General features: G+C 41.7%; 4 protein-coding genes and 1 pseudogene across 15 annotated transcripts in view; 3 read left to right on the forward strand and 2 right to left on the reverse strand.

Annotated features, from left to right (window-relative positions):
• The first annotated feature begins 2,916 nt into the window (after positions 1 to 2,916).
• LOC150008976 (zinc-alpha-2-glycoprotein-like) lies at positions 2,917 to 7,931 on the forward strand. The gene is made up of 4 exons (XM_090276709.1): positions 2,917 to 3,020; positions 5,100 to 5,357; positions 6,523 to 6,795; positions 7,351 to 7,931. Exons 1-4 carry the CDS (start codon positions 2,954 to 2,956, stop codon positions 7,674 to 7,676), a joined length of 924 nt encoding a protein of 307 aa, XP_090132835.1. The 5' UTR covers positions 2,917 to 2,953; the 3' UTR covers positions 7,677 to 7,931.
• A 4,868-nt stretch (positions 7,932 to 12,799) lies between these two features.
• GJC3 (gap junction protein gamma 3) lies at positions 12,800 to 13,537 on the forward strand. The gene is given in 1 exon segment (XM_090279333.1): positions 12,800 to 13,537. A coding segment is annotated over 1 exon segment (738 nt).
• A 51,422-nt stretch (positions 13,538 to 64,959) lies between these two features.
• On the forward strand, positions 64,960 to 120,005 carry ZSCAN21 (zinc finger and SCAN domain containing 21). 9 transcript variants are annotated; one of them, XM_090276700.1, is made up of 7 exons: positions 64,960 to 65,072; positions 78,383 to 78,900; positions 79,969 to 80,122; positions 84,254 to 84,345; positions 84,629 to 84,755; positions 87,078 to 87,896; positions 118,982 to 120,005. In XM_090276700.1, the coding sequence occupies exons 2-7, from the start codon at positions 78,475 to 78,477 to the stop codon at positions 119,587 to 119,589; spliced, it is 2,226 nt and encodes a 741-aa protein (XP_090132826.1). In that variant the 5' UTR covers positions 64,960 to 65,072; positions 78,383 to 78,474; the 3' UTR covers positions 119,590 to 120,005. The 9 variants fall into 9 exon arrangements, with proteins under 9 accessions (XP_090132826.1, XP_090132818.1, XP_090132817.1 ...); XM_090276692.1 differs by lacking the exons at positions 64,960 to 65,072; positions 78,383 to 78,900; positions 79,969 to 80,122; ... (1 more) ...; positions 84,629 to 84,755; positions 87,078 to 87,896 and adding exons at positions 106,242 to 106,306; positions 114,440 to 114,868; positions 115,156 to 115,348 and having other exon boundaries at positions 118,751 to 120,005; XM_090276691.1 differs by lacking the exons at positions 64,960 to 65,072; positions 78,383 to 78,900; positions 79,969 to 80,122; ... (1 more) ...; positions 84,629 to 84,755; positions 87,078 to 87,896 and adding exons at positions 106,254 to 106,306; positions 114,382 to 114,868; positions 115,156 to 115,348 and having other exon boundaries at positions 118,751 to 120,005.
• On the reverse strand, positions 73,265 to 73,831 carry LOC150008979 (ferritin heavy chain pseudogene; annotated as a pseudogene).
• Positions 120,006 to 137,517: 17,512 nt separating the features above from the next.
• Positions 137,518 to 144,179, reverse strand: part of ZNF3 (zinc finger protein 3) — a 10,257-nt gene continuing 3,595 nt past the window's right edge. For 3 of the 4 annotated variants that reach the window (XM_090276704.1, XM_090276703.1, XM_090276702.1), the window contains exons 3-6: positions 143,149 to 143,282; positions 141,709 to 141,800; positions 141,297 to 141,423; positions 137,518 to 139,680 (exon numbers count right to left, since the gene is read on the reverse strand). In XM_090276704.1, coding sequence (XP_090132830.1) covers positions 138,614 to 139,680; positions 141,297 to 141,423; positions 141,709 to 141,800; positions 143,149 to 143,203 — 1,341 coding nt within the window. In that variant the 5' untranslated portion in view covers positions 143,204 to 143,282 and the 3' untranslated portion in view covers positions 137,518 to 138,613. The remainder of the gene's footprint in view (positions 139,681 to 141,296; positions 141,424 to 141,708; positions 141,801 to 143,148; positions 143,283 to 144,179) is intronic. The other variant, XM_090276705.1, reaches the window with a different exon arrangement.

The following is a 144,179-nucleotide window of genomic DNA, read 5'->3' on the forward strand; positions in this document are numbered from 1 at the left end:
GAAAGTTTACTGAGGAAGAAAGAAAGCCTGCTGGAGCTTGGGAAGAACCAGAGTCAATTCTCAGACAGGAAAAAGAAGCCGTTTATTTTGACACAAAGAATCTCAGGAGGAAGAAATGTAAGCTATACTGTGCAAGTTTATAATTCATTACATTTACAAAGTGTCAGAATATGTGCTTTATGTTGGATGTGTAACTATTGATCACATTTGGAACGCTAATCGCATCCTTCTTGGGATTACTCCAAATTCAGCCCTCCAAGGTTAGCTCCTGTAGGAAATCATTCCCAGTCCTCAGAATGCTGAGTCAACTCTTTCAGCCTAAATTTGAGGCCTATAGTTTTTTATTTTGATACTTCAATCTGATTTCAAAATCAAAGCAGAGAAATAGCTTCTTTAGTCTATGTGAAATCCACATTCCCCTCCTCTAGAGCAAAATAATGTCCTGTCTGAACATCAGGAGGTCTTCAGGGAACAAAATCCAAGTAGTCAAAAGGCCACAATGTAGCCATTGATGTTTCAAAGCAGTATGACCCTGGAAAAAATAAATAAAATACATGTCAGGAGAAAAATCTCAGATCACTGAGAAAACCCAGGCCAGGGCCAATGAAGATTGCAGTGTGAGATCATACCCCACCTGTGACAGGAGGGCTGGGGCCCACCTGGCTGAGAGGGAGAAATGCTCAGAAAACCAGAGTCTGGCCAGGTGCAGGGGAGAGGGGGAGTGCACAGAGCCACTCACACACCCAGAGAAACTTCTTGGAAATGCTGAGATTTCAGAGGAGGTGTGACGGTCTAACACAGCTTGCCAAAAAGAAGTAAGAAAGAGTGTTGCTGAGCAGGACAGTGTGAAGCAGCTGAGAGGAGAGGGTCACATGGTCCTGACAGGGATGCCACCTGAATTGGGTATCAGGCCATAGGCATCAACTGGTCACCTCAGGGCCAATGCAGGAGCCCAGAGAACCACCGTCATCTTCTGCCCACACAATGAACATCACTAAGAGATTCCTCTGCAGGCAGGACCAAGGTCAACTGCAATTTCAGGAAGCCCCACCACAGGAGGGCCTCACTGCCACAATTTATCTTCTTAACAATTCCAGTCATTTTAAAACAGGATGTTGCTCTGTTTAAGGGGTGGAGTTGCTGCCAACAGCCCTTTGGCCCACAAGGGATCATGAAAAGACTTGCATTTCCAGGTAACTGGTTTCCTCTATATCCTACATGTTTTAATTATTATCCTACATAATTATCCTACATGTTTAAAATTATTCTGAAAGAAAAGAAATAAACAAATTAATCAATTAATTGATACTTTATAAAAATTTTAAAATAAAATTTATTTTGAGAATAACTGTCAAGGGGGTAGATGCACAAAAGGCTAAACACTGCTGACCTGGAGGGATGGGATATCCAGGGAAGGCAGGCTGTGAGGGAAAGGACATAACTGAAATGTGCCTTATTCATTGGAAGACATGGGATCTTATTGAACGAGGGCTCCACAGATTCTACCTCCAACTTCGTTTTTTATTTTATCATCCCACCTTCCCTACCCCATCTTTTACCTAAACTCTTTTTCCACCAAACTGTCCTCAGTGACCCTCAGATAGATCTGGTATTGTCTCTTTTTCATTTCTGCTCATTTATCCATTCACCTATTATTATAAGTGTTTATTGATTGCCTCCTTTCTGCCAGACATTGGGCTGACTACAAGGGACAGCAAAATGAACATGGCAAAAACCATCACTGTCCTTCTAAAAATGTGCTCCTGCTGCCAACAGAAATTCTATTCCTGTTCAATATCCTGTTCAATCACATCTGTCATGAAGGCTTACCTGATGCCACGCCACACAAGAGTTCCCTCTCCAATGAAGCTTTTGTTGGCACCATCTGTTAGTACCGATTGTACAAGATTTATAGGAATGTCTTGATCACAGTTGGCTATTAGAAGTTTTAGGCTTTTGTGAATGAGTTCTGAAACCTTGTTTATTGTTCTTAGGCTTTAGTCATTAGGCATTATTAGGGTTACATCTGTTTGATCCTTGTAACTAGAAAAGAGAATTCTTCTGCTCTGTCATAGAAATTGCCTAGTTTTCAGACTGTGCTTTGATTTGGTAATTTTTACTTTTGAGTTTAATTGTCTTCTTCTTTAAGCTTTCCAGCACATATACACTCAACCACCTCAAACTTTTTTCTTCAATTCCCCAGGTCCTTCACACTATTGTGTAGTGGCAGCCTCTTGGGACCTAAACATTTGACTTCACTGAATATTTTATTCTTGTTGACCAAAAGAGATGACTGGGTCAGCTGTTTGACCCTCCATTGCTTATCACAGCCTGCAAGAACATGCCCAAGATCTCTGTATTTTCACTGTCATTAGCCCCAGTATGCTTCCATAACCACGCCTGGTTCTCCTTCCTCCATTTCCCCAAGTGACTGTTACTTAAAAGCAATCCTTCCCTGATTTTGGTAGCAGTCACATCTCAAATTGGTTGCTGAAACAGATTTCTATTCTGACTTTAAGCAGAAAATAAGTTTATTTACCTATGCATTCTAGCATCAGTGGAGAGACTGGAAAACCCAGACTCAGAATTGGGCAGAAGAACAAGCCGAATCACACAATGGAACTAGTTCAGTAATCACATGTTGCTGCCAATAGAAGAAATGAATGACGCAGAATGGAACAATGACAAGGTCCAGGTCCCCAGATCACCTGTCTCAGCTCTCCATTGGCAGACCGTCTGTAGACTCAGTGAACACTACATCCGCCCTGGCTGGCCTTGTATCCTGTTTTCTCAGTGTCAGGAGAGGAGCCCTCCTGCCACTCTCGCTGGCCTGTGCACTCACCTCACCAGGGCGGGGCTCAAAGAGCAGCCATTCCCAAAACTATATCTGGCTGTCTCCCCAGGTAGTCTGCACCAGGACCTGGGGAAGACCAGTAGCTTCTACCCAGACACAATGAGCACAATGGTGCCTATCCTGCTGCCCCTACTGCTTCTTCTGGGTCCTGCAAACACCCAAGATGGTAAGTTGGGGAGCAAGGGCTGGGTATGGAGAAGAACAGAGGGGAGGTAATGAACAGGATAGGAGGGCTGGGAAAAGGCCCCAGACGAAGCCGGGATTCCCATTGTACGGTACGAATGGGTGTTCGAGGCTGTCAGCTAACTCAGCTCACATACCTCCGGAAGCATTTAGAGAGCCTCTGGACTCATGCTAAGTAAGACCTTAAATAATTAAAATTAAAAATTCTTAGTATGCAAATGAACAAAATGAAAACCCACATGTCATGACCAGGTAGCTCAGTTGGTTGGACCATCATCCTGATATGCCAAGATTGAGGGCACAATAACCAGTCAGGGCACATACAGGAGTCAACAAATGAATGCATAAGTAAGTGGAGCAACAAATTGACATTTCTCTCTCTCTCCTGCTCTCTCCCTCAGATTAATGTTAAAAGTTAAAAAACAAAACACTAAGACCCAGACAAGTAAAGTGACCTGTCCTGAGTCAGAGCCAAGAGAGAGCAGGAACCACACAAGTGGAAATTTCTGTTCCTCCCTCCTTCCAAGAGCTGGATGTACATGTCTGACCATCAGGGAGAAAGACAGTAACTCCAAAGAGCAGTTGTAAGCATATTAACTGGGGGACGCTTCTAGAAACAAAGCAATTCCCTTACTCCACAGTTAGACACTATGACAGTGGGCCTAGAAGGCGAGCGACTGGGAAAGAAGTCAGAGGGAGGTTGGGCAGAACCAGAGTCAATTTTAGGACAGAGTAATAAGACTTTTATTTTTTATTTTTTGGCATACAAAATTTCAGGATGAAGAAATATAAGCTAAACTGTGCAAATTCAGAATTTATTACACTTATAAACTGTCAGAATATATGTTTTCATATTCAGATTGTTAATCACATCCTACACCAAAATGTAATTTAGTCAGGGTCCTTTAGAGAAACGGAATGAATAGCATATATATGTACAGAAAGAGAGATTTATTTTAAGGACATGGCTCACACCACTGTGGGGACTGGAAGTCTGAAATCTGCAAGATTGTCCAGCGTACTGAAAGCCAGAGAAGAGATGACGCTGCAATCTTGAGTCCAAAGGCAGTCTGGAGGCAGAATTCCTCACTGCTCTGTGGCCTTCAACTGCTTAGAGTAAGCCCACCCACATTATGGAGTATAATCTACTTCACTGGATGTCTATTGAAGAAATGATAATCACATTTAGAAACTAATTAGCAAGAATAACTTCAGCCCTAGAACGAAGAATCTGCTATATGACCTCCAACATTAGTAACACCCATGAGAGTGTTACTAATTCATGACATATCATGAATTCATTATGGAATTAATTATGAAAATGCCCCACCCCTCTCCCTGTCCCTGCTTCACACCAAAGTGCAGGGACAGCCCTGGCAATTCTGTGATCCATTCTGTCTAACATTATGCTAATCCAGTCTAGGTCATTTCCTGAGGTTTCTAGTCAATTCTCCTTCCTACACTTTCTAACTGTACATATTTGTCAGGTTCAACTCAGCAGTGTTCCAGGAACAGGACTGTTTTTAGTGGCTTAACTCAACAAATGTTTATCTCTTGCTCATGTAAAGATGAATAGAGATCAGGCAACATTTTTGTGCTCTGTGGCGTGACTCAAGGATCCAGGCAGTTTGCATTTTGAGAATCTTCTGCTTCATCCTGAGGCCTCCACAGTCATCACCTATACAGAAGCGAGACAAAGGGTTCAAACCAGCTTGCAGGCCTCTGACCAAAGGAAAGACATCACTTCCCTTCACATTCCCTTTTGACAGAACTCAGTTGTGGTCCAATATACCTACAAGAAGGCTAAGAAATATTATCTTCTGATATGCTAAGAGAGAAAACAATGTGTTAAAAACACAAAATGGTCTCTGAAATATCCCCAGAATGGAAGTAGAGCGCATTCTCTCAGGTGAGCTTCCACTAGCACATGGCTGACAGCGGGGTGGAGAGAGCCGGGGAGGAAGAAGCCCATGGACCAGGTCTCCCTTCCTGGCCCTCTGGTGTCCCGCACTGGGACTCCCCTGTGTGGACTCCACATCTCAACTTTTTCTTTTTTTTGCAGGGCATTACTCTCTGAGCTTCCACTATACTGGGGTATCCAGGCCCAAGGCAGGCTTCCCTGGTTTTCAGGCCACTGGCTACCTCAATGACCAGGCCTTCCTCCACTACGATAGTGTAAGTGGAGAGGCTGAGCCCCTGGGCCCCTGGAGACAGGTGGAAGGAATGGTGGACTGGGAGAAGGAAACTCAATTGCAGAAGGCCCGGGAGGACATCTTCATGGAGACCCTGAAAAACATCATGGGCTATTACAAGGACAGAGGTCAGTGAACAATGGGCTGCTGGGGTAGAGGGTCCTAGCAAAAGAGGCAGCCAGCATTTTGTGGCAGAAAGGGATCTACGGGATGGAAATACTCCTTATCTTAAAGAGGAGGGAGAGAACAAGTACAGATACACAGACATTTCTGCATCCCCTCATCCAAAACTCAGCTGCTTTTCTCCTTCCCCATTGCTTCTTCCACCCTCACTTTCAGGCCTCAACTGTCACAGGAGTTGAACCCAGTCTCAGCCCTTACCTAGGCATGCCTGACCTCTCAGCTCCACACCCCCACCAGTCTGAGGCAGATTCCACTTTAGAAAGTATCAGACTCACCCCCATGCAGGGAGGCTGGGTGGGGAGTGAGCTAACCTTGGGTGCTGACTCTGCCATTCACTAGCTGTTGGACAGCGAACATGCATTTAATTATCTGTTTTGAAACAAAGAAACAATAAAAAACTGAATCATGGAATTTACCTTATCTAGGAAATTACCTAGACAATTTACCTTATCTACATAAGGTAAATTCCATGAAAGCTAGACCACAGATTGTCTTCAACTCCCCTGGAGCCCCATTACCTAAGAAAGCCAATAATAGTTGTTGAAATAAAAAAAAAAGAGGTTATGTCTCCCTTCCCTACAAATGCCATTTTCCAAGGGCTGTTGCTAATTAGGAAGGGAGGTGGCCATTAGAGATTTGTTTGAAGATACTAAAAGCCCAGTAAGAGAGACAAACTGAGGAAATTATGCTGGCTCAACTGGAGATATCAACTTTACATATAACTGGAAAAAAAGGAGAGATTGCCTACTCTATTTTAAATTACAAACAATTTGTTTAACTGGAATGCACTTTGGTGTGCTAGTGTCTAGTTCCTAAGACCCTGCAGTAAAGTGAAACAAAGTTCATCTAAAGAAACGCTGTGTGGAGCTAGAAGACCTGTCCACAGTCTATAGCTCTCTCAAGTCCCCTGGCTGGGAAGAATGTATCTCATCTCAGAATGGCCTAAAACACTAAAAAGCATACTAAGTTTCCCTCTCCTTTATCTGATCTTGCATGTTTAGATTTCAAAACCCTTTCTTCCTATTGGGCTGCATATTGTGTAGGTGTAAGAGTTATTAAGATGGAGTTGATGCCTGGCTGACTGAAATCTGGGGGTCCGGGTGGATGCAGGGAATCACACTTTACAGGGAAAGTTCGGCTGTGAGCTTCGGGACAACAACTACTGTGGAGCATTCTGGACGTATTTCTACAATGGACAGGAGTACATCAAGTTCATTACAGAAATCCCAGCCTGGATCCCCTGGCAACCAAAAGCTGTGTTCACAAAGGTCAAGTGGGAGACGGAAGGCTCTGTGCAAGCAGCCAAGGACTACCTGGAAGAGGAGTGCCCCCAGATGCTGCAGCGCTACCTGAAATACAGCAAGACATTCCTGGACCGGCAAGGTACCCAGTGCTCTCTATGTCCAGCTCCCTGCACTGAGCTGAGAAAGACCAAACTGATCCCAGGCTGGGTCCTCAGAGGAATATTTCAGGCAAATCCTTTAGCCATTTCTCTATGATAGGCCTCTCACTTGGCTGTGGGGAGAAGGCAGATGTGTAAGATGTTGGCCCAGGAAGGATAAAGATGAGTAAGTGTGAGCAGGATTGATAGTCACAGGCTGAGAAACTGTTTTGCGAAGTAATGAGAAAGAGGGTCCTGTGGAAGGGAGGAAGGAAGGGTCTCAATGACAGAGCAGCAGACAGAACTAAGGGGTGGGGCTCGGGCTGCAGGACACAGGAGCCACAAAGCCCACAATTTCTCTGCATCAGGAATCAATACACACTGGTGGGCAGGTGCTGGGAGGCAAGAAAGAGGCCACAGACATTCCATTATCCAACAGGGAAGGCTCATGGAAGCCTCAGATTCCCTGATCTTCTCCAAGTTCCCCTGGGAAGGCAGCACTGAGCAGACAAATGTTGCCTTCAGAACCTCAGCCTCCATGCTGTATCTCTCCACAGATGCTCCCTCCGTGTCAATCACAAGCCAGGCGGGCCCAGGAAACATCAGGACCCTCAAGTGCCTGGCCTACAACTTCTACCCACAACCAGTCAGTATGTACTGGATTCGGGCAGGCAATGCAGTGGAGGCTGATGAATGGGGAGCCATTCTTCTTAGTGAAAATGGCTCTTACCACTCCTGGGTGACGGTGAAAGTCCCCTCTTCGGACGGAGGTCCCTACTTCTGCCACGTGCAACACAGCAGCCTGGCCCAGCCCCTCGCTGTCCCATGGAATGAGGCGCAGGAATCAGGAGCTGTAGGCACCTCAGGATCTGGAGACCAGTAGCCACCCTTTCCTTGGGACAGGAGAGACAGGAGCTCTAGAATGACCATCATTGCCATCAGCGAGGCCCAGAGAAGCAGTGAAGGGACAGAGAGGTGGTGAATTTGGAGACAAGGCCTGAATGCTGGGCACTGCGCTGACTCACTGCTGCATTCACCCTCAGAACCCATAATCTAATCTGCAAAATCGAATCAACACTAATCAGCTTGCCTATATGCAAAATAAATCAGATTGTTCAACTGTTAAATGCCCCAGAAATGTCAACAGAGGTTATCATTCATCGTGCCCCCAAACATTTGAATCATCTGAAATTCTTGGTATCCACTGGAAGCAATATGTACTGGCCATCTCAACCTGGGGCCCCCACTGTAGCGTGGCATGACCACCCGGTACCTTGAGCATTGTTCAGGTGCTCGCTGCTGAGGTCTCCTCTGGTTGGAAGGTCATAGAACTCTCCAACCTCTTTAACACAACCCAGAGTCTCTTCTGTACCTCAGCTTCCCTGGCATTTCCTTGTCCCCCTGGGAGACTGCCCTCCACTCCAGCTACTCCACCAATCCCACACCAACTTGGCCTTGGGGCCACACACAACCATAGCTTATTTGGAAGGTTTCATCCTCCCGGGATGCACTCCCAGGGAAGCAAGATTCAGCTCGATGTTCTTGGACTCCTTCTAAATTCATTTGAGTGTGTGTGTGTGTGTGTGTGTGTGTGTGTGTGTGTGTGTGTGTGTTAAACTGAGTCACCTACACCATGCACAGGTCTTAGCCAAAACAAAGCAAAAAAAAAACAAAATGAGAAAACCTGAGCAGAACTCATAGATATGACCCTTTTATTAAGCCTTGGTGCCACAAATTACCTTAACAATTCCTCACTCTCTTAGAACTACTTTGTCTCTCCTTGGGAGGACTATTCTGGGGTTGCTTACCAGCTAGACTGGAGGGATGAAGTACTCTGAATTAAGCAGCAAACACCAATGGATATAGGTCTTAAAAACATTCTTTCCCAATGCCTTTGTCATTTTGACTGAACACTGCTTCTTTAACATTGTTTTTCACACTGGCCCAGTAGCTCAGTTTGGTTAGAGCATCATCTCGATATACGCCACAGTTGTGGGTTGGTTCAGGTCAGGGCACATGCAAGAACCAACCAATGATGCACAAATAACTGGAACAACAAATCAATATTTCTCTCTCTCTCTCTCTCTCTCTCTCACTCCTCCCTCCTTCCCCTCTCTCTTCAATGAGAATGAAATAAACCTTTTAAAAATACATCAGGGAAGATTTCAAGAAAGAAATTTGAGTAAAGCAAATTTTTATACCATCTAAGGATGTCACCAGCAATTCCAGACCACCCATCACAAATCCACTTTTTTGTTCCTTCCCCACATGAAAGGGAAGATACATAAAACAGAAAAAAACAAAGATGGGTAGAGGTGAGGTAGAAAAGATGGGGAAGACACAAATTGAATTTGCCAATTTCTGAATCCCCATTCAGACTTTTTTCCTTTGCTCATTTTTAATGTTTTCATGAATACGTCCATCCATTTATTTATTCAATAAATGTTTATTGAATGTCTCTGTTATAAGACACTGAATAGATGTTTATGTAATAAAGAAATGAACCAGCAGTAGATCATTTCACAAAATAATAAGGTCATAAAGGTGTTTGAGGGTCAAACTGGGGAGATATTTAATGTGCACTAAGGTTATGATATTTATTCTTAGTGTGAGAGTAGAAAGCTTTTTTTTTTAATCCTCACCCAAGGGTACATTTACTGATTTGAGAGAGAGAGAGAGAAAAAGAGAGAGAGAGAGAGAGACATTGATGTGAGAGAGGAACATTTATCAGTTACCTTTCCTATGTACCTGATTCCTGGATCAAACCTGTGACCTAAGTATATATCCTGACCAGAGATCGAACCTGCAACATTTTGGTATATGGGATGATGCTCCAACCAACTGAGAGCTACCTGGGCAAGATTACAGTTAAAGGCTTTTTGATAGTAGGGTGATATGATCAGAATTGTGATTCAGAAATATTAGCCAGATATTAATGGGTACAGTGGATTAGAGGATGAGCAGAGAAACTAGCTGCAGAAACCTCCCCTTGCAGTCTAACGGCAAAGGTGCAGCTGGCTGGGCTCACCTGGGCAGGGTCTCCTCCTGACTGAGTGCCAGGAAATCTTCTGGCTCCCATAGAATCTGATGAAGCCAAAATGGCTAGATTACTGTCCCCAAAAACAGGAGAGCTTCAGGAATGTTGAAATGCTTTCTGCTTGGGAGGTTATAATTGCCATGGATCATTCTTCAACTGAAAGCATGCAGAGATTGGATAGAACCGCAGGTGGGCTGAACTAAATTTTTCCCTAAAGCCAGGCTGGCAGACACTGCCTCCTGTCCCTCCAGCCCACCCTGCCTCTGACTGCCCCAGAATGCAGAAGAGGGAAGACTCCTAAACAGCCTCACAAGACACATCCTCCCCCAAACATGCTGCTCCTTCATATCATTTCACTTTACTCTGTTTTAGTTCATTTTATTTTGTTTTCCTCTCTCCAAGTATGAAGATTAAGTTCATCATAACTAGAAAGTAAACACCATTGGACCAGCCTCAGACAACTCAAGACCCCTCTAGTTTTTCTTTTATGCAGTTATTTTCCCAATTCATACACATCCTCACTTTGCAGACCCTTGGCTGTTTATAGGAGATCAGCCTCTCTTCTACATGCCTGCTTCTAGTAGGTTCTCTTCTTGCTAGGCAAATGGGTCAGGATGAGCAGCCCCCAAAGCTGTGGCAATACACATTTTCTACCCCCTTCTCTGTCCACCATGAGTTACAAAATGTCTGTGCTGTGACTTAAATTTTGAGAGACCACATTCTGAGGTACTGGGGCATTAGGGCTTCAATATATAAATTGGGAGGGGGACACAATTTAGTCCATAACATTGCTCTTGGAAGCTTTCTTGACTCTGGGTTGGTACTTATTTTACATACTGCAAAACTGTAAAGGCTTTTGTGGTAAGAGTGTCTTCTTAAGGATTAAGTCCTGAACATCTGGATTTTAATGTTGGAAAGTGACCTACTTAAATATATTGCTTTTATGGACCCAGTTAAATGGACTGCTTTCATCTCATGTTCTGTGTTGTATTTACCACACTTTCTCGTTACTTCAGACATACCACGTGTGCTGAGGCATGTGGCTTAGGGCACAGGCTGCCTTTTCAGCACCTGCAATCTTGCAGGATTGTGTCCACCAACACTGTTTGATGAAAAGCAACAGACACTGCTGGGTGGAGGGGAACAAGGGGGAGAAAATTGGAACTGTTGTAACAATATAATCAATAAAAAACATTAAAAAAAAAAAAAAGAAAAGCAACAGACACTGGCTGGCTAGCTTTAGCCAGCACCACCCTCCCCCCACAAGAGGACTTTATTGGTGAAATTTTAAGTACCTCATGGATTCAAAGGAGCAGCTGAAGAACCATCTCTCAGGGTGGCAACAACAAACAGATGGGAAATATTGGCAGAAAGGTGGCCACTATAGCGCTAAAAGGAACAAAATGCCTAGGAGCGGATGGACGTTTTCCTCGAGGTTGATCAGGCTTTTGTGCCCCAATTTACATAGGTTATTGTTTGCAACCAGGTTACCTACCTTTGGCCTGGAATCTGCTATTTGCCACTTCTCTTTAGGAACCCGGGTTAGAGGCTCTCTCAGCACTCCTGACTCCAGCTCTCACACATCTCTCGTCTCCTATCCAGCCTTCCCCGTGATCAGCAGAGCCCAGAACAGCCCTCTGTGGAGGAACCACCCAGTCTGGCACCAAGAGCACTGGGAAGAGTCTTAATTGGCGCCTGCAGACACCACAGGACAGAGCATTAGGCAAAGGACTGAACACACGAGGGGGAAATGTTGTTTGACAGTCTGTTAACAAGAAGTCAGACTTTTCACACACACCCCTCCAAGAGAAGGGAGGTATTTTTTTCTGGAAAGATCTAGTTCAGGTTCCTGCTCCAAAATCAGGGACAAGAGGCAAGGATGTGGATGTCACCTGGAGATGAGTTGCCAGGTAGAAAATGAGGAGGAAATGAAAGTCTACTGACTGAAGAGTGAGACACCCTTCTCTTGACCTTCCTTTACTCTCCATCTTTAGATAGTGTATCTCAGGGCCACACATCTCCTCCAGTTTATTTTTTAAATGGAAGTTGTGTTTCTGTTTCTTTATTCTCACTGTTGTTTCAGGAGTGGGTTTTCAAGAGAACAGAGATGAAAGCACCCTTACCTCACTATCCTCCAAGCAGCACTCCGTGTTTCCTCTCACACTGGGAAACGTCGCTGCCCCGCGGACGATGGCATCTGGGCTGGTCTCAGCCTGTTCCTCCAGCCCCATTTTCAGAGCTTCTCACTTTCATTTTGCATTCATCGTGGAATGAAAAAAAAATGAAGAAAATGAACAATTTCTTCAGTATTCATTCAGCTTTTTACTGTCTTTGAGATGGATTTAACTTCCGTTCTTACATTCTGCACATCCTTGCCTTTTAAAAATTTCACCCAGATAACCTGTTCATATATGCCTGCACCTGAGGCCAAATTTCTTTTTGGTTCCTATATGTATTGTGTTTTTCAAGTGCTTGATGTCTTCCAAATTTTTCATCTTTTTCTTTAAACAAAATCTCTTCTCAGAGCTATGCTTTTTCTGATATTCCATGCCAACTAACACTCTTTAAAGACATTGTGACATATTAAAGGGATCATATTTTTCTCTTGACCACTCTTGAAAGGGGACAGATATCTCAGACTGCTAACCACCAAGGTGTGCCTCTTTCCACTGCCTGTCCTGGGAGGTGACCCTAAAGGAGAGGTGATTGCAAGACCCTAGATGAACAGAGATGCCTCACAGACACTTACCCAGTAGAGAATCTTGGATTTCTTGCACTGGCTAGAGAGTCAGATCAATTTTTCAGTTCTTGCTCAGCCACTGGAGGGCATGATAGACCCTACCTCACCACAACACTAGAGGGAGAACACAGTTATTGATAGAACTCAATCCAAATAATGCCCAGCAGCCTGGGGTCCCCCTTGGGTTACAATCACTCTTAATAACCTGTCTTCAATGTTCCACAGCAGGATGTGTGGCAGATTTTTGAGGCGGCTGGTGGCTGAGGAGAGCTGGCACTCCACCCATGTGGGGCGCCTCCTTCTTCCCGTGCTCCTGGGGTTCCGCCTTGTGCTGCTGGCTGCCAGTGGGACCAGAATCTATGGCGATGAGCAGAGCGAATTCGTGTGTCACACCCAGCAGCCAGGCTGCAAGGCTGCCTGCTACGATGCCTTCCACCCCCTCTCCCCACTGCGCTTCTGGGCCTTCCAGGTCATCTTGGTGGCTGTGCCCAGCGTCCTCTACATGGGTTTCACCATGTGTCATGGCATTCAGCATTGGGAAGACTCAGGAAAGGTGAAGAAGGAAGAGGAGACCCTGATCCGACAAGGACAGGGCAGCACAGACGGCCCAGGGGCTGAGAGCCCCAGACTGCTCTGGGCCTATGTGGCACAGCTGGGGGTACGACTGGTCATTGAGGGGGCAGCCTTGGGAGGGCAGTACCATCTGTATGGGTTCAAGATGCCCAGCTCCTTCACATGTCGTCGAGAGCCTTGCCTTGGTAGTATTACCTGTAATCTGTCCCGCCCCACTGAGAAGACTATTTTCCCGAAGACCATGTTTGGGTCAGTGGGCTCTGGTATCTCATTCACTCTTTAGGAGCTTGTGCTTTTGGGCCTGGTGAGATGGTGTGAGCCCCTGGAGAACTTCCTCTTCTTCTGGCCACACCTTTGTCCTGGACAGCACAAGGATCCTCCAGTGACACTCTGACCAATCTGCTTAACCAGCCTTATTCCTTACAAAATACTATGCACCCCCATAGCCTGTGAAATAAGGGTAACATCTGATGACCTCCCCAGCAGTGTATGGACCCCCCAATCAAATAACCAAACCAATTGTCTTCCTAAAACTCCAGATTTGAGACCAATAGTGCCTCCAGTCTCTACTAGGGACATGAACAGAGTTAGGAAGAAACTGGGTATGCTGGGTGTACATTAGCTTAATGTACAAGTGGAGGGAATGTCCTGTGGGCCTACAAGCAGAAAATGAAATTAGTGAGTAAGAAATCAGAGATAGATCACACAGGCCCAGAGGAATGACAAACAGGGAGCTGGGAGGAGTGGTGAGAGTTGTCTGGGTTGCTGATGGCTTTCCAATTTCTGTTCCCACTTCTTTGAACAGGGTTGAAACTGAGCCTGGGAGCTGGGATGACAATATCCCTGCCCTAATCCACTGTTTCCCAATCTGGACTCTATGGGACACTTGGATTAGGACATTGGGTTTGACAGAACCCCCACTAGCTTCACTGGAAAGTGGAGATTCAGGGAGAATTTGGCTTAGGACTAGGGGGTTGCTGTGCAGGAAATAGGGCAGACTCTAAGGCTGTGTGGGAGCTTCAGGGACAGAAAAACCTCTGCCCCATGAGCAAGTACTTATGCATGAATCACACCAGGAGGCAGAAGTTGCAGAATGTGCATATGCCACCAGACTTGGGGGTTCTGAATACACACCTCCGTATTATTTACATATTGACCCATACCACTTTCCCTCACCACGGGTTGCTATGTCAAAGTCTTGAGAAGTAATCCTCTAAAGCAAACATGGAGAGAGGGAGTAAAAAGTAAAGGCCAAATTGCTCTGGATTAAACTTCTAATGTGAAAAATGAAAAGCAAGCTCTTGAAATTATTATTGAAAAATATTTTTATAATTTGGCGGGCAGGAAGGATTTTCTAAACAAGATTCTAAGAGTATAAACAAAAAATAAAGGAAAGAAAGAAAGCTTGATTAAAGTCTACTGCATTAAAACTTAGAATGTGTGCAACAAAACAAAAACAAAGTGAAAAGCAAATAAATCCACATGCTGAGGAGATATATTTTTTCAGTGCATAAAATCAGTGAAAGATTTCATATCCAAATGTATTTTTAAACACCGACAAATAATGAATAAAGGCAAGTGGGGAATGGGCAAATATGAACAGGACATCCACGGAAGAGAAAAGAGGAATGGGCAATAAATAGATCCTGAACTTCACTAGTAAACAGGAAAGTGCAAATTAAAACAATGAGATATATCAAAACCACAATAAGATACCATTAGGATGGTCAGAATCAAAAAGACAACAGCTAGTGTTGAGGATGTGAAAAATTGGAACTCTCATATACTAGTAGAAATGTAAAATGGAGCAGCCACTGCGGAAAACAGTTTGTCAGTTCCTCCAAAGGTTAGACAGATTTGCCATACGACCCAACAATTCTCTTCCCAGGTACCTGCCAAAAGAAATAAAAACATATGTCTTCCTAAAAACTTGCACAGGAACGTTTACAAAAGCATTATTCATAATAGCCAAAAGGTATGGAAAACTATATATCTATCATTAGATACATAAAATATAGCATATCCATATAATAAAATATTATTAATTAATAAAAAGAAATGAAGTATCAATGCATGCTAGAACATGGATGAACCTTGAAAACATTGTGGTAATAGAAAAAAGATAATCACAAAGGTTTACATATTGTATGATTCTATTCATAGGAAATGCCCAGAATAGGCAAATGTATAGATCAGGCAGTAAATTAGTGGTTGACTAGAGCTGGTGTTTTTTAGTGTAGTTTGATATTTTATAATTAAGACTCATTTCAAAAGCAGAAAAAGACAAAAAATATATATTAAAGCAAGGAAAAGTGTCACTAAAACATAAACTGCACTTTATTGTTTTATATTTTTGTACATATGAGAAATCGAGGGAACAGTGTAATCATTGCTAGACAGTGTTAAAACAGCTGACCATCGTTAACTGCACAGCCCTGGAGGAAGAGACACAGTTACTCACACCCCTCCCCCACTCCACCACCCTCCCCGTTAGGCTTTTTGTTTTTGTTTTTATCTGTGGCAACCTTGTCCCTAGTCATTTGGATTTTCACTTTATTTTTTCTCTCTTCAAACATTTTTTTTTCCTGATGATCCACCCCCCTGCCCTGTACTGTCTTGTGATTTGATTGCTCCTCAGTTGGGAATGGTGGTCTTCCTTGAATGCTGTTTTGGGTGCAGCAATAGGACCTGTCAGTACAAGGCTGAAAGAAATTAGAACTTAACTACATTCCTTTGCCCTGATATGACCCATTTATAACACTATTAAGGATTTTGAAGAGAAATGGGGAACAGAAACCAAAATGCCTTTGCCCAACCCCCCTGCCCTATATTCAGTTGAATTCTCAGGTCCAATTCAGATCTAAAAATCATACTTCTGTTAGAGTTGAAACAGACTTTAAGTAATAACTTACCCAACCCTGTTTTTCTAAAAAGGAAACCAGTAAAAGGAAAAAGAGGTATCATGCCTGAGGCCAGCTAGTTGTTTAGTAGCAGAACTGGGGGACTGGGTCTCCTAAGTTCCCACCAGTGTTTCACTACAGAAGTGTCTCATTAATTTTTTTCCCTCAACGCCTCTCTCTTGCCTTTCCTGTGCCTGCTGCCTTATGGCTTTCCTCATACTCCACACTGATTTTGGCACTTCATTTATATGCATCAGTGGCAGCAGAGTATCTTCTCAGTCCCTTGAAGTTCAATCCAGATGCCAGATTGAAAGAGTAGCTAATGTTTCCCATACAGTCCTGGAGCCATAGTTCTTGAGGCCACCAGGGTGGGCACAGAGACGAAATGAGCTTAGAAGTCTCACAGATTCCCTTCACCACTGCCACTGTCTGAGCTGCTCTTGACTCCTGTTACTTAAGCTCCAAAGCAGTTGAGATCATCTCAGAAAGTCAAGTTCTTGTCATTTCTCAAAAGATAGGGAAGTGTGAAATCCCATCACCTGAACATATTGAGTGTGATTTGTCAACGAAAGCTTCATGCTCAGAATACCATCCTGTTTAGCTGTGTTCAGTGCTTCATCTGTGGGTACTTGTTGCGTTGCTGGGTGCCCAGTATTCGGGGTCCATGACCAAGACTGCTTCTCAGTTGCCCCTACTCAAATCATAGATACTCGGGGTCCAAAGAACTCAACTACAAGTGAATCCCAGAGGAATGACAGTTAACTTTGGCACAGGGTCTCTTCTGAAGTTGATTGTGGTGAAGTTTGCCCAACTCTGTAGATAAACTAAAATCCATTGAAATATATAAACACCTTAAATGGATGGATCGTATGTGAATTACATATGAATAAAGGTGTTTTTTAATGAAATATGTACCTTCCCCTCACCTACCCAAGGATGGTGAGCAATGGGAACGTTCATGCACTGCTGATGGGAAAGTAGTGGGGACAACCACTTTGGAGAATATCTAGTAAAGCCAAATATTTACATATCCAAAAACTGAACAACTTCACTCTTTGGCACATACCCTGTGGAAATCCATGCAGATGTGCAGGAAGATACAAGTGCAATTCTACGCACTGCAACATTGTTTATGATAGTAAAATTTGGGGGGTTTTGCTTTTATTTTTATTGTATTTTTTTCTATTACCATTTATCCCTCTGTACCCTCTTCCACATTCACCTTCACCTTACCCCACCTCACTAAAATTTGTTTTTAAAAAAATCAAAATGTCCACTAAGAGACTACTTGATACATAAATTGTGGCATATTCATAGGATGGAATGCTATACTGAGCTTAGTGTTAGTGAATTAGTTACATGGATTAATATAAATCACCTCAAAAATATGTAATTGTATAAAAAGGTAAACTTCAAAATAATATATACAGTATATCCATTTTTAATGTTAAATACATGTAACCCAGTATTATTTATGGATTTATCACATGCAGTAAACTAAAAATATGCAGAGGAAGCAGAACCAGCATATTCAAAAAGTGGTTACCTCCGGCAGAGAGAAGATTGGGCCTAGTAAGGACTTTGTACCATCTGCTTCCCTAATGTTTTAGGTCTTTAAAATGTCTGTGTGCGTGTGTGTGTGTGTGTGTGCGTGTGTGAAGCGAAAATGGAAAAATATTGAGATTTAACAAAACTGGGTGTTATTACACATGTGGTTATTATAATACGTTCTACCGTTTCTGTATTATTGAAATATTTCATAATAAAATGAAAATGTTAAATGGTGTTTAAAATGAGATTTAATTATCATGTATTATTCTATTTACATTTTTTAATTTTAAATACTTACTGACTGTACACAGCAGTGAATTCATCTTGGTGAATAACTTAATGCTTTGGGGTTTCAGGAAGCCCATGAATCTGTGGACAGAGGCATGAGGAGGCAGGAAAATGTGGTTCACAACAGGGATGGACACTAGTTTTAAATGGAGATTCTAAAAGGAAATGACCTGGCTAAGTTCATGTGGTTTACAAATGACAGAAGCTAAACTTGACCCCTTCTTGGGATCAAGAAGAAACCTCTAATTACCAGGCCAGTGCTATATTTACTGCACCTGTTCTGTCAAGTTCAAAGTTATACAGACTCCTCAGATAGGCATTCAGAGGCATTTAAAAGATACTTTTTTTGGAATATCTTATTATGTTGTTACAGTAGTTCCAATTTTTTCCCCTTTGCTCCCCTCTGCCCAGTACCCCCCTTTCCCCAGCAATCCCACCCTCCTTAGTTCATGTCAATGGGTCATGCATATAAGTTCTTTGGCTTCACTCTTTCCTATATTATTTGTAACTTTCCCCTGTCTATCTGTACCAACCAATTATGCTTCTCAATCCATGCACCATTTCCCTATTTCTCCCCCTCCCCCTCCCAGCTGATAACCCTCCAAATGATCCCCATACCTATGATTCTGTTACTATTCTGGTTTGCTTAGTTAAATTTTGTTTTTATTTTTTAGATTCGGTTGTTGATAGTTGTGAGTTTGTTGTCATTTTAGTGTTCATAGTTTTTACCTTCTTTTTCTTAAATAACTCCCTTTAACATCTCATATAATAATGACTTGGTGATAATGAACTCTTTTAGCTTTACCTTTGCCTGGGAAGCACTCCATCTGCCCTTCATTCTAAATGATAGCTTTGCTGGATAGAGTAATCTTGGTTGTAGGTCCTTGCTTTTCATCACATTGAATACTTCTTGCCAGTCTCTTCTTGCCTGCAAAGTTTCTTTTGAGAAATCAGCTGATAGTCTTATAGGCACCCCTTTGTAGGTGACTCTCTGCTATTCTCTTGCTGCTTTTAAGATTCTCTCTTTATCTTTCACCTTTGGCATTTTAATTATGATGTGTCTTGGTGTTGTCCTCTTTGGGTCTAGCTTGTTTGGGGCTCTCTGTGCTTCCTGGACTTATATTTTCCATTGCAAAATTTGGGAAGTTTTCCTTCACTATTTTTTCACATAAGTTTTCGATTTCTTGCTCTTCCTCTTCTCCTTCTGGAACCCCTATGCTTCGGATGTTGGCACGTTTAAAGTTGTCCCAGAGGTTCCTAAGTCTTTCCTTGTTTTTTTCAATTCTTATTTCCTCATTCTGTACTGGTTGACTGTGTTTTTTCTTCCTTATGTTCCAAATCATTGATTTGAACCCCGGTTTCCTTCCCTTCACCATTGGTTTTTTGTGGATTTTCATTCATTTCACATAGCATAGCCTTCACTTCTTCCCTTATGCGTCTGTCATACTCAAGCATATCTGTCAAGCCTGTGAGCATCTTTATCACCAGTGTTTTGAATTCTTCATGTGTTAGGTTGGCTATCTCGTCTGTTAGGTTGGCTATCTCCTCATCACTTAGTTCTCCCACTGAAACCTTGATCCATTTCCTCTTTTGGGCCATACTTATCTGTCTCCTCATCTCAACAGGCTCCTGTGTTTGTTTGCCTCTGTGTCTTGGGTAAAGCTGTTACGTTGTAAGGGGCAGAGCCTTAAGTATTTGTCAGTACAGGGTGACCCATTTCACCATGCTGTGGTGGTGCTGTATGTGGGGGAGGGTTCAGAAAGGGAACAATGCCACTCGCTCATCACTTGCCCCTTTTCCAGGCACTCCTCCCACTTCCATATGGGACTGGCGCCTCTCTAGCTGTTGCTCTGGCCTTCGTTCCCAGAATGGGTGGGTCTGCAGATGTTCTAGGACTGTGGGGGCCCTTTAAAAAAGCGGACTCCACTGAGAGACTGGCAGTTTCTTCCTCTGCCCTAACCCCCATTGGTTTGCACAGTCAGAAGCAATGAGGCTTGATTTTCCCCAGTGCTGGAACCGTGAGCTGTGCAGTCTGGTCTGGTGCTGGGAGTGCTCCCCAGGTGTCCCTCTCCACTTTTTAAAACATGTGACTGTGCTTTCCACCGGCCTGCCACTGCCACCACTGCCGCAGCCACCACACCACGTCCTCACCACCCAGGTTCTGCCCCTCCTACCTATCTGAATTAGTATTTCTTTTTTATATCTTTGTTCATTGGACTTCCATGCAGCTCGATTTTCTGGAACTTCTGGTTGTGTCCAGTTTTGAGGTAGTTGTATTCCTTCTTAGTTGTGGAGGGAGACCCAGTGTGTCTGTCTAAGCCTCCATCTTGGCCAGAAGTCCTGAAAGATACTTCTTGAGGCCATATGAATATAAGGTAATCACCAAGACAAACTTGATCACTAAATTTACTGTTAGTATAAAATTAAAACATGTATTATAAAACATTGCACATTCATTAAAGAAAATGTGCATATTTTAAAGGAAAGTATAAAGAAGAAAAACTCAAGAGGTCCCATCACTTAACTATAATCTTTCTCAACATTTTTGTTTTGCTATACATTAACTTTTTAAAAATATATAAACTTGCAAAAATTGTACGACTTAATTATTCTACTTCTTATTTCTAATAATCATTCCTAATTATTTCCCATGTCCTGGAATATCCTGTGAAAGTATTTGTTCTCCAGTGATAATACTCCATTGAATTGATGCTCCATAGCTTAACTAAAACATATCCTTATGTCGGAGGTTTTTGCTGTTTCTTGCTTTTGATAGCATAAATGTAACAGAAACTATGAGCTATTCAGTTATGAGGGGCTCAATTGCCCACTGCCAAAAGCATAACTCTTAATACCAGAGTTTGGTGAAAAGTAAAGGAATTGTTTATGTAAAGGTTATACAGATTTAGATTATTGGCAGATTTCTGCTGTTAAGTCTTACTTTCTTTAAAACACCCACAAACACATAGTTCTGCTTCCCCTTGCCAAACCAGGCTAGGTTTAGAATAGAAAAGTCAGAGATACCATTTCCCTACTTTCCAGACACAGTTCAGTTTTACCTGCAGCTCCCAATCATTCGAGCCTGTTTGTTTGGGGAGGTTTTGTCTGCGTTGCGGTGCTCTCCAGCTCTTAATTCATAACCGCGTGGAGGTCCCAGCTTCCTTGTAAACCGCATGGAGTTCTCCCTTCCCTTTCAAAGCTGCATGGTTCTCCCCACAAAAATGCCTGCCGCCTTATTATTAAATACCTGACTGTGACACAGTGGGCAGGGTGACTAATTATAGCCACTTACAGAATTTTATGAAGACCCTGTAAGCTTTTTGTCACCATTCTATGGTCAAAGCCCCTCCCATCTTCTTGGGGACCTCACTCTGTAACATAAATATTACTGTGGTATCTTCGTGCCTGTCTTTTAAAAGCTTCTTGATATGTATTAAGTTGTCTTCTGAAACAATTGTTCATTCCTCTTGAGGACTATTTGTCTTTAGATATGAGAATAAGTTCTTAATACAATACTATTGAATATAAAACAGGGAATAGGTGAGTTAGTCCGGGTTACTGGCTAAGCAAGTGGACTTTGGAATAAAATTTAATAGCTTTAACCGGATGCTCTCCCATTTATAACTCTGTGATCTCTCTACTTCAGTTTTCTTGTATGTGAAATATAAATAACGTAGTATTTACCCCAGAGTGTGATGAGGATTAAGTGAGGTAATACAGTAATACTTTTTAGTGGCTGGTACAGAAACATTAAATAATTATTAGCTATACTAATTATTATTATGTTTTTGTTATTGAGATAAAGGCCTTCTTAAGCCAGGTACTGTTCAAAACTCTACCTGTATTAGTTAATTTATTCCTTAAGACAACAGAAGCATTGGGCACAATTTCCAGGTCAGGCCCTTACAGGGAAGGAATGCCCTCCTTCCCTCTTCAGTCTTCCCTATTCTCCTTGGAAGTGGATGTAAGTGCCTGAAGCTCCGTCTTGCACTGTAACAGTGACAACACCACCCTAGGGATAATGGAACAGAAAGCTGAAAGCAACCTGGGCCTCGGGTGACAATGGAGCCACCAACCAAACCCTGAATTGCCTAAATTCAGACTTTTTAGATGTGAAAAGAAATTCTCTGTCTCCCTTAACCGAATCTTATCTGTAGTCTCATTCACGATAGTCAAACCTATATCCTAACTCATACAGCCTGCCATCAGACAGGTTCTGCCATTTGAGTCATTCCTGCGGATTGTATTGAAACAAATGCTCAAACTTCTGAACTGGCCTTTCTTTAAACTGAGATAGGGCCAATTTAAAGGGGATAAGAAGCCCAAAACAAAACGTTTTCCACTTGGTCAAGCTGTTGCTTAAGGACCACCCAAGTAGACTATTTCTCTAAGCTGCCTCAACTGGAAGTCGCTTGTACATTAATAGTTAGGAAATAGAAAGGAAAGGTAAAAACATGACAGTAACCCCCAAATATTTTCAATATACACACTGTACACACCGCGCTATGCCCCATTAACTCTGCCTTTCGCATCCGTCCGTCAGCCATTTCTACTGTGTTACTCCACAGGTGCCTCCTAGGCTCACAGCCCCTGCTGCGGGAACGGTCGGCTTCTCCGGACCCCTGAGCACCAGATTCTTTCGTGCAGGACCTTAAAACACATTGTGCGGGTGTGTCTGTGTCAGATTTCCTTCTTAGACTAATGGGGAAAACACTGGGTTTCAGGATGCAGGGAAAGACATTTCTGCCCCAGGTTGTAGGCTCCGTTGCAGTTTCATGTTATTGCCACGAGAGGGCATTATGAGTCCTGCTAAAGATTCGGAGAGGTTCTTCCACCAGCTCTAAGAACCCGCAGTGCTGGCTAGGAGACCCTAGCGAGGAGGGGAGAGGAGGACTTTCTCTTCAAGTATATTTGCTTGTTCCTTTTATGATTATGGCGTCATCTCACTCCGTTTTCACCACTGTCCTCCAGCTTTTCCACCCGCATGTCCTGAATACACTTCAGTATCACAAGTCTGAATTGCAGCAAGGTTTTCTCCACTCCACTCATCCCAAAGGAAAAAAAAAAACCCTTCAGGTTTCTGTATCTCGGTAAAGGGGATCTTTATCCTCCTGTGAGAAACACTCACAATAAAAACTGGGACACAGGACTTGAGCACCAAAGCGAGGTGTTTATTCATGAGTCTGCAGTTGGGAGCACCGCCAGCCAGGAGCATGTGCACGCAAAATAGACACGGAAAACTGGTTTTATACTAATGCAGAAAACTGGTTTTATACTAATGCGATTAGCTCCCCCTCCCCTCTTTTCCTCCCCCGTTTCTCCATTGCTGGTTAATCCAGGTTCACAGTCTAACGTGATTAACTACTTAACTCAGGGTGTGATTAACTAAGGGTAATCTAGTTATAGTCCTATTTCCAGTTTATTTGCAAAGTTATCTAGCTACATCTTTCCATTTCTCTGTTTGGTGTTAACTATCTTCCTCCTTTTGATCCCAGAGATATGTGTGAGGAGCTGTGGTATCTCATTTCCTCACCCCTTTTTCGTGATTCATCTATTATCTCTTACTGGTTTGAGTCACTGGCTTGCTTCTTTAACTCTAACACTCCCAATGCTCAAACTAAGACCCTTGGTTCCTGTGCCCTCTCTTTCTTCCCATACAGCCAAGATGTCACCAAAGCCAAATCATGCTCTAACTCTGGCCCTTTTCTCCAACCAGATGGCACCTCTCCCACTGTGCCTCAAACAGGTATTTTGGAGTCCTCCCAAGTCTCCCTCCTTTCCCATCTTCCTTAATACTCTGACAACACAGGTAAGATCACATCGTTTCCCTCTTTAAATGTTAAGATAAGCTGGAAACAACCCAATTGTCCATCAAGGGGTAAATGGATAAATAAAATGTGGTCTATCTATCCATACAATGAAATATTAATCAGTCTTAAAAAGAAAGGAAATTCTGACACATATTCCAACATGGATGAACCTTAGCAATATTATGCTAAGAGACAGCAGAAGTTGGATTAATCCAGAACTGGCTGTTAGATCCACATACTTTTAACAATAGACCTGGCTTTTGTTGAGACAAAATTCTCAACATATGGGAAATGGTGGGATAGAGAGATCAACTTCTAACATATACTAATTTATAATCAACATTTAAATTAGCTATTTCCTCAGTCTCTAATTTTCATTTTTACCTAAGCAAAATTTCTGGGTTGAATTTAGTTTTTTTCAAGTAGACTTTTCTACTAAAGAAAGGAAAGTTCTCAATCTCTGTTCTCTATCTGGGAATAACTTCACCTAAGAAGTAATAAGGCTGGCATTCTAGTTTTCAAATGAGGGTTTGTGGCTTTGGTTGTTAAAAATTTGTCTGAAAAAAAAAAAAAAATTTGTCTGAAGTATCTTTTTTTTTAACATTTTTTAATTTGTTTGTTTTATTTATTTTTAAATAATTTATTTATTTGTTTATTTTTAGAGAGAGGGGAAAGGAGAGAGGGAGAGAAACATCACTGTGAGGTTGCCTCTCACTCGCACCCCCAACTGGGGACCTGAGGTGCAACCTAGTCATGTGCCCTGACTGGGAATCGAACCAGTGACACTTGGCTCGCAGGCCGACGCTCAATCCACTGAGCCACAGCAGCCAGGTTTGAAGTATCTTAATGTAGTGGCTAAGGAAGTAAAAACTAAGTCTAGAATTAGCCAGCCTCAGAGCTGCTCCTGGGTCTTTCAGTTCCGATGTGGCTATTCTGCAATGATGATGGTCCTATGATTTTTATCTTTCATTATATTTTGTGATATATCACATTTATTTACAGGTGTGTATATTGAACCATCCCTGCAGCTCAGGCATAAATCCCACTTGATCATATTGTATGATCCTTTCAATGTGTTTTTGAATTCAGTTTGCTAATATTTTGTTGAGAAATTTTGCACCTATGTGTATTCATCAAAGGTATTGCCCCTATATGGTTTTTTTTTTTTTTTTTTTTTTTGCTTGTAATGTCCTGATCTGGCTTTGGTATCAGGGTAATGCTGGCCTCATAAAATTAGTTTGAGAGTATTCCCACCTCTTCAATTTTCTGAAAGAATTTGAGAAGCATTTAATTCTTCTTTAAATGTTTGCTAGAATTCACCAGGGAAACTGTTACAGAACCCCTGGGTTGCTCCAATTGAAACAGAACCCACAGGCTCTTTAGTTAGGGGCCCGATTGCCCGCCGCCAAAGTTATAACTCAATACCAGAGTTTAGTGAAAAGAAAAAGAATTTTTTATTTAACAGTTATATAGATTTAGTTATTTGCGGATTTCTGTTGTTAAGTCTTATGTTCTTTAAAACACCCATAAACACGTATCCTTGCCTTCCCCCTACCAAACCAGGCTAGTTTTAGAAAAGTTAGAGAAACCGTTTCCCTACTTTCCAAACCAGAGAAGGAAAACTCTGACTCCAAAAAACCTCCGCTGCCTTGCGGCATACCTCTTCAGGGGAAAGGCTAAGGGAGTAAACCCCGACAGAAAATCCGGAGCCGGAGTCCCTAAGGCGGTTTGACGTTGTAGTCAACACCGGCAACTCCTGCGGCGCACCTGAAGCCAAGCTGTATTGACTCCGTCTTTCCCTTGGACCCTTCAGCTGCGAAGAGAGGGGGGGTCTGCTGCATGGGCAACAGCAGACCCTCCATATCACCCTGCCCAGGCTCTGTAGCTTCAGCTTCACTGGAGAGGACACTCCAGCGTCATCGCAAGATGTCGAATCAACACGGGAGGAGACAGATACCGTGTCACTCCCGAGTCGGACTGCACAGCCATTCTCGGCGGTGCAGATAGACTCTTAAGAAGCTACACCATCGTCTCTCGAGACGGACGGCTGCCGACGACTTTCCAAACACAGTTCAGCTTTACCAGCAGCTGCCAATCACTCAATTCTGATTGGGGAGGTCCTTTCTGTGCTGTGGTGCCCTCCAGTTCTCAGTGCAGAACCGCCTGGATTCTCAGCCTCCTTGCAAACTGCCTTTTTCCTGCAAACCGCATGGATCTCCTCTCCTCAAAACTGCATGGCGAGAGCCTCTTAAAGCAGCCTGGAGACCTCTTCTCCAAGCCACATGGAAAACTTAGCTTCTTTATTCCGCATGGAGGGGGCGAGAGAGCGAGAGAGAGCTAAAATGTCCGCAGCTGCTTATATATCCCTGACTGCGTCCTCTGACGCAGTGGGTGTTGCAAACAGTTCTGAGCATTCACAGAACCTTACATAGGCTCTGTGTGCTTTTTCCATACCATCCCCTGGTGCAAGACCCCTCCCATCTACCTGAGGCTTTGGGTGCATTAAAGCCATTTTGCATAAAAAAGACACTAGCCACCAGCCTCAGGCATGTGGAGGCATTCTAAAAGCTGTTTCCTTCTCCCCATCCCCCAGCCACAAACTCTGGGGATTTTTGGACTCCCCTGTTTCTGTAACAAAACCATCTTGTCCTGGGTTTTTATTGTTGGGAGATTTTTTATCACTTGTTCAGTCTCCTTACTTATAATTGATCTTCATGTTTCCAACTTGGTAGGTTTAGCTTTACATTCTGCTTTTGTGCTTTCCAACTATAGATAATTTTACTGGGGAAAGGGGTGATGGTTAATTTTGGAAAATATAGCATTATGTAGAACCTTCAAATATTCCTACCTTGCTCTCCAAATACAGGGCTTAAGGCATCTGAGGAAACTGCTGCAGGAGGGGGACAGTGAGTAGAAAGGGAGGTGTGAATAAAAAGGTCACCCTTTTTGCCTGGATTTAGTCCTGCTCTGGGAAAGTGGGTTTTGAGCTTACAAACCCACAGACCAGGCACTCTTGTGACTATTTTCTACCAACTCTTGACAAATCTTCTTGCTTTTAATTCACATCTCTGATGTTGCTGGGTTTCTTTTTTAATTCTTTTGCATTATTTTCTAATAGTGTTGCCTTTTTCTATTTCTCAAAGCTATGTAAAATGCAGGACATCGGGAATGATATGCAGAATGAAAAACATTTAATCATTTTTCTTTTGACAGTGGCAGAACTTTTCTAATGCTCTCCCTGGTACTAATTTTCTATAAACACGGAGTAATTTGCTCAAAGCTATTATAATAAGCTTTTTTGAAGGTCTTTTTCCAGAACCTTCCTGGTACCTAACATAGAGTTTCAGTTTTTGTTCCAATCCCTTGAAAAACCTGAGACTGGGTTGGTATTGCCATACTCATTCATGAAATATTGGTTAACATCATTATCTACAAATATTTATTCACATTCTGCTGCCAAGCCTGTTTAGTATTTCAGAAATATATTTTGCTAGCACACATCTAATGCTTTTTACATGGGATTGTATATTCTCTGAGTTCTTTTTTGTATTTGTTGTGAAATACAAATAACATTTTTATTTATTGTTTATTTATTATTTATTTTAAAGATTTTGTTTATTTTTAGAGAGGGCAGAAAGGAGGAGGAAAGAGAGGGAGAGAAACGTCAATGTGTGAGAGAAACATCAATGATTGCCTCTCCTACTTACCCTGACTGTTTGGGACCAAAACTGGAATCCAGGAATGTGCCCTGACCAGGAATTGAACCAGCAACCTTTCACTTTGTGGGACGATGCCCAACCAACTGAGCCACACTGGTCAGGCCTCAGCTATTTTTAAATATACAGTTCATGTGGCATTAACTACATTCACTTTGTTGTGGAACCGTCACCACCATCCATCTCCATTTTTTCATTTTGTAAATTTAAAAATGTATGCCCATTAGGCAATAACTCCCTATTTTTCCTTCCCCTATCCTCAGGCAACCACCATTCTACTTTCTGGCTCTGTGATTTTGACTACCCTAGGTACCTCGTATGAATGGAATTGTACAGTATTTGTACTTTAGTGACTGACTTATTTCACTTAGCATAATTTCCTCAAGATTTATGCATCTTTTACCAAGTGTCAGAATTTCCTTCCTTTTTAAGACTGAATAAGAATTCATTGTATGGACATATCATAATTTATTTATCCATTCATCTATGAACACAAGTTATTTTCACCTTTTGGCTATTATGAATAATGCTGCTATGAACCACAGGCATACAATATCTCTTCAAGTCCCTGCTTTTAATTCTTTGGGCATATACCCAGAATTGGGATTGCTAGATATACGGTAATTTTGTTTTAAATTTTTTGAGGAGCTGCCATACTGTTCTTTACAGTGGCTGTACCATTTTACATTTCCACCAGCAATTTTCAAGGGTTCCAATTTCTCCTTGCAAAAACTTAGTTTTCTTTTTTTTTAAGTAGCCATCCTTATGAGTATGTGATGGTCTTCTCTGAGTTGTTGCATACTAATGTTTCATGTTTCCTGGCATTTTGAAAGCATAAGCTTTCATTTTAATAGTGTTCATTTCTGGTAAGAGTCAGTCCCAGCAGTGGAAGGTGGGCATGGCACAAGTCCTGAGTTCTAACACAATTTTGTCACTGGGAAACCCTAAGCAGCTAAAAACTTTCTCCAAGCCATCAGATTCCTCTCCTCTGGAGGGGAGAAAAGTCAGCATGATAAAGTGCCGTGTTCCAACCTCTTAGCTGAAACAGGCCTGGATACATTTTAAGAGGAGTTTCCTTCCCACGTATGAGTTGCTGGATCTGACTTCTATTTTCTTTTTTTTTTTTCCACTCATATTACTGGCCCTGCAGTGGGTTACATGCCCCGGAAATCGGGTTCTTGAACTAGAGGTCCCCAGTGTCTTTCGAGCCTGGGGGAACCACCGAGATGTGGGGCCTCCGGAGTCCTAGAAAGAGCGCCTCGCTAGGCAGATGCGGGTGCACTTCCTGCTTTTGTGTGTCTCCAGGTATAGCGGCCATCGCAGTTCTCCGCGCTCTGCCTGTAGGGTGCGCGCAGTGAGGCAGCCTCTGCTTGGCCTGGCGACCCAAGTAGGAATCACGGCCCACTGAGGATGTTGCGTATCTCTTCCTATGCTTGTATTTTTTGGTCTCACCCTTCGTACCCCCAGCCGGCGGGGAGTGGGGGGCTTATTTCCAAATACTGTACTCCAAGGAGGCTGGTGGGGAGAGTCCCCGGTTTGCCCCACGGTTCGGGCCTCCTTGGAGCCAGCCTCCGAAATCCATGCCTCTGTCCATAGGAACGCCTTTTGAAACGACTTTGTGAAAGGTCCAGGTTGTTGAACCCCTCAGCTTTCCGTTTTCGTGACTCAACATGATAACCCGAGGATTGGGTTAGGTATAGAGCAAATAAATATACAGATTAGATTCTGCCTTTGGCAGACAGGGGCACGCTAGCAAGGGAACCAACGTGTGTTCTCGCTATAGTGTGAGCTATCGTAATCGAGAGATCAGTGGAAGGATACAGGTTAAGAGCTACTGTAGCAGACAGAGATGGAGAAGACTGCAAAGCGGATATATTCGAAGGCGTGGTGGGAATTGGATCTGTGGAAATATACTTCCAGCCAAGAACATTCCTGCTAGAGCTGGAGCAAAAGCCCAAAGGTGGAAAGGTGAGAACTGCCAGGAAGGGTAAATATTTCAACACTATTCTGATAAATATGTATTCTGTACTAGGTAGTGGAGGTCAAGAATGCGAGGTCAGAAAGCCCTGCCCAAGAGATTGTTAAATCCCTTCTGCTAAAAATAGCCAAGCCCCCTACCTCCATTTTTTTGAAGTGAAATTTGGAGTTTAATTAAAATCAGAACAGGGATACAGTAAACAAACATACTTCTTATTAGACTGAAAACATCTCCAAAACTTTGGAGGTCCAGTTTATTCCTGAGAGGTATCAACTATTACAAAGGTTTTCACTCTTTGAACTATTACTTTAAAAAAAAAACAAAAAACTGGGTTTATTTTCTAGAGATAATACGGCAAAATGAGATCTGAATGTCACTTGGGTGCGTGACCTTGGGCGATTTTCTTAACCTTTCTGACCCTCATATTCCTTGTTTCCTTATTTCTAAAGGAGAGATAACTGTAGTATCTATTTAAGAGAAATGAATGAGGTAATGTATATAAGATTCCATTGAATGTGTGTGGCTGGTAATACTAAGTCCTGTATATCTTTCTGCACTTGATAATGCAGTGGTGTCACTCCACATTTTTTTATGGTATCATCATAGGCGTCTGGCACTTTTCTTAATGTCTTTTTTTTTTTTGCACAACCTTCTTGCTACTTTCACTATTCTTGCCTTCCTCAGTTTCATTTTAGAATCTGTTTCTATTCTACTTTTTAAGACTTGTGTCTTCTTTGAGTACTTTATGCGTTTTCAGGCTTTAAATTAATGTATTCTTTCTATATACAGACACATGTGCTGTATCATGTTATATGCATTTCTAACAACTTCAGGTTCTACAAAATCACTCAAAATTAGACCAAGGCTAATAGAGTTGAAGCAGACTATACTAAACTACATACTTTTGTAATGAACATCAAGAAAATAACATTCTCAATTTGAAATGTTGGCACAGTTAAAAGACATATATTACTAATAAAGAAATACTGCTGTATGTGGGAATTTACACTAAAAAAATAAAAAGATAGCCATACAGATGGCCAACAGGTACATGAAAAGGTGCTCATTTTCCCTAGTCATCAGGGAAATGCAAATCAAAACCACAATGAAGTATCACCTCACAGCTGTTAGAATGGCTGTCATCAAAAAGGAGAACAGATGTTGATGAGAATGTGGACAAAAGGAAACCCTTATGCTCTGTTGGCAGGAATATAAATTGGTGCAGCCACTATGGCAAGCAATATGGAGAGTCCTCAAAAAATAGAACTACCATATGTACCAGCAATTTCACTTCTGGGTATATTCTGAAGGAAATGAGACACTATATCAAAAAGATATCTACACCCCATGTTATTGTTGCATTGCAGCATTATTCACAATAGTCAAAACATGGAAGCAATCTTAAGTGTTCATCCACAGATGAATGGATAAAGGAGATGTGATATACATATGCATATTATTCAGCCATGAGAAAAAAACCCTGCCATTTGTGATAACATGGATGGACTTTGAAGACATTATGCTAAGTGAAATAAGTCAGACAGAAAAAGACAGATACTGTATGATCTCACTTATATGTGGAATCTAAAAAGAAAAACTCATAGAAACAGAACAGATTGGTTGGGTTGGGGGTGAAATAGGTGAAGGTATTCAAAAGATACTTTCAGTGATAAGTCCTGGAGATGTGATGTACAGCGTGGTAACTATAGTTAACAATACTGTATTTTAATATATTTGAAAGTTGTTAAAAGAATATGATCCTGAAAATTCTCATTATAAAAACATTTGTAACTGTGTGAGGCGATGGATTTAACTAAACTTGCTGTGGTGGTCATTTTCCAATATGTACATATATTGAATCATTATGCTGTACACCTACAACTAATAAAGTGTTATATGTCAATCATATCTCAATACAACGAGAAAAACTTTTAAAAATAAAAGGAGAAAGGTAGCTTGATGGGAGGGCTGTGAGGAAAGGTTGAGGCTCTTGAGTTAGGGAGACACGGGCAAATACACAAAGATTTCAGGCAACTATGCGATAAGCCTTTTCAAAGTAAAGCACATGGCCACATGAACCAACAGGAGGAAAGCTGGGATGTGTGCCGTACCAGGCTACCCTGCGGCTAGCTGTGTCCAGCTTTGTTGGTATGCTTTGCTTTCAGGTGCTGTTGCTTAGCAGCAGAAAGCATGAACATGCTGAGAAGACTTGTATATGAAACAACATGACTTTACATTATACCAATTATTATTCCAAGTATATATGAACTAATTCACATTCTAGTTAAGCAGATCATCCTGGTCATTGTTTTCTTCTGGTCATTTTATAAGCCCTCCAACTATATTTTTCCTAATTTCTCAGGAGAGAATATGATGGATAATAATTTTTGCTTTTATAACAGAGGGGCACAATTAAAAATTAGGAACACACTTGGCGTGGGGTGAATGAGATTGAAATATAGGCAATACAGGTAGTTCTGAAGTTACAAGCGCCCAACTTACAAATGTTCCTAAGTACAGTGGCCAGATGCAACCTGCTTCCTTCTCTCTCTCTCTCCTTCCCCCCTCCCCCTCCCCCACAGTCCACCCACTGAAGGCTCCAAGGAGCAACCAAGAGTTAAGCTTCAAGGACATGTCTGATCTAGCATCTCTTCCTCACCATCTCAGGGAAATCTTGTACTCGTTGCACCCTTTCCTGCCCATCATTGCTTACCATTCAGTTCCACCATCAGACCCACCTTCACACAGCTATCCAGCTCCCTCTTTATGTCCCTGAAATAGGCTCCTATCTTTCATCACTTGCCTTTTACCTTAGAAAATAAACTGTTTTTCTCTGACCCTCTTCATTCTGTTTGTAAACTTTAAAACGACAATAATTATGGCTGATTTGACACAGATAAAAGTGTGTCAAGAAAAGGGAAGACAATAAGTATTAAAGTAAAATTATATGGATGCTACCAGTAACTCGATCATTTGAAAGCCCAGATACCTCACTCAGAACCTCCACAGAAATAATCTTTTTCTCTGTTAGTCCTCTAATCCTCAAATACTAGCATCCAAAATGAATGAAATAAGGTTTCTAACCAAATTTTATTGTTTTTCCTTTGAATTTAGATGCTAGAATTGCAATAATGTTTTCCCTCTTTTGTCCACTGCAGGTACACAGTGTTTTATCTGCATTATGTTTTAGCTAAGCTTTTGTGAGAGCATAACTGATGTTTATAGCATTATATATAACTGGGAAAATGCGCTCCAAATTTCCAAGAGCCAATCCGTAAATGGACTATTGGGATATATTACTGTAGTACATTAAAAATGACCATTTATGTATTAGTATTTTAGGCTTCTAATGTTCTACAGATGTAAATAATTTTTCTTCAGTCAGCCCACATTTATTGGCTTCTTGCTAATGTTTTGGGAAATAACACTTTTAATCATTCTGCATGGAACTCTTTCTAAAATTTATGACACCTTCCCGTGTGTGTGACTTATAACATATTTTTTCTGACTTGGTCAAAATTATGAACATTTTTTACAAAATGATGTCCTCAGGGTTCTTTGCCCAACATGAAATGATTCTACTACATGACTTTCTTAGTTTCACTGTACATCTCTTTCCTTTTCTTTTTTTAATATGCTTTATTGATTATGCTGTTATAGTTGTCCCAATTTCTATTCTCTTTGTTCCCCTTCACCCAGTTATCCCCCTCCCTCCAGTTGCCCCCCCACCCCTTAGTCCATGCCCTTTGGTTGTGCATATAGTTCTTCTCAACATCTTCCTGTCTACTCCACTCCCTCCTACTATGCTTCCTAATTCCTGTATCATCTCCCTTCCTTTCCACCCATCCCCCTCCCCGCTGACCTCCCCCCAAAATGTTCCCTATACTTACAATTCTTTTCCCACTCTCGTTGCCTACTTAGTTTGCCTTTGTTTCTGTCCCCTGGCTTCTGTTGTTGGTTGTTGTGATACAGTTTTCATTTTAATGTTCATAGTTTTGATCCTCTTTCGCCTAAACAAGTCCTTTTAACATTTCATATAACAGTGATTTGGATCTGATGAACTCCTTCAGTTTTACTTTGCCCTGGAAGCACTTTCTCTGCCCTTCTATTCTGAATGACAGCTTCACTGGATAGAGTAATTGTGGTTGTAGGTTTTTGCTTTTCATTACTTTGAATATTTCTTGCCAGAGTCTTCTTGCCTGAAGATTTTTTTTTTTTTTTTTTGAGAAATCAGCTGATAGTCTTATTGGGACCCCTTTGTATGTAATTCTCTTCTTCTCTCTTGCTGCTTTTAAGATTGTCTCTTTATCCTTAATTTTTGACATTTTGATTATAGTGTCTTGGTGTGATTCCCCCTGGGTCCCAGTATTTTTGGAACTCTCTCTGCTTCCTGGACCTATGAGTCTATTTCCTTCCCCAAGTTAGGGAAGTTCTGCTTTATTATTTTTTCACATAATTTTTCAATTTCTAATTCTTCTTCTTCACCTCTGGCAACCCTATGATTCAGATGTTGGCCTGCTTATAGCTGCCCCTTTGTTTCTGAGCCTCTCCTCATTTTCCTCACTTTTCACTTCCTCTTTCTGCACTGGTTGACTGTTTGTTCCTTCCCTATGTTCTGATTTGTTGATTTGATCCCTGGTTTTCTTTCCCTCACCACTGGTTTTATATGTGTTTTCATTCATTTCAGCAGGACTAGCCTTCATTCCTTCCCCATCTTGTTAAAGATCTGCTGTTAGGTCTGTAAGCACTTTTATAATCAAAGCTCTGATCTGTACCTCAGAAAGATTTCCTATCTGCTGATCTGTTATATTAGATACCTGCTGTCAGGTCAGAGTCGTGATTGGGATCTCTGTCATGATCTGTGCCATCCTGACAGTTTTGTGTTTACCTTTGCTTCCTGGGCGGGGCTCTCACACCTCCTACACTATAGGGGGCAGAGACCCATGCACTCGTCACAACCAGGCAACCCTTCTCACCACACAGTGACGTTTTGCATGGGGGCAGGGGTACAAAATGGATTCCTGCCGTCACCCTCTGCTGAGAGACCGGGAGCCTCCTCCTCCGTCTCCACACCCTCTGGCCCTCACATTTTGAGGTAATGGGGGTCTTCCTTCCCTGGCATGGGAATCACGAACTGACAGGTTTGGTCTGCAGCCGAGGGTGTTCCCCAGGCGCTTCTTGCCTCCCCTTAAACATGGGTGCCTATGCTTACCACCATCCCACTGCTGTCATCGCAGTTGCCGCCGCCAGCACAGCTTGACATCTCCACCCTGGCGTTGACCCTCCTACCCATCCAAATGACCGCCACTTCTTTATAACTTCATACATTGGACTTCCATGTAGCTTTTTTTTCTGGAACTTCTGGCTATTTCTGGTTTTGCAGTAGTTGTATTCCTTCTTAGTTGTGGAGGGAGATGGAGAGTGTCAGTCTAGGCCTCCATCTTGACTGGAAGTTGTCTCCTCATCTTGACAGGCTCCTGTGTTTGTTTGCCTCTGTGTCTTAGGTAGAGCTGTCACTCCAGTTACATTATAAGGGGCGGAGCCTTAGGGATTCATCAATACAGGGCGACCTGTTTAACCATGTTGTGGTGCTATATGTGGGGGAGGGGTCTGAGAGGAAACAATGCCTCTTGCCCAGCACTCACCCCTTTTCCAGGCACTTATCCCACCTCTGTATGGGACTGGCGCCTCTCTAGCTGTTTCCCTGGACGTCGTTCCCAGAGTGGGTGGGTCTGTGGGTGCTCTAGGACCACGGGGGCACTTTAAACAAGTGGACTCCGATGAGAGACCAGCAGTTTCTGCCTCCACCCCAACCCCCACTGGTTTGCACAGTCAGAAGCCATGAGGCTTGATTTTCCCCGATGCTGGGACTACAAGCTGCGCAGTCTGTCTGGTGAGGAGCTGGGAATGCAACACCAGGTGTCCCTCCTGACTTTTTAAAACATGTAACTGTGCTTTCTGCTGGCCTGCCACTGCTGCCACCGCTGCTACCACCACACTGCATCCTCTCTGCCTGGCTTCGCCCCTTCTACCTGTCTGTATGAGTATTTCTTCTTTCTATCTTTGTTTGTTGGACTCCCATGTAGCTTGATTTTCTGGAACTTCCAGTTGTCTCTAATTTTGAGATAGTTGTATTCCTTCTTAGTTGTGGAGGGAGACGCAGCGTGTCTGTCTACGCTTCCATCTTGGCTGGAAGTCCTTTTTTTTTAACCTTCAACAGAAGATATGTTTTTATTAATTTGAGTGGGGGGAGAGAGAGAGAGAGAGAGAGAGAGAGAGAGAGAGAAACATTGATGTATGAAAGACATCGATCAGCTGCCTCCCATACATGCCCTGACCAGGGTTCTAATCCACAACCTTTTGGTGCACAGGATGACGTTCCAACCAACTGAGCTACCCAGCCAGGGCTGTACATTTCTTTTGAAAGAAAAAGTAAACAAAAACCTTATATCTGCAGATAATTTTCTCAGACAATTGAACATGAATCCTGCTTTTCTGTCAGTTATTATAATAGTTTCTGAAGTGTTTAAAATTATTTCATGTGCCAATTTATAAACATAGTTTGACACTAATGTTTACTTTGTAATGTTCAAAAAGAAACTCCAAGCCTCTTTAAAAACAAAAACAAACAAACTCTTTTGCTTGGGCCTTAGTCCTCATTTCTCAAAACTTATTGCAGACTTCCCTGATATTTCTTACCCCATTTATGTAATAAATGTATTCACAAGAATGAAGTGATTTATACACTTATTTTCCAATTTCCTTTTGGGCAATGGTTATAAAGCATCATTTCCTGCATATACTCTGTCCTCTGTCATCAGTTACCCCCCTGGTCTCACTTGAAACACTAAAACTCCCTCTTTCTGGGAGCAGGTCTGTAATCAGTCTTTTCTCAGCCACATGGTTCTGCTGCTTGGAAGATGGGACTGTGACTAAAACCACAACAAGGATAATTGCTCTTTCAAGGAAGTTCACTTCCCAAGGGCTCTATCTGTTAGAGCATTGCACAGTAATCAGAAATGCTGCGCCCCAAAGTATTCATCCCATAGTACTAATCTGTCACTGGGCTTTGGGTTTGCCTGTTTCTAAATGGGAACATTGAAATTGCCCTCCCACCTGAAGATCCAATGGAAAAGGATAGATCAAAGTACTGTGGAAACTATAAAACATTAACACTTGTAACAGACACAGAGGATAAGCACCTACTAGGAACCAGGAATGGTACTAGATGCTTTTTATTCATGAAGTGGTTACTTTTAAAACTCAGAACAACCCTGCAAGGTTGGAATTATCATGCCTGATACCTTAATAAGGAAACCAGGGTGCAAACAGTTGCCATGAAAAAGTTCAGCAGCACAATCAAGTCAGCTCAGGTTCAAAGCTCAAGCTCTTTTCACTAAAATCCTTCTCCAAATAGCTCTTATTTTCCTCTCTAGCCAGAATGAAGATAAGAGCTGTGTTTAAAGTTTTTAACCAGCAGTGATGGGATGGCAGTGACCCACCACCTCAGCACAGCTGGCTGAGAAGCACACCAGCTCTCCACGACTTGTGTGTGCGTTTTAGAACAGGCCCCAGCTCGTCTGGAAAACCCGTGGGCTCTATGCATTTGGTAGATTTTGCTGCATAATGTAACAGAGGATAATTACAGTGTTTAAGACAAAAGGGTAGTATGATTTTTCATTCCGAATATAGCCAGAGATAATGGAATATTCTTTTTTATTTATTTTTTTTTAATTTTTTTTATTTTTGGTTATTCAGTTACAGTTGTCCCATTTTCCCCCAAAAATGGAATATTCTTTACCAGAAGTTCTAGCTTCTTCATATTATCAAATAGATGCACAAATGACAAGTGATATAGAACAACATAAGGACTTGATGGCTTTTAGAAAACTGCTAAACAACAACAAAAATTTTTAAAGAAAGACAGAAATGTCCTTTCCATAGGGGCTCACATGTCTTCTTTAGGTTTTGAGAATAGTTTGATATATAACCTGAATACAGCCAGAAATCCTAGAGGTCTTTTTTCCCGCTCCAAAAAAAGCCTGGCTGCTCCCTCAGCTCCTGCACAGCTGTCATCTCAAGGTCTCCCTTCAGCAGCACCCTGGGAAGCCCTCCTCCCACCCCAGCCCCATAGGATCTCCTGCTTCTGGATCCCATTTTTCTCTTGAGTAGCCTCCTTTTGGTGAAGCATAGCCTTCCATAAGCTTCCTGAGATAGAATACCTGTGAAGTAAAATGTTTTGAGAACTTACATATCTGAAAATGTCTTTTTGCTCCCTACATAACTCTTTTAGTTTGGGTATAAAATTCTAGTTTGGAAATTATTTACCCTTGGAATTTTTTCTTCTGACTTACAATGTTCTTGTTAATAAATCAGGAGCATGGGGCTGAGTGAAGGTGGGTAAAGGGAGAAAAAGCAGGAACATCTATAATAACATAAACAATAAAAAAAAATTTTAAGAAAGAGAAAGATATCAGGAGCGTTTTTATTCTTAGTCCTTTACATGAGACTTCTGGAAATCTTTGGGTTCTAAAATTTCACATTGATGAGTTAGTTTCGTTTAATTCTTTCTCATTCATTTCGCTGAGCATTCAGTGGCTGTATTTGTTCTTTATTTCTGAGGCATTTTCTTTACATTCTTTTGTTGACAATTCCCCCCACTTCACTTTCTCTATTGTATCTTTCCAAAATTCCTAAAATTCAGATGTGGGACCTTCTGGGTTGATTCTCTAATTTCTGTATGTTTACTCTCATATTTTTAAGTCTCTTTATCTTTTGTTCTATTTGCTGGTATAGTTCTTTAACCTTCTCTCCTATTGAATTTTTCATTTTTGTGCTGATACTTGCTATTTCTAGGATATTTCTTTGGTTTTATGAATGTTCCTTTTATAGAGCATCCTACAGTTTCTTCTCATATCTCTGAGGACATTAATTGGAGGGGGTTTTGTTAAATGTTTTCTTCTGCTCCCTGTATTGTCATGGTTTCCTGACCTTTCTCTTGTTGTGGTCTGTTGTAAAAATTGTATCAGGCATGATAATTTCAACACAGGGTTGTTCTAAAGATGACCCCTGTGTTATTTCTTCACAGCAGACTCAAAGCCTCCACCAGCCCTAAATGTAGCCCAAACAAGCATATTTTTAGCCATTTAGAGCTGCCTTCTTTGCAAAGCTGTACCCATCAGCTAGCCATAGACAAGACAAACTCTGGGGCTATAAAAGACCCACAAATCTGCTGCCCTTCAGGGTTCTCTGACCCAGAAACTCCCAGCTGTGCTGCTGAGTGAAGTCACCTAGGCACACAAGTCCCGTCTTGGATTCTATGCTCTCCTGGGAGCTCCCTTGCCCTGTCCCCACTCTGGCCACTGCAGCTGCCTCTGTAAGGTCCCTCTAATGCAATCCTGTCCAAGACCCACCCAATAAAGCTTGTTGTACAATATTGCCATGTTGTGGTCTTGTCTCTTCCTCCCTCCATCAGCCCCAAAATCCTCAACCTTACCACACCTGCCTATAAAATAGGGCTTTCCCCAAACATCTTGGCTCTCTATTCACATAAATAGAATCGGTGTGGGACTTGCACAGAGTCAGTGGGGGCCTCTGGGAAGCTCCCTGGAAAGCTCGGATGTGGGCAGGCGTTGTCTACTATGAGCTACCCATAGATGATTTTGTGGGAACTGGACCCTAATTGTCAGTGTCTAGATCTTGTCTCTTAGTTTCTCCAGGGGAAAACCCTCCAGTTTCCTTCCCAAGGAGCCCAAGCCTATCTGCCAGCGCTCTGAATGCTGGGGGAGGAAAGGACTTGACCCTTGAAGGGTGGAAGAGGAGGGCCAATCATGCATTGTGAGTCTGAGAGCCATACCCTCAAGCTACCAAGCAGACCCAGCTGGATCTGGACACCTGGCACAGCAGAAAACGGATTAAATAAATATCTACTTCCAGAATGGGAGACCCTCCCACAGGCCCCTGCCCAGGCACATGACTTTTCCTACAATAGGAGATGGCAAACTTTCTGTAAAGGACCAGATGGTAAATATTTGGAGTTTTGCAGGCCACATGATTGATGTCGCAACTACTCAACTGTGCCATTGCAGCGCAAAAGCTACCACAGACTCTATGTAAATGAAGGAGCATGACTGCATTCCCAAATCATGTTATTTATGAATGACAAAATTTGAAATTAGTATAATTTTCATGTGCCATGAACAAAAAGTCTTTAAATAATATTTTCCAACTATTCAAAAACATAAAACTCTTAGGTCACTGACTATATGAAACAAATAACAAGCTGCATTTGGCCCAGTGGTGGAAGTTTGCATTGTCAAGAGTTTATTGTCAAAGGCCTCTGAACCTTTCTTATTCTTCCCCTTAGCAGCGGCTCCGGGTGCTAATTTTTGTCTGTAGGGATAAGAGTTACTGGGTCTGGCTCCCTCATGCAACCTCCAGGACGTGTCACAGAAATTTAGACATTTATGAATTGCCTTGGAATGGAAAAGGTGGTAACAGTGATTCCAGGAGCTCCTGCCAAGTTCTACCCCAGGGTAGAACAAGTTGTCGATTGTTCTCTTTCCCTGGGTTTTAACCAAGGTGATGAATGTGTGCTGAGGGAGGAGATCTCTGGGAAAGGTGGAAGCCTGGACTCCCAGGCTTTGAGCTTATCTGAGTCAGAACGTCTGTCTCCAGCAATAAAGATTGTTCTAAGTAGGCCAGTGCCTGTGTAGTCTCAGCTTTCAAATCATCAAAGAAAGAAGTGCCACTTTCTTAGTTGCCGGGGCAAAATGGGGGGCGGGGGGGGGGGGTTGGCAGAAAAAAGAGCTGCTTCTGCCACATATTAATGTGTATTCTGGGGACAAATCAGTTCTTTTTGCTGAGCCCTGATTTTTTCAAATCTCTAAAATAGGGATCCCTACCTCATTGGGTAGTTATGTGGATTAATAAAATAACATGTGAAGTCATTGTTACAGTAAGGGGGCTCATCAAATGCAGATAATATAATTCTAATTTATATAGACAAGGAAACTCATAGAGCTTAAGGCACCACCCAAGGGGGACACAACTCATTAGGGGTGGTGGCAAGAATACAGTTTGCTTTCTTGACTCTTCAGCTGACATTCTTTCTTCTACCGTGCACTGCTGGAAGAGGAGGCCTTAGTTTTTTCTTTCTTTATTTTTTTAATCACACCTGAAACGCTAAAGTAGAGAAGGTGTCAGGGCTGCAGGTTATCAACTCTGTTCCCATCCCCCTCCCCCTTTTTCTTACACTTTTCTTGGTTTCTGCTGCAGGTGACAGACCCTCTCTCCTCTGACCTTTCTCCTCTCAGACACTGGGTAAAGTTAACCTCTCCATATCATATGCTACAGGGGGTACTGGTGGGCACCCCTCATCTGCCACCTCCCTTTGCCTCTCCCCGCTCCCCCATGTTTACCTTCACCCCCTTCCTGATACCAGCTCCCTTCCACTGGGCTGGGCCGCTCCACCTGGATGGTCACAACGATTCTTTGTGATGTGTTTACACAAAGAAGTGAGAGCAGGAGCCTGGCTGTACTCAAACCACATAGGCCCCCAGCCCTGTTTACATAACAGAGAAGGAGCCAAGACAGATGACCCTGTTGCTTGGGGCCCAGATTAAAAACATAACCCATGTCCAGAGCCCATGGCTTGTTTCTGGATTACACCACACAGACAAAGTATGGAGGCGCCTCTTTACCCAGGGAGGCTTATTTGCTAGGCTGAGTGAGAGATGTTTGCACAAGGAGGGAGGTAGCAGCAGCCATCTGGCTGTTCTCTGGCTGAGCAGGGGAGCATTTACAGGTCAGGCACCGATCTGTTCCAGGGCCCCTGGGAAGGCAACCCCTCTGACAACAGTCTTTCTGAAATGCTCATCTCTTCTTTGAGAATGAATATGAACGACTTGGGAAAAATTCTTAAAACAGTGCTATTTTTCCCATTTAATATATTCCCAAAACCAAAGAAATCATCTAAGATCTTTCCCCCAGTTTTATTTTGCAAGGTGCAGAGTAATGCAGTTTCGACATTTAAAAAATGGTGAGGTACGGCACCTATAAAGTACTCTGCAGTTGACCAAGCATTGTCATACCCACCACTTTATTTGATCCTCAGGACAGCAGGGTAGGTAGTTGTGGCCAACATCATCCCTATTTTACAGAAGAGGAGCTGATGCTTAGAGAGGTCAGATTGCTTGTTTGAAACCACACATCCAACAAGAGGCAGAGGCTGATGACTACAGTTCACGTGCTCTTTCCACTTGCCCCCCCTTCTTCCCCATTTGGCTGAAAAGTAAGGTGTACAGAGAGCTTATTCCACAATGAACCACCTTGCAGGTGATTCCCACAAGACAGCCTTGCATCTCAGGGACATGGTGGAGGCCAAGGCAGTGAGCCACAAGGGCACTGTGCCGTGACAACAAGTCTATCTATGAATACCACCAATGGGGCATGCCCGGGCCCTGGACTAACCTTATGTGGACCAGCCATGTGAAACCGCACATAATATATACATTGTTCCACCACCAGTGAAATCATGGAGGTGAGGGAGCATGTTACAAAATCACTCACTGTGTCCTCCAAGTTCCTTTGCCCCTGTTGCCTCTTGGGCTTCCTCTCCCTGCATTCAAACCTGCACATGTCTGCCTGAAGCTATTACCTGAGTTCCTATTGTTGTCCTAGTTTCTTCTTTCCAGTTCTTCATTCTTTTATATAACCCAAACACAAAACCTACTAGAGCAGCATCATTCCCAGCTTCCTTCCCTTTCTCTCTCCATCTGTATCCCTTCAGTCAAACTCCACTGTTCAATCCAAACTGTTTTGACCTGTATAATCATTTAGAACTTCACAGTTCTGCTCCTGCCATCCTTAGCCCAGCCCCAGCACCCGACTCAGCCACCAGCTTCACGTCCTGGTCTTTTACTTCTTGTCACTGTCAAATCCTGCCTCTGCTCTCTTTTCACCAATCTATCTTTCAGTGACCATCTTTTTGTAACAACTAATGGGTTACAGTGTTCTTTTAGCAAAGTACTTCTGCATGTGTGCATATAGACATATATTTCTGCAGAATCTCATTTAGAAGTTAGTTCCTCCTCCCCAGTTCTTCAGCCTAAACTACTAAAACAGCTTTTTTCAATTGTCTTCACCTTGAATGCACCTGAATTCTACTTGCCATCATTCTTTTTTTTTTTTTAATAAAATATTTTAGGCTTTATTTATTTTTAGAGAGAGGGGAAGGGAGGGAGAAAAAGGGGGAGAGAAACATCAATGTGTGAGAGATACATGGATCAGCTGCCCCTCACACACCCCCAGCCAGGAACCTGGCCCACAACCCAGGCATGTGCCATGCCCAGGAATCAAACCAGCAACATTTTGATTTGCAGTCTGGCACTCAGTCCACTGAGCCAAACCAGCCAAGGCTGCCATCATTCTTTTTTTTTTTTTTTAATATGCTTTATTGATTATGCTGTTATATTTGTCCTAATTTCTTTTCCCTTTGTTCCCCTCCACCCAGTGATCCCCTCCCTCCAGTTGTCCCCCCACCCCTTAGTCCATGCCCTTTGGTTGTGCATATAGTTCTTCTCAACCTCTTCCTGTCTACTCCACTCCCTCCTACTATGCTTCCTAATTCCTGTACCATCTCCCTTCCTTTCCACCCATCCCCCTCCCTGCTGACCTCCCCCCAAAATGTTCCCTATACCTACAATTCTTTCCCACTCTCGTTGCCTACTTAGTTTGCCTTTGTTTCTGTCCCCTAGCTTCTATTGTTGGTTGTTGTGATACAGTTTTCATTTTAATATTCATAGTTTTGATCCTCTTTTGTCTAAACAAGTCCTTTTAACATTTCATATAACAGTGGTTTGGATCTGATGAACTCCTTCAGTTTTACTTTGTCCTCGAAGCACTTTCTCTGCCCTTCTATTCTGAATGACAGCTTCACTGGATAGAGTAATCGTGGTTGTAGGTTTTTGCTTTTCATTACTTTGAATATTTCTTGCCAGTCCCTTCTTGCCTGCAGTTTCTTTTGAGAAATCAGCTGATAGTCTAATTGGGACCTTTTTGTATATAATTCTCTTCCTCTCTCTTGCTGCTTTTAAGATTGTCTCTTTATCCTTAATTTTTGACAGTTTGATTATAATGTGTCTCGGTGTGATTCTCCCTGTATCCAATATTTTTGGAATTCTCTGTGCTTCCTGGACCTGTAAGTCTATTTCCTTCCCCAAGTTCAGGAAGTTCTGCTTCATTATTTTTTCACATAATTTTTCAATTTCTAGTTCTTCTTCTTCACCTTCTGGCAACCCTATGATTCAGATGTTGGCCCAGTTATAGCTGCCCCTTTGTTTCTGAGCCTCTCCTCATTTTCCTCACTTTTCATTTCCTCTTTCTGCACTGGTTGACAGTTTTTTCCTTCCCTATGTTCTGATTTGTTGATTTGATCCATGGTTTTCTTTCCCGCACCACTAGTTCCATATGTGTTTCTGTTCAGTTCAGTAGGATTAGCCTTCACTCCTTCCCCACCTTGTTAAAGATCTGCTGTTAAGTCTGTAAACATTTTTATAACCAAAGCTCTGAACAGTACCTCAGAAAGATTTTCTATCTGCTGGGCCATTAGATTAGATATCTGCTGTCTGGTCAGCTGTGTGATTGGGATCTCTATCATGATCTGTGCTACCCTGACAGTTTTGTGTTTACCTTTGCTTCCTGGGCAAGGCTGTCACACCTTCTTTGCTATAGGGGCGGAGCCCCGTGCACTTGTCACTATCAGGCGACCCTTCTCACCATGCTGTGGCATTGTGGAATTTCCTGTGGGGGGGAAGGGGGGAGTCATGATGAATTCCTGCCATTCACTCTCCACTGAGATGCCGGGAGCCTCCTCCTCCGTCCCCACCCACTCTGGGCTTCACAGTCCAAGGCAATGGGTGTCTGCCTTCCCCAGCGTTGGAATCGCAAGCTGATGGGTCTGGTCTGCAGCTGGGGGTACTCCTCAGGCAGTTCTCGCCTCCTCTTAAATATGGGTGTCTGTGCTTACCGCTGTCCCGCTGCCGTCGCCGCAGCTGCCACCACCAGCACAGCTTGACCTCTGTGCCCCGGCTTTGCCCCTCCTACCCATCCAGACGAGCACCACTTCTTTATAACTTCATACATTGGACTTCCATTTATTTTCTGAACTTCTGGTTATTTCTGGTTTGGCAGTAGTTGTATTTCTTCTTAGTTGTGGAGGGAGATGGAGCATGTCAGTCTAGGCCTCCATCTTGGCCGGAAGTTTCCTTTGCCATCATTCTTTTAACCAACCTATATTCCGATCTTTCATTAGCTTTCTCATAAAATGCTATGATAAGCCTCAAGGATTCTTCTTAATATGAAGGCCTCATTTCCCTTCCCCTAAAAATTCTAATTAACTTTCTTCTGTATTTTTCTGTATTCTCTCTCAACATTCAGTGCCTGTCATCTGTTGTTAAAATCGGACTCCTGGAACCAGAAGCTTTAAGGATCTTGTGGACAGTGAATGACAGTTCACCTGACAGCCACCTGCCCCCACCCCGCAGCTGCCCGGATGTGTTGGTGCATCCACAATGTGCTTGCTTGCAGTGTAATCTCCCTTGAGCAATGATGATCCTCTTCCTTTATAAACTACCCAGATGTTTGGAGAAAGCTCTGGGGTTAGTTCAGCTGCTCTCCAGGTTCCAGTCCAACTCTAAGCTGTGTCTCCATCCCATATGTTCTCTCCTCTGCCATTTGAGCTATACCAGAGGCAAAATTGGGGAGACACTGCTATAAGTGACCCCCAGTTTGCCATGACTAAAACTCCAATGACCCGATAACGCTTGCTATTGTGTCCTACAGTACCAAATTTCAAAGAGGGTCATGCAAAATTTGTATGTAGTTTGGATAAATGAAGGCAAGACATGGGAGCATGGCTCAATGTTATCATTGTCTTCTTTACTTTGTTTCTTCAGGGATGAGGAAAGGCCACCCTATGCCAGTTGGGTGCCTGTCAGAGCCACTGAAGTTGTATCGAGCTCTTCTATATCCCTGCCACCTTTGCATGTTGCCAACAAAGGCTGCCTTGTCATTGGCACATGGACAAGAAAAAGCTGTTGGACAGGCCCACACATACAGCTCAAGCCCAAGGGTCAGTCAACAACCCAGACACCTAAACTCATCTTATGTCCAATGTGAATGAATAAAAATAATAATAATGATAACAATAGCATTACTGGCTAATCACAGTGCTTCACAGTGTGCCAGGCACTGTGCCAGAGTTTTACATGGATCAACTGAGAGCCTCACAACAACCCAATGCTCTTATAATCCCAGTTTTACTGATAGAAAGGCTCCTAAAGGTAATGTAACTACACCAAGACTAAGAGGTACAGACAAGATTAGAACCAACGCTGTCTGAATCCAATGCCCATACACAACATAACATAGACAGAAAGGATGTGCCTTTGGCTTACTTGCTTTGTTTTGATGAGGTATTAATCTCCTCATTCAGCCCCAAGTGCTTTTGCACTTGTGTGACTGGATATGGACTGAAATCCTATTGTTACTGTAGTTCAAAGGAAGGACAGAGAGGCACAAACTTCTGGAACACACTCCCAGCCCACAGTACAGTACATCAAAGATCCCAGATGCCACCTACATGACAGTCAGAAAAGCTCAGATGCTTTGCTAGCTGGGTCAGTTCCCCTGCTTCCCAAGTTCAGAGGGAATTGGCAATAAAAAGTTAGAGCTTTGTAGAAGTTGAATGCATGCTTTCTGCCTCTTAGAAATTCTTCCCTCTCCTCCATGGTGGTTTCCACTCCCACTCACCATGAAGCCAAGAAAGGATGTCTCAAAAAACTGGGGGCAGGGTGGAGAGGAGTGCCAGTAACAGGAGGAGGCTGGAACCTCATTCTCTGCTTGTCATTATCTTAAACAGGAGACTTCCTCCTGCCCAGGCAGGTGGAGGGTGATTTCAACCAATCCAGGTGGGAGGGTAGCCAGAGGGGCACATTGTGAAAATCCATGTTCATGCCATTTGAGTGGCCAAATATCCCTGAATTTTCCACAGGTCAAGTGGACCCAGAGCAGGGTAGTTGGGCTTCAACTGACCCACTGTGCTCCATCGAAGGGACCCTGGCAAAAAGAGGTTGTATCATGCCTTGCTGGGACAGATCTGCTAGGACAGAGGGATGGGTTGAGCAGGCCCCTAAGGGCTCCCTAAAGATTTCACCCCTGTATGACATGAACCAACATTTGGATGTCTGACACACAGGCAATCAGTAGTGGTAGATGGTATGACCTTCTAGAACCTTTCCACTCCCCACCAAGAGGTGGCATCTATTTCCCCTCTCCTTGAAACTTGGGGTGACTTATGACCACCCTGAGAAGTTGAATACAGTGAAAGTGATGCTGTGTGACTTCTGAGGCTGGGTGATAAAGGGCAACCTGACCTCAACTTGTGTGTGTGTGTATATGTGTGTGTGTGTGTGTGCATGTGTCCCTGGTCCCTGGATGCTTGTCCTTGGATTCAAGCTACTGTCCTGTGAGAAGGCTTCACACAGAGAGGCCATATACAAGTGTTTTGAACAACAGCCCCAGCTAAGATCTCAGTTGACCACCAAAATCAATCGCTGGACTTAGGAGTTAGTGAGTGAACTTCCAGATAATCTGACTCCCAACTTAATAACTTTCCTAGCTGAGCCAAGTGGAGCAGAGATGAGCAAACCATGATGTGATGGTCCCTGCCAAAAATTGAGAATTTCAGAAGAAAATAAAGGTTTTCATTGTCTTAACCCACTAAATTTTGGGGTCATTTGTTTGCAGCCTAAGTAAATGGGGCAGTGTGTTACCTGGGAGAAGTAACAGTCAACAGAGAGAGTTAAGTGAAAGACCCTTGACCTTGCTCTCTTCTTCTAGACTAGACAAGGGGAGGAGGAGGTAGTCGTCTAGAGGCAGACCACTCACTTCCTCCACTCCAGGCAGGGGGAGGGATAAGAGTAAAGCACAGTTGCCCTCCCCTTCCCACTGCAGTTCCCCAACCTCAGCCTGGCCAACAGTAAAGAAGAGAACTTTTGAATCAGAGATGAAACTAGGGTTTTAAACTGGGAAGAATCTTAAGTGAAAGTGACTAGAGTGCACACAATCTCCTTCAGGTGTCATTTAAAAATCTGTCACCCAGAGAAATGGGAGATCTGACAATACAGAGAGGGAAAATACATGAAAAATAAAACTATTTCATGTGTGTACCTCTCTGAATTAAGGCTGCTCAGTAAAGATGGCTACATTTTTCAGGTAATCAGGTTTATTCCTACCCAAGGACAAAGTGTAGGCATCATCCTTGGGGCAGTGGGAATGTTTATTTCGGAAGTTAGATGATATAAGAATATCTGGCTGGAGGCATGGAGACCCTGAGTCCCAATCAGAGTAATTCCTACAAAGACAAGACAAAGTATTTTGAGAAAAGGGTTTCACTGGGTAAGGATGTGCTGTACAACCTGATACCTTCCCCTGAATGGGATACCACACACTACAGGAATAACAGATACAGCTAGTCTTTGCCAGATTATTCTGTGGCAACCATCGACCTAGAAACTTTTTACTTAAGCCTCACAACAAACAAATGGAGATTCTGTTGACAGCCCCATTTTACAGACAGGAAAAGTGAGGTTCAGAGTGATTAAATAATCTTCCCAGGTTCACTTTTCCAAGTCCAGTCTCTCTCATACATACAAAAGGTTAAGTAACTTTCCCAAGGTGGCAGAGCAAGGACTGAAGCCTCTCCTCTTGAGGGAAAGGAGCACTGAGGGCTGTTTTGTTAAGGCAGAGAGTTTTATCCTCAGTTCATCTAGAGCTCTAAGATATACTCACATATATTCAGAAGTTGTTAATTTCCCTTCTACTCTGAATCTTGTCTATTTCTGACCTTTTATAATGGCTATTAGGCAACTCTGCTTCCTGGCCCACAGACAAACTTTTCCCCCCACAATGTCCTTGGAGACAATTCACATAAGGGAAAGAAATTTGAGGCATGGTCTATTGAGGATAAATGGAACATATTCCTAAGTTCCCTATAAAGGGTCCTTGCCAATTCCTATGAGACTTTTTGTGAGGTGAACGTGATAACCGCTACACTATGAAAATCAGATTATGAGACTTTTTTGTAATACTCATTCTGGACATTTCCCTTTCATTATCAGCACTATGGCAAAGAAGAATTTCATGTGGAAATAACTTTATGCAACAAGAAGGGTCTGTCCCATCCCATTTTAAGCCTCCCGTGACTTCCTAGCTGTAAGCTAGGGAAAAAACATGAATTTTACATATTAAAAACAACCAAGAGGCCAAGAGAGGTTTGTGTAGAAAGAATCCATTATATGCCAGTTTCAAGGAAAATAATGGCCCAATATTGAGTGCAGTGGTGGCAGCTGCCTTCCCAATTTAGCAGGGAAGTGCTTTTCCAGGGCAACATTATGGTCTCAGAACCCAGGATGACTAGAGCTCATTAATAACGCATCTTTAGGTAAGGCTGGGCATGACCCACTTTCCCACAGAGGGGATGGACATACTCTGAAGTGCTGAGATCTGGAATTAGGCTTTCTAGCTAGGGAGTCAAGGCACTGAGGTGGGTCAAACCCAACTGAGGACACCAGGAGGAAGTCCTGACAAGCATGAAAATGAATGTCCCAAGGGTCTGGGACAGATAGGCAGAGTTAGTTTGGGGAATCTCATACAAAGTAGAGGCCCCAACACTAGCTGAGAATCCAGGAGGGGGTGATACTGGGAAGCAGGTAGGCAGACAGCATCCAGGAGGTCTGCCAGGAGGGATCTAGGATCCACCACTGTGAGCAGGAACAGGACATGGGCTCCAGTCTCTGGATGGGGAGTGGCAGGGCCAAAGCTCTGTGCTGGTCCTAAATGGACCAGGGTACTAGGCAAATCCTAAATCAGGACAACAAACAGAGGCACAAGGCAGGATTCCAGACATGGGAACTCAGACACGAGATGAGAGAAGACCTGATTTTTGAAACAAAACAGAAGTTCAGGTCACAGAACTAGTGCCCAAGAACGGCCAGGGTGACCTTCTGCTGAGACCCAGTGGTCAGTTTGGTCCCCTTATATACTTCCATGACATGAATAGACTTGCAAATGAGGGTGTAGCTCCCCTCCACGAGGACCACCAGTGGTTCCATTTGGGCAGAACCAAGCAAGATTTGGCTTCCCCCTCCCTCTGGGTTACCTCATTTTGGTCCAACCACTACTCCTTGTCCCTATGCTTATAAGTTAAAGACAGAAGAAATGGCTTCCTGATCCAAATCATGACTTACCAGGCCCGATAGTGTGTTGTTTAAGAGAAGCACAACAGATATTTTTGTAACTGTGGATGTATATTCTCAAGACTAAAAATTATCTTCAAAACTCTAGTCTCATATAATTCATTAGACATTTATGAGCTGTATTCTTCATCCTGCCCAGCACCACTCAGCATCAAAGAACCTCAGGCTGATAGATGTATCTCAAGGGATCACCTGGTCTGCCACTTCTCTATACAACATTTCCAACAAGAGACTATCCACCCTCTCTCTGACCATCTTTGAAACCATCCCTTTCTAAGGCAAAGTATTTCCTTATATTGTGTCAGAATTAGTGTTCCTTAGAACTCCCATACAGTGGTCTTTGCATTGTCTGAAAGAATCTCAAAAGAGAAATCTATTTCCTTTTCCATGTGTGCAGGCAAGATTCAGGGACTGTTATAGGCTGAGTTGTGTGTCCCCTCAAATGCATATGTTGAAGTTCAAACCCCCACTACCTCACAATGTGACTGTATTTGGAGATAGGGCCTGTAAAGAGATAATTAAATTAAAATGAGGTCACATAGGTGGACCCTCAGCCAACATTCCCTTAAGAGAAGAAAAGAGAAGAGCCCTGACTGGTGTGGCTCAGTGGATTGGGTGTCATCCCACAAACCAAAAGGTTGCCAGTTCAATTCCCAGTTAGGGCATATGCCAGGGTTGCAGGCCAGGTAACTGGTTGGAGATGTGCAAAAGGCAACCTATTATCACACATCAATGTTTCTCTCTCTCTCTTTCTCCCTCTCTTCCCCTGTCTTTAAAAATAAATAAAATCTGAGAGAGAGAGAAGGAGGTTAGGCCATGTAAAGAAACAGGGAAAAGGAGAGAGGTCTCAGTAGAAACCCACCCTGCTGACACCTTGATCTTGGACTTCCAACCTCCAGACCATAAGGCAATAAATGTGTGCTGTTTAAGCTTCCCATCTGTGCTACTTTGCTATGGCAGCCCCAGCAGACTTAACACAGGCCCCCTACCAAGCCCCCTCTTCAGACTAAGCAGGTGCTGCTCTTCTTGCTGAACCCCAGAGAAGTTTCCATTGCTTCTTCCCCATGTTGCTAACTCTCCTCTCCCTGCACTCTGATTTGTTTTGGTGCCCAAAAGGCGAAGCCCAACACCCAGGTGACCTGACCACTGCAGAGGAAGGCATGTCTCTCACTTTATGTTTGAACTCTGTACTCCTGTCCATGGAGCCTAAGATTTGTTTAACTTTATTGAATCTCACTCTTAGCTCACTTTGAGCTTACAGCCCATGAAGAGCCCCAGGCTTTGATTGCCGTCAAAAAGCCACATCTTCCACTTCCAGTCCTGTCTTACCTATTTTTTCCAGGCTGATGTCCCATCTTGGATGGTGGCCACAGGGATATTTTGTAGACTTTTCCACCTACATGCAGAACATTTGGCCTTTTTACATTTTAATTTATCCATTCCCTGTTTGTGGTTTGTGGGTTTTTTTTTTCCTGGGGAAGGGGGTAGGAGGAACAAGAATTGTTATTCTACCTTCAACATACTAGTGAATACCATTAGCTTAGGGTTGTGCACAAATCTAATTTTATCTCACCAACATTCTCATATATAGCATCAATAAAACTAAAAACAGGTCATATAAAACATATAAGAGGAAACAACAGGACAGAACCCAGTAGCAGCTGACTCTGGGGACTCTACACAAAGTTGATGTGAATTTTTTCATATAACTTGGAACTGGTAATTCAACCAACTAAAAAGTCCATCTAGCTCTGCCCTTACCTGCCTTCCATTTATTTAGCAAGCACTCTTTGAGGGCCACACATCTCCAGCTTGTTCCACTGTAATAAAATCCATAAACTCACTATCTTATTTATAAAGTAGTATCTCTAGGTCTTTGTCCTACCAGGACTTCATTCTAGTGTTTCAAGACTTAATGATTAAGATTTACTCCAGCTGTGCCATCTATAAATTTTCAGACTTACAAATCTTAAGTATATATCCTCCTTGACTTCTTCTTCTGGCCATATATATGGCAGACAAGATGATCAAAGAAACCTTCCCCAAGTAGCACACTGAAAAATTATGGGTTCCATGCAAAAGGTATCTTTTTTAAATGTATGAATGGACTGATAAGAAAGTAAAAGAATTATTTGGAGGCCAGAAATGATGAGAAAGCACTAATTCAGAGAAATAAGCACACCTAGAGACTCTTCCCTAAAGTGTCTGCTATTTTTAATAGACATGTGGGGGACAGTGACAAAGTTGGGGATCTGAGGCCTCTGCCTAAAGCTTAGAACCTCAGAACAGCACTCTAGAGGGTGAATAAAAATAAAATTCACACCAAGGAAGAAGACAATAGGAATATGTGGCATTGTAAAATTCGGGCCTTGGAAAATTCCTAACCACAAAGCTACCCTCACAAAGTTTTGGGGCCTGAAATCATGCTCTTTGAGTGACCCAAAAGATCTCTAGTTAAATTTAGTTTATAGTGACCCTGACTTATTAATGTTCCTGGGTAGAAAACGAAATCAAACACAGATTCTCACTATAAACCCAGGGTTCAACTGTCTCCCACGGAGAACCCTGAGGAACTCACAATGAAAAGTCACTAGATGCAAGAAGAAATACCCCAAGGTCCCTAGTGCCTGTGTTGGTGACACATTCAGGGTGTGTCATGGAAGTCAAACTTGGGAGCCCAATTTCTAGAGTGCCCTTCAGAAACTTGTATTTGTTCAGGGCAGCCTGCCAGTCCTTCAACACAGTGTCTATTTGTCATAATAAATCATTGTATTTAGTGGTACTTTCAACACTTTTACCTTTGAGTTCTTTCAGAATTCTTGGATAGATGCCACTGGATCTCATTAGCTGAGCTTTTTTGCCAGAGGTCTAGGACAGTGGGGTGACCAGCACTCTTTTACAAAGACCTGCTGACTATTTGTAGGAGCAGCAGTATGATCTATTCTTAGGAAATAATAGAGATCTCTTTAATGATTGTGCACAAGATGTTTTGCTATTCTTATGACACCATAGGAACTGTCTTATCTAATTATTTATTTGTCTCCTTTTCCTGTATAGATGTAAGCTCTATTATTTCCCCTTCAAATTAAGATTATGAGAATGATAGTAACAATAATAATAGGTAAAACATTGAGTGTTTACTGTGTGTCAATCATTTTGCTATGCACATTATATCAATTAACTCTCACAAAGACTTTATGAGGTTAGTATAATTATCACCATTGTCAGTATCAATAATGATCAATTGTTAATTATCATAATTTTATAGATGAAAAAACTTTAGACTGAGAGAGGTTATTAAAAAGCCTTCAAGACTTCTGGCCATGATGAAGGCGTAGACAGACATGCTGCATTTCCCTCCACAACTAAGAAGGAATACAACTACCTCAAAACCAGAAACAACCAGAAGTTCCAGAAAAATCAAACTGCATGTAAGTCCAGAAAACAAAGATATAAAGAAGAAATACTCATCCAGACAGGTAGGAAGGGCAGAGCTGGGGCGGAACCAGGGTGGAGAGGATGCGGGGTTGTGGTGGCAGCAGCGGCAACAGCGGCAGGCCAGTGGAAAGAACAGTTACACATTTTAAAAAGTCAGGAGGAACACCTGGGGAACATTCCCAGCTCCTCACCAGACTGCGCAGCTCACGGTCCCAGCGCCAGGGAAAATCAAGCCTCATTGCTTCTGACTGCAAATCAGTGGGGGTTGGGGCAGAGGCAGAAACTGCCAGTCTCTCAGCAGAGTCTACTTGTTTAAAGGGCCCCCACAGTCCTAGAACGTCTGCAGAACCATCCACTCTGGGAATGACAGCCAGGGAAACAGTTAGAGAGGCACCGGTCCCATACGGAAGTGGGAGAAGTACCTGGAAAAAGGGTGAGTGCTGGGCAAGCGGCATTGTTCCTTCTCAGACCCCTCCCCCACATACAGTGCCACAACGTGGTGAAACAGGTCGCCCTGTACTGACAAATCCCTAAGGCTCCACCCCTTAAACATAACAGGAGGGGCAGCTCTACCTAAGACACAGAGGCAAACACACACAGGAGACTTCCGGCCAAGATGGAGGCCTAGACTGACACACTCCATCTCCCTCCACAATGAAGAAGGAATACAACTACTGTAAAACCAGAAATAACCAGAAGTTCCAGAAAATAAATGGAAGTCTGATGTATGAAGTTATAAACACATGGTGCTCGACCAGACAGGTAGGAGAGGCAAAGCCAGGGCAGAGAGGTCAAGCTGTGCTGGCAGTGGCAGCAGCAGCGATGGCGGCAGGACAATGGTAAGCACAGACACCCGTATTTAAGGGGAAGTGAGAAGCACCTGGGGAGCACTCCTGGCTGCAGACCAGACCCGTCAGCTTGTGATTCCAACACCGGGGAAGGCAGACCCCCCCCCCATTGCCTTGGACTGTGAGGCCTGGAGGGGGTAGGGACGAAGCAGGAGGCTCCTGATCTCAATGGAGAGTGAATGGCAGGAATCCATCTTGGACCCCTACCCCTACAGAAAATGTCACAGATTGGTGAGAAGGGTTGCACGATTGTGACTAGTGCACAGGGCTCGCCCCCTATAGTGTAGGAGGTATGACAGCCCCGCCCAGGAAGCAAAGGTAAACACAAAACTGTCAGGATGGCAAAGGTCATGATAGAGATCCCAGTGATGCAGCTGACCAGACAGCAAATATCTAATCTAACGAAGCAGCAGATAGGAAATCTTTCTGAGGCTCAGTTTAGAGCTTTGGTTATAAAAATGCTTACAGACCTAACAGCAGATCTTTAACAAGACAGGGAAGGAATGAAGGCTAGTCCTGCTGAATTGAATAAAAACACATACAAAACTAGTGGTGAGGGAAAGAAAACTAGGGATCGAATCAACAAATCAGAACATAGGGAAGAAACAAACAGTCAACCAGTGCAGAAAGAGGAAACGAAAAGTGAGAAAAATGAGGAGAGGCTTAGAAACAAAGGGACAGCTATAAGCGGGCCAACATCTGAATCATAGGGTTGCCAGAAGGTGAAAAAGAAGAGCTAGAAATTGAAAAATTATGTGAAAAGATAATGAAGCAGTACTTCCCTAACTTGGGGAAGGAAATAGACTTACAGGTCCAGGAAGCACAGAGAGCTCCAAAAATACTGGACCCAAGGAGAACCACACCAAGACACATTATAATCAAAACGTCAAAAATTAAGGATAAAGAGAGAATCTTAAAAGCAGCAAGAGAGAAGAAGAGAATTACGTATCAAAAGGTCCCAATAAGACTATCAGCTGATTTCTCAAAAGAAACTCTGCAGGCAAGAAGGGACTGGCAAGAAATATTCAAAGTAATGTAAAGCAAAAACCTACAACCACGATTACTCTATCCAGTGAAGCTGTCATCCAGAGTAGAAGGGCACAGAAAGTGCTTCAAGGACAAAGTAAAACGGAAGGAGTTCATCAGATCCAAACCCTGTTATACGAAATGTTAAAGGGACTTGTTTAGGCAAAAGAGGATCAAAACTATGAACATTAAAATGAAAAGTATATCACAAAAATCAACAACAGAAGCTAGGGAACCAAAACAAAGGCAAACTAAGTAGGCAATGAGAGTCAGAAAAGAATTATAGGTATCGGGAACATTTTGGGGAGAGGTAAGCAGGAAGGGGGAAGGGGGGAAAGGAAGGGAGATGGTACAGGAATTAAGCATAGGAGGGAGTAGAGTAGACAGGAAGATGTTGAGAATAACTGTATGCACAACCAATGGGCATGGACTAAGCGGGGGGGACAACTGGAGGGAGGGGGTCACTGGGTGGAGGGGACCAGAGGGTAAAGAAATTGGGACAACTGTAACAGCATAATTAATAAAGTATATATTTTTAAAAAGCCTTCAAACACATAGCTAGTTAATAGTGGAGTTGAGAGTGGACTCAGCTCCATTTGACTATATTTTGTGCTCTGAATAAGTACACTATGCCTGGTATATGGTGAAGCTTGAGAGGAGTTCACCAGTCTCTTAGGTCATTCCATGGTATAGGCAGTATCTCAGAGGAGTGACATATACATTTAAGTTTCTTGTCTAGAGTGACAGAACCTGTTGGTTAGTCAACTCAAATCTCTGCCCCAATGCCCCTAGCAACTTAGCTGTCTTATTTTTTTCCCCGCTGATAGAGCCCCGATTTTGTTTAGGTTCTCACTGTCCATACAGCTCACAGGTACCATATCCCAGGTAGCAAATCTTTATAAGTCTTAGCTGTTCGCGACAATTCTATCCTCTACGTTCGGCTGGTCCTTGGCATTGGTATGTGATGCTCTTCTATCTGTGATGTGAAAGTCTACTGGGAATTTTTCTTGCTTTTAAAAGGGGACGCAAGACAGAAGACAACCCAGACCGTTTTACATGCTCTGGATATGGTATTAGGAGGACATGATTGGCAAGCATCTTGGGAGCATGAGGAGAAGCAGCCAAAAGCAACTGTCATGTGTGTTGCAATTGCTCTTACTTGTCTTTTAATTTTGTAAGAGATATATTTTCTTTAAAAAAACTGGTTTTAACAAGATTTTGATTTTAAATCTACCATTTTTATGGTTCCTATTTCTGGATTGTTTAAATTGGAACTTTGAGTGGTAAGTAATAGCAATTGAGCTAAAGTAAGCTTAGGCAAAAATGAGAATTTATTAATTCACATAACTGAAAAGGATAGGCATGTAAGCTTGCATTATAGGAAGCAGGAACTAGACACCACCTCTTTGTTTCTCAACTTGCTTTTCTCTCCTTGTCAGCTTTTTTCCCCATGCTGGCTATATTCATCCATAAAGTTAGATTCACTTCAAAGGTAGTGCCAGAACACACATCTCTTCAGTTTCGTGAACAGAATCTCAAGTTCAGAGAATTTCAAGGTGGCTCAGATTGGTGGTCAGGGAAATGACTAGACCAGTTTGGATGAGGAGCTCATCTCTAGCCCAGCCTACCATGGTCAGGAAGGATTCCATAAGGAGAAAACACCTCCTGTTAAAACCATGTGTCCATGGCAGGGGAGGGTGAAGACCGGAGAGGTTTCTCAGAAGAGGGGGCTGCTGGGCACACAAGCCAATAGATGCCTACCTCCGGTGTCATGCTTAATAATCCCCTCATTCTCCGAAGTGTACAAATAGTCACATCTCTTTTCTTCTATTACTCATATGATTTTATATCTTATATGTAAAATTTTAATCTATCTGGAATTTATTTTGAAATACGTATAAAATACATATCTAATTTTTTTCCAACTTGTTAGCCAATTGCTTCCAAAATACAACCATGAAATGAGTTACAGAAATAAGACCCATAGCAACTATGCATTTTCTTTATTTGTATTATATTTTATATTTATATAAGTATTTGTGTATCTCTATATATTCACTAGTCATTTCTTTTTCCTCTCTGTGTTTCTTCTGTTATTTTATATAAAGATTGTTGTTAATTTTACATCAGTAGTGGTTAACTTACAGTTCAGATTTCAGGTTACAGACTATAGAGAGTAGAGAAATTAACAATGCCCAATGGCAGATACAGTGACTAATGAAACTGTGGAAAAGGGCAAAAACATTTTGTCTGAGGGATAACTGAATCATCTTAAATGAAAGCATAGCATGTTTCATTACTGTTGTTACATGGAAGTTAAATCTGGATAAAAGAATGAGAATGGATATAATGGACTTTGCCTGTCTGCTCTCAGCTCAATTCTCTTCCTTCTGTATTCCACTTTGTATTGAAGAAGTCTAGGAACCTGCAAGTTACACTTTCTGGACTCTTGCCAACTGGTGATTCTGTTGTCATTTTCTGTGGGGTCAGTGGCAGCAGCAAGCCTCGATGGTGGTGATGACGAGCCAGCAGGATGACAGCTGGTGGAGAAGCAGTAGCCTGGGGTCCAAGTTTATAGGAGCCCAGGACCTGGAGGTGGATGTACAGCCAAAAGGGAGAGTTTGAAGGACTCTTCCCTCAGGAAATTGTGGTAGGCAGAAAGATTCTCCTGTTCCCCCAAATATGTGTCCTAATTCCAAAAATTGTACCTATGTTATCTTTGCAGATGTGATTAAATTAAGGATCTCAACATGGGGAGATTATCCTGGATTAAATGGGTGGTCTGTGTCATCACAAGGGTTCTTAGATGAGTAAGAGGGAGGCAGAAGGCTCAGAGTCAGAGAGTGAAGATGTGAGGATGGAAGTAGAGATCACAGAGAGGAAGGGAGATTTGAATATTTGAAGATACTACACTATTGCGTTTGAAGATGGAAGCAGGAGCCATGAGTCAAGGAATGCTAGTAGCCCAGAGGAGATAGAGAAGACAGGAAATGGATTCTCTCTAGAACCTCCAGAAGGAATGCAGCCCTGCTGAGAACTTGATTTTAGACCCTTAAGACCTAATTTCAGACCTCGGACCTCTAGAATTGTAAGAGAATACATTTGTATTATTTAAACCACTAAATCTGCAATTATTACAGCAGAAATAGGAAACTAATACAGAAACTCATTAGCCCCAGATAAAAGGCTTCTAGAAATTAACCTTTGGGAATCTGCCAGAGGGAAAAGTGGGTTGGCAGGCCAATCACAATGCTATGACAGTAAAACTGCCTTATCTAATTTTACTTATACATATGTACCCTAAGGGTTGTGAGACTGGAACAGGTAGCCATAGGGAGCCAGCTCAAGGAGAAAATCTGAGAGGCCTCAGCATCACACAGTGCTCAGAAGTGCAGTTCCCTGTAATGACCAAAGCTTTGTGGCAAAACTTGTCTGCCAGCCTCTCACATGGTGTGAGCAACATCTCAGGAGTTTTCTCAGACCTTCCTGCAAATAAACCTGAGGAGGACACATTCCTCCACTTCAAAAGGCCCAGACACGTGTGAATTCTCAAGGTGGATTCAAGACAGAACAAAGGTGGCACCTCCTCACCATCAATACCCATATTATCTTCACAATCACCTTTCAGGTAGATAGCACTGCCTCCAATTTGGACTGAAGAACTGTATTTGTTAGGGCTGCTGTAACAAAGTTGCACACACTGAAAACCAACAGAAATTTACTCATAGTTCAGGAGGCTAGAAGTTCAAGATCAAAGTGTTTGTGGAGTTGGTTCTTCCCACAGGCTCTCTCTGTGGCTCGTTGATGGCCAACTTCTCCGTGTATCTCTTCACATTGTCTTCCCCCTGTACACATGTATAACAACATTTCCTCTTGTTATAAGAACACCAGTCATATAGGCTTTGGGCCCACCCCTAACTTAACTTGATTACCTCTGTAAAATCTCTAATCCCAAATATGAGCACATTCTGCGATACTGGGGTTTAGGACTACAAGACACCCTTTTTGGAGGACACAAGTCAACCCATAACACGAACAAAGGCTCAGGGAGGTTAACTAACTTGCTCAAAGTCACACAGGAAGTTAATATTTCAGCAAAGATTTAAAACCCAGCCTGTGCTGCCTTCTAGGTACAGCCACCAGACATGGCAGAAAAAAAAATTGTGTCTCATGTATTTTTGCCTTCCAAGCTAAGTTTCTTAATTCCTTACAGCTTCTGCGAAATGTTTTTCATATCTCGGGGAAAAAGAAAGATATTTCTGTTGTCCACCAACCTGTGCTCACCCCTCCCCTCATCACACACACCTGACAGGTGCTTCTCAAAGCCTTTTCTCAGTGAAAGCCACATTAGTGCAGTGCAAATGAATATTCGAGTAGCATTTATCAGATGCTTTTCCAGATGTTGACTCATCTTGTCCTGGGTGATAGAAAGGGGACTGCAATATTATTCTGCTCATTTTTAATGACCTGCTACAGTTGAGAGGTATGAACTATCTGGGGAAAATTACACGATCCAGAAACTGGTCTACTATGACATGGCTGAGGTCTCCTCTCCCAGATGCCAGAGGAGCCTCCTGTGGCCTCCTCCTGCTCCAGCTGTCCACCTTGCCTGGGGAGCACTAGCCTTCCTGCAAGCAGGAACAGTGGACAGCTCACAGAATCCTTGGGAATTTGTGCATGATCATCATGCTCCCCATAGTATTGAGGACCACAAGGAATTGGAAAGTTTGGTTCTGGTCTAAGGTGGTGATACCAAGAATTAAAAACAGCCACACCCATCAATGTCCTCACTGAGAGCCCAGTGGGCCCACCTCCAGAATGCACAATTTCCTCATGCAATGTGAAAAAAAGAAAAAGAAAAGAGTCTATTTTTTGAAAGGGAAGGAATTGCAACTGTGCTTCCGTACTATTGAGGAGGATCAACATTCACTTCACAGGCAGATAATTCTTCGTTTAGGGAAACCCTCTAAGGGAACTTGTTTAAGAAAGAGGAGACCCCTTGGTCATAGGGCCAAGACAAGAGGTAGTACACACCACCTACCTGCAAACCTGTCTGCTCCCAACTCAGAGGGAGTGTATGTGTGCATCTGCCCTGTGCAAGTTTGCCCCCTGTCTGTTTGCTGAGTACCATTTGAAAATGGAGAAATTTCATCTAAAAATCCCGTTTCTCTTTTCTCCTTGGAAAAATGAGCCTATCTGGTCATTCTGAGTCAACATCCCAAGTGGCAACAATAACCTGAAGAGTGACTTCCTCCCTCAGCCAGGGCAGTGCTCAACAGGTGCATGGGTATGCACAGACCCACTTCACAGCCAGGTAACAATTAAATTTATCCCAGCCATTGGCTGCCTGGCCCAGTGCACCTGGGGAATGGGGTGAGGCAAATTGAGGTACATAAAGAGAAATTAATTCTCAATAGAATAAAAGCTCCAAGAGATTGTTAGGATCCTAGAAAAAAAGATGTAAAGAAGACCTGGACAAAGCAAAGGTCTTGGGTGGAAGGGGGCGTGGCCTGCAGGGCTAAGCATCAAAGAGCTGGCCAGGGATAGATTCCTCATGACTGAGAGACCTAAAGATGTTGAATATTCACTTTGAGGTTGATTCCAGTCTTCCCTATTATAATCTTCCTCATTGATTCAGAAATCTAGGATTAAATCTATAGTGCACAACAGTCTTGGGTTATGGACCTTTCAGAAGTCCAAAAAGTGAAGAAAAGGCTCTTCCAAGCCAGGGGACCCAGAGAAGACAGCAATGAACAATGGTACTTAGGGGCGGCAGGAGGAGAAGTTGCAACACAGTTGACCTTGGAGGAGGCTTGAGACAACCCCATTTTCCACTAGCAGAGAGTAACCTCCAAAAGAAGGGCCACACAGAACCCTTAATTCTGCCCTGGGAAACCTGCAACCAGGCCAGAGAAGTGTGCTTATGTGGTAAGGGATTATGCACCATTTCGCTTTGCATTTTGGTGACCCACACATTGGTCACTGTAAGCCTCTTGTAGACCAGCACAACGTCATTTTTGTATCCTCCAAAATCAAGCATAATCCCTGATACACAATAGGTAATAAATGGCTATGAATAAATTCTGCCATGATTCTGATGTGATCCAATAAATTAAGCAAGGTCAATGGAAGAATTTTTGTTACCCTTCTGGTGGAAGTAACTTTGCTGCCAGATGAAAATAAGAATTAAACCTCTTTGGGGAAAAAATACGGTAATATATATTTTTTAAAGTTAATACCTATTAACTCAGTAAACCCATTTGTCAGAATCTGTCCTAATTAAATAAGCCAAAAGACATTTGCACAAAAGACTTCGTTTAAATATTTTGTAGACTAATCAAACTTTGGAAATAGTTTACATATCTAGAAATAGAAGAATTATTAAATAATTAATGGTACAGCTGCTCAATGGAATACCATATAGCTATTAAAATTATAATTATCCATTCTGTATAGCAAAATTTAAAATGTTCATGATATATTGTGTTATTAAGTAGCACATATGAATTGCACATCAATCACATTGGTCTTTTCTAGGTGGCAAGGAACAAAGTTAGACTCTTTTGGTGGCCAGGGGTTTAGTCTAAGGACATGCAGGGAAGTAGGAAGACAGGGTGTCAAGAAAGTCAAGCAATGCAGAGGATAAACATAGTTTGAGGCCTGAATAACTTCCATTATGCTGTGGGCCCTAAGTACTAGGTGGATGGACTTCTTCAGTGAGCTCTGCTCTGCCATATGGTGCACCTGTCTTTTTTCTATAGCTCAGTTTGTTTTTCTCTCAAGCCTCTGCTTACTCATGACTTCCACGGCTTCATGGCTTCTGTTATCTAACAGCTCTGCTTACTGATTTCTGCTTGCCTGTTTTCTGTGTGTCTCACATTTAAACTTCCCAAGAAAAGGGATCTATTGTTCCATTACTCAAGAGCTCTCAAGCCAGGCCACCTCTATAGTTTCAAAGGTCAACATATACATAAATTTTGCTTCCATCAGGTGCCCAAACCTAATCCAATCAGCTGTGGTCCAAAAAGTGGTCATTATAGCATGAATGTGGTAGGAACTTCAAGTATATCAGCCACCTATCCACTACAACTATAGTTTTGAACTGTGTGTAAAATAATTAAATTAAAAATATATAACATACATATGAAAACAGATAGCAAAGGAATAAATTAAAGCCAACATAGTTGGGTTTGGGTGGAGGGATTACAGATTATTATTTTTCTCCATTTTTCAATTTTCATTTAATGATATTGTAATTGCTTTTTAGTTTTCGGGTTTTACTTTATTTTATTTATTGGTTTGTTTTTAAATTTTATTGATTATGCTGTTACAGTTGTTCCAAATTCTTTTCTCTCTGCTCCCCTACACTCTGTGATCTCCCCTTTCCCCAGTTGTCCCCCCCTTTTAGTCTATGTCCATTGGTTGTGCATATAGTTCTTCTCAATATCTTCCTGTCTACTCCACTCCCTCCTACTATGCTTAATTCCTGCATCATCTCCCTCCCTTTTCCCCCTTCCCCCTCCCCACTGACCTCCCCCCAAAATCTTCCCCATACCTATATTTCTTTTTCCCCTCTCGTTGACTACTTAGTTTGCCTTTGTTTTGGTTCCCTAGTTTCTGCTGTTGGTTGTTGTAATACAGTTTTCATTTTAATGTTCATATTTTTGATCCTCCTTCTTCTAAACAAGTTCCTTTAACATCTCATATAACAGTGGTTTGGATCTAACAAACTCCTTCAGTTTTACTTTGTCCTGGAAGCACTTTCTCTGCCCTTCTATCCTGAATGACAGCTTCGCTGGATAGAGTAATTGTGGTTGTAGGTTTTTGCTTTTCATTACTTTGAATATTTCTTGCCAGTTCCTTCTTGACTGTAGAGTTTCTTTTGATAAATCAACTGATAGTCTAATTGGGACCCCTTTGTATATGATTCTTCTCTCTTGCTGCTTTTAAGATTCTCTCTTTATCTTTAATTTTTGACATTTTGATTATAATGTGTCTTGGTGCAGTTCTCCCTGGGTCCAGTTTTTTTTTAACTCTCTGTGCTTCTTGGACCTGTAAGTCCATTTCCTTCTCCAAGTTAAGGAACTTCTGCTTCATTATCTTTTCACATAATTTTTCAATTTCTAGTTCTTCTTCTTCACCTTCTGGCAATTCTATAATTTGAATGTTCATTCGTTTATAGCTGTCCCAGAGGTTTCTGAGCCTCTCCTCATATTCCTCACTTTTTGTTTCCTCTTTCTGCACTGGTTGACTGTTTGTTCCCTCCCTATGTTCCGATTTGTTGATTTTATCCCTGACTTTTCCTTCCTCACCACTTGTCTTGTATGTATTTTTGTTCATTTCAGCAGGACTAGCCTTCATTTCTTCCCTGTCTTGATTAAGTCCCGCTGTTAGGTCTGTAAGCTGCCTTATGACTATAGCTCTGAACTGAGCCTCAGAAAGATTCTTTATTTGTTCATCGGTCAAATCCTTTATTTGTTTTTTGGTTAGCTGTGTGATTGGTATTTCAATCATTAATTCTGCCACTCTGACCGTTTTATTTATCTTTCCTTCTTGGGCGGGGTGCTGTCACACCTCCTACGCTATATTGAGCGGAGCCCCATGTACTCGTCACAACCTGGCAACCTTTCTCACCACACTGTGGCACTTTGTGTGGGGGCGGGGGTCCAAGATGGATTCCTGCTGTTATTTTCCGTTGAGAGACCAGGAGCCTCCTCCTCCCTCCCCACGCCCTCTGGGCCTCACAGTCCGAGACAATGGGGGTCTGCCTTCCCCGGTGTTAGAATCATGAGCCGACGGGTCTGGTCTGCAGCCAGGGCCAGCTCCCAGGCACTTCTCTCCTCCCCCCAAATACAGGGTGTCTGCTTACGGGGTCCCACTGTTCGTTGCTGCAGCTGCCGCCTCCAGCGCAGCTCGATCTTTCAGCTGCAGGTTCACCCCTCCTACCCATTCAGATGAGCACCACTTGTTTATGACTTCATACGTTGGACTTCCATGTAGCTTTATTTTCTGGAACTTCTGGTTATTTTTGGTTTTGTGGTAGTTGTATTCCTTCTTAGTTGTGGAGGGAGACAGAGTATGTCAGTCTATGCCTCCATCTTGGCTGGAAGTCCTGATCTTCTGTTTTTGTGTTTTTAAATAACCTCCCCCAAGCAATTTTATTCATGCCACCAGTCTTTCTACAAACTTGTCTTGGAACTAGAGCAAAGTCATTACCATTAAAGGCCGTGGTCACCCTTGCACATAAGGTGGAGTAACTTACTTGCCAGGTAAAGGTGAAGGTCATAATTGTAGGTCGTAAAAGCATCTTGAAGGTAAAAGTGTCTGTTATTATGAAAACTCCGTTTAAACTGCTGTACTAGCAAATGGCACATAAGCCAACCAGAACCTTATAACTAACTTGGTCATGGAAGGACGTCCTTTGTTCACCGCACCCCCCTCACCCCCCAAGTATTTGAAAATACCACCCACTCAATTGGCAGCCATGTCCAAGGCCCAAGAGAAACTATCCCGGCAGTTTTGTAGAATCAGTCACCCCTGGCTTCACTTTGATCTTCCTCTGTCAACACCATTGTTTCAGTTCCTCTGACAGACATACAATTACTAAATCTTATTGCTTGATAATAACTATAATTATTCCAAGGACTACCAGAGTTATAAGAGCGGAGCAACCGAATTTTCACATGAATTGATGCCAGAGCCGAACAGTCTGTATTTCATAAAATTTGAACCTTCAGCATTAACTCAGGGCGCACAAGCTGCGAGGCAGGAAACTCAAAGCCGGAGGATTAATCACCCACCCGAGAACAGGTGCCCAGGCCTGCGACTCGGGAACCGAGTAGCAAAATCCTCCCCCGCTCCTAGAGAGGACCCGGAAGCGCAGCGCAGTCCCGGAAGGCGAAGTGCTGACACACTTCCGGCCTTTGTGACTCATTGTGTCTGTGTCGAGGCGTCGGTAGGGCCTAGGTCCTTGTGCAGCGCCCTTCGGCCGGCCTGAGCCCCAGAGTCAGCTCCCCTTTCTCTCCCAGCGCCCCAAGGCCGCTTCCGGGGCTCACGGTGAGACTTGGGCCGGCCTCTGGGAGGGCGGGCGGGTCTGCAGGATGGGTGTGTGTGAGGGTGGGCTCTGTAGCTGCGGCCTCAGGGGCCCCTTCTGGCAGCCTGGATGGAATGTAAAGAGAATAACTATCCGTTCTCCAGGCTTGGCCGTACGAAGTGCCGTCCCTTCAGGAGACGTACCCCTCCCACCCCGGGGTCCAGGCGGGGCGGGGGCGAGGGTCTAGTGGCCAAGGGTGCTCTGAAACTGGGGAGAAGCCGCCTGTCCTTTCCAGAATCCTCGCCCACATTGTCTACAGTGTCGCTTGACGGTTCTGAGAACAGGGTCGCGAGCGAGCCCACGACCCCAGTCTGATTTTTCTGCTTTCCCTTCGTCACCATTTGCCTTGATTCCAGTGAGGGTCCCCCCCCTCCCCCGGGGGTCTTTCAGGACCTTGAGTTGAAAAATACGGAAGGCTGAGAAGCGGGCACGTTCCGAAGCGCAGCATACATATTTCCTGATCACTGTTTCTCCTCAGTCGACCCCATCCCTGAACAGGGATTAAAGAGTAGTTGAAGCTTATAGTGGATAAAGAAGTGATTATATACGACCCACTCTTTCTGCTTTGTAGAATATTTTGAAGGCTTTAGAAATAAGCTGTAAGGAAGATTAGGTGAATTTTTTTGGTTCTGGGTAGCTATTCTGCTTGACTTGGCATGGGTGAGAGTGAAGAGAATTTGTGGAAATTGCTCCTTGTCATTAGGGAACTGATTACCTGAGTGACCTTGGATGAGACAAGACATTTTGTTAACTCTCAGTTTTGTCATTAGTAAAGTTAACTGGGTTTTCTCAAAAGGTTCTTCCAAGTTTGAAATTTGATTTAGCCAATGTATTGAATAATAAAAAATTTAGCTACAGTTTACCCTGACAGTGCCCCCGCTTCCCCACAGTGCCTCCAGTACACAATAAGAAACTTTCATCATGGAAAGTGGCTGTTACATGGCCTGGGACCAAAGAAAACATTTATTGTACAGGCCAGTGCTTGGTGGATTTGGACGTGATCAATAAGTACGTGTTGAATTGAATTGTGGAGAATTCATTGTAACCCAATCAACAAAGCACTGTTACTATATATGCTGGCCACATGAATAACTTTATTACATAGGGAACCATAAGGACAATTTGTCCCAGAATGTTTCTCCAAGTTGTATTGACTCTGAATTACTGGCAATATTCTTGTTCATTCTTTCAGGCAGTTTCCACCAATCTTAAAATACAAACAGGGAAGCTAGCTAATTAATGCCATAGTATTTTGCTTATTCTCCACTTGATCTAAGCATTAAATTTTTTCTTACTTTACATTGCATCTAAATACAGTGTTAAATCTTACCGTTTCTTTCTGGGGTAGTATAGATATTCTTTGTGTAGCTAGCTGTCTTTTAAAGGTACCTTTTTAAAATATTTGAAAATGATTTATAGCTCTGTTCAAAAATGGGAAAGGGTAGTTTGTTAAAACTTTGAAGACTACATCCTGGAAAAAATAAATGGTTTATTGAGAAAATAGTCTTTGAAATAAAGTGAGCTTGTAACTCCAAGCCCTGTTTGTAAGAAAATCGTTTGTATACATCCTTGGTGAGAACTAGTTGCTGGGCATAATCTTACCTAAATCAGATAGAGTGTCAGAATGTTTCAGCTCAGAGGGACCCCAGAGGTAGTGTTCTCCTCCCGGTTCCTTCCTTCCCCCAGTTTGACAGATAAGGATACTAAGTGCCAGAGAGGTTAAATATGAGGGGAGACGCCCCCAAAAATGGAATTTGTTTATAAAAAATTGTGTATTTTATTCTTACATGTTTAAACTTCAGTCATCTTCAAAGTGCTCTCCACATTTGATGCAGTACACCTATTGAGATGTTTTTGCACTGCTCAAAACAGTTTTTGAACTCGCTTTTGATATGTTTTAGTGATTCTGGCATTTTCTGTGTCACTTCTTCCACATTGGCAAACCGTTTCCCTTTGAGGACTTTTTTCATCGGGGAAACAACAAAAAAAAGTCACTTTGGACGAGATCAGGTGAATAGGGACAGTGGGGCATGGGGATCATGCCATTTTTTTAGTCAAAAACTTGAACACGCACTGGGTATGGGCAGGTACGCTCATAAATCACCCATCATAAAATGGGCAAATGCGTTAAAAGAATCTTCAAAAAACACTGAAGCAGCCTCTCGCAACGCCAGCTGGTACACTGATACAGATGGGTTCCTAGAACACTGACCTAGTGGGTTCCGTTTTTTGGGCATCCCCCCTTGTAACTCAGGGTTGTGTGACTTATTTGTGAGACAGTAGAATTCAAGTGTTCCGACCAGTGCTGCTTTCACTATGGCAGGATTTCTCCCATTGCTTTATCTTTTAAGTAGGCTGAAAATTGGAAAGTATAAGTTTTACCTCTTAAGTTTATTTTTTAAAATTAAATAATTAAAAATTTTAAATGCTTCTTTAGTGTCTACTAAATGCAAGGTACTCTTATAAGTGCTTTCCATGTGTTAACTTATTTAGTCCTCACAACTCTATGGGCAGATACTGTTTTTTATATCTGCTATACAGGTGAGGAAATATGCATGGAGAGATTTATTTGCTTAAAATCATCTGCTGATCAGTGGTAGAGCAGCTTCGTGAAACTTCCAAGCAGCCAATTTGAGGACAATGTTGAATGCTGTATGAATGAGCAAAAAAACAGTAACATTGTCAAGTGTTTTTTTAAAACTAATGCTTGCAAGGAATCCTACTAAGTGGTCCAATAGGTACAAAGAAGCATGCCCTTAACAATAGTCCAGTTGTGGAGAGAAGGCATGAAAAATTACAGAAAAAGAAATAGCACAAGAACTTCATAGCACATGGGTGTAGACCACTAGGGCCAGGAGTTTAGGAATAGTGTGAGCACACAACTTTTTCCCTATCTGGGAAAACTAAAATAAAACCCAACTCTTCCACTGTTGTTGTGACTTTTCTCTTGCCTACAGTAGGAGTAGAGAAATGGGGATGGAGGAGAGGGACTGTTGAAACTAGGGGAAGAAGAAATGTGCCCATGCCCTCAAGTCTGTCCCCTTAGGTCTCACTTCCTCTTCAGAGTCTCTTCCTGTTAAGTTCCCCTGACCCAAAGAGTATCATACTCTTAAAACTCTGACCTAGGTGTGGGTACAAATCAAGATTCCATTCTTTTATTCTTAATATAGCTAAGACAGGATAGAATTTTCATGAAAAAAGATTTCTGATGCCAGGCTAGTTACCACACTGGTTCTGCTCATTATCCTGTTTGAAGGCCCTACCTGGTTGATTGTACAATAGATAATTCCCAGTTGCATCTTATGCTGTGTCTCCTTAGTTACACAGCTCTCTAGTGAAAACAGTGGATGTCAGATGAGGCCCATTCCCGAGTGGTCATTCTTCATAGGCACCTCCATAGGCCTTTCTCTTAGAACCTGTATGTGCACAGAAACACTTCTTTATCCCACATGTTGAGACAGAGTGAGTATGATATGATAGAGCTTGAACTGAGGAGTCCCACAGACCTAATTTCAAATCCTGGTTCTACCATTTAATTGCTGTGTGACCTTGGGTATGTTATTTAACATCAGCAAACCTTAGTTTTGTCATTGTAAAGTGAGATCATAATTGTACCTACCTCCTAAGATTGTTGTGTGAAGTGCTTCGTATAATACTTGGTACATAATAAACATCGGCTCTTACTATTTTGCCTACTAGAGGCTTCTTGAATTGAACAGCGATGAGGGGCAAGTGGCATCTTAGCTTCGTTCTGAAGGATAAGTAGGTATTGAGTATGATGTGAGGAGAGGATGGCAATCAAAATACAAGGCATTTTTAGGAAAAGCTGAATAAACTCATTTTGCTGGACAGAAAAGATTCATGCAGGAAGTGGGAGAAATCATTAGGAAATGAGACTTGAGGGGAATGTGGAATCAGGCAGTGGAGGTTGTTGGCTGCAAGGCTATAGAGTTTTAGGAAAAATAATCTGAGAGTAAGGTGGAAAAGGGGAGCATGGGGAGAAAATGAAGGCAGGGAACTAAAGAGAGGAACTGGACTTTATGGAACTAGATAGAAAAAATAAGTATGAATAAAGAATTGCTTCTCCCTGGTGCTTGGAGACTTTGCATGTAAAAAGAGAAAAGTCAAGGAAAGTTAGGTTCTGAGCCTGAGTGATTGAGGTATTATTAGTAGAATATCTGATCACTAATTGACACTAAAGGCAATAAGAAGATGGCAGGGGGAACTGTAATAGTTTGAGTAGTTCTTATTTTTTCTATTCAGCCTAACTGAATTAAACTCTGCCAGGTGCTCTAGGAGATAAGTACGAATAATACAAGAATCCCTGTTTTTGAGAGGCTTAAAATTTAGTATGGAGGTGGAGATAGGAACTGCAACCCAATTACAAGAAGAATATAAGTCCCTTAATTTAGAAACAAAGAAAGTACTAAGGTGTTCAAAGGAAGAAGATAATCTTAATTAATGTGGAATGTCAGGAATATTATACATCTTGAAAAAATGATTAAAAATCTGACCACTGTGGAACATTAATGGGCCACTCAAGCTGAAATTAGTAGGAGGTGAGAATGGAAAAGTAGAGTGTCATTAAATTGGTAGATATAGAGGATTCTGTGACAGTAATTGAGGGGAAGGAGGGAATGACCAGAAACATACTTTTGGCAATGCTGTGTTGGTTTTGGCATGTTGTTCATGTTGAAACAGGGAGAAATTGAAGCTAGAGGAACTATTTGGGATGGTTACCCTAGACTAGGCAGGAGATGTGGAGCTTGAATTAGGCTGGTGGAAAATAATTGTGGGAGATGTAGCAGGAAAAGATAGTCTTTCTATTGACTTTTCACAATAAAGAAATTAAGGCTTATAGGAATTCTTTAGCCTCAACTTGGGTTAAGCTAGCCAAAGGGATGATCTCCTGGACTACCCACTTGCTACCTCTTCCTATAGACCTCTTGGCTATTCTGATGCCCCAGCTCCAGAGGACCTCTTCCTAGAAGCTGTTAAGTTACTTCTCAGGGTTCCTTTAGCATTCCTGTTGAAACCTCCTTAGAACAGTTGGCACATTTTACTTTGCACTGTAATTATTTATGTACAAATAGAGTTGTGCTTCTCATCTATATATTCTCCTCAGTCTAGCAGGACACCTTGCATATTGTGGATACGCAGAAATGTTTAGAAAATTGAATAATTGTAGCTGTAAGGACTTTATTGGGAAAACTGCTCTGAGGTTGAAAAACAAAATATTTACCTTAGCAAGGAGGGTGGAGTACAGAACAGGTCTGAAGGAATCAAAAGGAAGGGCTAGAATATGGTTTGCATTGCATATTACCAGTTTAATGTCATTGTAGAAATGACTTAATTCCCCCAAATGTAGAAAGCCTTTTTTAATGTAATGTTCTTTATTGTTATTATAGACTACTAGTTTAATAAGGATTTCTGTTTTTCATTAAGGACAAAAAAATGAGATAGATAAACTAATCCTGTGATCTCAGATTAAATCATCTTCTTTGTGATTAAATTGGTCCTTTCCAAATTTTTATGGTCACACATTCCTAACAATTAAAAATGAAAAGTTACATACATGTACTATTAGATTTTGTATAATAAAAGAAAAATACACTAAATTGTGCTATTTAAAATATTACTTTTGTGCTTTAAATGTATACTATCCCTTTGCCACCAAAATTACTAATAATTTTTTTGTGAGAGCCATATAGTCAAAAATGCTTCACTAGTTTAAAACTCTTGGTTTAATTCATTGTGATACAGCAATTGGATGCTCTGTCTCTGAAACTTGAATTTGATGCTTAATTTTGATGGTTGTGGAGGTGAAAAAAGATACTTCACAAAGATTTGTCAAGTCAGATGGAAGAAACACTTTGTCAACTGACTCTAGTAATTTGCCCACCAACCATGCTAAATATTTGTTGTTGGAATTCAGCTAGTTCCTTTCCATTTTCCATGACCTTAAATCACCTGTTCTTACAAAATAATCTAAAGGTTTTTTAATATTTTTACCAAATATGCTTAAGACCCACTAAAATTCCTCACTTGGGAGGTTTTTAAACAGATTAGAAAATATTTTGAAGTTTTTAAAATGTGTTGATATAAGGATAATTAGTCGATTTTGGCAGTTAAAATTACATAACAATGTATGTGTCTCAGCTTACATCTCTTACAATAGTTCTTTTCTCACACCCTTTTTAAAGCAGCTACTTTCTCACTGTTTGACTCCTCATTTGGTTTAGATTGACAGGTTTTTACCTCCTAATCTGGCTAAATCAAACCTTGCTCTAGGTAGAAACCAGCTGTGCCATTTTCTTGTTCACGTGTTTGCATCATTAGTATTTCCTGTAATTGTAGTTTCTGTGTAAGAATCTCTAAAAGCCACTTTTTTTGAGCTATAATTGACATATAACATTAGTTTCAGATATACAACATAATGATTCAATATTTGTATATATTGCAAAATGACCACCACAATAAGTCTAGTTAACATTTGTCACAATAGTTAAACATTTTTTGTGTGATGAGAATTTTTAAGATCTATTCTCAGCAACTTTCAAATATAATACAGTATTACTAACTATAGTCACCATGCTGTATATTACATCCCCAGGACTTATTTAATTTATAACCAGGAATTTGTACCATTTGACCCCTTCACCCATTTCACCCACTCCCCAAATCCCATTGCTCGTCTCTTTTTTTATACCTCCTTAACTTTTATTTATTTATTTTCATTATATTTTATTGCTTATGCTATTACAGTTGTCCTGGTTTTTCCCCCTTTGCCCCCTCCAACCAGCACCCCCACATGCACACACTCCCTCAGGCACTCCCCACACCATTGTTCATGTCCAGGGTCATGTGTATAATAAGCTCTTTAGCTATTCCACTTCCTATACTGTACTTGACATCCCCATGGCTATTCTGTAACTACCTATTTATACTTCTTATCCCTTAATCACCTCTTCATCCATTCCCCTAAGCCCCCCTCCCATCTGGCAACCATCAAAAATGCTCTCCATATCCATGATTCTGTCTCTTGTTCTTCTTTGCTTAGTTTTTTAGATTCAAGTGTTGATAGATAACATATTTTTTACATTTTATTGTTTCTAGTTTTTATCTTTTTCTTAAATAAGTCCCTTTAACATTTCATATAATAATGGTTTGGTGGTGATGAACTCCTTTAGTTTTTTCTTGTCTGAGAAGCTCTTTATCTGCCTTTCAATTCTAAATGATATAATAGAGCAGTCCTGGCTATAGGTCCCTGCTTTTCATGACTTTGAATGTATTTTGCCAATCCTTTCTAGCCTGCAAAGTTTCTTTTGAGAAGTCAGCTAACAGTTTTATGGGAACTCTCCTGTGGGTAACTAACTTCTTTTCTCTTGCTCCTTTTAAGATTCTTTTTTTTTTTTTTTTTTAAGATTTTATTTATTTATTTTTAGAGAGAGGGGAAGGGAGGGAGAAAGAAAGGGAGAGAAGCATCAATGTGTTGCTGCCTCCCATGAGTCCCCAACCAGGGACCTGGCCCACAACCCAGGCACGTGCCCTGACCGGGAACCGAACCAGCAACTCCTTGGTTTGCAGGCCGGCACTCAGTCCACTGAGCCACACCAACCAGGGCTAAAATTCTTTATCTTCAACCTTTGGCATTTTATTTTATTTTATTTTATTCTTTTTTAAGTATATTTTATTGATTATGTTGTTACAGTTGTCCCAATTTTTTTCCCTTTTTTCCCCTCCACCCAGTACTCCCCTTCCCTCCAGCTATCCCACCCACCTTAGTTCATGTCCATGGGTCATGCATATAAGTTCTTTGGCTTCACCCTTTCCTATATTATTCTTAACTTCCCCCTGTCTATTTTGTACCAACCAATTGTGCTTCTTAATCTCTACACCATTTCTCTCCCTTCCCCCTCCCAGCTGATAACCCTCCAAATGATCCCCATACCTATGATTCTGTTCCTATTCCGGTTTGCTTAGTTGGATTTGGGGGGGGGGGGTACCAAAATTACTTTATTTGAAGGAATGGTACAAATGAAGGACATAAGTGGATGACTTGGTACAAGGTATAGAAAAGGTAACTTCAACATGCACATACTGCTTTCGTGACTAGGGAAGTCATTCTCGTGGCTGTGGGAAGGCGGCCTAAAGCTTAGCTCTCTTTACTGTCTCCCAGAGTGTGCTTTTCAAGGAGATACTCTCCCATGCCAGAATCAGAGGCTTCCAACCTGTGCAAGTTAGTTACGTGGTTACCCAATTCTTTGATGGATTTCACCTACTCATCCAGGTAGTGCGTCTCAACGAAGTCACACAAATGAGGGTCATTCTTTTCAGTGGCCAGTTTGTGCAAATCCAGTAGTGACTGATTCACACTTTTTTCCAAGTGCAATGCACACTCCATTGCATTCAGCCCATTCTCCCAGTCATCACGGTCTGGTTTCTTGGTATCCTGAAGGAAGGTTCAGTCACCTCGTTGGTTCTGCAGCTTCATCAGTTTCTCAGTATGTTCCCTCTCCTCATGAAATTGGTGAAGAAAATATTTGGCAAAGTTCTTCAAAGCCACATCATCACGGTCAAAGTAGTAAGACATGGACAGGTAGACGTAGGAAGCATAGAGGTCCAGGTTGATCTGGCGGTTGATGGCGGCCTCAGAGTCCTGGTGGTAGTTCTGGTGCACCTGTGAGGTGGATATGGACATCATGATGGGTGGCTGAGGACAAGCAGCTTCGCGGCACTGGAGCAGTGGCCTTCAGACAGTCAGAGGGTGCTAGGAGGAGGTGGCAGAAGGGTGGATCCAGGCGACTGGCTAGGATGAAGGTAGAGCGTCAGGTTCTGTTAAAGCGCTGTTGAAGCAGGAAACCACGGCAACTCTCCACGAAGACTGTTGCTTAGTTGGATTTTGTTTTTATTTTTTAGGTTCAGTTGTTGATAGTTCTGAGTTTGTTGTCATTTTAATGTACATAGTTTTGATGTTTTTCTTAAATAAGTCCCTTTAACATTTCATGTAATAATGGCTTGGTGATGATGAGCTCCTTTAGCTTTACCTTGTCTGGGAAGCACTTCATCTGCCCTTCCATTCTAAATGATAGCTTTGCTGGATAAAGTAATCTTGGTTGTAGGTCCTTGCTTTTCATCACATGGAATACTTCTTGCCAGTCCCTTCTTGCCTACAAAGTTTCTTTTGAGAAATCAGCTGGTTGTGTTATAGGCACCCCTTTGTAGGTAACTTTCTGTTTTTCTCTTGCTACTTTTAAGATTCTCTCTTTATCTTTCACCTTCGGCATTTTAATTATGATGTGTCTTGGTATGGTCCTCTTTGGGTCTAGCTTGTTTGGGACTCTGTGCTTTCTGGACTTGTATGTCTATTTCTTTTGCAAAATTTGGGAAGTTTTCCTTCATTATTTTTTCACATACATTTTCAATTTCTTGCTCTTCCTCTTTTCCTTCTAGCAACCCTATGATTCAGATGTTGTCACGTTTAAAGTTGTCCCAGAGGTTCCTAAGCCTCTCCTCATTTTTTTCAATTCTTGTTTCCTCATTCTGTACTGGTTGACTTTATTTCTTCCTTATGTTCCGAATCATTGATTTGAATCCTGGTTTCCTTCCCTTTACCACTGGTTTCCTGTGGATTTTCCTTTGTTTCATTTAGCATAGCGTTCACTTCTTACCTTCTGTGTTGCCATACTTAAGCATATCTGTCAAGCCTGTGAGCATCTTTATCACCAGTGTTTTGAACTCTACATAGGTTAGCTATCTCCTCATCACTTAGCTCTCCCACCAAAACCTTTATCTGTTCCCCTTTTTGGGCCATGCTTCTCTCTCCTCATCTTGACAGGCTCCTGTGTTTGCCTCTGTGTCTTAGGTAGAGCTGTTGCACCTGTTACATTGTAAGGGGCAGAGCCTTAGGCATCTGTCAATACGGGTGACCCATTTCACCACGTTGTGGTGCTGTATGTTGGGGAGGGGTCTGAGAGGCAACAATGCCGCTTGCTCAGCACTTGCCCCTTTTCCAGGCACTTCTCCCACTTTCGTATGGGACTGGCAACTCCCTAGCTATTGTTCCTGGCCATTGTTCCCAGAGTGGGTGGGTCTGCAGATGTTCTAGGACCATGGGGGCCCTTTAAACAAGCGGACTCTGCTGAGAGACCGGCAGTTTCTGCCTCCGCCCCCACCCCCACTGATTTTCAGTCAGAAGCAATGAGACTTTATTTTCCCCAGCGCTGGAAACGTAGCTGCACGGTCTGGTCTGGGGCCTGAAGCACTCCCCAGGAGTCCGCGCCCCCCCCCAACTTTTTAAAACGTGTGGCTATGCTTCCTGCCAGCCTGCCACTGTTGCTGCCACCATACCGGGTCCCCTCTGCCCCTCCTGGATGAGTATTTCTTCTTTATATCTTTGTTTGTTGGACTTCTGTGCAGCTTGATTTTCTGGAACTTCTGGTTGTCTTAGTTGAGATAGCTGTATTCCTTCTTAATTGTGAAGGGAAATGCAGTGTGTCTGTCTAGGCCTCCATCTTGGCCAGAGGTCCAGAATGGGGCATTTTAATTATGATGTATCTTGGAGTGGGCTTCTTTGCATCCATCTTGTTTAGGACTTTGTGCTTCCTCTTGCATGTCTATTTCCTTTACCAAATTAGGGAATTTTTTTTTTCATTTTTTCAAATAGATTTCCAATTTCTTGCTCTTTCTCTTCTCTTTCTGGCACACCTATGATGTGAGTGTTGGACCTCTTGAAGTTGTCCCAGAGGCTGCTTATACTATTCTCATTTAAAAAATTTTTTTCTTCTCATTATGATTAGTTGTTTTTTGCTTATTTATGTTCTAAATCATTGACTAAATCATTGACTTGATTCTCTACTTCATCCACTTGACTGTTGTTTCCCTGTAAACTGTTCTTTATTTCAATTAGTGTATCCTTCATTTCTGACGATCTATTTTTATGCTGCTGAGGTCCTTACTAAGCTTGAGCATCCTTATAACCAATATTTTGAACTTTGTATGTAATAGATTGTTTATCTCCATTTCATTTAGGTCTTTGTCTAGAGTTTTGATCTGTTCTTTCATTTGGTCCATGTTTCTTTGTATCCTTGTTTTGGCATCCTCCCTGTGTTTGTTTCTATGTATTAGGCAGAGCTGCTTTGACTCCGTGTCTTGGTAGTTTGGCCTAACGTAGTAGGTGTCCTGTGGGGTCCAGTGGCACAGCCTCCCCTATCACCCAAACTGGGTACTCGAGGTGCACCCTTCATGTGGGCTAAGTACACCCTCCTCTTATAGTTGAGCCTTGGTTGCTTGTTGGCAGATCAATAGGAGGGATTTATCCAGGCCAGTCAGCTGCAAGGATTGGCCGTGACCACTTACCACCAACCTCCGCCCTCTGTGGAGGATCAGCTGTGCAGGGGCAGTGTGGTGATGGTCTGAGATGAGGGTGGACTGGCCCTGTGGTTTCCTGGGTGGTGCAGGCCAAGGTAAGCCCGCTACCTGTGTTCTGCTTGGGACTACCCTGCCTGTGCTTTAAAGCAACCTGAGTGGCTGCTCCTTGTGCTGGGCTTGGAGATTCCCAGGTGAAGCCAAGCTGTGAATTTAGTCTAGCAGCTGCTAGTGCCGGGCCTGGAGCTCACTTAGGCCAGCTGTTGCTTGTTTGAGAGAATTTAGGAAGTTGTGCAGCATGAGCCAAGACATTCACATGAAAAAGCAGCTTGGGTGGGCCCGTAAGTTGGATGGGGCAAAGTCTCTGTGGATCTCCAAAGCGAGTCAAACAGTGTTAGCCAGGTTGATGGAGTATCAGCTATGGTACTAGCTTGCCAGCTCTGTGGGATGAGGGTTTGGAAAAGGGACGATGGTCTCTGTTCGCCTTGATGCCAGACACTTTAGTTTCTCCCAGTATGCCACTGGTGCCTTTCAAGCTGCTAACCCAGTTCTGGAGCTCAGGGTGTGAGTCTGGGTAGGTGAGTCCATGTGTGGGTTCTTTAAGATAAACTACTTCAGACTCCAGCAGTTTCTTCCACCAACTCAATCTCTGCTGGTTTTTGCAGCCAGAAGTTGTGGGGACTTATCTTCCTGGCACTGGAAGGTTGTGCTCGGGGGCCTGGTATGGGGCTGGGACTCCTCCCAAGATATCCCTCCCTAATTTTTATCTACCACATGTGGGTGAAGGACCAGCTCATCTGCATCTGTGCTCTTCCCACCTGTCTGGTTGGATGTGGATTCTTTAATTCCATAGTGTCAGACTTCTATTCAATTCAGTATTTGATGGTTCTGAGTGGTGGCTCTATATTTTAGTTGTAATTCTGATTTGGTTGTGCAGGAGGCAAGCCATGTCTGCCTACACCGCCATCTTGACTGGAAGTACTGTCCATGCTCCTCTTTTAAACTAGATAAAATAATCTATTATTCCACAAACTGGTCAGATAAATCAGGAAACATCACAGTACCTTAGAGTGAACAAATGAATGAAAGCAGTTTGGCAGCCCTCTATCTGGCAGGGGGGTGCAGTGAGGGAGGAGCTCACACTCTTCCCTTTAAGATCTTATTTATTTTTAGAGAGAAGAGAAGGAAGGAGAAAGAGAGGAGAGAAACATCAATGTATAGTTGCCTCTTGTGCCCCCCCAAACAGGGAACCTGGCCCACAACCTAGGCATGTGGCCTGACTGGCAATTGAACCAGCGACCCTTTGGTTCTCTGGCTGGTAATACACTGAGTCACACCAGCCAGGGCCCACTCTTCTCTTTAGACTCACCACAGTACCCATAAAAGTAATAGACATGCTAAATGGTAGATTAGCAATTCCAGGGGTTCATACTTGCTGTGAATGTTGACTCCAGTAGGTAGGTAGCCTCCTACTACTGAGCCAGTTACTTAAATTATCAAAGCCTCAGTCATGTTATGTGTAAAATAGTACTAGCATTTGTGCCTACCTGCTAGGGTTGTTGAGGTATGAAGTAATATTGTGTTTGTACTGCTTGAAGTCTCTTTGCCTGGCACCCTGCTGACATTCAGCTCTCACCTGGTTAAGCATTTTAAAGGCATGATGTCATAACCTGCTGTCCTCCTTGAGGTAAGGTGCTCAGAATCAGACAGACACACTGAGGGTGGAATTTGTCCATTAGATGCAAACCTTAATGTGTAAACTGACAGTGGAAACAGCATGACTCTGGGAGGTTTTTATTTCCTTTACCATTCAGAGGCATTCTTAGTGCCTCGATGTATAGCCTTGTATGAAGTGTTAGCAGCACAGGTCACTTTTCATAAAGCTAATAACTTTTTACTACTTCAGGAATAGTACTGAAACAGATATCAGAAAACATCTCCTTGGAGAGAAAGGAAAGCACAGACCCTATTTGGATCAAGTCAGTACCCTGATTCTGAATGATGACTGCTGAATCAAGGGAAGCCACTGGTCTGTCCCCACAGGCTGCCCAGGAGAAGGATGGTATTGTAATAGTGAAGGTAGAAGAGGAAGATGAAGAAGAGCATATGTGGGGGCGGGATTCCAGCCTGCAGGAGACTCCTCCTCCTGACCCAGAGATCTTCCGCCAACGTTTCAGGCACTTCTGTTATCAGAACACTTTTGGGCCTCGAGAGGCTCTGAGTCGACTAAAAGAACTTTGTCATCAATGGCTGCGACCAGAGATAAACACCAAGGAGCAGATCCTGGAGCTGCTGGTGCTAGAGCAATTCCTTTCCATCCTGCCCAAGGAACTTCAAGTCTGGCTGCAGGAATACCGTCCTGATAGTGGGGAGGAGGCTGTGACCCTTCTGGAAGATTTGGAGCTTGATCTATCAGGGCAGCAGGTGAGAAGTGATGAAACTTATGTGTGAGCAGCATGCAGACTTTGAAACTGGAGCACAGAGAAAGTTACTGATTTAAAACTAGTATTAGTAGTCTTATTATTAAACTAGTATTAGTAGTAGAAGTATGAATATGTAAGCTACCACTCATATTTAATAGCTCTATCTGTTCATATATGTTATATATGCATATACAAGGTCTGTCCAGGAAAAGTCCAGCCATTGTTAATATAATGAGAATGGTTTGCACGACATTGATGTAACCTGGCAGCTGAGGAGAGTGGACTAGAATATGCATGCATGAACAATGATGACTTCATTATACTAGTCAGTGGGGTGTTAGAGGCCATTGAGTGAGCACGTGTACTGTGTGGCCATAGCATTCAAAATGAATGAGCAAGTAGAGCAATAAATCTGCATCAGATTTTGTGTTAAGCTTGAACATTCCTTCACAGAAACTGTTGGGATGATTCAGAAGGCTGCAGCTATGGACAACTGGTGATTGGTAGCTTCACCACAACAACATGCTCATTCATGTATCATGTCTTGTGCAGAGTTTTTGACAAAACATTAAATCACCCAGGTGATTCAGCCCCTTAATGGCTCAGATTTGGTGCCCTGCGACTTCTTCTGGCTTTTCCTCAAACTAAAATCCCCTTTGAAAGGGAAGAGATTTCAGACTGTCTATGATATTCAGTAAAATACAACAGGGCAGTTGATGGCGATTGGGCAAACTATATGAGGTCCTAAGGTGCCTACTTTGAAGGGGACTGAGGTGTCATTGTCCTATATACATTGTTTCTTGTACCTTGTATCTTCAATAGGTGTATGTTTTTCATATTACATCGCTAGATACTCTCTGAACAGACCTCAATGTTATATATTAATATATTTAAAATTAATATATAAGCTACTACTAACATAAGCTAGTATCAGTAGTCTGTAGTGGTTATTCTCCCTGCTTTGCTTGGAAATTAAAATGTATTCTGGCCTTCTCTCCCCTGCATCCTGGTATACTTATGTTCTTTTCTGTTTATTTAAAATCTTCATTAAAAACCTGTTTGTCCTCAGGTTCCAGGTCAAGTTCATGGACCTGAGATGCTCGCAAGAGGGATGGTACCTCTGGATCCTATACAGGAGTCCTCAAGCTTTGATCTTCATCATGAGGCCACCCAGTCCCATTTCAAGCATTCATCTCGGAAACCCCGCCTCTTACAATCACCGGGTAAGAAGCAAGGTTTGTTGTCGGGAAAAGAAGCAAACTATTCAGGATGGGTGTGCACTCTGTGTTGCTAAGTGCCTATAATAAAGAAGCATGCCTTCTTTTATCATTATACATTATTGTCATTACTAAATACTAGGGGAAATAAAATTTACAGACCAATCTCAGTAGTTAAATAGTATTACCAAGGAAATAAATGAAATGTGCATAATGAACTTACATTGTTTATTGAATTGTTAGTATTCTGAATGTCTAACACATTTTTTTTTTTTTTACGGGAACATGCTGGGAAGAGATGATACGCTTTCAGCCTGAGTTCTGAAACACTATAGTACATCATAAATTACTTTATAGAGAGTCAACTTTAAAATTTTATCTTGTCTAAAATATATAAAAATGTTGTATAACGTCACTCTCTAGGTTACTTTCAAAATTTTCAAACAATGGAAAAGGATGGAAAATTTTTGTTTCTGGTGGAGGAACATGAGGAAAAGCATTATCTCAGTGTCATATAAATGAAAATCAGTTTAATTATTAGAGCTTAATGAAGCATCTCTTCTGTGCATTCAGGAGAATAGCCAACATTCATATGCTGAAGAAACCTGTGTAAGTCAGTACATTGTGATGTTTAACCCACCACTATCCACACAACCTCATTTATGACCTTCTAGGGTATATAAGGTCTCCACACTCTATAAGGGGTGAAGTCAGGAAATTGAAGACGGTATTCATGGTTTTAAGTGCCAGATTAGAGAAGATGGAGGCATAGGTAGACACACTTCACCTCCTCACACAACCATAGAAAGAATTACAACCAGATCTCAAAACTAATAACACCCAGAACTGTCAGAAAATCGAGCTGTATGGAAGTCTGACAACCAAGGATTTCAAGAAGACACATTCATCCAGATGGATAGGAGGGGCAGAGAGGCGGCAGCAGAATGGATGGAAGGCATACCTTAGGAGCAAGCGATCCCAGCCCCAGGTCAGACCACATAGCTCAGAGTGCCAGCACCAGGAAGATAAATCCCCATTGTCTCTGGCTGTATAAACCAGTGAGGGTTGGAGTGGTGGAAGAAACTGCCAGATTTTCACCATTTAAAGGGCCAGCACAGTCTTAGGACATATGCAAACCCACCGACTCCAGGATTCACCACTGGGGCAGCAGCTGGAAGGGCACCAGTTGCACACAGGAAGGGGATTAAGTGACTGGAAATGGGGTAAGTGCCAGGTGAACTGCCAGAAGCCAGGTGGCAGCATTGTTCCCTCTTCGAGCCCTCACCGCACAGCCACAAAGCAATGAAGTAGATTGCCCTACCCTGGCAATTACCTAAGGCTCCGCCCCATACAATTTATAGGTGCCTTTTCTACATAGGCCACGCTACTAAGATGGAATAAAAGCAGCTCTACCTAATACACAGAAACAAACATAGGGAGTCTGTTAAATTGAGGAGACAAAGAAATATGGCCCAAATGAAAGAGCAGAACAAAACTCCAGGAATAGAACTAAACAAAATGGAGATAGCCAATCCATCAGATGCAGAGTTCAAAACACTGGTTATCAGGATACTCAGAGAACTTCTTGAGTACAGCAAAAAAAATGAAGAAATGAAGGCTATACTAAGTGAAATAAAGAATAATCCACAGGAAACCAACAGAGAAGGGAAGGGAGCCAGGATTCAAACGAATTATTTGGAATACAAGGAAGAGATAACCATTCAACCAGAACAAAATGTAGAAACAAGAATTCACAAAAACAAAAATAGGCTTAGGAACCTCTTGAACAACTCCAAATGTATCAACATCCAAATCAGGGATACCAGAAGGAGAAGAGGAAGATCACGAAACTGAAAACTTATTGAAAAAATAATGAAAGAAAACTTACCTAATTTGGTGAAAGAAATGGACATACAAGTCCAGGAAGCACAGAGTCTCAAACAAGTTGGATCCAAAGAGGACCACACCAAGACACATCATAATTAAAATGCCAAAGATTAAAGATAGAGTCTAAAAGCAGCAAGAAAACAGCAGATAGTAACCTACAAGGAGTTCCCATAAGACTGTCAGCAGATTTATCAAAAGAAACTTCGCTGGCAAGAAGGGATTAGCAAAAAGTATTCAAAGTGATGAAAAGCAAGGACCTACCACCAAGATTACTCTACCCAGCAAAACTGTCATTTAGAATGGAAGGGCAGATGAAGTGCTTCCCAGATAAGATAAAGCTAAAAGAATTCATCTTCACCAAGTCATTATACAAAATGTTAAAGGGACTTATTTAAGAAAAAGAAGATCAAAACCATAAACATTAAAAAGGCAACAAATTCATTACTATCAACAACTAAATCTAATTTTTTTTTAAAAGGCTAAGCAAACAGAAGAGGAGCAGAATCATAGATATGGAAATCATATGGAGGGTTATCAGTGGGAGTGGGGAAAAGAGAATGGGGAAAAGGTGCAAGGATTAAGAAGCATAGTTGGTAGGAACAAAACAGAGGGATATTAAGAATAATATAGGAGATGGAGAAGCCAAAGAACTTATATGCACGACCCATGGACATGAACTTAGGAAGGGGTTGGAATTGTTGGAGGGAAGGGGTTTACCAGGGTGAGGCGGGCAGTGGGAAAAAATTGGGACAACTGTAATAGCATAATCAATAAAATATACTTTAAAAATTAAATTGTTAAAAAAATTTTAAGTGTCAGATTAGAGCTTCAGGTTACCAGAATAACAGTTTTAGAGACCCTTGTACATAAAGTTGTTAGTAAATCATGCCTTAACGAATTGAGGCAAATGCATTTATTCTGTTTCCTCTTTGTGCTATACATTTTCCAGAGTGTTTCCTAACTCTCAGAAGGTTAAAGTGCTAGGTACTTAATCTTTTCATACATTTTGCTTCAGCTTGTTTTATTATTGTACTGTTTGAAATAGTTACAAGTTTAGTAATACAGTTTCAAATTTATTTCTCTATTATTACTTGTCAAGGAAGCATTTTAATTTTGCAGTTTAAAATTTTTCTAATTCTTTCCCATTGCAGTTAGTGTGATTACATGATACATTATAGACATCTTTTATTAGGTGAGCATCATATACTTTAACATACTTATAAATGTCTTATTAACATTTGAACCACGTATACGTTTCATCAAAAAAACTGGATATGTGAAAGAGAAAAGTAGAGAGACAAAAAATGGCAAAACTTACCTAGAAGTAGGAAGACCCCCTTCCTACTATTGTTTCAAGATATTACTAATAAAGATATTTTAAGCTATGTTGCATTTTTTAGAAATGGGAAATTTTTTAAAAATTTCTATTTATTGATTTTAGAGAGAGAAAGAGGGAGAGAAACATTGATTTGTTGTTCCACTTAATGCATTCATTGGTAGAGTCTTGTATGTGCCCTGACCTGGGATTGAACCTACAACTTTGGCATATTGGGACAACGCTCTAACCAGCTGAGCTACCTGGCCAGGGCCTAAATGGAATTCTGATGCCCTATCACTTGTTCCTTGGACTAGAGAAAATTTTGAGCCAGGCATGAATCATAGGCTGAATGTTACCTATTTCTGTAGGTGAGAGTAAGAACCTGGGTTCTAGATCTGGCTCTGCCGTTCTTTTTTTTTTTTTTTTTTACAATTTTTTAAATTTATTTATTTTTAGAGAGAGGGGAAAGGAGAAAGAGAGGGAGAGAAACATCACTGTGTGGTTGTCTCTCACGCGCCCCCAAGTGGGGACCTGACATGCAGCCTAGTCATGCACCCTGACTGGGAATTGAACCAGTGGCACTTGGTTCGCAGGCCGACGCTCAATCCACTGAGCCACAGCAGCCAGGGAAGGCTCTGGGTTCCTATATGTATGACTTTAAACAAGTTACTTACCCTCTCAGGGCCTCACTTACCTATTCCTTAAAACACAGGGGTTGGACCAAGTGATTTTAGGGATCCTTTTACATGATTCCTTGTCCTGCTTAAGAATAGAAATTTTGGGAAAACAGAGGTTATGCTTTTTCTTTTTTAATTCTCTCATTTATTGTGTAGTTGAACATTTGGTGCAGAAAAAAGTGCCCATGGGCCCTTCTTAGAGGGGAGGCCCAGAGCAGAGCTGGTTTTACTCACAGCTCCTTTCTTCTCCCTCAGCTCTTTCTGCCACCCATGTTCCTGCCCCTCATCATGAGGAGAGTCCCAGAGATCAGGCAATGGCATCTGCACTATTCTCGGCAGATTCCCAGGTGAGCTGTGGGCCCTTCTGCCCTCCTGAGTCCCTCATATCTGCCTTTCTTTCTGGAGGTTTTCTAACAGCCTCCACCCAAGACACTCAACTCTTGATGTCCCTGCCCACAGAGTAGCTCTACCCACCCACCCCTCAATCCAGAGCCTGGCATGGTTAGTCACCTTTTCTTTCATAGCACCGTGTAAATTTGTAATCACCTCTGTCCCTACCTCCAATTTTGGGCAGTGAGTTGGTCCCTGAGCTTTGGGGGAACTGAATGTGGGGATTTCATAATATTTCAGGCAATGGTGAAGATTGAGGACATGGCCGTATCCCTCATCCTGGAGGAATGGGGATGTCAGAACCTGGCTCGGAGGAATCTCAATAGGGACAACAGGCAGGAGAATTATGGGAACGTGTTTTCCCAAGGTAAGACTGATGTGGGATTATTGTCTGGTAAGGTTGTTTAGCCTCTTTTTGTTTGTTCTGGGGTCTCTCATGTGTTCAATTGATTGTTGACAAGGATTTAGAGACTACTGAGCCCCTTTCTTTAGAGAATAAGAACATTTGTCTTCATTTAACTCCAAAAGTTTGGTACTGTGACTCCCTGATTACAAGTGGATTTTTTAAAGATTGTATTTGTTTATTTTTAGAGAAGGGGGAGGGGAGGAGAGAAACACCAATGTGCATCGATTGGTTGTCTCTCACATGCCCCCAACTGGGGACCTGGCCCACAACCCAGGCACATGCCCAGAATGGGAACTGGACTGTTGACCTTTTGGTTTGCAGGTGGGCACTAAATCCACTGAGCCACACCAGCCAGGGCAAATTTTTGTCTTTTAAACCACCTCTAGGTAGTTTTTACTGTTCGAAATCAGAAATACTCTTGTATTCCGAGTCCTCACCTCTTCTACCACTCAGTTACTTGGGAGGATTCTGCTCTACTTCCCATGGGTTGCAATTTAGGTGCCTCTATTGGGGGAGTATCTATTTCCTAGAGTAGAGGGGCAAGTGAGAATTGATCATTGGTCCTACTCCTAACCTGGGACCGTGTTCCTAAACCTACTAAGCAAGCATCCTTCCGTGGGCTGTCTGTCTTTCATCCTGTGGGCACTGTTCTATGACAGCTTTGTAAAATTCTATGAACTTGCATCTATACCTCCCTTATGATTAGGATTCCCAGTTTCCAAACCTAAATAATCTGAAAAGCTCTGGTTCCTGGGTATATAGTAAGAACAAAGAAGTTCTAAGAGGCATCAATAAGAACAAAGAAGTACAGTTGACAAACATTCCCATTTGTCTGCTAGGCCTCATCCCCTGAGAGACAGTACTGCAAAGGAGCTCCCAAATGAGTCCTTTCATAACGAAGTCCACAGTGAGGCTTCTGCCTGGGGAAGACAGAGGGAGGGTAAATGAAGGGAAACTTCGAAAAGAAAGGATATTACTAAAGAAACATCAAATTTGGTTTTGAACATAGGGATAACTGGGGTTTATGGTTACTTGGTACTTACTGTTTGGATTAGATGAAGATTAAGCCAAAGAACTGATATATGTTTATGATCTGGATATTACCTATTATTCCAAGATAACTTTTTTTAAAAATTGGGTTCAATCTGGGATCTATCCAGATAGTTAAGGGCTTTGGCTTGGAATTCAGAAGTAGACTAATTTCTTCTTTATTACAGTTGGTTTAATATTTATGGCAATTTCATCACTGAAGTCAGTGGTTAAATATTATTCAGCTCTCTCAGGAGTTGCATGCATTCAAGGGTCTGTCTGTGGTAGTATAAACCCTCTCGGACAAGTTTCTTAAGGCCAAATAAAGAATAGAGTTGGGATATATTTGGGGTTTTTTTCCTAGGCATAAGTAAACATATATAAAATAATGTATGTTTATTGAACAGTTTTTAATCTCACCTTAAAACAAAGTGAAGACAGAGGTCTACAGTAAAAATATCCCAGTGTTTTAATATGCTATCTCTGGAATTGTTTTCATTTTCTTTTTTTTTCTCAGTTATTCTCAGTTGTCTTTTGGTGAAGGTTTTAACTATGTTTACTAATGCCCCAACCAATTCTTCACTCTCATTTCTATTACCTGAGCGCTGTCCGCTCTATGCTGCTCTCCCTGGTGGGAAGCAGCTATTTCCTGTGTCTGAAGATCCATGTAACCCACCAAGTTCAGAACTCCTTGTTTTGCCCATTAACCATCTCCTTGTTTATTGAAAATTTCACAGAATGGAGTTTTTGCCTTTCCTTTACTAATGACATTTCTTTATTTCTGCTAATACCACTTACCATTTTCTAGGAAAAACCTGTCCATAAATTAAGCTCATAAATTCTTGTAATAGAACGTGATTTTTTAAAATATATTTGTTTCTTTAAATTAATTTTTCGGTAACCAAATGATAGAACTGTGAATTGTTACCTCCTATATTCCTTAATTCCTCATCCCTTTCCTCCTTAACTGGTTGTTCCCTCTGCTCATGCCCCAGTAGGTCTGTTCATTCCTATCCTCTCTGCACACTCCTTCTATTGTCCTTTACACTCTTCCTGCCCTCTTCGTTTCCCAATTCCATTTCCTGTTTACTCTTTTTTTTTTTTTTATCTTATTTTTCTCCTATTTTATCTCTGATTAATATTGTGAGGTCATTTTGCAGGAATGTAGGAGCTTCCTAGAAAACAGTGTCACTTTATTAATCTATAGATTCAAAAGAAAAAGGTGCTATTTGTATTTTCTATTTATTGTGTTAGGTTGTGAAAGCAGGAATGAGAATGAACAGTCAACCTCCAAAGCTGAAATTGCAGAAGACTCGGAATCACGTGGAGAGACAAGAGGAAGAACCCAGAAAGATTTTGGAGAAAAACGTGAACAGCAGGGCAGAACAGCAGAAAGGCAGCAGAGGAATCTTGAGGAGAAAACTGGAAAAGAAAAGAAAGATTCAGCGCCAGCTGTGGTCAAGGAAAAAAAAACGACCACAGGAGAGAGAGGTACCAGGGAGAAGGGTAAAGGATTGGGAAGAAGCTTCAGTCTGAGTTCAAACTTTAACACCCCTGAAGAAGTTCCAACAGGAATGAAGTCTCATAGATGTGATGAGTGTGGTAAATGCTTCACAAGGAGTTCAAGCCTTATTCGCCATAAAATCATCCACACTGGAGAAAAGCCCTATGAATGTAGTGAGTGTGGGAAAGCCTTCAGTCTGAACTCAAACCTTGTCCTGCATCAGAGAATCCACACGGGAGAGAAACCTCATGAATGTAATGAGTGTGGCAAAGCCTTCAGTCATAGTTCAAATCTCATTCTGCATCAGCGAATCCACTCTGGAGAAAAACCTTATGAATGTAATGAGTGTGGGAAAGCCTTCAGCCAGAGCTCAGACCTTACAAAACATCAGAGAATACACACGGGGGAGAAACCCTATGAATGTAGCGAGTGTGGAAAAGCTTTCAACCGAAACTCATACCTTATTTTACATCGGCGAATTCACACGCGAGAAAAGCCCTATAAGTGCACTAAGTGCGGCAAGGCCTTCACCCGGAGCTCAACCCTCACTCTGCATCACAGAATCCATACCAGAGAGCGAGCCTCTGAGTACAGCCCAGCCTCTCTTGATGCATTTGGAGCATTCCTGAAAAGCTGTGTGTAAAGTGAGAATTTGTCAACAAGCCATTTCCCCCTTTTGTTTCTAAAATTATTTCAGAGATGTGTGCTCATGGAAGGGGAAAAACATCCTCAACAGAATTTTTTTTTTTTTTTAATTACACTTTAAGGATCCTTATAGTTAGATTAGGAGTGTTCTGCCTTTGCATAGTCTGTAGGCATATAATTCTTCCATACAGCCCCTGCAGGTAAAGCTAGTCATATGGATAAGCCACATGATACTTCCATATGAGATAAAAGCACACACAGTAAAATGTCAAGCTTTTCAGTAATAAGGATACTTTTGAGGCGCTATGTTACTCTCAGCAACCACGATACAGAACTGAACGATTAAGATTGGCTCTGTGAAAATGATACTGAGGTTAAAAGCTGCTTGCTGCAAACAAGTCCTGGTCGGCCAACATCTCGCTGTACCTTACCTCTCAAAAAAAGAGACAATTAAAAAAAAAACTACATTGCGACATGCTGCTCAAACTGGTTGTATATACGATAAGTTATATATATTATCACTGGTAGCCTACCAAAGCTATAGAAATCTGGGACTGTGCTGATCAGTATCAAACCAAAGATTTCTATCTCTTCCTGAAAGAGAAGGTATGTGCACCAGTCTATAGTTCCAAAGGACTGCCACAAATGTAGATGGTTTTATCCTCATCACTGAGATAAATTCTACTGAAATGGCAACAGTGATTCAAAACACTTCTCTCCCTTCTGGAAGAAATCCCTAAAGCACTAGTTGTACTCTGCAATTCATTTCTCCACATGTTAGCACTTGATTATATACTGTCCTTTAGTCCTTCATTGTTTCATGTATGAAAGTTTTAATCACCCCCCCAAAAGAGATGCTTTGATTGACAACGGATATATTTATATCCTTGACGGCACTGGACACAGTGCTGAATACATAAGCAGGTTATTCCTGACTCCTAACAGGACTTTTGCACTTCTGAAGCCCTGTGAATCGTGAGTACCAGAAATATGGTAGCCTGGCCCCGCTTTCGAAGAGGACATTCAGAGCCTGAGGCATGCCAAAGCTCCGGGGTCTTACGCTATTTTTGTCCTACATGTAAAAGAAAGGCACTGGTTAACTACCTGCATAGACTCTTTCTACATGGATCAGTGAGTAAATACCATGGAATGTCAGAAATGACTCCATTGTCATCATCTTAAGAAAAATACAAAAACATACTAAGGCTATTTTTTGACAACTTTCTATGGCAAAGATATTAACCAGAATTTTCTTCAGTCCACTGCTGAACAATGAGATGATTTAGACAATTTCTGAACCATTTGTAACTTGAAATGATACAGTTCAGATAATGTAATTTTTGTTGCTTTTCAGAAAAAGGAAAATGTAGGGAACATTTTTTCCCCACACTTTCCAAAAACTTCACAAAAGCATTTGACATTAGCTGGCCATTACTAAATGTGTTAGTTGCTTTGAGAAGTTCACCAAGTTGCTAAGATGTGGTTGGTTGTTTCAGAGCCATACTGCACATTGTCTTTTCTCCTTCACATCACTAAAGACTGAGGTGAGGTTATAAAACTGATCTTTTTCATCATCTGTGCAGGAGGATGCAAGTGGATGTCTGGAAGCCAATGACAAAGACTTTCCAGATACACATACAGGAGACCCAGGTATCAGGGGCTACAAAAGTAATCATAAGGGACTTGGCTAGAGATGACTCAGCTCCTGAGAGCATGCAAATGGTTGTGGACAGCTCTGCAGACACATAGAGTTAAAACACATCTGAAGACTATCCCCATAACACAAGAACCCCACATAGACTGAAATTTTCCATCAAGGAATAACTAAAATTCCTTATTTTGTTTGCTAACCAACAGCTCCAGCCCATGAGACGGCATGTCTATGGGAAGCCAGTGAGGTGGGGGTAGCTGTGGCCTCAGCTCCAGACTAACTATGCACAGCAGTCATTCTTTGGCCTCTGTAACTTGTACCAACCACAGCTTCACTATAGTTTCTAAGCAGTTTCATCAGTGTTGCCTGGGGAAACTTCAAAGAAGTCAGCTGGTGACCAGAATATTTCTATCCATTTGATCTAAGAAAAATGAAAGAGATACCCTAGAAGAGTATACGTAGTAATATTTTATAGTAAAGTAAAGGTAGAAGAAATGCTAGGATTTTCTTCAGAGTGAGCCACAGTGATAGTTGCTTGGAAAACTGGTGCTTTTGAGCAAAGATTTGCTGCTGGGAAGCAACTGAAAGCAGTGAACTGCTTAACTCCAGGCACTGATCAAAGCACTGACTGTTCTTAAGAGGGAAAGAACTGGTTGCTTCCATATTGGCCTATTTTTTTTTTGTCAGAACTACATGCTAATTAATAATGCTTTTTTTTTTTTTTTTTTTTTTTTTAATGAAAGTTAAATATAACCTGTGCTCCCACATTTCCCATTTTTCTGGGACATCATACTGCGTGGGATAGCCACTGTGGTTGCTTCAGATCTTCAGCAGATGCACTCCTTGAAGCAGCTATTTGAAGATATGTTTTCGGGGGGTGGAGGGAAAGACTGTAGATGTTGATTAAAACCATTTACATTGCTTTTATCAGCTGTTCAATGCAAAGTATGATTGAGTCATGGTCACAAAAGCTTACATTTAATTAGTGCTCAGGATAGTCATTCAGAAGTTCTTGACTGGCTAAAGTCTGTTAACAGTTTACTCTATAGTTAACCAGTAGCATGTTAGTTGACCTAATGGAAATTTTTGAAGGTCTTTTTAAAACAATACCTTAACCTTGCCAGGAAGAGAAGTAAAGTTCTTCAAGCTGTGGGGTATTTGTTTCTACTCTGGCCTGGCAGGCAAGGCAAGGACCTGAAAATAGAGATCTTTGAGGCATCTTAATATGTAAAGGCACTTAGTATTTTATTAAAGGCATAGAAGTGAAACTATGCTAAATATGTACAGAAAGGTCAGTATGTTTGTTCTGTGAGGCAATTCACATCTTACATATATCAGAATTCATTCTAGAAGGGAACCTTCTGAATGTGATAATGCGGCAAAGCCTTTAATCACATCTCAGCCCTTAGCATCATAAAGCTTACACTGTAAATAAACTTTATTAATATTATATATGAGGAAACCTTTCATGTATAGCACTTGTTGCTTTGGACTGAAAACAAATTATATCAGTATGTTCTAATCAATGGTAATGAATTTCAGAAACACTGCAAAGGACGCGCAACTCCAGAGGATCCACAGAAGAAAAATATATGGGGAAATAGCAAAATGTACAACTTCTTACAAAAATTGTCAATGTTGGTTACTTCTATATATATTTTGTATGACCTTAATGTCAGTGTCTGTGTTTTGTACCTTCAGCCCCTGTTCCTATTCTGTATATTCTCTGTAAACAGATAATGTATTTTAATCTATTTGACAGAACACTTAAAAGAGCAAAGTTTTGGAGTAGTAAAGAAGTTGATGTGATTATAGGGGGGAAAAAAGTCAGTTCACAGAACTGAGGAGTTGGGAATATGAGAAAAAAAAACCTTCATAGTTTGGTGCTTATCAAATCAGAAAAGAAGGTTAATAGATGGGTTAAGAGACACAGGTTAATGGAGCACTAAAGTGGAATAATTCTTATAAATAAATAACTGCAGCTTCCTGGGAGTTCTCTCTTCAAAGCCAGGAAGTTGACCTCTTAGCTGACAGGTCACCATTTTAAGCCAAGAGAATGGGTTATCGGCTTGTCAGGACAAGTAAGTCTTCATGCATTGAGAATAGGGAGAGTACTAGCAAGGCCAGTGGGACCACTTAAGTTGCCTGGATTCTATAAATCATAGTCCTTCTTCCCCCACCAACTCTGTTTATGCTTAGAAAATTAGGGTTAGGAAAACACCAAGATGGGCTCTTTCCTGGAAAATAGATGCCTCCAGTTCCTGGCATTCCAGGAAGTATTTCTGATAAGCATTTTGCATTATTCCTGTTGGCTGTGCTGTGTACCTTCCCTCCTCCCACTCTCCCTAGTTTATAATTAGTAGGAGAGGGTTTGTGACGATTCATAGCTGTGAAAGAACTTTTTCCTAATCTTTATCCTAGAGTTGATTATCTTTTATTCTAGAGTCTGGTCATGTTGATGTATCATCTAAAGCTAACCAGGTCCATCCTACCATCCTCATGGAAGATGCATTGTGTGAATTGGAGTAACTATTAAAATATAGTCAAACAGTGACAGCAACACTTGTCAGAGGAGCCCTATTTTTGTGTGTCCCACTCGGAGCAACTTCTCAAAAATAGGGGGCTGGGGTTCCCCATCTGGGAAACCAAAGGAAGGTCTACAGATTGCAAAGTGAAATGTAGAATCAGGAAAAAGGAAATTAAGTGGTATAAATAGATCTTTTTGTAAAAGTTAGACTTTTTATTTCAGCTACTATGGGAGAATTTAATAAAAAGCATTATTTAAAAAGTTTCCTAACATAGGTTTAGGTTTCATTTTTAGAATGGACACTACTGTACATTTAAAAGTAGTTACTTATTTTGCTATTCAAATTAATTTTTTATTATATCTGAAAAATTACCTGTTTTCAAAGCTTTGTAAAACTAAGTAATAGGGAGATAAGCCATCTCCAATTCTGCAGGTCAAACAAAAGTTTGGGAAGTAATTTGAACATACCCTAATACAAACTGTCTTAAAATAACAGTTTCATATTGTCTGGTTCTATGTAATAGTGAACACCACAAACCTCATGGTTTTCTTTTCCGCTAAAAGTGGAAGGTAAAGAGTGGGCATTATTACATTGACTCCTAAACAATGGTCTGCTGTTATTTTAACAAAAATTTTAAATCTCTTAAGACTCTCATCTCCACTTACTAAATCATGTCTCACTTCAAATTACACAGTAATCAGCAAAACTAATTGGTCTTAAAATTATATTTTCTCCTCCCTTCAGAAAGCACGTATTGAACGGTGAGGATGAGTGTTCTAAGATACATAGAATGAGATCTATGAGTGATTGAAAGGTGGTTTTGAAGCTTGGGTTTAATTCCAGTTTCAGATTTGGGTTTTAAATTCCTTTGGTCCAGAGAAGGAACTAGGCAGCTGCTATCTATCATCTAATCAGACAAGGTCGGGTGTGCTGGCAAGGAGAGTGGAAAGAGAAGGGTTGTAACAGCCCTGCACTCCCAGCTAAGGAAGGAATGAAGCAGCTTAGTGGAGGGGGAAAAGAGAACCATGGGGATGTGTTGAGGTCATTGCCTGCTTGCCTTCCCCCTTACCTCTCAGCTAGTTAAAAGTTTAAGGTTTTGGTCTGCCCGAGCAAAGACAAAGCATGTTAGAGATGCTTCTGTGAGTAGCAGGGGTTCTTACAGGAGGACATGAGGTGGGTGGGGTGGGAAGAAGTGGATTATGAGTATGCAGGAAAATCTTGTTTTAAAAATATATGAGTTTAGGGGTGAAGGGTGGTATATGCAAGCAAAATCAATTATTTTAAAATGAACATGTATTTTTATTAACTTTTAGTTAAATACAGATTATTACAACCAGCTCAAAACGATAAGCCTAAATCTATATAGAGAGCTAAGTCAGCCATTGTCTTGCTTAGAACAGACATTGTCTTAGATAGAACAGACCTGTTTTGCCAGTTCTTGTTTTTTTTTAGTTTAGAATAAATTAAGACAAAAAGCAGACACCTGTTTTTGTATACTTGGAGAATTAAGTTATTGTTAAAACCTGGCCTAGTCTTTGAAGAGTCCAGATGCTTGGTAGATGTTCAATAAATTATTTTAAAATTAAATTTGTTCTTTTAAAATCCTCATTAACATTTCTAGAAAGACTTCTTTCAGTAAATAATGAAATCTTAAGAGGTGTTCTTTTTTTAAGTTAGGGAACTTCAAAGAAAATTTTAAACCTTAATTTACTGAAGTTGCAATCATGAGAAATGGCAGCAAAGTAAAATGTATCTGCATTTGTAGTCAATGGTCCATTTTAGGTGGCTGGTTATATCTGACAAAGAATTTAGTGAGGTTGGGGAAGGAAATTATGGGGATTCTTAATATTCTCTATGTTATTTCTCTTCTGGGTCATGGTAAAACAATAAACTATCTCTAGGTGACAATGTGGGGGCTCTGTTTTTTGTTCTTGGTAGTATAAATGCACATTTAGAGTAAAGAAAATAAAATTTCAAAGTTAAAAACTGGAACTGTGACCCACAAACAATCCATGTGAACATGTTTTAAGTAATTCCACAAGAGTTCCCTATGAAACACCACAGAGTTTTAGCTAGGTTGCTTCTTGGAAAAGGTAGAATGAAAAGCCATAGAGTAAAGTAGCTTTTTAATGACTCCACAAAACAATTTTCTTATAAGATGGAACCATTAAAATGACATTTAACTAATCTATGTCTTAGGAAATTAAACATTCTAATAGCAGGTATAGCATGTAATTGATAGTTTAGACCAGCGATTTTCAACCAGTTTGCAGCAAGAATTTAAAACATGCAATACCTGACTAGTTAGGGTAGGTTGTCAAATTTTAAAAAATGACAGCCTTTGGTGTGAGTCAAAATTATATCTTCTTTTGTCAGATTAGCAAAAAACATGTTTTGGTGTGTTACAGAATTTTAGTAATTGGTTTATGTGTGCCATGAGAAGAAAGGTTGAAAGCCACTGATTTAGACTTTTAAACTGACCTCTAACCTAGTAACCTTGTTTTGTTACTGTATAATATATTGAAACAAACTTAATGTGGTTATTTTAAGTACAAAGTGGCACATGTGAAAAAACTTTACGCAGGTAGCTTCACAACCAAATCCTGGTTCAGGTGAGCTCCACCCTATCCTGTCTAACTATGTTAGCCTGCATCCTCCAGAGAGCAGAACCTGAGATGAGGGCTTGTGTGCAGGTGATTTATTTTAGAAAATGATTCCAGAAAACAGAAAGGGACAAGATGGACAGAAAAGGGAAGAAATCCAGTATTTTTTAAATCCTCACCTGAGGATATGTTTATTGTTTTTAGAGAAAGAGTAAGAGAGACACAACGGTACCTCCCATATGCTCCCCGACTGGGGGTTTAACCCTCAACCTTTTGATGAATGGGATGACTCTTCAACCTACTGAGCCACCTGGGCAGGGTGAAATCTGGGTATATTACTGAATGTAGTCACTGCTGTGGACAAGGGGCCCTGTGAGAGATTCTGGTCCCCCGTTTAAAGGCCTGGGTATCGAGAGGACCAGAGCCTTACAGTGCAGACAAGAGCCCCAGGAGTCATTAGGGCTTATGAAGAGCTTCTAGCCTTTTACTCAGTTAAATTCAGTCTCTGGACTGGTTTCCTCCACTTCCTCCATTCCTGAGTCTCAGTTACAGAAAGCTGTGGGAAGAAATGCAGACATGGCCACCTTCAGTCTTACCCATGCCCCTGCTAGACATTCTCTGCTTTAGTCTTGGATTCACAGTGTGGATTTCTCCTGTTCACCAAAATCCCATGCCTACCACAGCCTCACCTCACCCTTTCTCAGCAGATACCCTCAGTATTCTTTCCAACGGGCCTCAGGGCATCAGATGTACTTTACTTTCTGGTCCCTCCTGTTTCCTGGAGCCCCTTTCCTAGCCTAGCCATCTGCCAAAGGATGTGGCCTCACCCTTCAGTAATCTCTTATACATTTAAATGAGCACAGACCTGTAGCTTTAAGGAGCAAAACAAACTATTAAATATCTTTTGTTTGACCTTGCCCTTATTGGGTACCAAATTACCAGTTGGACCATAACCACTGTTTTCATCTCTTCCCTGTTAACCTCCCTCCTCAAGCCCCTGTAATAGATATCTTAGCCACTCCGTCACCAGTGTTCTTGACTATGGGAAGCCAGGGTGCTTGGTAGTGGCAAATGTAGCTGAGCCTCAGATTGGAAAACTACTGGGAGCGTGGCAGCACACAGGACCCACTCCACACACCGGTTTTCCCATGAGGAACCAGGCCTACATTTCTATAATAGCTAAAAAGCTTGTTTTCTGATAAAGGACCCCCTCATCCTGGGCTGAAAACAACAGATGTTCAGCGTGTAACCTTGAAGCAGTTTCTTAGGGCCTATTCTGGACCTATTTCTAAGAACAGGATGTGGCTAGACAAGTTATCCTTATCATCCATGCATGTGTAACATTCTTTTTTCTGTTATATAAAAGTAATTATATAATGCAATGATTGGCACAATGATTTACAACTTTCTTGGATGTAATCCACCTAAAGAATCAATAAAAGCCTGTTAAGGCAGGGGCAAACTGCGCTTTCTCCTCTAGAAAGTGGCCAGTTCTGTCCCCTCTTCACAGGATTCTTGCAGTCGCTGTGTATTTATTTACTTCATCCACAACGCCATGGACTCTGCTGGTCAGAGGTCCGCGACACCTGACAGAACACTTTTTTTCTCATCTTCATTCTTCCTTACATTTCTATAGTATTTCACCATTTCCTTGAAATGCTGTCAGTTCATATTAACTCTGTCCTTCAACTCCTCTTTTCCTTCACTCATGAATAATAACCATGAATTTTCTCTAATCCACGTATCGACTCTGAGAAGACAGATGGAAATGGTTTACCCATTAAGTAGCAGAGCTAGATTTTAAAACCACATGTGTGGGACTCCAGCAACCAAGTTCTTCCCACAACTTCATTGTCCCTTGTCTTTTATGAACTCAATTCTCCTACCTTCGTACATCACTTATATACGAAGGCAGATTGAATTCTTTTTTTTTTTCTTTTAGGTATATTTTATTATGTTGTTACAGTTGTCCCAATTCTTTCTTTCCTTTGCTCCCCTCTGCCCAGTACCGCCCTTCCCTCCAGCAATCCCACCCCACTTAGTTCATGTCCATGGGTCATGCATATAAGTTCTTTGGCTTCACCCTTTCCTATATTATTTGTAACCTCCCCCTGTCTATTTTGTACCAATCGATTATGCTTCTTAATCCTTGCACTTTTCCCCATTTCTCCCCCTTCCCCCTCCCAGCTGATAACCCTACAAATGATCCCCATACTTATAATGCTGTTCCTACTCTGGTTTGCTTAGTTGGATTTTGTTTTTATTTTTTAGATTCAGTTGTTGATAGCTGTGAGCTTGTTGTCATTTTAATGTTCGTAAATTTGATCTTTTTCTTAAGTAAGTCCCTTTGATATTTCATATAATAATGGCTTGGTGATGATGAACTTTAGCTTTACCTTGTCTGGGAAGCACTTTATCTGCCCTTTGATTCTAAATGATAGCTTTGCTGGATAGATTAATCTTGGTTGTATGTCCTTGCTTTTCATCACCTTGAATACTTCTTGACAAGCCCTTCTTGCCTGCAAAGTTCCTTTTGAGAAATCAGCTGACAGTTTTATAGGCACCCCTTTGTAGGTAACTCTCTGCTTTTCTCTGGCTGTTTTTAAGATTCTTTATCTTTCACCTTTGGCATTTTAATTATAATGTGTCTTGGTGTGGTCCTTTTGGAGTCTTAGCTTGTTTGGGACTCTCTGTGTTTCCTGGACATGCCTATTTCCTTACCCAAATTTGGAGAGTTTTTCCTTCATTATTTTCTCCATAAGTTTTTAATTTCTTTCTCTTCCTCTTCTCCTTCTGACACCCCTACGGTTTGGATGTTGGCGCATTTAAAGTTGTCCCAGAGGTTCCGATGCCTCTCCTCATTTTTTTCAATTCTGTTTCCTCATTCTGTACTGGTTGACTTTTTTTCTTATGTTCTAAATCATTGATTTGACCCCAGTTTCTGTCCCTTCACCACTGGTTTTGTGTGGATTTTCTTTCATTTCATTTAGCATACCCTTCACTTCTTCCCTTATGCATTTGCCATACCATACTTAAGCATCTCTCTCAAGCCTGTGAGCATCTTTATCACCAGTGTTTTGAACTCTGCATCTGTTAGTTTGGCTATCTCCTCGTCGCTTAGCTCTCCCACTGGAACCTTGATCCGTTCCCTCTTTTGGGCCAAACTTCTCTGTCTCCTCATGTTGACAGGCTCCTGTGTTTGTTTGCCTCTCTGTCTTAGGTAGAGCTGTCTGTCCTGTTACGTTGTAAGGGGCGGAGCATTAGGGATTCCTCAGTAGAGGGCAAACCGTTTCATCCCGTTGTGGCGCTGTTTGTGGGGGAGGGGTCTGAGAAGGAACAATGCCACTTGCTCAGCACCCACCTCTTTTCCAGGCATTTTTACCACTTTGTATGGGACTGGCACCCCTCTAGCTGTTGCCCTGGTCATCGTTCCCGGGCTGGATGGGTCTGCAGACATTCTAGGACTGTGGGGGCCCTTTAAACAAGTGGACTCTGCTGAAAGACTGGCAGTTTCTTCCTCCGCCCTGACCCCCACTGGTTTGCACAGTCAAAAGTAATGAGATTTTATTTTCCCCGGCGCTGGGACCGTGAGCTGCGCAGTCTGGTCTGGTACTGAGAGAGCTCCCCAGGTGTCCTATCTTTTTAAAATGTGTGACTGCGATTTCCTCCGTCTGTCACTGCTGCCACTGCTGCCGCTGTTGCTGCCACCACACTGTGTCCTCTCCGCCCAGCTCCGCCCGTCCTACCTGTCTGGATGAGTATTTCTTCTTTATATCTTTGTTTGTTGCACTTCCATGCAGTTTGATTTTCTGGAACTTCTGGTTGTCTCTGGTTTTGAGGTAGTTGTATTCCTTCTTAGTTGTGGAGGGAGGCACAGTGTGTCTGTCTAGGTCTCCATCTTGGCTGGAAGTCACCCAGATCGAATTCTTTATCTACCACTTACTTGCCCTATCTTAGTTTCCACATCTACAAAATAGACATAGTTATTATAAGCATTAAATAAACCATTACAGTGCCTCCATAAGTATTTCAAAATATTAGCTATTATTATTTCCTCCATGGGCCTTTAACTCTTTTCTTTTGAATATTCATTTACCTCTCACCGAAATCTTTTTTAAGGTAAAATAGGCTGGCTTCGTGCTCTATCCCATTAGTCCCTAAAATATGTAACCTTGAAATCCAATATTTGTGAAAATTGAGGACACAGGCTGTGCGGTCCATTTTAGTCCCAGGTATTATGGACAGAATTTCACATGGCCTCTGTGATTCTCTCAAATTGCCCCAATCCTGGCTTAATTCTATCCCTTACCCCAATTCTTTTTCAGCTGATACAATTCCTTTTGCAATCCCAAATCCTCTGAGGAATCAAATTTCCCTGGAATGATGGAAATTAATGCACAGGTTTAAGAGATCTTTCTTGTCCCAAACTACTCGTGTCCCTTTGCCAGTAGTATCACCACTGCCTCCAAGTCTTAGATGTCTTCCACTCCAGATAATTAAACAACAGGAGGTGCCAGACTGACTCTAGAGTTATTTGTCACCGTGTGCCCTGCATTTGGTTCTGGATTCCACCTTTTAAAAGAGAGGTTAACTGCAGGATGGCAAAAGCCAAACCACCTCATGTGCAACCAAGGGTTTTGTATGATGAGGAGAATCCTCACTGGGAACTTGGTCTGTTATCTTAGAAGAGGATTTCAGTTTGTTCTGTTTGACTCCAAAAAATAGAACTAAATCCTTTTTTAAAAATATTATTGTCAGGCCATATGCTGGGTCTTAGAAATAATAAAAAGAAAGACATACAGTAATGAGTAAGGCAGATAAGTAAAGCCAGCTCTGCCTAGCTGCTACCAGGATTTGGGGCAAATTAGAAAAAGGCACCCTCCTTCCTCAGGAAATTTGACTGCCTTCTGCTGGCAAGTTGAAATAACTATACACACGCTGCATCTCCCTCCATAACTAAGAAGGAATACAGCTACCTCAAAACTGAAAACAAACAGAAGTTCCAGAAAATGGAGCTGCATGGAAGTCCAACAAACAAAGATATAAAGAAGTAATACTCATTCAGAAAGGTAGGGGGGTGGAGCCAGGGTGGACAGGACGCAGAATGGTGGCAGCAGCAGGCCGGCGAAAGTGCAGTCACACATTTTAAAAGGTAGGGAGGGACAGTTGGGGAGCACTCCCAGCACCAAACCAGACTGCACAGCTCACAGTTCCAGCAACAGGTAAAATAAAGCCTCATTGCTTTTGACTGTGAAAACCACTGGGGATTGGAGGCAGGAACTGGCGGTCTCTCAGCAGAGTCCACTTGTTTAAAGGGCCCCCATGGCACTAGAACGTCTGCAGACCCACCCACTCTGGGAACGATGGCCAGGGCGATAGCTAGGGGGGGGTGCCAGTCCCATACGGAAGTGGGAGAAGTGCCTGTAAAAGGGACAAGTGCTGAGCAATCGGCATTGCTCCCTCTCAGACCCCTCCCCCACATACAGTGCCACAACAGGGCTGTAACCCATATTGGCGAATACCTAAGGCTCTGCTCCTTACAACATAACAAATATAAAAGCTTTACCAAAGACATAGAGGCAAACACAGGAGCCTGTCAAGATGAGGAGACAGTGAGGAGACAGAAAAGTATGGCCCAAAAGAGGGAACAAATCAAGGTTCCAGTAGGAGAACTAAGCGACTAGGAGATAGTCAACCAAACAAACAAGGAGATAGCCAAACTAACAAATGAAGAGTTCAAAAAACTGGTGATAAAGATGCTTACAGGCTTAACAGATATGCTTGAGTATGGCAAACGCATAAAGGAAGAAGTGGAGGTTATGCTAAGTGAAACGAAGGAAAATCCACACAAAACCAATGGTGAAGGGAAGGAAACCTAGGTTCAAATCAATAATTTTGAACATGAGGAAGAAAAAAAACAGTCAACGAGTGCATAAGGAGGAAGCAAGAATTGAAAAAAATGAGGAAAACTTCCCAAATTTTGCGAAGGAGATGGACATACAGGTCCAGGAAGCACGGAGGGTCCTGGGCGAGCTGGATCCAGAGGGGACCACAGCAGGACGCATCATGACTGAGATGCCAAAGGTGAAAGATAAAGAGAGTCCCTGGGGGCAGCAAGAGAGTGGCAGAGAGTCACCTACAGGGGTGTGTGTATAGGACTATCAGCTGATTTCTCAGAGGACACCTTGCAGGCAGGAAGGGACTGGAAAGCAGTGTTCAATGTGATACAAAGCAACCTGCAACCAGGATTACTCTATCCAGCAAAGCTATCATTTGGAATGAAAGGGCAGATAAAGTTCTTCCCAGACAAGGTGAAGCTAAAGGAGCTCATCATCACCAAGCCATTATTATATGAAATGTCAAAGGGACTTACTTAAGAAAAAGATAAAAACTATGAACACTAAAATGACAACAAACTCACAACTATCAACAATTGAATCTAAAAAATAAAAACAAAATCCAACTAAGCAAACCAGAATAGGAACAGAATCATAGGTATGGGGATCATTTGGAGGGTTATCACCTCAGAGAGGGGAGGGGCAGAAATGGGGAAATGGTGCAGGGATTAAGCATAATCGGTTGGTACAAAATAGATAGGGGTAAATTAAGAATAATATAGGAAAGGGTGAAGCCAAAGATCTTATATGCACGACCCATGGACATGAACTAAGGGGTGGAGGATTGCTGGAGGGAATGGGGGTACTGGGCAGAGGAGAAAAAAGGGAAAGAAATCGGGACAACTGTAACAACATAATAAAATATACTTAAAAACAGAAGAAATAGCTGTACAACTCCCTGATGACTCCCTGATGATGAATGGTGGTCCCTGGGGTTGTGCAAGAGCACAAGTTGCACAACCAGGAGTGACCCTAGTGGAAGCCACTGTGATTAGAAAGCAACTTGTTGCAGAGCCAGCCAGAGCAGGTGGCTGCATCAGTTCATTCAGGTATGGGGGCGGGGGGAGATGCTCAGAGGTCCTGCGCAGGAAGGGATTTTGTATGGGAGGTGGGGCCAGGCCAGGTACCCTTTGTAATCACCCTGTACTTTGAGGTTATGCAAATTTGGGGGGTGGTTCTTCCAGACTCTCAGGGAACAAGCCAGGAACGTGCTCCTGTGAAAGCCTTGGAAGGAAACTACCCTCTCTTTTTAAGGAGAAGGCAGGTGGCTCCGAATGGACAGGATGGAAAAAAGAATCTGTGATAGGTGGAGTCACATCTTTCTCTTGGGGGCAGATATTAAAACAAAGAGGAGATCAGAGATAATATTATAGCCAGGAGTTTTGAAGATTAAAAATCCCTTACTATTGGTATAGCTAGTTGCAAAGCTAGTTCACGCTCACATGATCCGAACACTTTAAAGTTGTAAGAGCAGATATTATTATACCATTTTCAGATAATCAAGTTGCATATCCAAATCTCCCAACGCTCATTAGCAACAGAGCTCCGGTGCTAAGCCCACGGGGTTGTCTATAACTACACCACTCCATTTCTATTTTCATTTTCTCTAGAAAATGTCTTTGCAGCTTCCCAGCATTCTGTACATGTGTATTCCTCCTTCCAGGAAGAAAACAGGGAGACGTTTTCAGAGCTGTAATGGACAAGAAGTTTGCCCGGCCTTGTTCTAAGAGGAATCGAGGTTTGATCACCCTCTACTGGCAAAGGACAGTGATGGCAGCAAAAATAGGTAATGGCAAAAGCAAAGATCAGAAAGCAACCGTTTTAGAGAGAACCTTGATTACCCTGCAGAAAAAGGAGAGAAAGCCAGGGCTTAGAGTAACCACTGTTAGCTTTTCCCCTTCCAGATTTCTGCTACAAGGTGGAGAGGAACGTTTTTTCTTTTTCAAGCCAAATAATTTTTCAAGACAAAAAGAGAACTGAGTAATATAAAAAGGTAAAGTGGGAGAGTATGTAGGTCATTTAAATAAGAAAGAGGAACTGTGGACCCTCAGAGTGCCCAAGATCAATTCAAACGTTTTACATTCCAAGATTCAGAAGCAACTTTCAAACACGATCATGGAACTGCTCTTAGGTGATCTTTGGGACAATCGTATGTGATAATTTTAAGGGATAAGAAGATCTACATGCATTTTGTGAGAGAAAAAGATTAATCGGAGTAGGATCAATGAGTTGATATTATAGGACTGCAGATTTTTGTTTTAATTTAAAGAATTTTTACCAGTTAGAACTCCTGAAAGAAGGAACTGTCCTCTAAAGTAGTAAGCTCCCTGTGACGGAAATGGTTAGAAAGAGAAGACTGCCCTAGCCAGTGTAGCTTGGTTGGTTGGAGAGTCATTCCTTACACTGAAAGGCTGCAGGTTCAATTCCTGGTCAGGGCACATACCTAGATTGTGGGTCTGATCCCTGCTCAGGGTGCGTACAGGAAGAAACTGATAGATGTTCCTCTCTCACATCAATGTCTCTCTCTCTCTCTCTCTGTCTCTCTCTCTCAAAGCAATGAAAAAAAGGTCCTCAGGTGAGGATTAAAAAAAGAAGAAACAGGACTGTCACAGAAAGGATGTCTTGAGAGTGACTCTGGATCCCTCGGAGTGGATGAAGAAACTACTCAGACACTCACCATCCGAGGAAGGAAGGGAGGGGGTTTTCTCTGAGGAAAATTGCCCTCATTTCTTTATCAGCTAGGGTTTTTATCTATTTTCTACATGGGAAGTGCATAAGGAAAAACATGCAGCCCTTCCCCAAAAGGTTGGGAGTAATAACAAAGGGAAATGCAGATCAATACAGGGTTGAGGTGCCCAGGTACTTTACACAAGTTCAAAACTTTTGCTCAATCGTTCTGTTTTTTCACATCCTACAGACAAGAACTTGGGGCTGTTTAGAGAAAAACAGAGCAAGTTCCCTTTTCCTTAAAAGCCACTTTGTATTTCTATTCTATCTCTAAAGTCCCCCAGAGGGTGGGATTCAGAGCAGGCCCGGAAGACAACCTGCCGGCTAAGGGCCCAGCGGGGGGTGGCTCTGCACAGCAGTCAGTCTTTTAAACCAAGCCTGTCTGCTTCCCACATCTCCCCATACCTGTCTGTCCCCAACAATGTTTGCATGTTACAAAAGGTTAGACTGTAGATCCCAAAGATAACACATTCATTCAGTCACCACTTATTGGTCTTATCTCTGTTATTGACCTTATCTGTAATTATTTGATTACATGTCTGCCAAGAATTGCATGTATTTTTCATTTTTCCCTGGTGCCTTAACACAAAGCGGACATATTGTAGGTTCTTGGTGTTTTTGAATGAATTCATTGGGAGAGTGTAAGGTTCCTGGAAATTAAAACCATTCTGAAGAGGAAATGCTGGTGACACATCGCAGTGAGCTACCAGCACAGTGGCTAACTTTTCCTATGTCTGTTCTCTTGTGGTCTTGTCATATGGTCATGGTTATATTAATGGAAGAAAATAATGGATCATCTTAAGTTAACTTGTTTTAATACCATATGGTTTGGATTGACAGTATCTTGGTATCTCTAATGATATCTTTAAAAAATCTGTTGAGACCTAGTAATGACACAGGCTTGGATTAGAAAATTTGGATTCTACACAAAGCTCTGCTACTAATTAGCTAATTAGGGTGCCTTGTGTCTGACTTCTCCAGGCATTGGTTTCTTTATCTAAAAACAAGAGAACCAAATTGTTAAGGCTTCTTTTGGCACTAATATTCTGTGAGTCTAGGCCCCTCTGCTCAGAACTGGAAGGATTCCTTAAGCCCTGGCATCACAAACTCACTGGCTGCATGACTAGGCAAACATCAAAGATCCTCTGACTAAATGGCTAGATAGAGCACTACCAAAGCATCAATACATGTGTGGCTAATGGAACAACATGTGCAGGTTTCCTGGTTGTCCCCTCAGTCCTAGTGATTCTGTTCCCTTTAAATATTTATTCTTTCTCCAGCCTATGCAGAGGAAACATAGGCTTTGAAGAGAGTCAAGTTTGAGTCTTAACTTTCCCACATATTAGTTGTATGACACTGAAAAAGTTACTTTCCTTTCTGAGCCCAAGTTTCCTGATCTATAAAATAGAGATTTTACCATTTCACAGGGGTAAGTAGTCTCAGGATTATAATATTTCATAGGATTGATATAATTAAGATAAATGTGTGTAGTAGATTATTTCCAAAGATAGTCACATCATCTCCCATCCCACATATTCTTTTGCAGGGTGGCCAAGAGATAAAATATTTTTCTTCCACTTGAATCTGGCCCAGTGCCTTTTTTTAATAACAGAATTTGGTGAAAATGATGCTATATAACTTCACATCCTCAAGTTTCACCTTAAAATACTCCTCTTGGGGAACCTAGTCATCATGCAGAAAATGCCCAAGTAGCCATGCCAAAAGGCTCACATTGAAGAGCATGGAGGCCCCAGGCTGACATCCCAGGTGAGCTTTAGTCTGTGGGCCAGCACCAACTGCCAGCCATCCCAGCTCCTCAGCTGATACCACAGGAAGCAGAACAACCCAGCCAATCCACAGATATGTCAGCTCATGTGAGTAATGATAATCGTTGTGTTAAGGCACAAAGTTTGGGAGTAGTTTTTCATGCAGCAATAAAGAACTAAAACTAAGCACTTAACACAGTACCTGGCCCACAGTAAATACTCAAGGGAGGTGTGTGGAGGGAGTGATAATGGTGAAAGAGTGTTGTAAAAAGTTTCCTTTTCTGTGCCCTGGCTGCTGAGTGGCCCAGGTGGTTGGGCATGGTCCCACAAAGCAAAATTCCGTGGGTTTGATTCCCAGTCAGGGCATGTGCCCGGGTTGCACCCGGTCCCAAGTTGGGGTCCATGAAAGAGGCAACTGACCCATGTTTCTCAGGTCAGTATTTCTCTCCTTCTCTCCTTCCCTTCCCCTTTAAAATAAAAAAACTTTTTTAGTTTCCTTCCCCCTAATAAGGGGAAAACTAATAGGAGGCTACGGCAAGCTGTAGGAAGATGTTAAAGATCATCTAACCCCCCAAATTCATTCTGCTAAACTGTCCTTCCCATTCCCACAGCTCTCCCACTTCTTCAAAACAACACGAAGTGGTGCAGAAGTTGCCATTTTTGAGCAATTCTTTCTTGAGAAAGTCTTTCCTTGTATTGAACTTTTAAAATCAGTTCCTGGGGTCCTATAACATAAACTTCTTTTTCAAATGACAACACTTCACATATTTGAAAACTAAGCCCGCATTGTCCCTCATCCTCCCCGTCTTCTACCTAAAGTAAGGACAAATGCTGGTCCATATTCTCTCAGATGGAATGGCACGGTGTTCAGACCTCACACCTCACGATTTGCTCATTTCTGGCCGAAGCTGCCTTCTTCAGGTCGGACCTTAGTAAAAAACTAAATGGGGCGGGGCAACAAGATCCCCGCCAGCCGATGTACTGGAGGAGCCTCAATCTCCGCGCACCCGAGACACAGAGATGCAGCGACGACCTCCCGGATTCCTAGAGGGGGTCACTGCGGCCGCCCACAGCGTCCGCGGGCGGTGCTATGACGTATTTCCGGCTGCGCCTGCCGCGGTACGCGTCTAGGTGTCCTCGCGCCAGGAGTGACTGACTCACGGTGAGCCTTATGATTCTCGGTTAGCTTGTCTGACGGAAGAGGAATCCTAGGTCGTAAAGGTTCGGAGAGGAAGGAGTAGATGTACAGCTCTGGTCCCCGAGAATCCCACAGACCGGTCGTGGAAGCGCTGTAAGGAGGAGCCCCGTACCCTTGCCCAGCCCCAGAGGCGCTTGTTCCCTGGAAAGCCTTTTTCTTCTCCCAGGGTTTTAACAGATGAAACTTTGTTTCGAAGTTTCGGATCAGTTTTTTATGAGCTCCGTGAGCCGAGCAGGGGCTGCCATCTCTTTATCCCTGGCTCTCAATGGGAGTCCGTACTCGGGGCTAATTGATGAAACACGCCGTAGGGGTTTGGGGACCTCCTCTGAGAAACCGAACCTTTTTAGAAGTCCTGGGTAGTTCTGATCCAAGGGAGTGAATAGTGCAGTTGGTCTTTGTTTAGGTTAGAAAGCATGCAAATAACAGGAATCTGCTCAGGCTGGAAACACGTACCATTTGTTAATAGTTTGTCAAGAGAAAAGTGATCTGGTGCCTGAGGTACTTGGAAACCTATGTTAAGGAACGGTTCAAATAACCGTTAATAAGAAAAAGTTAAGAAACAAGACGATGGTTTTCAGGTATTGTAAGGCGACTACGGAGAAAGTAAGTGTTGGTCTAGGACTGAACGAGGGTCTGTGAAGACAGAATATAAAAAGAAATTATGAACAATTTGGTTCGATTTAAAGAAAAGCTAGACAATTAGAATTGTCTCACACAATTCTGTGCCTCAAAAATGATCAAATTTGCCTGCCTGGGAGTTTTCAGGTACAGACTGAATATGTTAAAGGCATTCTAGCCTTAAATTGTTAGAATCTATGACAATTTGATTTATTTACGCACTTTTATGAGGATATACACGCTTTGGAAAACTGGCATAAGGGGGGGGGGTGAAAAAAACTTGAAACAGAACAGAAGCCTTCTGCTTATAGACCATGAAATTTTGTTTCATGGATCTCTTTAGTTTAACATTCTAGGTAGTTCACTGTGGTTGAAGACAATGTGAGTTAGTAGTGAAGCCTCCATTTTCTATCTACATGCTTTTTGGTTTTATCAGCACTTTATTAAGAAAAATTCAGCCCTGACTGGTGTGGCTCAGTGGGTTGGGTGCCATCCCACAGAAGGAAGGGTTGCCACTTTGATTCCCTGTCAGGGCACATGCCTGGATTTGGAGCCAGGTCCTCAGTTGGGGGCCCGTGAGAGGCAACCAATCGATATTTCTCTCACATATCAATGTTTCTCCCCTATCTCCTCTCTTTCCCCCCACTCTAAAAATAAATACTATCTTTAAAAAGAAAGAAAGAAAATTTCAGAAGCCAAGACCTGCAGGGTGACCCTAAATGAACCTTTAGACAAACTCAGCATGAACAAATGTGAAATTACTGGCTTTCCTCATGTGAAAAGAAAAAACAACCCAGAGCATTATCAGATTATTTTTTAATATTTTCCAGTCTGAGGGGTTGGAGGATTTTTTTTTTATTATAACTAAGGTTGAGCATCTTTTCGTGTGTTAACTGCTGCGCTGAGACTTGAAAGTTAAGTAGAAGCCTGACATGAGAATTGGGCAGTGAGTGAGCATAGGGAATGAGAAAGGGAGTGATGACTGAAAGGGGAGGCAGAAGCTGGGGTTTGTTTGTCGTGCAAAAAAGTAAAGTAATTTTAAACAGCTGGGTGATACAAGCAAATCTGTGTGTTTTTAAAAATATTTAAAAAACTTTGTCATTCGTATTGGTTTTAGAGAGAGAGAAACATCAATTTGTTGTCCCACTTATGTATTCCTTGGTTGCTTCTTATATGTGCCCTGACCAGGGATCAAACCCACAACCTTGGCGTATCAGGAGAACACTGTAACCAGCTGACCTACCCGGCTAGGACAAGCAGATTTGTGTTTTAAACCTCTGCAGATAGCCTTTGAGCCTGTGCAGATAGAATTGCCAAACTGGAAAATGGCCTATGTGATTTCAAAGGACGAAGGACTATTATAATGTTGCCAACTAGTTCAATGCTAAAGGTATTTGATAAAATTTAAAAATAGGCTTTGTGTTATGTTTGAAATAGATCTGTTAGAAATTGTCACATTAGGCCAAACGAGGAGGCGGTCCAGAAAAGCTCGAGGCGGAAGCAGCGTCAGCAGCAGCAACAACAGCCATCTGCCTTCACCTGTAACAAGTGCGGCAGGGATTGTCACTCCCGAGTCGGACTGCACAGCCATTCTCGGCGGTGCAGATAGACTCTCAAGAAGCTACGCCATCGTCTCTTGAGACGGACGGCTGCCGACGACGACGATTGGAAGAAAGTCAGAAATTAACTATTGTTGCTCCTAAAGACAAGGCAGGTGCCTTAAAAAAAAAAAAAAAAAATCCTAGCCCTGGCCAGTGTGGCTCAGTTGGTTGGAGTGTTGTCCCATAACTGAAAGGTTTTGGGTTAGATTCCTGGTCAGAGCATATACCTAAGTTTTGGGTTTGATCCCCAGTCCAGGCATGTACCAGAGCCAACCAATTGATGCTTCTCTCTTGTATTGATGTTTTTCTGCCTCTCTTCCTTCCCCTCTTTCTAAAAGCAGTGAGAAAATGTCCTCAGGTGAGGACAAAAATAATAATAATCCTAAAAGGAAAAGTCTTCATAGGTTTTTAAATGTCTAATTCTAAGAATGGTCTTCTTCAATATCATAAGTGTTGAAGTTAACAGTCATAATTCTTTTTACCACCCCTGCATAATAGAACAGCATTTACTAAAGCTGCCTGTTTGCCCCCAAACCCTGTATTTTTAATTTAAATAAACATTTTAGAGTAGTTTTAGATTTATAGAAAAGCTCAAAGATAATACAGTGAGTCCCTATCTACTTCTCACCCAGTTTCCCTTGCTAACATCTTACATTACTGTGTATATTTGTCACAACTAAGGAACCAACATTGATACATTACAATGAACTGAGCTCCACGGTTTATTTGAATTTTACTAGTTTTTCCCTAATGTCCTTTTCTGTACCCCAGTCCCATCTAGGATACCACATTACATTAATCTTCATGTCTCCTCAGTGTACTTTGGTCAGTGGCAGTTTCTCAGTTTTTCCTTGTTTTTGGTGAAGCTGATAGTTATCTAAGGACTACTGGTCAGTTGTTTTTGTAGAATGTTCCTAAATTTGGGTTTGTCTGATTTTTTTGTTTTTTCATGATTAGACTGGGGTTATGGGTTTTGAGGAGGGAGACCACAGTAGTGAAGTGTTCTCTCTGTTCTTTTTTTTTAATTTATTGATTTGAGAGAGAGTGGGAGAGAGAGAAACATCAATTTGTTGTTCAACTTATTTATGCATTCGTTGGTTGATTCTTGTATGTGTCCTGACCAGGGATTGAACCCATAACCTTGGTGTGTCAGGATGATGCTCTAACCAACTGAGCTACCCAGCCAGGGCAAAATAATCTCATATCATATCAAGACACATGACTTATCACTGATGATATTAATCTTCTTTAAAAAATTATACAGCACACCTGTGTCTCCCAGATCCTTTAAGTTCTGAACTATGAAATACTAAATACTAATTCTTCCCTTTATTAACAGTAAGAAAATTTTACTATGTATTAATAACAGTAATAGAAGTATTCAGAAACACATTAAGCTAACATTGTTATACTGTTTACATTATTTGCTTAGATCTTCATTGGAAAGGACTGAAGAATTAACAAAAAAATTATTTCTATTAAGGTAACATTAGTTAGTAACATAAAAATTTCAGGTGTACAACATTATAGTTTGATCGCTTTGCACTTTTATTTCATGCTCCTCACACCAAAAATCTAGTTTCCCTTCATTGCCATATATTTTGACCCCCTTTACCAATTTCGCCCTTCCCCCTCTGGTAGCTACCATTATGAATGATGTCTGCATCTATGAGTTTGTGCTTGTTTTGTTTTGTTTGTTCATTTGTAACTTTTTTTTTTTGTTTTAGATTCCACATGTGAGTGAAGTCATACAGTTATTGTCCTTTTCTGGCTGACTTATTTCACTTATAATAGCCTTAGGATCTGACCATGTTGCAGCAGATGGCAATATTTCACCTTTTTATGGCAGAGTAGTATTCCATAATGGTGTTAATTTTGATCAAGTGAATGAGGCGGTGTTTGTCACATTTCTCCACTATAGTTACTTTCCCCAAGCCTTTCTTATTTTTAATTTATTTTTTATTTTTTAATATTTTATTGTTTATGCTATTATAGTTGTCCCAGTTTTTCCTGCACTGCCCCTCTCCACCCAGCTTGCCCCTCGCTTCCATAATTGCTCCCCACACTATTGTCTGTGTCCATAGGTCCTTCATATATGTTCTTTGACTCATCCCTTCACCTTCCTCCAAACAGTCCCCACTTCCCTTCTCCCTCTTAAAGCTGTCAGTCTATTCTATGATTCTATGTCTCTGGTTCTATTTTGCTCATGAGTTTATTTTTTTATTAGATTCCTCTCATAAGTGAGATCATATGGTATTTGTCTTTCACCAGCTGGCTTATTTCATTTAGCATAATAGTCTCCAGTTTCATCCATGCTATTGCAAAAGGTAAGAATTCTTTTTTTTCCTGCTGTGTAGTATTCCATTGTGTAAATGTACCACAATTTTTTAATCCATTCATCTACTGATAGGCACTTAGGCTGTTTCCAAGTCTTGGCTATTGTAAATAATGCTGCTATGAACGTAGGGGTGCATAAATTCTTTTAAATTGGTGTTTTGGGATTCATAGGGTATATTCCCATCAGTGGAAATTGCTGGGTCAAAAGGTAGTTCCATTTTTAACTTTTTAAGGAAATTTCATGCTATTTTCTGTAGTGGCTACACCAGTCTGTAATCCCACCAACAGTGCACTTAGGGTTCCCTTTTCTTCACATCTTGCCAGTGCTTGTTTGTTGATTTATTAATGATAGCCATTTTGGCAGGTGTGAGGTGATATCTCATTATGGTTTTTATTTGCATCTCTCTGATGGCTAATAATGCTGAGCATCTTTTCATATGTCTGTGGGCCATCTGTATGTCCTCCTTGGAGAAGTGTCTATTCAGGTCCTTTGCCCATTTCTTTATATATTTTGGAGATTAAACTGTTGTCCAGTGTATCATTGGCAAATATGTTCTCCCATACAATCAGTTCCCTTTTCATTTTGATAATGATTTTTTTATCTGTGCAGAAGCTTTTTAATTTGATGTAGTCCCATTTGTTTATTTTTTCCTTTACTTCCCTTGCCTAGGAGATTGGCAAAAATATTGCTACGTGAGATATGTGAAATTTTACTGCCTGTGTTTTCCACTAGGATTTCTTATATTTAAGTCTTTTATCTATTTTTGAGTTTATTCTTGTGTATGGTATAAGTTGATGGTCCAGTTTCATTTTTGTTGCATGTCCCTGTCCAGTTCTCCCAACACCATTTATTGAAGAGAATATCTTCACTGCATTGTATGCTCATGCCCCCTTCGTTAAATATTAATTGACCATAGAGACAGGGTTTATTTCTGGGCTCTCTATTCTGTTCCATTGATCTATATGTCTGTTCTTATGCCAGTAACAGGCTGTTTTGATTACAGTGGCCTTGTAGTATAAGTTTGATATTAAGGTCTTGTGATTCCTCCAACTTTGTCCTTCTCAAGATTGCTGAGGCTATTCGGGGTCTTTTTGGTTCCATATAAATTTTTGGAATATTTGTTCTAGATTTGTGAAGTATATCATTGGTATTTTAATAGGAATTGCACTGAATCTGTAGATTGCTTTGGGTAATATGGACGTTTTAATGATGTCATTTCTTCCAATCCATAAACATAGTGTATGCTTCCATTTACGTGTATCTTTCTTAATTTCTTTCTTCATTCTATAGTTTTCTGAGTACAGATCTTTTACCTCCTTGGTTAAATTTATTCCTAGGTACTTTATTTTTTTTGTTGTCGCTATAGTAAATGGGATTTTTTTCTTAGTTTCTTTTTCTGATAGTTCATTGTTGGTTTACAAAAATGCCATGGATTTCTGAATATTGACTTTGTACTCGACTGCTTTGCCAAATTTACTTTTTAGGTCAAGTAGTTTTTGGTGGAGCCCATAGGGTCTTCTATGTACACTATCATGTCGTCTGCAAACAATGACAGTTTTACTTAAACCTTTCCAGTGTGGGTGCCTTTTATATCTTCTTCTTTTCGTCTGATCACTGTGGCTAGGACCTCCAGTACTATGTTGAATAAGAGTGGTGAAATCAGACACCCTTGTCTTGTTCCTGACCTTAAGGGAAATGCTTTAATTTTTGCCCATTGAGTATGATGTTGGCAGTAGGTTTCTTGTATATGACCTTTATATGTTGAGGTATGCTTCCTTTATTTCCACTTTGCTGAGAGTTTTTATCGTAAATGAGTCTGGATTTTATCAAATGCTTTTTCTGCATCTCTTGATAAGATAATGTTATTTCCCTAGCCCCTTTCTATTCTCTTTGGAAGCAAATTGGTAAGTATAGCCTACATTCAAGGAATGGAGAGTTAAGCTCCACCTTCCTGAGAGGAGTAACTACATAAATTATTTGGAATAATTCTGTATGGGAGATTTGTCTTTTTTCCCCTATTTATTCAATCACCTTTTCTCACATCAGTATGGGCTTATGTATATTTATTTTACACTTATGGTTACAATCCAGTACAATATTATTTTGTTGCTCGGGCTTCTGTGTCCCTTCGACATGCCTCGTTGTTTCTTTGTTTTTTTAATACTTTGTGGCATTACAAGGTGCTCCAGGTTCATATTCAATATCCCCAACCTAGAATTAGCCATTTCTCCACCTCTAGTTTTTGTTAATGGAGAAAGATATTTAGAAATCAAGATACGGGCTCACGAACTTATCTAATTCTGTATCAACCTCTGTCTATATTACACTGGACATATGTTCATACTACCATATTTTTTTTAAGATTTACTTATTTTCAGAGAGAGGTGAGGGGAGAGAGAAAGAGACGGAGAGAAACATCAATGTGACAGAGAAACATCGATCGGCTGCCTCTCGTACATGCCCTAACTGGGGACCAAACCCACAACCCAGGCATGTGCCCTGACTGGGAATTGAACCAACCTGTGGGATGATGCCCAACCCATTGACCCACACCGGTTAGGGCCATATTGCCATATTTTAAATTTGTATTGTTAATATTTTTTAAAACTCAATTTTACAGTTTTACTCCCTAAAAGTAGCCCCAAAGATCCATGTATCACATTCTTTTCACAGATATTTGAGTGTTGCAATCTACTAGACATAAAATAGATGTTGGGACTATAGCAGTAAACAAAACAGATGAAAGTGCCTGTCCTCCAGAGTTGGTATTCAGGGAAGGAGACAGATAGTTAAAAAAATTAAAATAAAATTTAAAAAAGATAAAATATATATAGAATTTGTATGGTGGTAAGTGATTTGTAGGAAAAGAATAGGAGGATAAAGACTTCCTTGTAAGGGAAGGTAGTGTGCAATTTAAAACAGGGTGGTCAGGGGTGCCTCAGCCAGAAGGGGACATCTGAGTACAGACCTGGAGGAGGTGAGGGAGCCAGGCATGCATAATCTGGAAGACGTGTGTAATCTGCAGGAAGTGTTAGTGGTAGCATCATGGACAAGGCTCTGAAGTGGGAGTGTGCTTCACAAGTCTAGGGAACAGTGTGGCTGAGTAGAATGAGCAGAGAGAGAAGTACAAGATGAGATCATCTTCAGCTTATATAAGCCATTTATGCATCTTTTTATTGTCTCTACCTTTATTATTAATATAATTTAATGTAACACCCACATAGATTTTTATCTGTTTGGCTCTTTATTGAGACTGCTGGAGTTTTCCTTTTCTAAATATCCAAATCCAGAATGGAAACACCTGTGAAAAATGCTGCTTAAAGTTTGAAAACACACTCAGGAAGGCCAGTCACAACATACAAGATTCACTAATTTAGGTATTTTTCTTTCAAAATATATTTAATGAATGCCAATTATGATAGACTGATTCTATTGTCTGTTTATTTGGGGGTTTTTTGTGTTTATTTGTATATTTTTTTAAGTTGAACCTGTAGCCTTAAGAACCAGAAATCCAAAGGAACCAATATTTCTGCTACACAGAGTCCCATCTTTAGTGAGGCTGTTTCTGGAATCCGTATGATGACCAAGGTACCAGGAATGGCCACAGGTATGGGCCCTAGTCCTGCACAGGAGCAGGTGAGGCCTGTTATTGTGAAAGTCAAGGAAGAGAAAGAGAAATGCTTTCCCAGCCTGGAGATGTTCCGTCAACGCTTCAGGCAGTTTGGGTACCATGACACACCTGGACCCCGGGAAGCCCTGAGCCAGCTCCGGGTGCTCTGCTGTGAGTGGCTGAGGCCAGAGATCCACACCAAGGAGCAGATCCTAGAGTTGCTGGTGCTTGAGCAGTTCCTGACCATCCTGCCTCAGGAGCTGCAGGCCTGGGTGCAGGAGCACTGTCCAGAGAGCGCTGAAGAGGCTGTCACTCTCCTGGAAGAACTAGAGCGAGAATTGGATGAACCGGGACAGCAGGTAGGCTGGGGGAAACTTATTTTTATCCTCGAGACTGGGAGCATACTATTCCAGGCAGGAATGTGTTTGTCTATACAATACGAATAGGTAAATGTAAGTTTCTACTGAGTTAGACCATGTGCCCTTTTTTTTCCTATTGCCCTATGCTAGCTTTAGCCTTGGGAATTGAATGAGAGGGTATTTTTATTTTCTCTTTCCTAGAGAGTCTATATAACTCCCCTGAGATTTTCTTTCATTCTAGTTAAAGCGAACTTTGCACAAACCCAGCCATTCTTAATTGTCTCTAGGTTTCACCTCCTCCAAATGAACAGAAACAGGTGTGGGAGAAGATGTCTTCTTCAGGAACAGCAAAGGAATCCCTGAGCAGCACACAGACATGGTCTGTGGGGACAAGTCCCCAATATGAATCTTGGGGACCCCTGTATATCCAAGAGACTGGTGAAGAACAGGATTTCACTCCAGAGCTGAGACAGAATCAAGGTAAGAACCATCTGTCAGGTCCTCCTTTGGTGCCCAGGCCTTTGCGATTGAAGAAACAGGCTAATTCTAATTACTCGTTGTAAGGTGACTCCGTAGATTGACTTGACAGGTTTAGCTGACTAGATAGAATAAGTTCCATCTCCTTCCTCAGGTGCATTTCAGTCAGGGTTCTAGCATGGAAACAGATGTCACACGCTTAATAAGTTCAGCTGAAGTGACTTTAATAAACAGACTGGTATGGAGGTGTGGACAGGTTGAGTGAACCAATAAGAGATGGTGCTTGTTAGTTTATTAATGATTTAGTGAACCTGTTATAATCAGCTTTGGATTATGTGGAAATGGTCATTGGTAAATTCTTTTTCAACTTCTACCTCATTAGGCTATTTAAAATGTTTAACTTTTAAGTTACTTATTTCCTACACATAGTTCATGGCAACTTGAAAGGAAGCCTGTATGAGTAGCCAAGTGATTGCTCATCATGGAGAGTGAGAGAGATTTCAGTTCCTGCTGCTACAGTCATCAGCAGACAGTGAGTAGGGTGTGAGCCTGGAAGCAGCTGAATGGTTACTGCTGGGAGAGGAAGGAAATAGATGGTCAGGTGGAACAGAGAAACAGAAGGACGAGAAAAGGGGGTGGGGAAAGTACCTTCATTGACTGGGGCTTCTGTACCTGTGGAGGGATCACCATGCTCAACTGGAGCCCATTTTTCAGAGGGAGCTTCTCTTACTTCCCTTTTCCATGTGTGTGGACAGTTAGATGGACTTTAGCAGTGTGATTGCCTCATGAAATGCTCTAAAAAGATGTACTGCTTTAACCTGATTTCAACAGTGTTACTTTATAACGAAAAGAATTACACGACATAGCCAATATATAACAGTAAATGATGAGAGTTGAACCCTGGTGGGAGTTAAGTACTTTCATTCAAATTAATAGGGGAGTAGAATGATTATAAATGGACTGAACATTCTCTTTCATTGCTTTTATTTATTTATTTATTAAGTGTATTTTATTGATTATGTCATTACAGTAGTTTCAATTTTTTTCCCCCTTTGTTCCCCTCTGCCCAGTACCCCCCTTCCCTCCAGCAATCCCACCCCCTTTAGTTCATGTCCATAGGTTGTGCGTATACATTCTTTGGCTTCACCCTTTCCTATATTATTCTTAACTTCCTCCTGTCTAGTTTGTATTTACCAGTTATGCTTCTTAATCCCTGCACCATTTCCCCATTTCTCCCCCTTCCCCCTCCCAGCTGATAACTCTCCGAATGATCCCCATACCTATGACTCTGTTCCTATTCTGGTTTGCTTAGTTAAATTTTGTTATTTTTTAGATTCAGTTGTTCATAGTTGTGAGTTTGTTGTCATTTTAATGTTCATAATTTTTTACCTTTTTCTTAAGTCCCTTTGACATTTTATATGATGAGCTCCTTTAGTTTTACCTTGTCTGGGAAGCACTTCATCTGCCCTTCCATTCTAAATGATAGCTTTGCTGGATAGAGTAATCTTGGTTGTAGGTCCTTGCTTTTCATCACCTTGAATACTTCTTGCCAGTCCCTTCTTGCCTGCAAAGTTTCTTTTGAGAAATCAGCTGGTAGTGTTATAGGCACTCCTTTGTAGGTAACTCTCTGCTTTTCTCTTGCTGCTTTTAAGATTCTCTCTTTATCTTGAACCTTTGGCATTTTAATGATGATGTGTCTTGGTATGGTCCTTTTTGGGTCTAGCTTGTTTGGGACTCACTGTGCTTTCTGGACTTGTATGTCTATTTCCTTTGCCAATACGGGGAGTTTTCCTTCATTATTTTCTCATATAAGTTTTCAATTTCTTGCTCTTACTCTTTTCCTTCTGGCAGCCCTATGATTCAGATGTTGTCACGTTTAAAGTTGTCCCAGAGGTTCCTAAGCCTCTCCTCATTTTTTTTAATTCTTGTTTCCTCATTCTGTACTGGTTGACTGTTTTCCTCTTTATGTTCCAAATCATTGATTTGAACCCTGGTTTCCATCTCTTCACCATTGGTTTTGTGTGGATTTTCCTTCGTTTTGCTTAGCATAGCCTCCACTTCTTCCTTTATGCGTTTGCCGTACTTAAGCATATCTGTCAAGCCCTTGAGCATCTTTATCACCAGTGTTTTGAACTCTGCGTCTGTTATGTTGGCTCTCTTCTCATTTGTTAGGTTGGCTATCTCCTCATTGCTTAGTTCTCCCACTGGAACCTTGATCCGTTCCCCCTTTTGGGCCATACTTCTCTGTCTCCTCATCTTGACAGGCTCCTGTGTTTGTTTGCCTCTATGTCTCAGGTAGAGCTGTTGCTCCTGTTACGTTGAAAGGGGCAGAGCCTTAGGTTTTCTCGTTAGTACAGGGTGACCTGTTTCACCCCGTTGTGGTGCTATGTGTTGGGGAGGGGTCTGAGAGGGAACAGTGTTGCTTGCTCAGCACTCGCCCCTTTTCCAGGCAATTCTCCCACTTTGTATGAGACTAGCGCCTCTCTGGTTGTTGCCCTGGCCGTCGTTCTCAGAGGGGGTGGCCCTTTAAACAATCAGACTCTGCTGAGAGATCAGCAGTTTCTGCCTCTGCCCCAACCCCCACTGGTTTGCACAGTCAGAAGCAATGAGGCTTTATTTTCCCCAGCTGCTGGGATTGTGAGCTGCATGGTCTGGTCTGGAGCTGGGAACGTTCCCCAGGTGTCCCTCCTGACTTTTTAAAATGTGTGACTGCACTTTTAGTCAGTCTGCCACTGCCACCACCACACTGCATCCTCTTTACCCTGGCTCCGCTCCTCCTACCTGTCCAGATGAATATTTGTTCTTTATATTTTTGTTTGTTTGAACTTACATGCAGCTCGATTTTCTGGAACTTCTGGTTATCTCTAGTTTTGAGGTAGTTGTGTTCCTTCTTAGTTGTGGAGGGAGATGCAGCATGTCTGTCTAGCCTCCATCTTGGCCAGAAGTCTCTGCTTTTATATTCAGCTTCTGTGAGCATAAGAATTTTTCTGAGTTTGCCACTAGCTTCTTTTCCCTTAATTATTCTTTTTACAATCCTTAATCAAATTTGACCCTTCTGCAGTCTTTTGTTTCACTCTGCCTGAGCATCACTCATTTTCTTTGCTGCTATCCCAGTAGACTTAGTTTTGCCTTATTGCCCTCTATATATGAAGTTTTTCTCCTGGCAGAAGAAACCAGGTACTCTTTATACCATAACAGTTTCTGAAGGACTTGTGTGACAGTCTGGTATTATAAACTAGATTTGATGGTGGCTCATATGTATCATTGTGATATTGTGACCTCTCATAGAGCAATATTTGGTCACCCTTCAAAACTCATCAGTGTCATCTGATGATTCTTTGTTCTTTAACAATTTCTTCTCAGAACAGGAAACAACTCACATACTTATTCTGCTTATTGTTTCAGGTTGTAAATCGAGCACCCAGAATGAGGAATCCACAGATAAGCAGAAAAATTCTGAAGAGTCTCATGCAGAAGAATTCAAACAGGATATTATTCCCATGGCTATTGCCAATAAATGTGAGGCCAGGTTAGAAAGGCAGTGGGTAAATCTTGAAAAAGAAAGAGGAACAAAATCCCCTCTCCTAGGCAAAGGTTCCAAGAAAGGTAGAGAATTAATGCCCACTAAACCTGCCCCAGGAGAGAGACGTTACATATGTGCTGAGTGTGGAAAAGCCTTTAGTAATAGCTCAAATCTTACTAAACACCGGAGAACACACACTGGGGAGAAACCCTATGTATGCACCAAATGTGGGAAAGCCTTTAGCCACAGCTCAAACCTTACTCTTCATTATAGAACACACTTGGTGGACCGACCCTATGACTGTAAGTGTGGAAAAGCCTTCGGTCAGAGCTCAGATCTCCTTAAACATCAGCGAATACACACTGAGGAGGCACCATATCAGTGTAAAGATTGTGGGAAAGCTTTCAGTGGTAAAGGCAGCCTCATTCGACACTATCGAATACATACAGGGGAGAAACCTTATCAGTGTAACGAATGTGGGAAGAGCTTTAGACAGCATGCAGGTCTTAGTTCTCATCAGAGACTCCACACTGGAGAGAAGCCATATAAATGTAAGGAGTGTGGAAAAGCCTTCAACCACAGCTCCAATTTTAATAAACATCATAGAATCCATACGGGGGAAAAGCCCTATTGGTGTGATAATTGTGGAAAAACCTTCTGTAGTAAGTCAAATCTTTCCAAACACCAGAGAGTCCACACTGGAGAGGGAGAAGTGATTTAACCATCAATCAAGTATGTTCTTGGTGATACTTTGTTTTTGTTTTTTAACTTTAGAACATGAATTCTAGGAAGAAGCCAGGTAATTGTAATAAAAACTTCAGTGGTAGATTTTGTTTCACTCAACGTCAAGGAACGCTGGAGAGTGAAGGTGGTGGCACAGTGGGAAGGAAGGTCCCGGAGGGTGTGGTGGAGTCCTCACTCACCGGCTTAACTGGGTCAGGGTCCCCTCACCACACTTGAGGACCCATTAACCATGCCAGCATTGCCTTGTGTATAGTTAAAATTATGTGTATCACGTATAATTATAGAAAGATGTTATAACTTTTTAACATGCATTCAAGAATTATGATTTGTAAAGAATTGAGTCATTTGAACACAGTCTAATCTGATTCAGAATAAATGTATAATATCTCGTAATGCTTCAAGACTGTTATTATAATAAATGGCATGTTTATTGAACACTAGTCTAGAGAGGAAAAAATGTTCCTACTGGTTTAGCTTTTAGAAAATTTGGATTTGAGGTAAATAGAACAATTAGTACTTGTGAATGAATATGTGTACATATTAGGAAATTGCAGTGGAGTATAGAGGAGCTGCATCTTGGTCTACATTGTGCTTTTTTTTCTACCTACTGAAAACATTTCATCATTGGGAACATTTTATCAGCCTCTGTACATTTTGGTTGTGTATATTCTGTCTCTGCCAAAGTCTGAGAATCTGACATTCCCTGAGAAGCTTCCTTCTAAACTCCAGAAGTCAATAATACTCAGTTTGATTACCTTAAATCCATCCTGTCTTTTCCTTCTGACTGCAGTCTCTGATTTCTTATTCTTCTCTACTAAATAAAGTCTTTTGGCCAGTAGGTCTACCTGTTACCTAGAAACCCAGCTACTTTACTCCTTCCTCCTATCACTTGCTTATCTTGGTATCTTGTTATTCTGAGTTGTTTCACCTCTTACTCATAGTCACTAAAATATCTTTGTCTACTGCTGCAGCCATAGTGGTCAGGCAAACCTGATATGCCAGGATTAGGGACAGCAAGAAAGTGTCATGTCTAGTACCTGTTCTGATCTCTGGAAATTACCTGTATGTCATCCTGAGATAAGATCAAACTATAGGTAACAAGTCTTTATGCAACAGCCAAATGTATTAGGGAAGGAGTCGTTACTGAAAAAATTTTAATTGTGCTTGAAATCTGAAATATTGTTACTGTTCCAGTAGCTTGCTAATGACCTTCTGGATGTCCTGCCAGCACCTTAACTCAGTACCTTTTATGTGAGTTCTGTTTATATGTTAACCATGATGGAGGCCAACAGAGAATTCATTGATTATGTAGGGTTCATGGAGCTGCTACACACGAGGGAAGTAAAGAGCCTGCTAAGCCTGAAGACCTGCCTCCCCTGCTTCGATGAGAGGTGAATGGGTCCCATGTCTGTACTGCCCCTTATTTTCCTGACACCTGTGCAGTGGGTACTTTCTGAGGGGCATTGATGTATGACACAAAGATCTACATGCTTCGTTTTAGCTCCCATAGACCCATCTGTAAGCAGAAGTCTTCCTCAGATCTTATCTCCAGACTCAACCTTATTCTTTGCAGGCCCCTTGTCTAAACAAGCTGTTTGCCACAGCCCAGGAAGCCATGAAATCTCCAGGCCACTTCTCCCTTCATACAAAGTTGGTACCAGAGAGACTGCTTTCTGGATTTCTCACACAGGCACTAGGGCCACTCCTGAGGAAAGTGAATCAACGATGCCTTCTTGATTCACACCAACATTGAGGTGACCCCTGCAAAACAGACTGCAGCTTCTTCCACCCACAAGTCTAAGGGAGGCTTCTGTGATCCATAGGTATGAGCAGAGGGAGGTACTAGTTCAGCAAAAGCAGATGACAGGAGTGTGAGCCTCCTGTTCACATAACCTGTGACTTCTGGACAAGGGATACTAATGAGGGGAGTGTAGGTATTGCTAAGAAGTTCAGTGGTGTTCAAGTTACATGACTTAGTGCATGAGCTAATGCTTCCCCTTGTACCTGTGCTTTATCTCTTGCCATAACTAGTGAGAAGCTTACTAATTGCCATGCTATAGCAAGCCAGAGGTTATCATCATTGTACCTATTACCATGCTCCTTTTTAAATCACATCACCTGACCAGTGAATGACCTGTTCCAGAATCTGATCCTGAGAAATGGATTTCTAGGGCCACTTCCAATACCAACTGTCAAGGCTTGATTTCCCCTAAAATGGCCTGGGATGAGAGCTTGGGGGCAGATAGTTTATTTAGGGAGGTGACTTGAGGAAGCAGGAGTTAGGGAGAAGGGAATGGCAATGGTGCATTGAACTGGTGACTTTGGTAGGCAACTAGTGCTCAATTCTGTTGGAGACCTTCAGAGAAATCATGTAACAAGTGAGGGAAACGGTATTCTGAGCACTGCTCCAATCCCAGTGCCCACCTTCCATGGTTAGGAAGCCAGTCCTGCTTGGCTCCAAGGGAGTGAATGAGGATCCTTGGTAGACTGGAAAGGACATTGTCCCCAGGGAGCTTTGAGGTTGGCTTGGTCTGAAGATGATTGTGAGCATCCCCCCATATCACATACAGACATATGTGTTCACACACATGTACACTGGGCCCCTGGCTAGGGAACCCAGATTTAGTAAATAAAGCACAGGACTTGCAGTTACATTTGGATTCCAGATAATTATTCAATGTTTATCTGAAATTCAAAATTAACTGGGCATCCTGTACCTTATTTGGCAATCCTATCCCCAGCATGAGTGGGCAATAATGCCTCCACCCCTTTGTCTTTCCAAACATGGTGATCTATAAATTGAGGAAACTCAGTTACTCCAGTAAAATGTATATTTGCTGAAGAGGTGGCAGCTTTGTGCATCTCAGGAAATACATTGTAACTTTATATGTTCTAGAATAACCTCAAATTGTTAGCCTGGAAATGTGAGGGTTAAAGAGGGCAGGAGCCGTTTCCTTGCAGCCTGCCTCCAGAATTCTTTCCTGGAGATTGTCAGCTTCTAGGAAAGAGAAGGGTCTGATCTATCTCGAGATGATAAGAAAGAATTCAAATAGCTGTCTCAATCCTATATAATGGCTTAAATTCACCCTATGTAGTCTATTCATAATGACTTAAAATGTAGTTCAAGTATATGATTCATAAACAAGATTCTAGATGAATAAACTAATTTTGACTCCTATTGTTACATTTCAAGTAATATCGGAACCAATATATTCTTATATTTAAATTTTTTTAAATTGTAAAATACATATAACAAAGTTGACCTTATCCTATTTTTGGATATCCCCATTTTACATACAAAGAAACAGACTCAGGATCTCCAAGTAACTAAGTGGTGGAACTAGAATTCTCACTGAAGCTCTGTCTGCCTCCAGCCCCCAGGCTACCTGCTCATTTACCTAAGGTCATGTAGATCATTCTAGACATTTTGTAGAATGTTTCTTCTGACCACAGAGATTAATGACATTTGCCTTTTCTATTCATTGTCTTAGACCAAAAGTGGACAACCAAAAATGAGCTGAGTATTCCACAATGGCATGATTGTGAAGCAGCAGATATGACCAGAAGATTTGATGAGTCTTTTAAATCTATTAGCTGTTAAGAAAAGAGCAGCAAAGTTTCATAAGAAAGAAAAAGTATCCCATCTTGCAGGTTATGTTTAGCAGAGCAAAAAAAAACCCATTGGAGGAAAAGCTATAACCACAAGAAACTTGACAGAAATGTCAACTTTCTACAAGAAGAAAGATCTTGTAAGAAATGTAAATTGGATTGCTCGGCCATTGGTAATCATCAGAAAATCCCCAGAGTAAAGAGATCTCATGAGTAGTGACAGTGAGAAAACCTGCCATCAGAAGTGCCACCTTGTAATGCATATGAGAAAAAATATACTAAAGAGAAGCCCACATTCACTGGGAGCTCTGCCCTTACTCAGTATTGTAAAAGCCACACTGGGGAGAAGCCATTTAAGTGCAGTGACTGTGGAAAACCCTTAAGGCAGAACTCTTACCTCATCACACATCAGAGAATTCATTCTAGAGAGAAACCATATGTGTTCTGAGTGTGGAAAAGCCTTCAGGAATTTCTCATGGCTTTCTCAACATAAGAAACAAACTGGAAAGAAACCGTATTCCTGTCATCAGTGTGAGAAAACCTTGTTTTAGCACAGATCTCACCAAACATCAGAGGTCCCACACTGGAGAGAAACCTCATGAATGCAACAACTGCGGGAAAACCTATCAGAAATCAAGTCTGATCACACATCAGAGGGTGCACACTGGGGAGAAATCCCATACATGGATTCATTGTGGAAAAACTTTCTACCAGCCATGAAGTCTTATTGTGCATCAGAGAATCCACACTGGAGAGAAACCTTTTAAATGCAATGATTGTAGGAAAGCCCTCTGCAAAAGTTCAAACCTTATCACACACCAAAACATTCACATCAGAGAGAGGCCCTATGCATGTGATTGCTGTGAGAAAACCTGTCTGCGTAGGGATTTCACCAAACATCAGGTTGTTCACACTGGAGAAATGTTTTACTAATGCAAACAGTGTGAGAAGCTTTTGTCAGAGTTTGAATCTTCTCACCCATTAGTGTCCACGCTGGAGAGAGGCCTTATGACTGTGTCTTTATGACCTTGTGAAAGTGTAAGAAGGCATTTCACTTAAGCAGGGATCTCAGCAGACACCAGAGAGTATCCATGCTTATACAGAGAAACCTTATCAATGTCATATATGTGAGAGAGCTTTCAACAAGAGCTGAAGCCTTATCAATTATCTGAGAGTTCATATAAAGAGAAACCTTGAGAGAGCCTTCAAGTACAGTTAGGATTTTATCTCATATATATTATATTTTTTTATCTCATATTTTATATATATATATGTTAGGTTATTATAATTTAGGATCTCCACAATAGAGGGGACCTGTAATAGTTATAAAAATGGGAGGCATCCAACATCAGGCATGTACAGTCACTCAAACCCATACTTCAGGAAAACTTTGACATATCAAAAAGATTCCAACATTATGAATGTACTGAATGCCACTAAATTATACACTTAAAGTGGTCAAAACTAGTAAAATTTATGTATATTTTACCACAATTTAAAAATTTTATTTACTTAATTTTTGGAGAGAGTGGGAGGGAGGGAAAGAGAAACATTGGTTTGTTGTTCCACTTATTTATGCATTCATTGGTTGATTCTTGTATGTGCCCTGACCAGGGATTGAACCCATAAACTTAAGTGTATCAGGACAATACTCTAACCAACTGAGCTACGCAGCCTGGGATATTTTAACACAATTTTAAAAATCGACAAAAAAGTATTGCTCTGACCAGGTGGCTCAGCTTATTGGAGCGTCATCCCACCCACCATTAAAAGGTTGCAGGTTCAGTCCCTGCTCAAGGCGTGTATGGGAGGCAACCATCAATGTTTCTCTCTCATATCGATGTCTCTCCTCCATTTCTCTTTCTCTCAAATCAATAAACATGGGTGACGATTTTTAAAAAGTCACCAAGTGCTGCTTGGTGTATGCAATAAATACTATTTTTTACAACAACAATAAAGCTTGAACATATTTGAATCATATTCTGCTACCATTGGAGTCCATCCTTTGAGGATGTTAAAAACAGAAGATATTTTATGGTGACTCAAATAAAAGACAGGGTATCAATCTGAAAGTTTGTAAAAACTTTAAAAATTATTTGAGGATTGTAAGTTCTTTCTAGAAAGATACCATGGGACCTGTCTGGCATCTCCCTAAACCATAAATTGTTCCTGGTAGGTTCTCCTACTGATATGAAATGATTAGTAATGTTTCCTGAGCACATACTTTGTGTAGCCTTTATGTAAGCACTTTACTGGCATGCTCTCATTTAAGCCTCACAAAACCCTATGAAATAACTACTGTTTGTAGCATGAAAACTGAGGCTTAGAGAAGGTGAGCAATTTGCCAAAGGCCACTTCAGCAAGTCAACGGGCAAAGCTAAGAACATCTGAGTCAATAACTCACTATGTTTGCTCCATACATTTATGGGCCACCTCTTTAAAAATCAACCTTCAACAGCAGTTTAGCTGATCATCAGAGAATCTATTTAGGTTTGTGGTAAGATAACATATTGAAAACAGATTTTGAGATCAAGAGAAGTAGGAAATGACTTGATAGGTAATGCCCATGAGGTCAAGGATCTGATCCAATTAGTTTGTCTCAGTTCCACCAGGACATGATCACATTTTGAATTCATTATGCTATTTGCTGACTCAAAAAAATGAAAAATAAAAACACTGAGTACCTATTGCCTTTCCAGCCACAGCTAAATAACAGCCCAGCCTTAGGGCACATCAATTTCATTCCTAATCCAGACCTTTCCTTTCTGCTCTCCAACATGACTCCTTGGTGCCAAAGTGAGCCCTTGTCAATGGAACTCAGACCATGGATGGCCACTCTGCTTAAGCCCTCCCACGACTCCAGCTCACTCAGGGAACAGGCCTAACTCCCAACAGTGGCTGACATTGCCTTACATGACATGCCCACTAGATCAGAGGAAAGAGATAGACTAAGAGGTTTATTGCTGGGAAGCAGCTTAGTTGATTGTGGGGACAGGCCATCAGAAGGCAGGCTGGAGCTCAAGCTGACACTGTTGCCAATGGAAGACTTTCTTCTAAGAAAGGAACTCTGCTCTTAAAGCCTTTCAACTGATTGAATCATTGACTTAAAGTGATGATCTCATTGACAAAATACAAATCACAGCTACACCTTGATTAGTGTTTGATTGAATGTCATGGGATTGTAGCCTGGCCATGTGGACACATGAAACCATCACATCCCCTTACCTCTTTGACCTTGCCCTCTACTACTTCACCACCTCCTCTTTGTTTACCTATTATTTTTATCCCCACTTGAATAAAGGCTCCAGAGATTGTTTGTTCCCTGCTGTACCTGCAAGCCTAGAATGGTGCCTGGGCTGCTGCTCAATAAATATTAATTGAATAAATGAATGTGCAACCTTTCATATGATACTTGAATGTCTGCTCTAATATCTACTCTTTTTTAAAAAGATTTTATGTATTTAATTTTAGAGAGAGGAGAAGGTAAGGAGAAAGAGAGGGAGAGAAAAGTTGATCTGTTGCCTCTCATGTGCACCCCAACCAAGGACCAAACCCACAACACAGGCATATACCCTGACTGGGAATCAAACAGGCGACCTTTCACTTTGCGGGATGACACTAGATAGCCCTGAGCCACACCACTCAGGGCTATCTAGTCTCTCAACTCTTTGGACTCTGGAGCCCCAGGGCCCAGTGATGGGGATGACCTCTCTGAATTCATCCATTTACCTCCAGATAACCTGATCATTGGACCAAACCTCTCTCACCACAGCCTTACCTCCCTGGTCCCTGTCCTTATCATCTCTCTTCTAGTATATCCTTCCCCAGTTTTTCATGAGCACTCTAACACCTCTGCTGATTCCCAACTTTAATGCCCTTTGAGTGTGGTGGCCAAATCAAACATGATTCTTATCATATGTCCCTCCCACATTCTATCAGGCACATTGTATGATGGGACTCAGCTACAACTAAGCACCATCATGTTTTTCATTGAATCAGCATGCTTACAGACGTCCTTTGATTTTGTAGGAAAGAGACCAGTCCTTTGCTATATAAGGCCTTTTCCAATCTGACCCTAAACAGGGTCGCTCACCTCTTTTTCTGGGGGATCCTTTCCTCTCGTACCTGCCTTCTTGCCCAGACCTGCTCCAGCTTCCCTTCTCCAAACTGGGATCAGTACACCTGATGTTTCTACACTATGAAACAGACTCCCTGCCCTCTCTTTACCCTTCAACCCCAACTCCTCTGAGGGGTCTCCAGCTTGGCTGGTAGTAGTTCTTTCTGTTTTGGTAAGTTTACTACAGTGGTTGGAGGTACTGAAAGTCCTGCTGTTCTAGGTAGTGCTCTTATCTGGGGCTGGGCCCCCACACCTTGCCCAGTACATGCACTTAAGTCAGCTTGTCTGGTGATGAGGTTATGGGTTTAGAGAGGGAGCTCTGGGTCCATGGCTGCTGGGGTTCAGGGGGTTCAGTATGTTTTAAAAGGGGCTGCATGATACAGCCAGCCTTCAAGCATGACATGAAAGGAATGGATTTGCAGAACAGGAAAGTGAGGGGATTATTCCTTTCTTCTGGGTCAGCCAAAAAGTTTGTTTAGTTTTTTCCATAAAACAAGACACATTTTTCATTTTCACCAGTAACTTTATTGATTTGGATTTTTGAGTATGTTCGCTATCTCTCACTACTGGCTTCTAGTGGGTAAAGGCTAGGGGTGCTGCTAAACATCTCCCAATGCATTAGCCAGCCCCACAGCAAAGAACTATTTGGCCAAAATTTCAAAAGTACCAAGAAACTTTGCAAACCACTTTTGACACGTTTGATCAGTCACAGCACCTTTTTCATACACTGCACAAATCTTTTTTGTGTGTTTCAATTGCATTTTTACCTTTCTTTAAATAACAAAGTATAATACACTGAAAATGTTGCCTATCTTCTTCCATCTTCAGTATTAAAATGGCTGCACAAAAATTCACCAATTAGGGCCAGCTTGTGAACCAAAAGGTCTCCAGTTCAATTCCCAGCCAGGGCAGGTGCCTGGGTTGCAGGCCAGGTCCCCAGTTGGGGATTTGCAAGAGAGTGTGATGTTTCTCTCCCTCTCTTTCTCCCTCCCTTCCACTCTCTCTGAAAATAAATAAAATCTTTTAAAAAAAACTGCACGCTGATATGACAGCTTTCACAATACAATCTAACAAAATTGTTACGATGAAGTTAAAGACAACTAAGTACTCCCTACTAGCGCCATCATACAGAAAAAAATCAAATGAACTTTTTGGCCAACCCAATACTTCTATCCAGGCATCCACCTTGAGGATTGCCACTCGACCAGAAACAAGATTTAAGTCCCAGGTTCCTAAACTTGATCACGCATTGAAAATCACGCAGGAAGCTCACACTCCCAACTGAGGACTCTCGCTCAGGAAGTGTTGAGGTCCTCGGACTCTGGAAACCTAACCTAGCTCCTAGAGATCTGCGCCACAGTGTGCAGTAGGGTTTGGACAGGGCCAGAGGTGCTGACACCGCTGTTCTCCCAAGCGAGTCCCTCACTGCCCTGCTCTGCGGGGTGCCCGAGTACAGGCTCCCTCCTAAGAGGTCCATGTGGAGTCCGGAGACCCGATGAGGCAGGGAAGGGGGTGTCGCGGCGGTCCTCAGACTCCCCATGAGTCCAGACTCCCCCTGCGGGGTTCGGGGGCTCCGGGCCAGGGTCGAATTGCGGGCCCTTTCCAGACCCGCCTCTCAGCGTACGGTCGCGCGCGGGCTCTGAGGACCTGGTTACCCGCTTGCCACCCTTCTGATCAGCCCCGCCTATAACATACAATGTTCTCCAGCCTTAGGATCTTCCTGTCTAACCAAATCATCTACACCAATTAACATCAAGGGCACATCAAGCGCGCTGTTTTGTGTACTGGACATTTATTTTGTCTACTTAACTATCCAACAAAGTAGACATTTTTTTAATTTTTAAAAATCATAGTGGAAAGTGAGTTTTTCTTTTGTTTCCCAGTCATGTGAATTTTTAACACATGCATAGATTCGCGGAACCCCCTACCCAATCACAATACAGAACTGTTTCATCAAAAACTCCTTCCTGCTGACCTTTTATCATCACAGCCTCCTTCTGTTCTTCTCCCCCCACCTCTACGCCCAGCCACTGAGTGAGCTATCACTATAGTTTTGTCTTTTCAAGAAAGTCATATAAATGAGATAATAACAGTATGTAACTTTTTGACACTGTCTTCTTTCACTCAGAATGTTTTTTTAGATTCATCCAAGCTGTTGTATCAATAGCTCATTCCATTTTATTGCTAAGCAATTCCATTATACACTACCACAATTTGGAGAGTCACTCACGACTTAGACTACTGGCTTGGGTCCAGTTTTTGGAGATTATAAATAAAGCTACTATGAGCCCTGACCAGTGTAGCTCAGTTGGTTGAGCATCATCATTGCCAGTTGGTTCCCTGGTCAGGGCACGTGCCTGGGTTGCAGGTTTGGTCCCTGGTTGGGGCATGTGTGAGAGGCAACTAATTGATGTTTCTCTTCCTCTCTTTCTCCTTCCCTCCCTTCTCTCTAAGAATAAGTAAATTAAATCTTTTTTAAAATGTTTTAAAACATACTATAACATCAGTGTACAGGTTTTTGTGTGATTATAACTTTTCATTTCTCTAGGGTTAATATCTATTGTTATGTGTATGTTCAACTTTATAATAAACTGCCAAACTGTTTTTCCAGAGTGGCTATACCATTTTACATTCCCACTAACAATGGTTTCTTAGATATGACTCTATAATGGTTAATTTTATGTGTCAACTTGGCTGGGCTAAGGGATGCCTAGATAACTGGTAATATATTACTTCTGGGTGTGTTTGTGAGGGTGTTTCTGAAGAGATTAGCACTGAAAGAAGTAGACTGAATAAAGAAAATCACCCTCACCAAAGTAGGAGGGCATCATCATATTCTTTGTGGACTGCAATAGAAAAAGTGGAGAAAGGGTCATTCTCTCTCGCTTCTTTAGTTGGTTCATCCATCTTTTCCTGCTCTGTTCTCTGTGGTTTGTTCTCAGACTCTGGCCCCTGGGTTTCTTAGGCATTTGGCCTCAGACTGAATCATACCAACCATTTTCCTAGTTCTCCAGTTTGCAGGTGGCATATCTTGGCATAGCTCAGCCTCCAAAATTGCATAAGCCAACTCCCATAATAAATCTCCTCTATAGCCCTGGCCAGTGTGGCTCAGTTGGTTGGAGTGTCGTCCAGTGAGCCAAAAGGTCGCAGGTCAATTCCCAGTCAGAGCACATGCCTGGGTTACAAGTTCAGTCCCCATTTGGAACTCATGCAAGAGGCAACCAATTGATGTTTCTCTCCCGCGTTGATGTTTTTTTCCTTATCTCTCTCCCTCCATTCCCCTCCCTCTGAAATCTATAAGCATGTCTTTGGGTGAGGATTTCTATGCATATCCTATTGTTTCTATCCCTCACTAATACAAACACCAAAAGCACAAAAAAATAAAGAAAAATAGATAAACTGGACATAATCAAAATTAAAAACTTTTGTGCTTCAAATGACACCATCAAGAAAGTGAAAGGATAACCCATTGAATACTAAAAAAATTTTGTAAATCATGTAAAATAAGGCACTTATATCTAGAACTTCCTTACAACTCAATAATAAAGAGACAAATAACCAATTAAAAGATGGGCAAAGGATTTAAATAGACATTTCTCCTAAAAAGATATACAAATGGACAGTAGGCACATGGAAAGATACTCGGCATAATTAGTCATCGGGGAAATGCAAACTGAAACCACAATGAGACCGCTTCAAACCCACTAGGATGGCTATAATAAAAAAGTAATAAATGTTGTTGAGAATGCAGAGAAATCAGAAGCCTATACACTGCTGGTGAGAATGTAAAATGCAACAATCTCACTTTTACATTCTCACCAGCCTGGCCATTTCCTCAAAAGGTTATAACACTTAACCCAGAAATTCCTGTCCTAGGTATATATCAAAGAGAAACAAAAATATATCAACACAAAAACTTGTACACAAATGTTCATAGCAACATTATTCACAATAGCCAAAAAGGAAAAAAAACCCAAATGTTCATCAATGGATGAAAGAATAAACCAAGTGTGATATATACATGCAATGAAATGTTATTCAGCAATAAAAAAGGATGAAGTACAGATTCACACTACAGCATACACAGCTGAAACTTTATATCATTATGCTAAGTGAAAGAAGCCAGACACCAGACACAAAAGCCACATATTGCATGATTATGGTTCCATTTATGTGAAATGTCCAGAATAGCCAAATCCAAAGAGACAAAAAGTAGACTGGTAGCTGCCGAGGACTGGGGGAGTTGGGGGAAAACACTGACTGCTAAAGGGTTTCTTTTTAGGGTGATGAAAATGTTCGAAAATTGTGGTGTTAGTTGCACAACTCTGAATATTAAAAAACCACCTTACTGTACACTTTAAGTGGGTGAATTGTATGGTATATAAATTATAACTCAATAAAGTTATTATTTTTAAGAAACTCACAGCCCTGGCTGGTGTGGCTCAGTGAATTGTGTGCTGGACTGTGAACCAAAAGGTCGCCGGTTCAATTCCTAGCTAGGGCACATGCCTGGGTTGTGGGCCAGGTCCCCAGTTGGGGGTGTGCGAAAGGCAATTGATCAATACATCTCTTGCACATTGATATCTCTCTTTCTCCCTCCCTTCCCCTCTCTCTGAAAATAAATAAATAAAATCTTTTTTAAAAACCCACAGAGAAACTCAAGCAACCAAACAAATGCCTTGGGAACATAGACACAGGAAGCCTTTGCCGAGGGGCCAGCGTTGGTCGAGGAGCAGAGGATTCATGCTGTGAACTGTGGATGTTCACGCCTGCTGCTTCTTAGTAGGAGAGCTGCACAGAGGGGTTAGATGTGGATTAATATGAAAAGATTCATACTAGCAGTTGCCCTTACACGTAATAACTGTAGGGAAAGTTGCTATTAGAATTTCAACTGCATTATGGATCAAGGATTCTATGAGAAAACCATAATGGGGGAGTTAGATGAGTAAGTTAACAGATTAGGAGGGGGAGTAACAGAATAAACACAATAATGAGAGTATGTGCAAGATACAGAGACAGCTTAGAGGAAATGGTGAACTCAGTGGGGGTGGAAGGTGGCAAACACAATGCCCTGGGAAGGCTCCACATTAAAGGTGAAGCTTATGATGAGATTTTCAAAGATAAATAGGAGTTTGTTTGGTGAACAAAGAGGGGAGGGCATTCAGGAAGAATAAATAGCAGGTATAAAGGCACAGAGGCATTATACAGTATTTGTGCCCCTGTCACTGTAGTTCTGCATCACTCCAGTGTAAAATATGTGGGAAGGAAGGAGGATGGGGGTTGGGATGAGAAAGGTACTAGGAGGTAGGATGAAGAAGTATGAAGGGCTAGAAAGCGAAAAACCCTGAATCATGGCAAAGAATTGGGCCTAGAGGCTGAGAATGGACCACTGAAAGGTTTTGAGGTGCTGTCATCCAATTAGCATTTTAGAGAGATAACTCATGCGTAAGTGTGAAGAATGGATTGGAGCCCTGGCAGGTGTAGCTCAGTTGGTAAGAGCATTGTCTCATAAATTAAAAGGTGGAGGGTTTGACTCCTGGTCACATGCCTAAGTTGTGGGTTTGGTCCCCATTGGGGCACGTATGAGAGGCAACCAACTGATGTTTCTCACGCCGATTTTTCTCCCCACCCCACCTTCTCCCTCCCTTCTCCTCTTTCTAAAATCAATAAGCATGTCCTCAAGTGAGGATTTTAAAAAAATAAAGAGAATGGATTGGAGAAGACTTTGGAAACAAAAAGGCTGATGCCAAAATCCTGGACGGAGTTAAGAATGACCTAGGCCCTTGCATGAGTCACAGGAATGGGCAAAACAGGATGGGCTAGGATATTGACAGACAAGCTGTATAGGTGAGGAGATGGAGAAACAATGCATGCAGAACAATTTCTAGGTTTCTATCATAGCTTGGCTGACTGGGAAGTTGATAATGTCAGCAACCAAAGTAGAGAATACATAAGGAAATACGTCTGTGGAAAAAATAAGAATCCTTTGTCATTCCTGGAGAAACCACTCTCTGATCCTATTTCTCTTTGTATGTAGAAAATAGTCCATATCATTTTTGATTCATTTCAAAATCTTCAGTTCTTCATTACCGACATTTAAAATAATGCACCTGACTAAGCTTTCTTTTAATTTTTAAAGTAGAAAAAGTTTTAACTTCACCGACAAACTAAGAGAAAAAGAAAATATCTCCGGGGAGCTTTCAAAAACAACCTTTAAAGTAAAAAGAAACAATTTGTTAGGGTATTTTTCTCAACCACCACTCCATGGTTCACACTTCTGTTGGCTGAAATGTTCAGATAGAAGCAGGCTTTTCTCTTACTTGGAAACTTATCACATAATATCATTTTTCAGAATTATTTGAGTTGGATCCCAAAGAACAGGTATAACTTGGGGTGGGTGGAGGTAATTAGGAATGAAATTGTCTTTTAAAAAAGATATTATTTATTTACTTATTTTTAGAGAGAAAGGAAGGGAGGGAGGAAAGGGAAACATCCATGTGAGAGAAACATGATTGCTTGCCTCTCACATGTGCCCCAACCGGAGACTGAACCCACGACTCTAGGCATGCATTCTGAGTGGAATCAAACTGGCCATCTTTCGCTTTGCAGAGGGCACCCAACCAATAGAGCCACATTGGTCAGGGCTGAAATTGCTTTTGCTATTATGACTGATAATGTCCTTGGAAATCTTGCCTCATCCCTTTCATTTCAATAATAAGGCAAAATCAGAAGCTAACAGTAGAAGGCACAAGCTTACAAGGAGGCAGAATTCAGCTCAACTTGATTTCCAGCAATCAGAATGCTCAACAATGTAATTATCCACTTCTGTGTGGTGCAACAATGAGCCTCTTTTCCCTGAAGATGTTACAATAGAGAATAGTTATCTGTCAGGGGTACTGTTGAAAGTTTCTGCTCGGAGAGAGAGGTTGAAAATGGTTTCTCAAGTCTTTTTGGACTCTGATATTTTATTGATAGGATGTAAGAAGCTGGAGCAAGATATGGGTACACTGTGAGTAAACAAAATCATGGGCATGAATTGGACCTGGTTATTAACTTCTATTTGATGTGACAAAGATTCTTTGCTTGACCAAATCTTACTCGGGCTTCTGAACCTTCTCCTAGGTCCATCTGTGCACTTCCTTGTAAAATCTAGTTTTAGCAAGAACCCTGCTAAATCACTTTAGCAAGAGGCCCCCATCCTGTACCATCACTCCACAGCAATGTCTAATCACCCTTGCCTGTCTTCAGCAAAAATCCTGCTAGGTCAGTTTAACCAAAACCCTCCTTACTCCTCTTAGAAAACTTTCACTCACTGACCCCTCACCCTGCTCCTTGGCCATGCTGTATTTGGGATTGGGCCCAGGTCTTATTGAGGTCACTTTTCCCCTATTGCAATAGTTCTGAATAAAATCTGTTTTTACTGCTCTAATGACTGACAGCTCTGGTTTTTCACCCATCTGATTTTTAATGTGTGAAGAGGAGCACTAAGAGTTAAGGCAATACAGACATGTGAAGGCCAGTTTAAGGAAAACCTTGACTACGTACAGCTAAGGGGTTTGAGTTTTATTCTATAAAAAAAAGAAGTCACTGACAAGATTGGTACACTGCTTTGGGGAGAGGGTGATTTATAATGGGAGAAAGTAAAGATATCAATCCAGGCCCTGGCCGGATAGTTCAGTTGGTTAGAGTGTCGTACTGATGTGTCAAGGTTATGGATTTGAACCCTGGTCAGGGCACCTACAAGAATTAACTAGCGAATGCATAAATAAGTGGAACAACTAATTGATGTTCCTTTCTCTAAAAATAATAAAGATATCAATCCATTTGGACAGCGATTTTCAACTGGGGGGCGGGGCACAAGAATTTTTAAAACACGCAATACCTGACTATTTAGTCAGGGGCACTGACCTCTTTTCCCTTAGACTGTCAAATTTAAAAAAAAAAAAAAAAATGACAACAGCACAATAGTTGTCCACTATGAATGAATCAAAATTATACCTATTTTTTTTTGGTCAGAACAGCAAAAAATATACTTTTTGGTGTGCCACAGAATTGCAGTAATTAGTTTATTTGTGCCATTAGAAGAAAAGGGTTGGAAATTGTTGCATTAGGCTATATAATCCAGGGGAGAAGTATTAAAGACTTGAACTCTAAGGTTAACAGCTGGAAATGAAGAGTATGAACTATGAAGGAGATTGTAGAATCATAATTGACAGAATAAGATCATTGCCTAGATGAGGTTCCCTTTACAGGTACCTTCCCATCTCACATCCACCTAGCCTGTCTCAACTTCCCACCGAGTAGTGCGACCATGATCTTGTCCTACCTCACCAGGTAAGTTCAATTGTTTCCTCACCTGTAAGATGGGGTTATACTAACACCTGCCTTACCACAGGTTGTAGCGAGGATTAAATGACTTAATATATGAAAAACACTTGGAAAGGGGCCAGGCAGAGTATATGCTACTATTACCATCATCACTCAGAAATCCCACCTCGTCCATAATCTCAACTCTGAAAGATTCTCCTCTAGTAACAGTCTCTATCTTCCCACTCCATGGTTACTAAATCTGCCCAGGACTTGATGCTGGTCAGGTGTAGGATAAAAATAATCAAACACTCAGAAGTTGTGACTCTGAGAGGTTTAAAAATTTCTGAGGGGCAAGTTTATGGGAAAGGCATACCTGGTTCGAAACATGTAATTTGGAACTTTTTAATCCTCACCTGAGGACATGCTTATTGACTTTTAGATGGGGAGAGAAACATTGTCTCCTGTATGCACTTCGATGGGGGACCAAACCTGCAACCCAGGCATGTGCCCTGACTGGGAATTGAACCTGCAACCTTTTGGTTTATGAGACGACACTCCAACTGAGCCACACTGGCCAGGGCCATGTGAAACTTTTAAAAGACCTAAGTGTAAATGCCCTGCAAACTGGAGACACAAGAGTGGAGCTTGGGAGAGATCAGGGCCACGCATGCAGATTTAAAACTTATTTGCACAGAAGTAATGGTAAAGGCATTGGAAGTAAATGGGTTCCAAGGATAATGGCAGAGACAAAGGAGTTCTATGCACATTAAGGAATGCTCGGTTACGGACTAAGGAATCATGATGGGTACAGGATAAATCAGGAGAATCAGGTGAATAAAACGTTATGAAAGTAATTTCAGAGATTTTTTTTTTAAAGTTTTTTCATATAATGGCCCCAATCAGTCTTAGGACCCACTGACAAGCTATGAAAGACTGACAATCATGAATTCTTGGGGGGTGGGGGAGGGGTGAAGGGTTCACCATCTGGGCAAAGGGGCTGACCCTTCCTGTTCAGGGGTCTTTCCCAGAGCTTCACATTAAGTGGCCACACTCAGGCCCACCCCAAAGTGTCCTTACTGGAACCTTTTCTTACCACATATTACCTAAGACCTAGCTCAAATTTATCTTTTCCTAGGAATTTTCCCTATTCCTTTTTTTTTTTTTTTCCTTTCCCCTTTTCAGCTCTACCCTCAGAAATAATTTTGTCTGATTTGGGCCTTAGCAATCTGCATTACTAACAAGCAGCCTATTTAGTGACTAATATGGATAGTTCATGGTCTACACTCTGAGAAATAATCTAAAAGTATGTGGTGAATGTCAGAGAAGAGCTCAAGTGCTAAGTTTTGTTATAGCTTTAAGAAATTAAACACATTAGTTGATCACAACATATGACCCAAGTTTTTTCAGAGGTCAGAGTTCCAGGCATTTCCTCATCTCTGCCTCCTCCATGACTATAACATCCTCTCACCGACAGCCAAACTAAGAAATCTAAATATGCCCATTGCTATTCAATATCCAAGTTCACTCTCGTTAGGGACCCTACCCCCAGCAACACCTTTCTAGTTTTAGTTGTTGGTTTTAAGTATCATATCACACTGAATGATATGTTGCACAAAAACCCTACATGTGGGTTTGGTATTAAAGGTGGGAGAGATTGTGTAAATGATTCGAGTCTAGGGCAGTATCTAGAGGAATATGATGGGAATCTTGAGGCAAAGAGGTAACATGTTTGTGACTAAGAAATGGTTGGTTGTAAAAAAAAAAAAAAACTTTATAAAGATTTTTAATTATTCCATTTACAATCACTAATGATTCCTGTTTAAACTATAATAAATTTTGCCCCTGCACAAAAACACACTCAATCTCTCCTTCTGAAAATCTATTCTGTTTAATAGTGCACTTCATTTATGCTACAGGATGAGCAGGATTGTAAAAACATAATCAAAGGTCATCCCTTCAGCCGGGACCTCAGGAGCTCCACCCTAACCCAGCAGGGAGCTCCTTCCTTCTCTAGGCTTTGCTGTGTCCGCATTCATACTTGGCTGTTGAAGTCAGAGGTGGGGTCAGGAGAGGTCTGGCTGCTGGGGTCAGGTGTCACAGGTCATAGGTGAGAGAGGGCAGGGCAAGCTGGCTGAGCTCCTTAAAAGCATCCTTAGTCGCTAAGGATTTGGATTAAATCACTTTTTTCTTTTATTACAGAAGTGGTGAGAGATAGAGGAAAGGAAACAGAGGCAATGCTAAATGCTTTCGATCCACTTCATGTTAGGCTCACCGATTAGATGGATTTCTCAATTAGTCCTATCAGAACAGGGAATGACAAGGGATCCTCCAACAAAATTGCCAGATAGCTCTCAGAAACTTGGTCTTGCTGTTCCAAGAGCCATAAAGGATAGTCACCATAGAAAACCTCTCTTGCCCCCGCTTCCTTACCCCCAATCAAATAAATCCCTCAGCAACAAATTTTCTTATCAAAACTTAAAAACTAGATTAGGAACAGTGGCTTTCAAATATAGTCTCCTTTTCCCTTTCTAGCAAGTAACAGGACCCAGACCATTCTTGCCACTGCCTTCTGCGCTGACTATACTGACTCCAACTAGAGGAATCCTTAGAATTTTATTCGTACTGTGCTTCCATCCCCACCTTGGTAAGAAAGGCTCCCTTGGTGTGAGAAATATGGTCTAGTGCAAATTCCCTTCCATAATAGGTGACTGGGCCCAGAGCTTCCCTCTATTCCCAGAACCTAATCTGTTGCTTGCCTCATAATTTTTAAGGCTGGTATCATTCCCTGGGAAAACTGACTAGATTGCCAACCACTGTGCCAGGATGATTTGCCCAATTAACCCCATTTTCTAAAGTGAAAGGTTTGTGTTGGAAGGGACACATCCTAAGTTGTTCATACTTTTTTAGTAAGGCAGGAGCTCTTTAAACTCAGAGGAAGTGAGAAAAACAGGTGTGTGGTTCTCTTTCATGTAGACTCCCTGATATTTAGTTCAGTAACTCTGAGAGAACTTTTGCTCATTCCCATTACGTTCAAAGGCTTCTCTCCAGTGTGAATTCTCTGATGGCGAACAAGAGCTGAGCTATACCTAAAGGCTTTTCCACACTCACTACATTCATAGGGATTCTCCCCTGTGTGGATTCTTTGATGCTGAATAAGGCCTGAACTGTAGGTAAACTTCCCTCCACATTCCATACATTCATAGGGCTTCTCTCCAGTGTGGATTCTCTGGTGCTGATAGAGGTGTGAGCTCTGGCTGAAAGCCTTCCCACACTCATTACATTCATAGGGTTTCTCTCCAGTGTGGATTCTCTGGTGATGAATGAGGGTGGAGCTCCTACTGAAGGCCTTGCCACATTCATTACAAGCATACGGTTTCTCGCCAGTGTGGATTCTCTGATGGTGAGTAAGAGTGGAGCTCCAGCTAAAGGTTTTCCCACACTCATTACATTCATAGGGTTTCTCTCCAGTATGGATCCTTCGATGTAGAATGAGAGCAGAGCTACAACTGAAGGTCTTCCTACAATCGTTACATTCATAAGGTTTCTCTCCAGTGTGGATTCTTTGATGCTGAATCAGATGTGAGCTCTGGCTGAAGGCTTTCCCACATTCACTACATTCATAGGGCTTTTCCCCAGTGTGGATTCTCTGATGTTGAATAAGGTCTGAAGTTCGATTAAAACTCTTGCTACATTCATCACACTTATGGGGTCTGTCTCCCAAAGGAAGTCTCTGATGTGAAATAAGGTTGGAACTCACAGTGAAGCTGTTCCGAAAATCATTATATTTCTCACTTCTCTCTCTCATGGGAGTTAGCTTTTTCTCAACTGTCACTTGACCAAAATCTTGTATCTTCCTATTCAGTCTTTCTCCAGAGGAGTTCCCCAGCTGCCTCTTTAGACTGACTTCTTTTTCATAGGTTTCTTCAAACTTAAGACCCTGAGAAATATCCTTTTGGAATCTTCCCAATAGCACCCCATGTGATCCTGTATCTTCAGAAATTTCTTGATCATGCTCAGTTCTGGTCTCACCATCTGGCACAATACAAAATACAAACATCACTTGTTCCTTGTGGAAGAAAAAATCAAAACCAGAGGACACCATAATCACGTGCAAGCCTCTTATCTGCCCAGGCTATGCGTAGCTAAGGCAGAATAAGAGAAGAAGAAACAGGGAAGGAGAAAGGCAGTAAGCAAAACTGAGAAACAGCTGGAAGTAGAGAGAAAGTTGGATCGTAAAGAAAGGGCGGATCAGGCAGGGGCAGGGAACCAAAAATAAAAGGGAAGGACATGTTTAATGAAGTGACAAAGTCCTCAGAGAGGTTAAAAACTGCAGATATAATTTGGGACATGGTGACTACCAGAACTGTTTAAGAAAAGTGGGGAAGCTAATGAGAACCAGTAGTAGAACAGGAAGGAGCACCAAGGTTGAGGTCATTAGTGACCCCCTACAACCCCAGGTGAAAAGAACACTCATGTTTGTAGGCCCACATATGCCAAATACATGAAAACAGGCAAAAGACAGTTCATCTATCTCTGGGCCCTAGGCCTAAAAGCCTATGCTATAATGGGAGAATATGTAAACAATTTCCATATGTGATTTCTCTATTTTCACCATCCTGGGATTTCTAAAGGGAACTGCATGCACAGAGGACAAATATAAAGGGACTAGATGTTAGCACTTCTAAATTTGTCAATATTTTAAAAAGTAAATATAGGGCAGTGAGTATTAGGGACAGAAATAGCTGTTTCTCCTTCACTTGAACAGGTACCTCTCAGAACCTCTCTATTCCTAATTCCGCTCAAACCCAGAACCCTCAACTCTTCCTCAGCCCAGAGATTATGTCAAAATACAGGAATGGGAATCCTGCTCATGGGAAAAGACACAGGACAAGGTTTATCCTGCTCATATCAAGCAGTCAGAGATCAATCCCAGACCCAGGACCTGCAGGGGTCAGAGAGGAAATGTCAGGGGTGTCTCAAATGGGACTTAGGAAGACCCTCTGGCATTGCTGAGGAAAATGTTCTCACTGTAAGTAGGTAAGAGACAAGAAATCAACAGTCCACAGACTAAAGGTTAAGAAGGAAATTGTACCCTATAATAAGTTAAAATTTCTGTAAGAACAGCAGTTGTCCTAAGTCATGAACAAAGCTACAAGTCCCTAGAGGTAATCTAACAGAGAAGGGGAGGAGATAGAGTTCCAGAATGTTCACCTGGGCACAGAGCAGTATCACGCACATTCTTGGATCCTAATATGCTAATCTTTTGGAAAAGTCTCTGGATAATAAGTTAAATCCTATGAATAACATGGACTTCAAAGACCAGGGCTCAAGTTCTGCCACTCACCAACTATAGGTCTATGTGTAAAGCATTTAAGATCTCTGACCTCTCTTATCTCACCTATAAAATGAGGATAATTCTAGCTCCCTCAACTGCTGTGTTATTGTGAGGATTAAATAAGAGAATATATATGAAACCTCTTTATAAACTGCAAATTACTGTACAAATGGGCGTTACTATTATTATTGTTAGAATTTTCTGAGACTAAGGCAATCCTTAATTAATCATTTTCACTGGCTCAACTGTTACTAGCAAACAAGGAAGCAAAGAAATGCCAAGAGAGTTTTATTGAGAAAGCATAACTCCTTACCCAGTGAGAATACATTCCCATAATTCTCCAGCATCACATCTCTATAGAGATCTCTCTGAGCAGGCTCCAAACGCTTCCACTCCTTCCGGATAAAGTACACAGCTACATCCTCAAATGTCACCAACTCCTGAAACAACACGTTCCTGCATGCAACTTCAGGGTGAGGAGTGGGACTGGCAGCATCAAAAATATAATTTGGGATGGGGTTAAATAATGCATATTTGGGAAGCTGAAAAAAGGAGATTAGGGTGGACAGAGGTGAGTCCAAGAAAGAAAGGTCCATTACTCAGTAGGAAAGGACCACAGTCCTGATGGGGGGAATTGTGGTTGGGGCACTGAATTGGGCTGTTGCTGCACCAAAAATGTCCACAAAATGGGAAAGAAAAAGAGGATAAGGGGAACCAGAGCTTACCTGGGACTTGGCCTTTAGGAGAGCAGCTGCCAACATCTCATCCCCCAGACAGTCCTTGTTGGAAAATGCAGGAACTGTTGAGGAAGGAAGAGCTGGGGACAATAAAAGGGTCTATGAGTGAGTCTATTTGCTGCTGTCTGGCCTCCCAACCAACAGAAAACTCATAGGGTCCTGGGACAATCTAGGACCTACTCCCTCTGACAGTTTTAAGTTCACTTCCTCTGCAGGCACATTCACTGTGGGCCCATCCTAAAGAGAGATGTCTAATACCCTGTTGATTCTTGCTCTCTACTCTGGCCCTGGTCCCTTCCTTTCTCTCTAGTCACCCTGCTCTCAATGAAATTTGCCCAGTCCTGTTCTTAGTGATGAGTGTGAATCTAAATGTTTTCCTTCTTCTGTACTTGATCATCTCTCCCTTTCTCTCCCCACCCCCTCTCTCTTTTTCTTTGGTTTGTTTGTTTCTCATGAGTCAATGGCTGGGACTGGAATGGCTGGACTTATGGTAGATGTAAGTTTAACATTTTAAAAAATGATGAACTACTTTCCAAAGTATTTCTCCAATTTTACATTTCCAGTAGCACTGTATGAGAGTTCTAGTTCCTCTGCATCCTTGCCAACACTTGGTATGGTATATCTTTTAAATTTTAGCCAATCTAATGTAGGCTTAGTGGTATCTCACCATGGTTTTGGATTGCATTTCCTTGATGAACAATGATATCAAACATCTTTTCATGTGCTCACTGACCATTTGTATATCCTTTTTGTGAAATGTTTGTTTAAATGTTTCCATTTTAAAAAGTGGGTTGTCTTGAGTTGTAAGAGTTCTTTATGTAGTCTGGATACAAGTCCTTATAAGTTAGTTGTATTGCCAAGATTTTTTCCTGATGACCTGTTTTTGTAATTTTTAGGTTAACATATTTATTCCATAGAGACTTGAAATCCGTAGATACTAGGTTCTGCAGAATCACCCAGACAAAAAAAGTTTCTTAAATGCTTTTCCTTGTACACAAGGGAATAATAACCACTAGGAATAAAACGGGCTCATCATGAAAGCAAAACACATATACTTTCATGGCTTCCTATACATTTTATTCTTTTGCTTGTGACCTACAGAATGATTCTCAAGAGTATCCTCTAAGCACATGGTCCTAAAGAGCAAAACCAGGACTATGAAGTCAGCTGTTAAAATAACCCTGGAAAATGGAATTAGGTGTGTCCCAGTTTTCTTAATCCAGCACAAGGAACCCATGGCCCTTAAAAATGCCTCAGCATAAAACCTATCAAACGGTATGTTAATCCACACCTGGCTATGAGTTATTGAATGGCATGAATTATGTCTTAATCATGTCTGAGTTTGAGCTATTTGCCTAGTACCTGAGATTTCAATAAATGACTGTTGAATGACTGAATCAATGAAGGAATGAATTCTTTATTCCTTACCACTCTCAAGCAGGGCCTGAGGTTCCTGAGATGCGTGATCAGCCTGAGTTTCCATGGGTAAGGCCAGAAGCTCCTGTCTCTGGTCTCCTGTTTAAAGACTTGGCCAGAAGTAGGTTTTAAACAACGAGGAAGCCCTGAAGAAACAAAAGTTCAAGATTCATAGATTAAAAAAAACAAACAAACCTACTAGCACTTTTTAGTTAGTACCTAAGAACAATGAGAGGACATGTAGCCACTGGAACTAGTCTTTAAGACCTTAGTACATTTATATACTCCCATTCCCTATAATGAGATTATATGAGGATCACTAAAAGGGTCCACATTCCTTGACAATATCCCACTTTTGGCTCCCCACATACACTGAGGGATATTTTTAACAACAAAAAAATGGGAAATATCAGTGCCAAATGATATTAGCAGAATGAAATACTAAGTAACTATTGAAAAGATAAATACCAGAGTTAAGTGAAAAAGAGAGCACATACACAGATTGCAAAATATGTATGTATACATCATACCAACTTTTAAGAATATTTGGACCCTGGCTGGTGTGGCTCAGTGAATTGAGCGCTGGCCTGTGAATCAAAAGGTTGCAGGTTCGATTCCTGGGCAGACCACATTCCTGAGTTGCAGGCCAGGTCCCCAGTTGGGGGCGTATGAGAGGCAACCCATCAATGTTTCTCTCCCTCTCTTTCTCCCTCCCTTCTTCTCTCTCTAAAAATAAATAAATAAAATCTTTAAAAACATATTTGGAATAATGGAGAAAGCTATTTGTTTATATAAGAGAAAAAAACCTCATAAACATTAGAATTGGTAGGAGAAAAATACTTACTTTATTAGGTTTGTAGCTGTTACATTAAATTTAGGTGTTATCCTTAAGAGAAAAAGGAGCCATGAAATAGCACTCAAATAATGGAGATCAGAGAAACTTAATGAGTTCTCTCTTCTCTCTCATGTTTAAAAACCTGGGGAAACAACACCTGTCTCACAAAACTAGGGGAAAAAAGCTCTATTAAATTAAATGAGATAAA

This window comes from Furipterus horrens, unplaced genomic scaffold (genome assembly GCF_987537825.1).
Source record: "Furipterus horrens unplaced genomic scaffold, mFurHor1.1.pri manual_scaffold_5, whole genome shotgun sequence".
In the NCBI taxonomy this organism is placed as follows: domain Eukaryota; kingdom Metazoa; phylum Chordata; class Mammalia; order Chiroptera; family Furipteridae; genus Furipterus; species Furipterus horrens.

Bases quoted from the DNA above. Each gene is read 5' to 3' on its own strand.
- ZSCAN21 (XM_090276700.1), top strand. From the start codon at position 78,475: ATGATGACTGCTGAATCAAGGGAAGCCACTGGTCTGTCCCCACAGGCT. The intron at 80,123-84,253 runs GTAAGAAGCAAG...CTTCTCCCTCAG, and splicing joins CCGCCTCTTACAATCACCGG to CTCTTTCTGCCACCCATGTT. The intron at 87,897-118,981 runs CCAGAGAGCGAG...CTAAACCTGCCC, and splicing joins TCTGCATCACAGAATCCATA to CAGGAGAGAGACGTTACATA.
- LOC150008976 (XM_090276709.1), top strand. From the start codon at position 2,954: ATGAGCACAATGGTGCCTATCCTGCTGCCCCTACTGCTTCTTCTGGGT. The intron at 5,358-6,522 runs GTCAGTGAACAA...GGGTGGATGCAG, and splicing joins GGGCTATTACAAGGACAGAG to GGAATCACACTTTACAGGGA. The intron at 6,796-7,350 runs GTACCCAGTGCT...ATCTCTCCACAG, and splicing joins GACATTCCTGGACCGGCAAG to ATGCTCCCTCCGTGTCAATC.